Genomic DNA, 104271 nt, shown 5'->3' with positions numbered 1-104271 from the left:
TGTCTTTTCCCGCTTTTCCCCCCGAATTCCCCAATGCGACTTTTCCATTGGGGGTCATATCCACCGTGTCCCAAACCTGCCTCTATGAAAATACTCCAGTGCGCCCCCCCCTCTCCCCCCTCCCCCCTCCACCGCCCTCTTAATAAAACACCTTTGTAACATGACTTCACTCTTTTCTGATTCGATAAAGCCTCTTCTCTCTCCTCTCACTGACTCAACCCTAACAGTGTACCTCATAAGCAGCTCGAGGAGCCCGGACGGCAGCTTTAAATCTTTCTCTTTTTTTTTTTTGTGTGTGCCTCCTTTGTGTTTCTTTCTCCCCCCTCTTCCCTTTCCTTTTCTCTCCCAGTCTCTCAATCCAGGGCGGCACCCCTCTCTCCTCCGCCCTACGTCGTCATTCTCATCTCTTGCTCGGGGCTCGTCTCTTTCGTTCTGCTGCTCCTCACCTGCCTGTGCTGCAAGAGGGGAGGAGTGGGATTCAATGTAAGTCTCCAACATGTAAGAGACCTATTCACCTGTTTGGCGTTCGTCCCACCGTGTGCATGCGTGCCTGTGTTGTTCTGTACCGCCGAGAGTCGAAGGATAAACTTGGGGGTTTCCCATCGAGGATGTCAGCGGGAGGGGTTGAATTTAATTTGGGGCGGAAATGGGGAAGTACTTGGAGAAGTACTGGCTCGTAACGGGAACTCTGCATGATTGTAGCCTAAAGAGTTAGAAAATGTCAATAATCTCTGCCCTCGGTCTTGTCTATGAATAAGATCTTCCCCTTCCAGCCTGGCAGTGTTGTTATTCAGCTAGCGGCCAGGGTGCCATTAATTTACGCTATCTGTTTCGTTCCTTCCTGTCTGTCTCTGACACGTATCGATCAAGCCGTCTGCATTATTAAGCATAACAACACAGTTTGTTATTCCTGCTTAATTTCATATTTGTAATTGTGGTTTTTCCGCACTTTTTTTAAATTATTTTTTGTGCCGCCCCTGGGTCAACCAGGAGTTTGACAATGCAGACGGGGAGGAGTGCTCCGCGGGGTCAAGTCCTGTCCAGGAAGACAGCCTTTCATCTTGCCCCTCTCTCCCAGAGGTCTACACCCTGCCAGTGAGGGAGAGGCCCAACTGCCCCGCCCTGCAGGATGGAGGACGTAAGACCGCTTAATCTACGATAAATGACTTCCTTAAGGACTTCACATTCCTGCGAGATGCTTATTAAAGGAAGGCTTGGCTAAAAGCTGCTGCAAACCTCTGATTCCCCTGTGCAAAATCCTGTTAAGGCCTGCAGCTTGCATCAACAATGTGGGTCGACTAATGCAGTGTATCCCAACCCAGGCCTCAACAACCCCCTGTCCTGCAGATTTTAATTGTAATCCTGCACAGGTAGGCCTGCTTGTGGCTAATCAACCAATCACATGATAGCACCTAAAGTGACTATCAGTGATTATAATCTCGAATTTGCTCAAACTCTTTCTACACCCCAACAGCTATCAAGTAAGGAGATGCACTGAGGAAAAGAGTCGGTTCTCTGTGGCTGCCCTAGACGCCGTAAACAGACAGACCATGTTCTCTGTTACCGCTCGATAACAGTCAGTCAGGAGTGTTCTTTGCAGCAGGCGTCTCCATTGGTCCCATTGCTGTCAGTCAGTTTGCCTGCTCACGTGGCTGTTAGGCAGAACTGAAGGGGCGGATTCTTCTGCAGGATTTCTTCAGAATATAGCTAGCTCTTGCTAACTTGTGCCCAGGATGGCTTACCCCTCAGTTGATTACGCCAGATGCGCCAAATCTGACGTCATTACGTGATGATTGGTTGAGTATGTATAAGCAGGCCTGCCTATGTAAGGTTATATTGAGAGTCTGCCGTGTTCAAATAGTCAAACTGCTTGTAACCACGTGAGGGGGTCCTGGTGGCACAACCAGACAGCACCCAAAATGTTGTGGTCTTAGACCTAACACCCACGTCCCAACCTCCTTCACTGTCTTGTATAGATAAAGACGAAAATCCCAATTAATCTTTAGGACGTATTTAACCAGCCAGACTGGAACACCCCACCACACACACACACACACACACACACACACACACACACACACTGAACTTACCACATATTCGGAGGGGAAACCTGAGTTATAAAATAAAAAGCTGCATAAATAACCTGTTTCAACCCACATTTCTTTTTCACCCTTCTACTCTGGTAGACTCCAAATCTCAGTGCTTCAAACGACACACCCTCAACTACCTGCAGGAGATAGGAAACGGCTGGTTTGGAAAGGTGAGATGATTCTCTAATCACCCCACTGTGTCACCATATTTATCACGTGAGTGTTCCCCCTGATATCCCATCCCACTGTAACTTGCCCTATATTGAGGCATGTGTCATATCATTATCAACCTCTAGTACTGGTCCCCAACCAGGTTGCACGAGTCGTAACTCAAACAAGTCCTGCTCCCTCCACCTCCATTCTGTCCATCACCTTCCTTCCTCTGCACCTTCTTAGTATTTCTCCATCATGTTGATTTCTTTCTTTCTTTTAATTTGTTTTTTTCTCCCTCTTGCACACCTCCTCCAGGTGATCCTGGCTGAGGTGCTGTGCGACTGCAGCTCCTCTCAGGCTGTGGTGAAGGAGCTTCGGATCAGTGCCAGTCCTCTGGAGCAGAGGAAGTTCCTGGCCGAGTCCGAGCCCTACAGGTGGGAGAAACTATTGAGTGCATGGGCAGCCATTTTGATTTTGAACTGAAAAGAGGAACTATCAGCTATTGGTTGTAACGTGTTTTTCCATGTAAACATCTGTTGTGTGTGTTTAAATGTGTCGTATACAAATCTTAGGTAAACAGTTATGGAACTTTATGTAGTTTGCCTTAGAACAGCACTATTATTGGACATCACAAACAAACACTCTTGCGCAAACACACTTACACTCTATCGAGCTACCTATCTCTATCGCTCTCTCCCTCTCCCTCTCTCTCTCTCTCTCGCTCTCTCTCGCTCTCTCTCTCGCTCTCTCTTTGTTTTCCACGCTCTCTTATTTGCCTTTCTACCTTCAGGAGCCTCCAACATCCAAACATCCTCCAGTGTTTGGGCCAGTGCAGCGAAAGCATCCCTTTTCTCCTGGTTATGGAGTTCTGTCAGCTGGTAAGTGGGGGAAACCAATTCTGTCCCCATATGGGAGGGAGACGCTGAAAATTGGGTACAGTGCACTCCAGAGGGAAATGGCGCAATGGAGAGTATTGTTTGGCCATGCTACCATGTCCTCTGGCTTTCTGTGTCAGTACTGGATAATGCTTTCTGAGGCCGCCGCTGTTACCGAAATGTGCTTTTGAGCTGTGGGATCTGCTTGTTTTCGTCCTTTCAGCTTGCTTAATCAGTGACCGACCGAGAAAAGCATGTGATTGGACTCTCTCAAGCTAATCAATGACCCAGACAGATCAATGGCAACATCACAGAGACAGACAGACAACATTGGAGATCTTTGTAGACTCCTATTACCTGCTTGATATAGCTGCATTTGTTCAGCGATGCTTCGTCTCTCTTAGTCCTTCCTGAAGCACAAACCACTAACACAAAGGCTGCCAGCTCATTACCCATTCTCCTACTGCTTTTGAGGACGCACAGTGAAAAGAAATCTGGAAAAAGGACATTTTTTTACTGCCGAAGTCACAAATTATTCTTCCTGCGTATTACTGCCTGTAAAGTGCTGGCTGCAATCTCTACTTCTATTTAAGGCTGAGGGCTGAAATGCAAAATACGAGACACCTACCCACGTAGCCAAGATATTTTGAGCCATTCAAGGATTGATCCGTGAATGTTCCAGGTTATTATTGTTGTGATGTACAACTAGGGTGACCTGAAGCGGTACCTTCGGGCTCAGCGGAAGTCGGATGGGATGACCCCTGACCTGCTTACCCGGGATCTGTTGACCCTTCAGCGAATGGCTTTCGAGATCACCTCAGGCCTGCTGCATCTTCATGAAAACAACTACATCCACAGGTCAGTCCACATAAATCTCTCATCTTCATTTTCCAGAAAAAGGTCTTCAATTAGTCAGTTGATCAAGCAATTAATCAATCAACCAATCAATCACTCAAACTTAATATGTATACCACATTTCATACAAAAAAATGCAATGCCATGCATATTACACAAGAATAAGACATTTCTCTGTACATAGAATGATAGTGAATTTAGAGGGTCAACACAAACCCTGACTGGGTAAGGTCAGTGCATGTATGTACATTATTATGCTTCCCCTTCCGGTGTGGGAAGATGGTGGTGCGAATTCACGTTTGCGGCGGCCTCACCCAGTACCGGTGTGGGAAGATGGTGGTGCGAATTCACGTTTGTGGCGGCCTCACCCGATACCATCGATGCAGTGTCTTTGTCCACGTCTGCGTCTAAGTTTGCATTCGTTTGATGGCTGGGAGAGCTGGCGTCAGATCAGCTGGGAGAGCTTGGTCTGCTGCATCCTGTGGGCCCAGGGACCACGGCCCTGCTTGGAGCTGTGCCCGAAGAGGTAACATCGAGGGCAGTCTGACAGGACGCTGGAGGACAGACCGGCAATTCCGATAACACCGAGGGCGGTCTGGTGGCGGCCTCCCCTAGCCTTGACTGTGGTTTTAGTGTTGTCACGTGGAGTGTGGGGAGGTGTGTTGAAGGTGTCTGGCTGGGAGAGCTGGTGTTGGATCAGCTGAGGGAGCCTGGTCTGCTGCGTCCTGTGGGCCCAAGGACCACGGCCCTGACCGGAGCTGCGCCCGAAGAAGAAACACCGAGGGCGGTCTGACAGGACGTGGAAGTGGGCCAAGCTAAGCTAACTGCTAGCCCATGCAGACCGGCAGTTCCGACATTCATCCTGGCTGGCGTTCGTTCTCCTGGACAGTGCCTTTTTTGTTGTTGTTTAGTTTAGATTTAAGTGTTAGTTTGGTGTGTGTTCTTGTAGTTTTTGGATGTGTTTTTGTCTTTGTGTTGCACTGCTGTGGGCTGGGGGAAACGATGTTTCGTTTCAGTTCATGTGCGCAAGTTCATGAAATGAAATGACAGTGTTTCTGATTCTGAGTATGCCTGTATATGAGTGTGCTGATGGGCAGTGTAGGGGCAGGACACATGCCCATATTGGGGTAAGAGGAGGGGGTTGTGGTTGTGGTTTACCCTGCCTGAACCACATCTCAGAGCATACGTCAACGATCCATGTGACTGATTTGTCGAGGTGGGTTTGTCTTCTCTCTGTAGTGATCTGGCCCTGAGGAACTGCCTTCTGACCTCCGACCTCACAGTTAGAATAGGAGACTACGGCCTGTCACACAACCACTACAAGGTACGTGTGCGCTTGTAATCCACGAAAGCATAAAATCATACAGTATAAAACCTTATTGATTTTTTCTTAACCTAAAAGTAGGCGAGATCTTTTTTTTCCTGTATTTCATTTAGGCAGCCACAAAGATTGTGTTTCTTTCCTTGAGCAGTCCCGAATAATGTCTCACTAAACACTCTGTATGAATTATTCTCGGTGTGCCTTTGTGAAGGATGACTATTACCTAACTCCAGACAAGCTGTGGATCCCACTGCGCTGGATTGCCCCAGAACTGCTGGAGGAATACAGGGGATCGCTCATTGTTACGGACCAAACCAAGACCAGCAACGTGTGGTATGTTGTAAAACCGTCACGCCTCAACATAGTGACAAGTCTTTTCCCTAATTCCCTTGGGAATGAAAGCCATAAGTGGATGAGATGTTCTATGCATGTATGTAGATCATGGAAGGAGAATATCGGCACGGTGGTCCAGTGGTCAGCGCTGTCGCCTCACAGCAAGAAGGTCCTGGGTTCGAACCCCGGGGTTGTCCAGCCTTGGGGGGTGATCCCAGGTCGTCCTCTGTGTGGAGTTTGCATGTTCTCTCCGTGTCTGTGGTGGATTTTCTCCGGGTGCTCCGGTTTCCCCCACCATCAAAAAAGACATGCATGTTCGGGTTAATACTCCTGTCTGTGCCCCTGACCGAGGCAGTGGCGAGACGAACTGGAGTTGGTCCCCGGGGGGGGCGCTGCACGGCGGCGGCCCACTGCTCCTAGCTACACAGCTAGGATGGGTTAAATGCAGAGCGTCATTTTCCTACAGGGATCAGTAGAGTATATCAAAATAAAAAAATATCAAATGAGGCTATATCCGCACATGGTATGAAATGTTCTGTAGAGTCCACTTTGTCACTTTTAAAACTACTTTCAGGCATCCAGGTGGCGTGGCGGTCTATTCCGTTGCCTGCCAACACTGGGATCGCCGGTTCGAATCCCCATGTTACCTCTGACATGGTCGGGCGTCCCTACAGACACAATTGGCTTTGTCTGCAGGTGAGAAGCCAGATGTGGGTATGTGTCCTGGTCGCTGCACTAGCGCCTCCTGTGGTCGGTCGGGGCACCTGTTCAGAGGGGAGGGGGAACTGGGGGGAATAGCGTGCTCCTCCCACGCTCTACGTCCCCCTGGTGAAACCCCTCACTGTCAGGTGAAAAGTAGCGGCTCGTGACTCCACATGTATGGGAGGAGGCATGTGGTGGTCTGCAGCCCTCCCCGGATCAGCAGGGGGGGTGGAGCAGAGACCAGGACGGCTCGGAGGAGTGGGGTAATTGGCCAAAAAGTACAACTGGGGAGACAAAGGGGCAAAAAATGTTAAAAAATATATATTTTTATTGATTTTTGACATGCAGAACATAGACCAAACAGCAGATATTCAGTATGGGTATACATAAATCAATCAACCTCCCACCCATAAGAAAAATAAAGGAAGGGGGCATCGTGACCACAAATGACCTATACAAACTTCCATGCAATGTGAAGGCAAACATATAATGGTACATACACTGCTAGCTCACCAGTTACAGTACTATAGCTCACACAGTAGGTGTAAGGCCTCTTTGGGAATCTTCTCAGGGATATTTCTGAGATCCTAGGAGCTATATGTACAAACAAAGAACTGAGACCAAGAACTGAAAACAAGATTGGTTTTACCCTTAAAAAGGTGTGTTAGAGATTCCAATAGGTATACAAACAAAATATCAGCCTGTGACACAGAAATAGACGGAGGTTTACTAGAAATCTGTTACAGCAGGGTCCCCCCCCCTGCCTTTTTCTCCCCAATTGTATCCGGCCAATTACCCCACTTTCCCGAGCCGTCCCGGTCTCTGCTCCACCCCCTCTGCTTATCCGGGGAGGGCTGCAGACCACCGCATGTCTCCTCCGATACATGTGGGGTCACCAGCCGCTTCTTTTCACCTGACAGTGAGGAGTTTCACCAGGTGGACGTAGGGTGTGGGAGGATCACGCTATTTCCCCCAGTTCCCCCTCCTCCCCTGAACAGGTGCCCTGACCGACCAGAGGAGGCGCTAGTGGAGCGACCAGGACACATACCCACATCCGGCTTCTCACCCGCAGACACGGCCAATTATGTCTATAGGGACGCCCAAACAAGCCAGAGGTAATGGGGATTTGAACCGGCGGTCCCCGTGTTGGCAGGCAACGGAACAGACTGCCACGCTACCCGGACGCCCTTACAGCAGTTTTACCTGCTGCACAATAAGTAGGGACAGTAGTTTTGTGATACAAAACCCTTTGTTATTTATTATTTGGCTCATGGAGTCCCAAAAATTGTCAAATTGGATCAAACTTCAGCTTCCCACTGAAGGTCAGATTCGGTTCTTCAAGGCTTTTTCTCCAGTTTTCTTGAATATGTGGACACAGTTTTGTCATTTTGATGCATTTAGTCGAATGCACCAGCAAGCACATTCCGCTATTTACTCTCAGCTAGTGGAAAAATTAGTACAGTAGCGGGAGAAGTGTGGGCGTAAATATAAAATGCAGTTGAGAGCGGGACGCCCGTCACCTTAAAAATGCAAAATAGTTTGTGTTTGTTGGCCACGTACGTTAAGTACGGTGACCTTCATCGTTCTCGTCCTCTCACACAACTACACAAGATCACTTCAATATTTATCACGTTATCAAATCATCAGTGTGGCTGCTTCTTACACGTGCCGACTTGGTCGTCAGTGGTTCAGCTCATTAAGGAGGGTTTTGCTGTTAAGACAAAAAGAGAGCCTGGGTTACAATAAGCTAGGTGTTGATCGACAAAAGCAGTACTAGTTTGCTCTCTCATCCCCCTTCTGTGTGTCCCTTCTCTCCTCCAGGTCCTTGGGGGTGGTGATATGGGAGCTGTTTGAGTTTGGCTCTCAGCCTCACAGACACCTGAGTGACGAGGAGGTGCTGACTTTTGTCATCAGGGAGAGACAGATCACCCTGGCCCAACCGAGACTCAAACTCTCCCACGCAGACTACTGGTCAGTGGTCACGCTCTTGTGCATTGTACAGATCTATTGGTCGGTTGGCTAAAAGCAGAGAATGATGTCATCCATAATCCTTTCTTCTCTTTTTTTATTTTAATTTCCCCATACCGTTCTCCTTTACCCAGGTATGAGATCATGCAGTCTTGCTGGCTACCTCCGTCTCAACGCCCCACCGTGGCCGAAGTGTTCCTCCTGCTCTCCTCTCTCTTGGCTGCTGAGCAAGGAATTGCCAGGGGGAGTGTCGGGGAAGAGGATGAGGAGGATGAGGAGTATGAGGAGGGCAGAACCAGGAGAGGGGAGAGCGAGGAGTCGTTTGAGAGACGTTGGGACTCCCTCCGTCCGCCTGCCTTCCAGGCTGCAGCAAGCGAGCGACAGAGAGAGAGGGAGTATGGCAGGGACGGCAGAGACCACTCCTACCCCCTGCTGGACCCTGTGGGGAACTGCATCACCCCATCCTCGTCAGAGCTGGATGACATCCTCACAGTCACTGAAACGAGCAAAGGGCTGAACTTTGAGTATTTCTGGGAAAAGGCCCATGCAAGGCGGGGCTACAAACCGCTTCCTCCTCCACAGCCAATCCCTGCTGCAAACCACAACCACAGGCAGTCCCTGGACACGCCCACTGTCGTCCCGGTGATAAGCGCTCGCAGCCCCTCCCTCGCAAGTGAGTACTACATTAGATTAGAGGAGCACACCCCCCAGGATAAGTCGCCCACACTGAAAGGAAGAACAAAATCTTCCTTTTGTTCAGATTTGATGTGCCCGGGAGACCTGGAGCTGGTGGAGATCCGCAGTGGAATGTTGGGAAAAGAGCGAGTCCCGTACATGCCGTCTGAGGAGAGCAGCGGCCCGGTTGGGAAGAGCATCCAGACGGTCAGATCGAGTGAAGTCCAGCTCCAGGTGCCCAACACGGGTGTGGCAGAGTTCAGAGACACCTCGAGCAGGATTACTGACTTTTCCGTGGTTGACCTAGGCGATGATGTGGAGGAGGAAAAAACGAAAAGCAGCGAGGCAGATAAACTGTCCTCCACCAGTTCCCAGGCCCCAGTCCTCCCTCCCAAGCCACGCTCTATGTCCATGTCATCAGCCACCCGCCTCCACTCACGCCCCCTCCCTGCCCCGCCGCCGCTGGGGTATCTCAGAGGCCTGCCCCATTACACTGTCTGTGGAAAAGTAGAGACAGACCCTCTCAGTATGAGCAGCTGCCCTCCCTCCACCTTTGATCCTTTGGGGCTCCACCGGCCCCGCCAGACTTTGCCCCCGTCCCCGTCCCTCTCCCCCTCTTTGCCCCCATCCAGCCACCCAATCTACCCCCCACCACAGATGTGTCCACCCCCTCTTCCACCCCACTGTAAATCCCAGAGAGGTTACACCAGCTATAGTGCAGCAGACTCGTACTCAAAGTATGGAAAAATACTATTGATGGCTCAAAGAGACCCACTATCCTGTGACCGCCCTGATGGTGATGGCGGCGTGCAGCACGCCATCTCCTTGCACAACTCCAAGGAGAGCTCTCGCCCCCGCGCAAAAGACTTTGACTTTCTCACGCCTGTGCGGCGTGAGAATCCCTTACGCCCTGTCTACCGTAACCTGCCGCGCTCCCAGTCCACAGCACCCCAGGTTGAAAGGAACTCCTCATCCAGTCCCACCTACTCTGATGAGGATGACTCCCCCTTCATGTCACCTGAGAAAACCGCTGGAGGCACCACAGTCACCCACTCCAGCCTGTCAGAAGATGTGGACCCAGCCACTGCGGAACTCTTCTCCAGGGGGATGAAGAGGACCCAGTCTCGCCTTGCCACCATCCTCCCTGCCATTTGGAAGGAGGATGCAGAGCGTGTGGCCACCTCCAAAAAGTCTCCCATGCATCTGTTTCTGACAGAGATATGTAGTGTGGCGGAGTCTAGTGAAGCCACGTCTGAGGTGGAGAGGGCCTCCCTGGAAGGAGAGAAGGAGGAGAAAGGTGATGGAGAGAGGTGGGGAAACTTCCTGTTGCCCAAGAGAGGGATGCGCCGGTCCCAGTCTCTGGTCACGGAGCTGGGTTCGGTGGGGAAGCCATGGGGGGCAGAGAAACAAAGCAGCAGAGCTGGAGGGAAAGAGGAGGGGGATACTGTCACCAAAGGATCTTTCCAGAGAGAACTTTTTCTCACAGAGATTGACACAGATCCAGAGGGAGAACCAGAGAGAGACCCGGTAAAATACCTCCATCCTGCAGGATCCAGATTGCGGCCGTATGTCTACACCACTGGCCTCCCCTCCTACAATGAGGCAGAGGAGGCCTACTCCAAAGGCATACGGAGATCTCGCTCCCTCCTCTCAGAGATCACGATTGGGGTGAAGGAACCTGAAACTCAGGAGTCTGAGAAGGAACCCCGGAAAACAGAGATGACAAGAGAGGAGTTTCTGAAGGAGATCCAGTCAGCGGAGACCTTTCTGACAGAAATCATATCGAGACAGAAAGCCGCTGCCAACAAGAATGAAGTCAAATCTTACTCACCTACCCCCATGTCACCTGAGTATGAGTCCATATGCATCGACCCTGACTCTACTCAGACCATCAGATTTCAATCCGAAAGCTCAATACGTGCATCAAACAAAGGAAAAGATGACACACAAACAGAGGCCATCTATGCCCAAGTGACCAAACGTGCTAAAAAGAGTGAGATAAAAGTCACCAAGAGACCTGAGATCCCAATCCTACATATAGGATCAAACAATCAACCTGTTCAACATGAAGGCCAAGGACACAATGATTCACAGACAGTGGGGGGCACTGTTGACACCAAGTCCCACTTGGACCCTCAATGCCAACCTGGTGAGTTTGTGTTTTCAGAGATCATGCCAAAAAACGGCCTTTTGTTTAACCAGACACTGACATGTCAGAAACAAGAAGAAGAGGACAGTTCAGAAGGACCTTCCTTACCCGCCAGAGGAGAACAAAGTGACGGGGAGATCTCAGCAGAGTCTCTGAGTGAGACCGCTGACACCACTGATGAATACAACACTGTGCTTCTGCGTGACAACAAATCAAACATTACAAATGAGAATGACAGCAGCGGTCAAAGGGCCAACGGCAGTGGAACTGATGAGGTAACAAAAGATGACCAGCAGGCCGACGCCACTGGGGCAGGGGACCAAACTTGGGGGAAGACTCTTAACAATTCACTTGAATCTGAGATAGAGGAATCCCATACAGTTGAAACTCCTTCAGCAGAGTCTAAAAACCAGACAGAAGATCATTTTGATAGCTGTAAAAGTGTCGGCACTCAAAATAATTTTGAAAGCTGTATGGAGACCGGGAGAGAACATTCAGAGAGACAAAGTGACGGCGGCCAAGGAAAAGACTATCGCCACTCCATAAGAATGGACACTCCTGCTGCCACACCCACCACCCCAGAATGGGACCCATCCTCTGATCTGTCTCTTGTCACCCCCACGGACTCAGCCCTGTCACCTCTGAACTCCAGCTCAGCCGACTGTCTCACACCTAGTGACTCGTGGATGGGGGGAGGAGGTGGAGGGTGGAGGGCTCTGGGAAATGAGACACCCCATAGAGACTCTGCCTATTTCTCAGACAGTGACTGGGAAGGGGAGGGGGTTAACAGGAGGGGCGGTGACGTACTCAGCACCTCCAGGCCCGGCAGTGGACGAGGGGGAGATAGGGGGATACTGACTGGTATTGAAGAAAAAACTGAGGTAGAAGAAGAAGGAGAGCTGTGGGCAAGGAGCCCTTTGAAAGAACATGTAAACATTTCAGATGACAAAGCTGACTCTGATGCGAGAGAGGCCAATAAAACCTGTGAGGAAACCAGGGTTTCATGTCAAAATACTCCTGAGAACGATATCTCTCACATTAGTTATGAAATGGACATTGTGAATGACAGGCTAGAGTCTGTGCAGAGAGAAAATTCAGGTGTATGTCAGAGCAACTGCGGAGAGATTGCTGGAAAGGGGCTGGTGGAGCCCCTTCTGTTGACCAATGCTTCCCAGGCCAAGGGCAGTGTTGACTATATTGCTAAGTTGTTTTCAAATTTAGAGGATGAGCCATTGAAGGGGCTCCCGTTCAGTGATAGGTCCCAGATAGACAGCCATTACACAGATGGTGTCATCTCTCATGCACTGATAACCGATTCTGCAGGGAGTGACCTAAAGCTACATTCTAATAGGTTCACCGAGACAGACAGTTTGAACGGATCTGTATTTGGCAGTCAGTCAAATGATTGCATATTAAGACCCAGCAACACTGAATACACAAATACAGCACAGACAGATGATGACCTATCTGTACGACCTGCCTCCTACTCTGGAAAGGACAGCATGGAAGCTACGACACCATCCCGTCTTGCCAACAATGAGTCCAGGTTATCTAGGTGCTATGGCATTCAACCCAGTGATGACAAACCCAGTGATAACACCCCATCACTGCAGGAGCTGAACAATGGCGAGTGCACAGATGATAAAACAGGCGGTCTGACCCAAGTCTTTTGGGCAGAGGGAGGTGTTGAGGAGTCCAAGAGCTTTAAAGAGAGGTCTGGTCTTGAGCTTGAGCATGCAGACGCCAATGAGCTGGGTCTGAGAAACCTGCGTTATTCTGAAGATAGTAAAGGCAGCATTGCCAAAGTAATTTCAGAGACAGAGACACAGCTTGCCGCCGGAGAGTTAAGCAACGCCATGAAGGAGAAATCACCCCAGAGAGAGGTGGCGAGAGAAGACCAGCAAGGGATGAACACAAAAACTGATGCGGCAGAGGAATCTGCTGAGAGCCTGGAGTTGCAAACTAAAGATCTATGGAATAGTTTGGAAGAGGAGGAGGAGAGCCCAGGTGGAGCAGTGGTCAGGGGAGAGTTTGACTGCCATCGCTTTACACAAGGAGACCTGCACTTGTGGCCTGAGGAAAATGACCAATGGGCCTCTGCAGAAAATAGGACCCAAGATAGAGAGCTTAGATCTGAATTCTTCTCAGGATTCAGTGGTAAGGCATGGGAGGTGGGAGAGCGGCTCGTCGTAGGCAGGGAGTTCTGGGAGACTGAAGAAAATGACGAACTTGCAGAAAGTGAACCTCACCCAGCTGTCCGGGAGCACTGTGAGGAAACCTGCAATGATGAGACCCAGGGAGAAGCTCACCTTCACGAGGTTGAGGCGACGTGGGATCCCAGAGGTGTTGATGTCCAACAGTCAATCCATGGTTTCAACATCCGGCAGGAGGAAAATGTTGAGAATCTTGAGGACATTGATGATTACAACCGAGCTCCAAAATTTGGAAATTCAGAAATCGAAGTAGATAATGTGGAAAACCCAGAAGAGGAGATGTTCGGCGAGGCAAAAAAGCAAACTTCACCACACGCAGATGCAGTCAGGAACAATGAAAGTCAGCTAGATCTTGTGGAAGAGGAGGAGAACCAGAACTTTAACAGGTGGCCTCATAATCATCTCTGTGACACCGGAAAAGGTGTTGTTGTTGAAGAAGAAGAAAAGGGCTCTAATTTAGAGAACTGTGTCACTCACACATTAGAAAATATTAGCTCAATTATACCAGTTTGCATTGACGATACTCTTCATTCAGAATGTTCAGACCCACAGAATATTGAACCAGTCGCAGATTCTGAAACTGAAAAGAATCAACAGCTTTTGAGGCAGGACAGAGAACAGAGAATAAGCATTATGAACATAGGGGTAGATTACAGAGACATGTCTCTTCCACCTGACACACTATGTTGCCCTACGGATATTGCGTTGATGGTGCAGGAGGATGTAGCTGATTCTTATCCCCAGTTAGACAATTTCAGCTCGGTCGATTTTCCGAGTCCTCCCCCCAGCATAGACCTTGATGTGCAAGACGATAAGCTGGAGAGTTTGGACGACTCCTTTCCCAGTCCGCCGCCATCCGTCGTAGAAGCAGAGGAGTTTATTAGTCACATGAATCTGGAAGAGTTTACCACCAGCACCGAGACACAGCCGTATATTTCCCCATCTCCCGACGCAGATGTCGCAGAGCCCCCCCTGAAAAAGTTGCTGCTGGCTACAACCACTACAACTCAGAGCAAAGGCATCTCAGCCAATCTGAGCCTCTCACCTGTAACATCACAAAGTGAGAGTGAGCTCACGTCCAACTTGGTGAATCAGGATGCCCAAAATAGCCTGCTCCAGAAGCTATCTCCAGTGACCCCTTCTCCACCCCAGCATCCCCTCAACTCCCTCCCAGAACTGCTGATCTCTGAGTGGAAGGATTTGGATGAGGAGCCCTTGGAGGATTTCGAAAAACTGGAACAACTGTGCTGCATATCTGGGGACGAGGAAGACACACTAGGTGGCCTCTTCCTGGGGAACCTGGAGCTGCTGGAGTCTTTGAAGAAAACACCTGAGCCAAGGCCATGTGAGGCCGGAGACGGCAATAAAAGCGAGGAGACCTGTAGCTCTTCCCTGTCTGAGGGGAGCAGGGTGGAGCTGAAGGAGGACATAGACGGCGTCTCCGATAATTCTGAAAAGAGCGTGGTCCAGGATTCCCAAGTTAAGCTGTCACCTCAGGAGGAGAGGCGTGGCATACAGAGCCCGCTGTTTCCATCATGCCATTCCTCTGATGTCAAGGAACAGGGGTCTCTGTCGAAGATGCCCACCAAGAATGGCCTCATGATGCAGGTGAGCAATAACGCCTTGTTTGCTTTTTCTGCAAAACATTTGAGAGTTTGCATTTTTGCATGTTGCTAACTTTGAGTTGTTATCAGAGAAGTGGGCTGAAGTCACTGTGACTTCAACTCGAGTCATACACTTGATGACATCAGATTCAACTTAAAAATAAGTAAAAACATTTTCAATTGACTTGACTTGGACTTGAACAGTTGTGACTCTTGGCTGAGTTGAGACTTGTGACTAAATGACTTTTCCCAATATGAATGAAGTGAAAAAGGTAGCATTATAGTTGTTGTTTTTTATCTTGACACAGAGAGAGCAAGACAGAGTAGAGGACAGAGAGAACTTGCTTAGTGAGAATTGTAGTCATGTTGCCAAAAATCATAAATCACAATCCAGTAGTCCTATGAGATTTCAATGTTTAATTAAAATTGTAATACAATTCAGTAAGATCAAAGATGAATGAAATAAAAAAAAACTCCTGACATACAGGGGAGAAGCCAATTATGCTGGTTTGAAATGGAACTCAGTAGGTTCAGAAACACACGAGACTTCTTCATGGGAAACTTGTCTCGCAGCTGCTAATTAACGCAAAGCATAAAAAAAAACCCAACACCATACATCCACAGTTAACAGTCATTAAAAGAAAACAAAATAAGATGGATAAAATAAAGTAACAGTCCAACAAAGAAGTCCAACTTTGATTTTGATGTTTGATATACTTTATTGATCCCCATGGGGAGCTTCATTCTCTGCATTGAACCCGTCCTAGCTGTGTAGCTAGGAGCAGGGGGCAGCTGCCGTGCAGCGCCCAGGGACCAACTCCAGCTCGTCTTGCCGTGCCTTGCTCAGGGGTACAGACAGGTATATTAACCCTAACATGCATGTCTTTTTGATGGTGGGGGAAACTGGAGCACCCGGAGAAAACCCACCGCGGACACGGGTGGAACATGTAAACTCCACACAGAGGACGACCTGGGATGACCCCCAAGGTTGGACAGCCCCGGGGTTCGAACCCAGGACCATCTTGCTGTGAGGCGACAGCGCTAACTACCGGGCCACTGTACTGCCCTTGGATTTCAGTGTCGTTACTTGAAACGTACACTACCGTTCAAAAGTTTGGGATCACCCAAACAATTTTGTGTTTTCCATGAAAAGTCACACTTATTCACCACCATATGTTGTGAAATGAATAGAAAATAGAGTCAAGACATTGACAAGGTTAGAAATAATGATTTGTATTTGAAATAAGATTTTTTTACATCAAACTTTGCTTTCGTCAAAGAATCCTCCATTTGCAGCAATTACAGCATTGCAGACCTTTGGCATTCTAGCTGTTAATTTGTTGAGGTAATCTGGAGAAATTGCACCCCACGCTTCCAGAAGCAGCTCCCACAAGTTGGATTGGTTGGATGGGCACTTCTTTGAGCAGATTGAGTTTCTGGAGCATCACATTTGTGGGGTCAATTAAACGCTCAAAATGGCCAGAAAAAGAGAACTTTCATCTGAAACTCGACAGTCTATTCTTGTTCTTAGAAATGAAGGCTATTCCATGCGAGAAATTGCTAAGAAATTGAAGATTTCCTACACCGGTGTGTACTACTCCCTTCAGAGGACAGCACAAACAGGCTCTAACAGGTACTATTTAATGAAGATGCCAGTTGGGGACCTGTGAGGCGTCTGTTTCTCAAACTAGAGACTCTAATGTACTTATCTTCTTGCTCAGTTGTGCAACGCGGCCTCCCACTTCTTTTTCTACTCTGGTTAGAGCCTGTTTGTGCTGTCCTCTGAAGGGAGTAGTACACACCGGTGTAGGAAATCTCCAATTTCTTAGCAATTTCTCGCATGGAATAGCCTTCATTTCTAAGAACAAGAATAGACTGTCGAGTTTCAGATGAAAGTTCTCTTTTTCTGGCCATTTTGAGCGTTTAATTGACCCCACAAATGTGATGCTCCAGAAACTCAATCTGCTCAAAGAAGTGCCCATCCAACCAATCCAACTTGTGGGAGCTGCTTCTGGAAGCGTGGGGTGCAATTTCTCCAGATTACCTCAACAAATTAACAGCTAGAATGCCAAAGGTCTGCAATGCTGTAATTGCTGCAAATGGAGGATTCTTTGACGAAAGCAAAGTTTGATGTAAAAAAAATCTTATTTCAAATACAAATCATTATTTCTAACCTTGTCAATGTCTTGACTCTATTTTCTATTCATTTCACAACATATGGTGGTGAATAAGTGTGACTTTTCATGGAAAACACAAAATTGTTTGGGTGATCCCAAACTTTTGAACGGTAGTGTACTTGTTACTTGCTAACCAATGACTTGGTGCCGCCTCTGGTTGTTAGATTCTTTCTGCATGTTTTGTTGTATCTGTGACTTTCTTAATTGGTTTTTTTTCCCTCAATTTTCTGTCCAGGTGTGTGAGGAAAGGCTACAGTTCTCCCTTAGTGAAAATGTCCAAACAAACGTGCTCTGGGGGGCCACGGTGAAAGACACTGTTACTCTCCGGCCCTGGGGGGAACCAGTCAATGACAGTAGTGTTGAACCAGTCAGTGTTAGAGCGAAAGACGACAAGAGTGAAGGTGAAAGGTAAGAGCTGTGACCACAAAACCCATATTAGTGATGCGCGGGTCAACCCACAACCTGCAGGTCGGGTGGGTTTGGGTAAGCTTACTAGAAAATATCACGGCTTCAAGCCAGTGGGTCAAAAAGTGACAAAGCAGTGTTCCGAGTAAGTTATAAATAACTCATAGAAACATTGCGTGCAATAGGCTAGGGGCTAGCAGTGGCAGCTGGTGCTAAAAATTTTTGGGGGGGGGGCACAATTTAGCTTAGCGCAGCACACCTGACAGCTGCTTTACTGTCCACACAGTCACAGAGTTATTAAGAAGGACCATGTAGCCTATAGATTCTATCAGTTTTCGTAGACGGTGGATGATTGACAGTTGAGACGAGGCGTCGTGGTGGGTGGGAACATGATTGACAGCCATGACAGTTGTCCAATCACATTAGATCAGAAAACATTAAAACAATACCAATTCACTGCCAATAAATGTGGGAGTGTCTGGGGACACAGAACAGCGCCCCCTGGAAAATCTGAAGAAACCAATCAGACAGCAGCCTCAGGTCACCTGATCGCCACAAGTTTGTGGGTTTACATGAGGTATGGTTTTGCCGGCGCCCCTCACCCAGGAAGTATATGTATTCAGACAGGAAGTATATGTATTCAGACAGGAAGTATATGTATTCAGACAGAAATCACCCAAATCCCATTTGAACCAATATTTATTGCTGCTGACAGGCGCTCCCAGACCGAAAACACTTTTATTTCATCATTATTTGCATCACACAACTAAATTGTATTTAACATGTTTAAGTAGATTTTCATCTCTTGATATTTGAAGGGGGCGGTGCCCCAGCGTCCTGTAATGGCCAGCTGCCACTGCGGGCTAGGCTGTGCATTGCTAGTCCACCTTCCTTTCACCTCTCTGCCTCTGTCTTTCTCTTTGTCTCTGTCTGTCTCCATCTCTGTCTCCATCTCTGTCTTTCTCTCTGTCTCTCTCTGTCTCTGTCTGCCTTTCTCTCTGTCTGTCTTTCGCTCTGTCTCCATCTCTGTCTCTCTTTCTGTCTCTCGCTGTCTCTGTCTGTCTTTCGCTCTGTCTTTCTCTCTGTCTCTCTTTCTGTCTCTCTCTGTCTCTGTCTGTCTTTCGCTCTGTCTTTCTCTCTGTCTCTCTTTCTGTCTCTCTCTGTCTCTGTCTGTCTTTCTCTCTTTCTCCATCTCTGTCTTTCTCTCTGTCTCTCTTTCTGTCTCTCTCTGTCTTTCGCTCTGTCTCTCTCTCTGTCTCTGTCTGTCTTTCTCTCTGTCTCCATCTCTGTCTTTCTCTCTGTCTCAATCTCTGTCTCTCTCTGTCTCTGTCTGCCTTTCTCTCTTTCTCCATCTCTGTCTTTCTCTCTGTCTCTCTTTCTGTCTCTCTCTGTCTTTCGCTCTGTCTCTCTCTCTGTCTCTGTCTGTCTTTCTCTCTGTCTCCATCTCTGTCTTTCTCTCTGTCTCTCTCTGTCTCTGTCTGCCTTTCTCTCTGTCTCCATCTCTGTCTTTCTCTCTGTCTCAATCTCTGTCTGTCTTTCTCTCTGTCTCTCTCTGTCTCTGTCTGTCTTTCTCTCTGTCTCAATCTCTGTCTCTCTTTCTGTCTCTCTCTGTCTCTGTCTGCCTTTCTCTCTCTACTGGCCAGCTGCCCCTGCAGGCTAGGCTGTGCATTGCTAGTCCACCTTCTCTTTGCCTCTCCGTCTCTGTCTTTCTCTCTGTCTCTGTCTTTCTCTCTGTCTCTGTCTCTCTCTGTCTGTCTTTCTCTCTGTCTCTGTCTCTGTCTCAATCTCTGTCTCTCTCTCGTGCTCTCTCTGTCTCTCCCATCTGTTGAGGCTTCACCTATGAGTTTGTTCCCTCAGTGGTAGTATCTGCAGCTGTTTTTGGTCAGGAGGAGGAGGCTTGTGTCTTCGTGCATGCTCAGTAAACATCGTGTCCAGATGAACTGATTCAACTTTCTGTGAAGAGGCGTGTGTGTGTGTGTGCGTGTGCGTGTGTGTGTGTGTGTGTGTGTGTGTGTGTGTGTGAGTGACAGAGAAAGATCGGTGTGGATTGGCTTCTCATAACGGGTTGGGTGGGTGCGGGTATTAAAACAACTCCTGACCCGCGTGTCACTAGAGCATAAATCAGATGTCAGAGATACAGTTGACATAATCTATGTTTTCTACCCTTTCTAGTCAAGAGCAGAAAGAAACTGCCCCAAATAATTGTCCCTGCGGGGACTATGATGTAACTGCGAATGAACCAGTCACTGTGATGGAGCAGCCGGAGGTCATAACCCCTCAGCCCGCTGGAAACCAAGCGATGAAAGGTATCATCACGGTGGCGTTTATGGCTCTTGTAGGGAAGCCTGTGTTCAGTTCAGGAAGGACTCATCATAACTGAGGTCATTCTAAAGCTCAAATCCACAATTTTCTCGATCTGACCCTCCCTCTGACAGCGGGACTGCAAACAAGGTGTAGCAGCCATTGTCGCTTCTGTGCCGTCAGCTCCGCAGCACACAGCTCCCACCTGTGTAAAAATGGCGTCCTCGGACAAACGCTAACACAGGCAATCCTAATGTATTACACACTACATCAGACTTTATGGAAACATCGTTGTACTGTAATACTGGTGTTGAATTAACGGATTACCTGTCCCAACAGAAGCATCACCACATGGCCGTCATTTTTCCATCCTTCTTCCTGTTTTGAGTAGGAGCGTGTTCGCCGCCGCACCAGTGTTCATCCTACCAAAAATTTCAGCAGCGGTATTTGGAGAGTGTCTCCAACCGTGGTAAAGATACCAGTTAGTGCCATGTAGCCTGACTCCCTGGTCCAGATGGATAAAATAACTATTTATTAGTGGAGTAAAATTGTGGATTTCAGCTTTAATTTCATACAGTGTTTTTCAATCGTCTACGGCAGGGGTGCCCAACTCCAGGCCTTGAGGGCCACCATGTCTGCGGGTATTTGTTGCAACCATGCATCTGATTTAACTCATTAGCTCACCTCTTGGACCAAGGAGGGAAAGGAATGAGTTAAATCAGGTGGTGTAGTGCATGGTTGCAGCAAATACCTGCAGACACGGCGGCCCTCAAGGCCTGGAGTTGGGCACCCCTGATCTACGGTGAGTGTGGCGAGTTTTTCCCCGTTTAATTAGCTGCACACCAGTAATTTATCATATTGTAGCGAATTCGGGGGCAGCCAGGACGCGAAGCCGAGTCTCCTGTGCCACGGGCGACTTCGTTAACCAGTCGACTAAAGGGTCCGACCCGTTAGCCAAGGGCTAGCGAGTCTAGTTATCTGTGGTCGTTACACTACCCCCCTCCTTCGGGAAGCGCGTCCCTGCGCTTCAGCTTATCAGCCCCCTCACGCCTCCGATGACCTTATGGTCTCACCATCCCACTTCTGGAACCGCCTCAGCCGGGATGTGAACCAGTCAAGTCCACTAACGGGTCGCCCGTGGTACGAGACCCGGGTTCGCATCCGGGCTGCGGCGGTTCCAGAAGTGGGATGGTGAGACCATAAGGTCATCGGAGGCGTGAGGGAGCTGATAAGCTGAAGCGCAGGGACGCGCTTCCCGAAGGAGGCGGGTAGTGTAACGACCACAGGTGAATAGACTCGCTGGCCCTCGGCTAACGGGTCGGACCCTTTACTCGACTGGTCAACGCAGTCGCCCGTGGTGCGGGAGACCCAGGTTCGCGTCCCGGCTGCGGCGATTCCTGGCTGCCCCCCCCCCCTCGAATTCACTACAATGTTTATATATTTATATTCTTATTTAGAGCGGTGCGGTTCTCCTTATCAGGAAGCTTTGTATTGTTTTTAGTTATGGTAAAAAAAAAAAAAAGGGGGGGAAAGAGAAGGAAAGCGGGTAGAGAAAGAGATGTAACTGCAGTCAGGCCGGGGCTTTTTGGGGGCAATTTCTCTTCATTAAAAAAAAAAAAAAAAAAAACCCCAAAAAACAACCATTTCTCCTCCCACTGTCACCTCCACAGCCAAGCTGGCCCGTCTGTCTCTTGCCCTCCCTCCTCTGGCTCTCACTCTTCCCATCGCCTCCGGCGGTAAAGGGGGGTTCGGGGAGGGGGGCATCGGAAGTCGTATCGGGAGAAGGAGAGGCCTGTCTTCGGGGAGCGACCTTGACGACGAGGAGGAGGACGAGCAGGAGGACGAAAGCTCCCGGAGAGTGATCGTCATCACGGAGACGGACGTCGACAAGCGCGTGGGCCTGAGGAGCCTGCTGAAGTCGCCCAAGGAACCGCTGGACAAAGAAAAGGACCGAGGAAGAAACGTGTCCTTTTTCGATGACGTCACCGTCTACCTTTTTGACCAGGTATTTTGCAGCGCATGCTGTGGTGGGCTGATGGCAGATGATAGTCGATATAATCCTCGGTATCTGACTGCTCTCCCTCCCTCAATGCAACAGGAAACTCCAACCAACGAGCTGAGCAACTCCGCGCCCTCGACTCCAAGCCCGGCCTCCAGCAAAAGCACCAAGTTTGACTTACACGGTACGTACAGCGGCACGGCGGCGCAGTGGGTAGCGCGGTCGCTTCACAGCGAGAAGGTCCAGGGTTCGAGTCCCGGGGTCGTCCGACCTTGGGGGTCGTCCTCTGTGTGGAGTTTGCATGTTCCCCCGTGTCTGCGTGGGTTTCCTCCGGGCGCTCTGGTACCGCCCACAGTCCAAAGACATGTAGGTCAGGTGACTCGGCCGTACTAAAGTGTGCCCAGTTGTGTGTATATGTGTGTGTGTGTGTGTGTGTGTGTGTGTGTGTGTGGGCCCTGTGACGGGCTGGCGGCCTGTCCAGGGTGTCTCCCCGCCTGCCGCCCAATGCCTGCTGGGATAGGCTCCAGCATCCCCGAGAGCAGGATAAGCGGTTTGGATAATGGCCGGATGGACGGTACGTATGTTGATTAACGTGAGGCGGAAAAGGTGGAGGAAGGGACAGTTTTAGACCGTGGATATGCTGGGTACCTGTCTGATGCAGATGTGGAGGGCTGTGTGTTTCTTTTCCTCCTCATTTATCACCAGTTAGTCACTACTTAGAGGGGATGAATGATGTCATAAAAGCTGACAGCTCCTCACTTTTCCCCGCCCACTGAAATGGGGGTGGGGGTGGGGGGGGGCTCTCATTTCACCCGTCTACTTTCCCAAATACGCAGCCAGAATTAATCTTATGTAATTACCCACACACACACACACACACACACAGTGCTGTGACACAGGGAAGTGGGTGGGGGCATTAATCCTCTGCTCAGTCATGTGGCAGTAAAGTGTATTTTGCAGCATGTTCTAGTTGGGTGTCCAGAAGACGTGCACTCTCCACATGGCACACACATCCCCTTCTTCTACAGAACCATCACAAGAGTTTTGGCCCAGAATTCCCTCTGGGCATCATAGCCACAACTTGCACCAACACCAAAATTAGACCCTTTCATGGTCTCACAGGCTTCACAAACCAACATTCCACAGCCTGAGAAAAGAGGCAGTGTACCTGTGCAGAAGCAGTTGTCGTTAGACCAGAGCGTGTATTGCATCAGTTCTGTATTAATAGATGCTATGAGTTACTTCTCTTCTTCTGCTGTATAGGTGTATATATATTAATAGATGCTATGAGTTACTTCTCTTCTTCTGCTGTATAGGTGTATATATATTAATAGATGCTATGAGTTACTTCTCTTCTTCTGCTGTATAGGTGTATATATATTAATAGATGCTATGAGTTACTTCTCTTCTTCTGCTGTATAGGTGTATATATATTAATAGATGCTATGAGTTACTTCTCTTCTTCTGCTGTATAGGTGTATATATATTAATAGATGCTATGAGTTACTTCTCTTCTTCTGCTGTATAGGTGTATATATATTAATAGATGCTATGAGTTACTTCTCTTCTTCTGCTGTATAGGTGTATATATATTAATAGATGCTATGAGTTACTTCTCTTCTTCTGCTGTATAGGTGTATATATATTAATAGATGCTATGAGTTACTTCTCTTCTTCTGCTGTATAGGTGTATATATATTAATAGATGCTATGAGTTACTTCTCTTCTTCTGCTGTATAGGTGTATATATAGTAATATATGCTATGAGTTACTTCTCTTCTTCTGCTGTATAGGTGTATATATATTAATAGATGCTATGAGTTACTTCTCTTCTTCTGCTGTATAGGTGTATATATATTAATAGATGCTATGAGTTACTTCTCTTCTTCTGCTGTATAGGTGTATATATATTAATAGATGCTATGAGTTACTTCTCTTCTGCTGTATAGGTGTATATATATTAATAGATGCTATGAGTTACTTCTCTTCTTCTGCTGTATTGGTGTATATATATTAATAGATGCTATGAGTTACTTCTCTTCTTCTGCTGTATAGGTGTATATATATTAATAGATGCTATGAGTTACTTCTCTTCTTCTGCTGTATTGGTGTATATATATTAATAGATGCTATGAGTTACTTCTCTTCTTCTGCTGTATTGGTGTATATATATTAATAGATGCTATGAGTTACTTCTCTTCTTCTGCTGTATTGGTGTATATATATTAATAGATGCTATGAGTTAATTGTGTTCTGTTGCTGTATTGGTGTATATATAGTAATAGATAGTATGAGTTAATTGTGTTTTGTTGCTGTATTGGTGTATATATATTAATAGATAGTATGTGTTAATTGTGTTTTGCTGCTGTATTGGTGTATATATATTAATAGATAGTATGAGTTAATTGTGTCTTGTTGCTGTATTGGTGTATATATAGTAATAGATAGTATGAGTTAATTGTGTTTTGTTGCTGTATTGGTGTATATATATTAATAGATGCTATGAGTTAATTGTGTTTTGTTGCTGTATTGGTGTATATATAGTAATAGATAGTATGAGTTAATTGTGTTATATTGCTGTATTGGTGTATATATAGTAATAGATAATATGAGTTAATTGTGTTCTGTTGCTGTATTGGTGTATATATAGTAATAGATAGTATGAGTTAATTGTGTCTTGTTGCTGTATTGGTGTATATATAGTAATAGATAGTATGAGTTAATTGTGTTTTGTTGCTGTATTGGTGTATATATATTAATAGATAGTATGAGTTAATTGTGTTCTGTTGCTGTATTGACGTGAGGTTGATGATGGTTTCTGACTGATAACCACATTGATGTAGCACAGACACACACACACACACACACACGTGTCTCATGCACCTAACAGTGAGGAGGTAATAGTGGTAGATGCATGAGACACGTGTGTGGCGTGCGTGCGTGAGTGCGCATGCGCGTGAATCAAACTCATTCCCCACTCCTGTCTTTCCACCAGGGGCAAACAGCAAAAGCAAAGACTCGAAACGAAAAGAGGACTTGCCAATCAAACCACGGTCGCCCGCGGGGGCCAACCCGGTGATGTCGTCACGCTTCACCGTCAGCCCCGCCGACGACCCCCACCTGGTGTGACGTCGCGTCTCGCCATTGGAACGTTTAGAGCCGAACCCTCCGGGACCGGCCGGTGAAATTGACCCCGACCACCCGCCGTGTTCTCGGAGGCTATTTTTCTATTGAATAGGCAATGGAAAGAAAAGACTCCCGTTCTAGAAGCTGGACACATTCCAGGTTTTACCAGCGACAGGGTTTTGTATGACCGGGGCTGTCGAGCTCCCGTCTGCTGCCGTTTTACAAGAGTTGGTTCGTAGCCTTTCGGGATACGAGGAGCCGCTGTCCGCCTGCGGAGGCCTCCGGCCGAGGCGGGAAAGGCGGCGGAAGAGGAGCCTGGAGCTTTGTAAAATCTGAAACGGATTCGACGGCTATGCAATGGGAGTCTTACTGTGTACCAGCTTACCTTCTCATTCTTTCTGCTTTGATCCGTTTTATTTCCCCCTCCCGCCCCCCAGATGTGTTGGGGAGGGGGGGGGCACTTTCTCCAGTCACCTACCTGTCTGTGTAAACGCTCAAATCCTCTTCACTGAAAGAAGAAAAAAGAAGTTTTTCCATCGCAGTCCGCCAGCTACGACTCCACTACTCCATGTATTCGACGATACTCATCCCGCGTTTGTACAAATACCGTAATTACAAGTGTATACAACCTCATTTTAGCGCCGTTTAAGTTTAGACGCGTTCTTAGACTGCACGAAAATAATGAAACGAGCAACGTTTCGCCTATGCTTTTCATTCCACACGAAAGCTACGTCTGTTATTTGTTTGCGTCTCATTTGAATATTTATTCCTTTAAGGTGTTTTCCGTGCTTTGTAAATATGTATTTACGCGTTCGTTGGCCGGTTCCGGCGCATTTGTTTGGTTATTTACGGTTATTTACTCGTCGGTTTCTTTGTATCGACTTCGGCTCGCGCGTGTGTTCGGGACACAATGCATCCGGGTTCTGCCGCCCCAACTTCATATCAAACAAATCCGACTATTTTCCCAGACGTCTTAATTGCTAAAAAGTATTTTGTATAATTTCACCTGTTAATAATTGCCATTCTGTGGGAGGGGAAGCGTGTCTAGTAACGTCTCATTATTTTCCGATGTGGTTGGATTTCTGGCTGTCTTGTCTTTATTTCACCTTGTTTGATGATAATGTAGCTTAGCATGGAAATACGAAAGCGGTTCATCAGTAAATAACTACATTTGTTGTTGTGTTTGTTAATTTATTTTATTTTCTACTAATAACAGTCTATGACGCAGTCAAGGTCCAACTGGTCCACTTGTTTAGTCTGTTTAAACGTTGGTTTAAAACCTGCATTGTTTCAAGAATGGTTTTCAAGGGATACTGTATAAACGAGGGGAAATAAAAACGACATTAAATCCGTGATTTTTTATTTTATTTTAATTGTTTTATGGGGGATGGACTGACTAGTTCTATTCAGGTTGTCAACTTAATAAGTGTTTTCAGTGGTCTGCGTGAGTATTTACATCAATCTCCTGTGCAAAACTGCTTATAATGTGGCAAAGCTGGGAAGTAAGATGAATTTGAACTTCACATGTAGATTTCACCAGTATGGGTGCAGTTAGATGCTCAGGAGACGGACGGACAGACAGACAGACAGATAGATAGACAGACGGACAGACAGATAGATAGACAGACGGACGGACGGACGGATAGATAGACAGACAGATAGATAGACGGATAGACAGACAGACGGACGGACAGACAAGACAGACAGACAGACAGATAGACACAGACAGACAGACAGATAAATAGATAGATAGACAGACAGAGATAGATAGATAGATAGATAGATAGATAGATAGATAGATAGATAGATAGATAGACAGACAGACAGACAGACAGACAGACAGACAGACAGACAGACGGATAGACAGACAGATAGATAGACACAGACAGACAGACAGATAAATAGATAGATAGACAGACAGAGATAGATAGACAGACAGATAAATAGATAGACAGACAGAGATGAATAGATAGATAGATACACTATATGGGCAAAAGTATTGGGACACGCCTCTTAATCATTGAATTCAGGTGTTTCATTCAGACCCATTGCCACAGGTGTATGAAATCAAGCAGCTAGCCATGCAGGCTGCATTCACAAACATTTGTGAAAAATGGGTCGTTCTGAAGAGCTCAGTGGATTCATAGGATGCCACCTTTGCAGTAAGTCAGTTTGTGAAATGTCTTCCCTGCTGGATATTCCACAGTCAACAGTAAGTGGTATTATTGAAAAGTGGGAGCGTTTAGGAACAACAGCAACTCAGCCAGGAAGTGCCAGACCACGTCAAGTCGCACAGCGGGGTCACCGAGTGCTGAGGCGCATAGTGCGTAAAAGTCGCCAACGCTGTGTTGACTCACTAACTGCAGAGTTACAACCTTCCTCTGGCATTCACATCAGCACAAAAACTGTGCGCCGGGAGCTTCGTGGAGTGGGTTTCCATGGCCGAGCAGCTGCATGCAAGCCTTACATCACCAAGCCCAATGCCAAGCGTCGGATGGAGCGGTGTAAAGCACGCTGCCACTGGACTCTGGAGCAGTGGAAACGGGTTCTGGTGAGTGACGAATCACACTTCTCTATCTGGCAGTCTGATGGACGAGTCTGGGTTTGGCGGACGCCAGGAGAACATTACCTGTCTGACTGCATTGTGCCAACTGTACAGTTTGGTGGAGGGGGGATGATGGTATGGGGTTGTTTTTCAGGGCTTGGGCTGGGCTCCTTAGTTCCAGTGAAGGGAAATCTTAAAGCTTCAGCATACCAAGACATTCTGGACAATTCTATGCTTCAAACTTTGCGGGAACAGTTTGGGGAGGGCCCTTTTCTGTTCCAGCATGACTGTGTCCCAGTGTACAAAGCAAGGTCCATTAAGACACGGTTGGGTGAGTTTGGTGTGGAAGAACTTGACTGGCCCGCACCGAGCCCTGACCTCAACCCCACTGAGCACCTTTGGGATGAACTAGAACGGAGACTGCGAGCCAGGTCTTCTCGTCCAACATCAGTGCCTGACCTCACAAATGCTCTTCTGGGTGAATGGGCAAAAATTCTCACAGACACACTCCAAAATATTGTGGAAAGCTTCCCGGAAGAGTGGAAGCTGTTATAGCTGCAAAGGGGGGGGGGGGGACTCCATATTAATGCCTATGGTTTAGAATGGGATGTCATAAAAGCTCCTGTAGGTGTAATGGCCAGATGTCCCAGTACTTATGTTTTAGCGTTGTATCCATTTTGACAAATAGATACAGAGATAGATAGATAGATGGATAGATAGATAGAGAGGTAGATACAGAGATAGATAGATAGATGGATAGATAGATAGAGAGGTAGATACAGAGATAGATAGATAGATGGATAGATAGATAGAGAGGTAGATACAGAGATAGATAGATGGATACAGAGATAGATAGACAGAAAACGTTTGAGCATACAGTAAAAAGGGCCAAGACGCACCATCTTAGTGCCTTTGAACGTGGTACGATAACTTGATCTCGCGCACGCGTCGGCGATACTGCGCATGCGCGGGTTAGGGTGGGTGCTGGCTTTGGTAAATATGCGGTCCTGCAGGTCATTTTCAACACGGTTAGACAAAATCCCCAGAAACTGGCAGCATCCTCCTCTCAAAAACAGCCTCCATCTGGTTTTCGAACACCATAGTTGCTCGACATTATTATTGTTATTATTATTATTATTATTATTATTATCCAAACCGCTTATCCTGCTCTCAGGGTCGCGGGGATGCTGGAGCCTATCCCAGCAGTTACTGGGCGGCAGGGGGGGAGACACCCTGGACAGGAACACAGGACCCCCCCCCCCACACACACACACACACCCCTAGGGACAATTTAGTACGGCCGATTATTGTTGTTGTTCCCGCGACCCTGAGAGCAGGACAAGTGGTTTGGATGGATGGATGGATGGATGGATTGTTATGATCATAACAATAATCCATCGGGTCGCCGGCAGCGCTGCGGAGGGAAGTGCTCGTGGGTGGTCACGGGGGAATAAAGGACGCGTGGAAGCTGCAAGATGCGCTTCAACGTGCGTAAATCACAGCTGCGCTCAGAAGCGCATCCCGGCAAAACCGCCAGAAGATGGAGGGCGGCCGCAAGATGGCGGCCACTGCGGAGACGTGCCCGTTGAAGATCGGGATTATTTGGGTGCAGCACAATTATCCGTTACCGATGTGCCATGAGGCACACCATGAAAACTAGCGGCGTAGACAACAACAGCTCGGTTCGCCGCCGCTTATAGCTCCGGCTTGCGATGGATGGTTTAGGGTGCCCTCTAGTGGACACTGACGTGTATGGCACAAAGTCCATGAGTTAATTTAGGTCAAATGCGCACGCATGCAAATATATAAACATGTCTATTTAATGGGCAACTGGCTTTCACCTGCAGCGACTGTATCGGTTTTATTATGCGCCGTTTGATTTTATGACGCGTATTTGCATTACGTGTGTATTATTTCAGCTTTATTATACATGCATATTATGTGTGTTATTGTGCATTGTATTATTTATTATAATGTTATTATTACAGTTTACTGTGAAGGTGTGCCCGCTGAAGATCAGGATTATTTGGATGCAACAGTATTATCCGTTATCAATCTACGAGGGGCGATTCTAGGATCGGAGCTTTAGGGGTGCTGAGCACCCAGAGTGCTGGCCGGCCAGGCAAGATACATTTGGGGGGGTGGATCAAACCACTTTCGAAGCATGGGGGGGGTGCTGTATTTTTGTTGTTACAATATTACGTTTAAACCATATACTGGATATGGTTTTGACATTTCTTCAGCTTATTAAACATGGACATACAGTAAAAAATAAAAAATATCTTCAATTTAGGGGTGCTGCAGTACCCCCAAAAATGGGCTAGAAACGCCTATGGCATACAATGAAAACTTTAGTACCGGAGACAAGTTGGATTTGACCCTGCTTATCTTCGCCGGCTTGCAACTGATGGTGTATGGTGCCCTCTAGTGGACATTAATGTGTATGGCACAAAGTCAATGAGTTAATTTAGGGCAAACGCTTACACACGCAAATACATACACATGTTTATTTAATGGGCAGCTGGTTTCCGCCCGCAGCGACTGTATCAGTTTTATTATGTGCTGTTTGGTTTTTATTATGTTTATTATGTGTGTATTATTTCAGCTTTATTGTGTATAGGTCTTTATGGTAAATGGACTGCATTTCATATAGCGCTTTTCGAGTCTACCGACCACTCAAAGCGCTTTCTTACAATGTATTCGTCATAATACAACACAACACAATACAATACAACACAATACAACACAATGTACACACACAATACAACACAATGTACACACACAATAATACATAATAATGATAATGATAATACATAATGACAATACAATGTATGCCATATAATTTTAGTTTACAGCTCAAAAAACACGTTTTAAGTGTTTAGTACCTCTTTAATATGTGTGTAGGTGTATTGCAGGGGTAGTTCCTGTAGTAATTCCTCTCATTTGTAGGTCTGCTGCTTTGCTAAGTCTCATTTCAATAAGGAACCTTCATTATGTGTATTATTGTGTATTTTATTGTATTATTATTTCATTATGTGTATTACTGTGTATTTTATTGTATTATTATTTCATTATGTGTATTATTGTGTATTTTATTGTATTATTATTTCATTATGTGTATTACTGTGTATTTTATTGTATTATTATTTCATTATGTGTATTGTGTATTTTATTGTATTATTATTTCATTATGTGTATTATTGTGTATTTTATTGTATTATTATTTCATTATGTGTATTATTGTGTATTTTATTGCATTATTTCTTCATTAGGGCATCACGGTGGTGCAGTGGTTAGCGCGGTCGCCTCTCAGCAAGAAGGTCCTGGGTTCGAGCCCCGGGGTAGTCCAACCTTGGGGGTCGTCCCGGGTCGTCCTCTGTGTGGAGTTTGCATGTTCTCCCCGTTTCTGCGTGGGTTTCCTCCGGGGGCTCCGGTTTCTTCCCACAGTCCAAACACATGTAGGTCAGCTGAATCAGCCGTACTACATTGTCCCTAGGTATGAATGTGTGTGTGAGTGGCGGCCTGTCCAGGCTCCAGCATTACCTATTTTATTATGTATTATAATCTTATCATTACAGTTTATTATGAAGTCCTTGTGCCAAGCCTTAGTATAATCATCGCAGCCCCATTAAAACTGGGGTTATTTATAGGACGTCTCATCTCATGAGGTGTGAAACGACCTGCCTGCCTGCCTGCCTGTCTGCCTGCCTGCCTGCCTGCCTGCCTCATCAGCTGTCAATAACAGCTGATGATTGCTTATGACATGAAACAGGCTTGTACTGTCTCATAAAGAGTTTACTTGACTCACTGGATTTTATATGTATTTTTTTCACACAGTCACACACTTGGCAGAAACAGTGGACCACATGCAGACTGAAAGATGACGACAGGACGACCTCCTGCTGAATGGCTGATGTCCAAGCGGACATCTTGCTGGTTCTCCAGGGAAACATGTCTTCTGCGCCTCCGGCCTCATTACCACACCAGGATGATGTGAACGAGAATAAGATATTTGAGATGACAGGTCGGCAGTTTGGTTTGATTTGCCTTCTTGCTTTCTCCATGGGGAACGTGTCGTGATGTTAGAAGAACGTTCTGGTTCTGCAGCTCGGGAGTTAACATGAGGACGAATCACAGATTTGGGATTTCAGAGTCTTTAAATACATTTACACATTTATATATTTACGTGGCCAATAACCAACGGACACTTCACAACCATTTATACGTGTTTACCTGAAAATACACGATCACATAGTATTTCTTTGTCACAGTTGCTCTGGAACTTTTCTAGAACATCTGAAAACACAGCATGAAGAATATATATCCACCTGTTGAAAAGAAGCAATCTGATCCACACCGAGTCCTGCTCCTGGTCTTTGCAGCAGCTCAGTCGCCGTGTTCGCAGCACCGAAGGCTTCTGTAAGAAACACACTTCAGTCAGTCTCAGTGGTGTGCACAAGCTGACCTGCAGCCCTTCTCTGACCTACATCACCACACCTGACCTGCATCTCCACACCTGACCTACATCTCCACACCTGACCTGCATCTCCACACCTGACCTACATCACCACACCTGACCTGCATCTCCACACCTGACCTACATCTCCACACCTGACCTACATCTCCACACATGCTGGAGCTCTGTGCTGAGACCTGGTCTCCTTCACCTCCTCTGTTGGCAAGGAAGAGACTCCAGCCTCAGAGCCAGTTTCACATGGAGGCTGCCCATCACACAACTGTCCATCACATCTGTCCATCACACAGCTGTCCATCACACAGCTGTCCATCACATCTGTCCATCACACAGCTGTCCCGTGGGCAGGCAGCAGAAAGAGCGGGATTTCAAAACTGAGTACAATGTATCTCTTAAGCGCTCAAGCTCAACACAGAACGCTACACTGAGATGCCGAACTGCAACAAAGTAAAAAGATGGGGGGGGCGGGCGGGCGGGCACGTGTCTTCAATAACGTGCTTTATTGCATTAAAACCGCAAATACAGGCGCTAGGATTGGCCGGGCGTCCACGCGCTAGGATTGGCCAGGCGTCCACGCGCTAGGATTGGCCGGGCGTCCATGCTTGCACTAGGCACGCCCACGAGCCTACTCGCTATCAAAATGAATTGAGGATTTGAGATCTTTGACCACCTCCAATGCAAACTGTGTTTGTTTTTTTGTGATTGAATACACTTTTCCACACGTTTTGTGTGCCCTTATTTAACAAGTAGTGGTTATCGCCATCAGCCAACTGCTTAATACAGAAAAAATGACTCCCTTTCAGGAACTGTTGCTGCATGATGGAGCGCATTTTGAATTTGCGATAGCTAAGTAGGCTAAATGTGTCTATAATGCATAGATCTGTCTAGCTAGCTAGTACGGTCCAGTGTAATGTTAAATTATATCAGTATCGTAGTAACTATTTGACGACAGGCTGACGCTACTCAAAGCCACGTTGTTTTTTTGTTAGCTTACCTATTTTTTCCACAAAAGGACAAGTGATTGCTCGGTATTATGTAATTGGTTGATCGCGATAATCGCAGTTTGTTAATAAGCACACACAAAACATGTGGGGGTCACAAATTAATAACACTTATTAGAGGTCGGGTAGCCGAGCTGCTGGTCCCTTACGTTATTTTACTGACGCCTTGTCATGCAAGAAAATGCACACTAACTTGCACATAGGCCCATCATGCCAAAGGACGGTTTGTAAAGCAATTTTCGAGGGCTATAAGTTTCCATGATTTTGTAAAGGTTTTTTGTGTTCTTTTTATGATTTTGTTTCAGGATGCAAGGAGTGGAGGTGACGAAGGCATTTGAGTTTAAATACTTGGGGTCAACTGTCCAAAGTAACGGGGAGTGCAGGAGAGAGGTGAAGAAGAGCGTGCAGGCAGGGTGGAGTGGGTGGAGAAGAGTGTCAGGAGTGATGTGTGACAGAAGGGTACCAGCAAGAGTTAAAGGGAAAGTTTACAAGATGGTTGTGAGACCAGCTATGTTGTATGGTTTGGAGACAGTGGCACTGACGAAAAGACAGGAGGTGGAGGTGGCAGAGTTGAAGATGCTAAGATTTTCATTGGGAGTGATGAAGAAGGACAGGATTAGGAACGATTATATTAGAGGGACAGCTCAGGTTGGACGGTTTGGAGACAAAGCAAGAGAGACAAGATTGAGATGGTTTGGACGTGTGTGGAGGAGAGATGCTGGGTATACTGGGAGAAGGATGCTGAATATGGAGCTGCCAGGGAAGAGGAGAAGAGGAAGGCCAAAGAGGAGGTGTGCACGTGCTCATTACCATCAACGGGGCTGCTGTTGAAGGGGTCAGCAGCTTCAGATTCCGTGGAGTCCACATCTCGGATGATCTTAAGTGGTGTCGGCAAACATATGTAAGGCCGTGATAATTTTTGATGGATTGTCTTTGATTTTTTTAAAGGCCTTTACTGCAGCCACTGCTGAGGCTGTGAAAGATGAGTCGCTGTTGATAAGGGCTGACAGCTCCTGGCACATTTCAGCAAATCCTGCTGCAGCAGCTTGATGTGATGCTGGAAAACAATAGCAATAATAATTTAAGCAACAATAATGGCTTGATCACAAAAAAGATCCATACTCTTTGAAGAGCAGGGTAGTTAGGTTATCACTGCAATCCTATAAGACAGGGCTTGGCAAGATAGGAACTGCAGGTAGAGATTAAAAGATCAAAATATAGAAGGCGTAGAACCACCTTTAATGATTAAAAACTAGACAAAGTTTCAACCCGAATGGGTCTTCGTCAGGTCTCCAAGAGAAACACTCCATTCATTGTCAGTAATGCAGGTCAGCTGGTTCTGTGACTCCATAGACGTTGTTCATCTTCTATGTCTGTGCCCCCATAACAGTAAGCTGAACGTTTACAGAGTTGATCAGTGTAGAAGTAGAAAGGACAAAATTGGCATTGATGTATTCCATCCACTAGATGACACCCCAGTATCCTGTTAGCTGGGACGGTGGTGGAGGTTTTGTCACAGAACCAGATGACTTAAAATTACTGACAATGAATTGAGTGTTTTACATGGAGACCTGATGAAGTAACTCAGCACCAAAGATGATTTACACATGACTAACTAAATGTGAAGATCAATATATAGACCAGAGTTTGAAAGAGTGCATTCTGACTGAATACCTTCCTCTGATCCAGCCTGTTGAACCTGTTCAGTCACCATCACCCGATCTGTCTCTTCTTGCCAGGCGTCATCGGCAATGTCCAGGTCTGGGACAGCATATGTCCCTGTTGATGGCCCTGCCTCTTCCCTGAACGGCTGCAGAAACTGGAGAGGAACATTATCCTCTGAAAAACAAACAATATGATATAACAAAATTAATGTTACACCCTCCATCAAGTACACTATTGTGTCTATACTACACTGCCATAACCTGTACGGACACCTTTTGGTAAGCAACTTTAACAGTAAGAGAACACATTTTCCCTCTTTTCTCACAAGAAAACTATATTTCTATTTAGCGCAGATAAGATAACAAGATTCTATTTGGCGCGTGCTAAATGACTCTTCCTTTGTTTACAGCAAAGAGGCTCTTTGTATTTAACTTACTACCAGTTGCTATGTACAGTAGCTTTGCCCTCATCTCTGCTGTTTGTGGCAGGAAGTTGGTGCTGGGGACTCTGTGCTGGAGGACGACAGCTGCCTGGTGTTTGCAGGGCTCACCACTGCTACCCATGGGACAGGTGCACATCTCCAGGTGTACGTCTACGACATAGATCTTTCCAGGAGTGGAACAGCTTTTCACTTCAAAGTGGCTGGCATCAATCTATGTGGAAAAGTAACAGCGAAGAGGAATAACAAATAGAGAGGAAGCAAACATTAGTATTAATTCACTGAAACGTTTCTTTCAATCTCCAACCTTGCCAGGGGAATTTATTCACATTTACTATCCAATGCTGCTTTGTAAAAATAATAATAATTAGAAGTTAGAACAGAATAAAGTTTGACCTTGTGGATGTCCTCAGGTTCCACACTGTTGCTCTTCACCAGGAACCTTGATTTCTGCAAGCCTTCCCAATGGCCAATGGCAGCATCTGTTATTCTAGCCTCATAATAAGCACTGAGGCAGGTGGTCAGAAAGTCAAATAACTGCAGTACATTGTATGCCTTCGTGCGATGTAGGATTTTGTCTTTCAGTATCCTCATTGCAGCCTCGCTGTAGTTGTTGGTGTTATTGCTTCTTATTGGCATGGTGTCCCTGTAGCAGAGAGCCCAACACTCCCTCCGGCTGTAGAGCTTCTCCACGTAGGCCTTGAACTTTGGATACCTTAGAGTTAAATACAGTGAATAATGAAGGATAATGAACAGTATTAGGTATCATTACAGTAACTCCGATGACAAACATGGACTGTTCTGATGGGATAAAAAGCAATGAAAATATGGTGACTACCATATCTGCTGTCATTTTCACAAAATGGACCAACCTGTTAAAAGCAGAGCTCTCTAAAGCCCGATGGTAACAGCTGTGCAATGAACTCTCCTCCCTGGCATATAACAAATCTTTGACGACTGCAAACAATGTAGTCCTGTCTGACATGCTGATGTCATTCTCCTTGCACCACAGCCATCTCCATACAGCTTGCAGCAGGTGAAAGGAACAGAGGAAAAGTTTGGCTTGTGGGAAGGCTCTGCTTAATGCTGCTCTCTCTGCCCTGCTGTCATCTGTGAGGAATATCATGGGCCCTGACTCTCCCCTGCCTGAAAAGGACTCTTCATCAAGGAGGCTCTTCAGAAGTTCTAGGCCCTCCAATATGACCTGCTCTTCCTCAGACTGGGTGATGATTATCCCCAGCGGCAGGCCACCAGCACAACTGTGGGTCAACAGCAGGAATACTCGACAATGATGCCGGTCCATGTTGCCCGAAGCATCCATAAAGCACATCTCCCCACTGTGCTTTAGGCTGGCGTGCACTCTTTTCATCAAGGGGGAGCAGATAGCCACCAAAAGCCGCTTGCCACTGGATGTTGTTGCTTTGGCACATTGGTCCCTGCACTCAACGTTGTACTGCTCAATATGCCTCTCTAGAGCCACTGCCATCTCTACTCCTTCAGAACTTCCATACTCCTGACAGAAGATCTGATGGTAAAGTCTGTCCAAAGACAAAAAATTAGTAAGTCAATTGTATACTCAATAACTTTCAGAATTAAGAAAGCATCAGTTTTACAATGGGGCTTAGAGTTTAACTTAAGAATCATGCATTTCTTTGAAAAATATCAATGAAAAATATCTTTACCTGTAGCAGTACTCGAGAGTAGGACAGAGTGCTCTGTCTGCTGTGGCGAACACATAATTATCCCCATGTTCCACCTGAAGATCGTACTTGAGAACATCTAAGGCTGAACTTGGGGAGTGTCCTGCTTCAAAAAGCTTGGTCAGTTTCCCTTTTGTCTCGTCCCCCACATCGCGGTGCCTCAGTGCATCAGCCACATAGATGTTGTGGTTGTGGTTACCGCAGATGGCTATTATTGTTGGAAAGGTAGGCACGTGGGGGTCCGTGCTTCTGAGGAGACATTTTAGACAAAAATGCCATGTTCTTTACTGTGTAAGACAGGACAACAGTGCTAAACCTAGGGTATATCAAAGATGTAATATTTACAGTAAGCCTGACTTACCGACTCTGCCTGCCTCTGCTCACTTGAGTGCGTAGGAGTGTCACCGTCATCTTAGCAGGGCAGTTTGTGTTCTTGCTTCTGCCTTTACTTTCAATGCCCCGAGGTCTAGTCTTATGCTGGCATCTGAAGTCCACCTTAAAAGGACAATACACGTGCTATTTTAGGTCTGTGGCAATAATCAACGTTAATCCTCTCTTTCACGCGGGGGCGACATAGCTCAGGAGGTAAGAGCAGTTGTCTGCCAATATGAGGGTTGCCGGGTCGATCCCCGCCCTGGGCGTGTCGAAGTGTCCCTGAGCAAGACACCTAACCCCTAATTGTTCTCAATGAGTGGATTGGTACCTTGCATGGCAGCCTTTCACCAATGGTGTGTGAATGGGTGAATGAGAGGCATCAATAGTAAAACACTTCAGATAAAATGCAGTCCATGTACCATCTCATAGTGATGTCTGCAATGGTCATTGTAGTTGGAGATATCAGTTTCTTCTCCTAACTTCAGAAGAAGTCATTCGTTCTTGTACAGTATGAATAACAACTACCACAGATGCGAAAATTTAATAGTGTTAGATACTCCACTCCAGCAAGACATGTTGTCAAAGTTTCTCCGTTCGATTTAAAAAAAAAAAGTAAACTAAGGAGGAGCTGGATACGCTGTATGAGGTAAAGCATTGTATTTTGCTGAGAAAGGACTCCACCCTTTGACATCGATAAATGAGAAATTTGGCCAAGTGTCCAAAATTCTGAATTTTACCTTTAAGCTTATAGGTGTTATAATTACCTACATTTCCTCCAGCCAAAAGATTAATATTTTTTATACTAGAACATCACCTGATCTGTAAAGATAGGATTGTAGGATGTTCAATGCAAAGTGTCTTACCTTGAAAATAACTTTCTGGCCCTTTCCTGGATCTGTTCGGTCCACCCTCCAGGTGACTGTGTGAGATTTCATCCACCGCTTTATTTCATCCTCCGATGACAAGGCCATCCGAAGGGTGGCCCTGAAGTTTACATGATCACCTGTCTCACTAATGGTCTTGTAATCACAGACATGGTAATCATAGCTGTCTGGCAGACAGTCCTATGAAACACAGCAGAATCAAATGAAACAAGACAGGCATGTGAAAAGACGGGCGTAAGCATGTGTGTGTATAAGGTAACGCGGCATAAGATCTTCTAAATTACCTTCTAAACGTATTTACTTAAGCGTGCTTCTTGGGTACATAATATCAATATTAAAATTATAGACTATTTATTTTAACAGAAAATAGACATTGGGGTCTTGCCCCAGTTTGAGCAAGTGAGAAAGAGAGAGGAACCTTCAAAGCAGGAAACTCCGAGATATTACTCTTCTTGGGGCTGATGCAGGTAAACCTCTTTTCATTTTTCTTATGGGGCTTGAGTATTGCACTCAAGTCAAATTGTCTGAGGAGAAATATCATATATTTTAGACCTTACTATTCATAGCAACGTTATTCCATAGGCAAACAGGCAATTGTAATGAAATGACATGACACTTCCACCCCCTTACCTCAAATACCCGATTGAGAAGATATGAAAATACCTGGTGCTACCCAGAACAATCTAAATCTGTTAGGTAATGCCATCTATCTAGTTAGCGTCGAGTAATCAAATGGAGAAAGGGGAAAAGAAGATGGCCAGAACTAAGGACAGTAGCTAACTTTAATTTAAAATTGAAACCTGAATAACTTTACGTTAGGTTAGCAAAGAGTGAAGCCACACTGCTGAATGATAACTTTGGGCTAACAGCTGGCTTTACTAACGAAAACATAGTGGAAGAAAACAGTTTGATGGATGGAAAACCAGTTAATTTATGGTTAATTTACCGTTTTTCTTCTTCAGTTGAAGACATATTGCTGAGATGCGGCGAGAGATGCAGAAAGAATGGCTCTTAAAAGTGCCTTGGGTTGTGAGTGAGTGGGTGAATGGGTGGGTGAGTGAGTGGGTGGGCGAATGAGTGGGTGGGTGAGTGAGTGGGTGGGTGAATGAGTGGGTGGGTGGGTGAGTGGATGAGTGAGTGGGTGGGTGAGTGGGTGGGTGAATGAGTGGGTGAGTGAATGAGTGAGTGAGTGAGTGAGTGAGTGAGTGAGTGAGTGAATGAGTTGGATGGATGAGTGAGTGAGTGATGGATGGATTGATAAAGTGTTACAGCTAAATATGATAGTTGGAAATGTGTATTGAACTGCAAAAAGAAAAAAATATATATATATCAGTGAAAGCATAGCTCTTTTTGAGTCAATCTACAAAATATATCACGCTAACATATAAATGACACAGCATCACCGGTAACGCTATCTATCCAACTTCAGCAACGTTCCTACCAAGCTAATGTCACCGAATGGGCTTTAAGCAGGAGAGAAAATGCGGGAGAACAGGACACTGACTTCTGTCAAGCTAGGCTAGCTTGCTGGATAAAGTTAATTATCCAAACTGCTAATGTCAGGTTTTTAAACAAACTTTAAATTCAGTGACGTCAGTTCAGTAAACTATTTTGCTAGCTACCTAAGGTTAGCTAACTTCTCAGGCATAGAGATCATGATAAAAAACCTTCTAATTTTATGACAACCATACATATACAACAATATGTTATAATGAGAATTTAACTGGATTATTATACGGCATCATTGGTGAGACAGTATTAATTCAATCGTGCTCTACACATTAGAAAAGCGAGTGTGAGTGTGGTTAGCTACTTACTGAGCTCGATAGATCGTTAATGGCGCAAAAAAACGATTATGTGTCTACTCTATCTAGTCTGACTCAGCTTTCTTTACGGGGCGTGGTTATACTCATGTGGCCAATCCTGGCGCTTGGACGCCTGGCCAATCCTAGCGCTTGGACGCCTGGCCAATCCTAGCGCTTGGACGCCTGGCCAATCCTAGCGCTTGAATGCTGCACAGGGCGTGTCTTGCCCAGAAAAGCAGTGGGTTTCATAATAACGCCACCATCCCACTTCTGACATCAATGTAACGAATTGGGGGGGGGGGGGGACAGTCCGGGACCGCCACAGCCGGGACGCGAACCCGTATCTCAGGGGTCCCCAATTACTTTTCATAGCGGGCCACTTTTAAAACCACGGGCCACTCAACCTCCAGCAGCATGTTGTTCGTTAGTTTGTTTTACGTTGCAGGTATTATAATTTAAACAGAGATTTTTCATCTATTTTTCGATATATTACTAGGCTTACTTTTACTAAGAAATTAAAGAAAAATTTTTTGGTAGGGAAATAAAAAAAAATCTTCCTTCTGGCATTTCTCCAAAAATTCTCGCGGACCATAAATCAACCCGTCACGGGCCGGACGTGGCCCGCGGGGCCGCCTATTGGGGACCCCTGCCGTATCTCCTGCACCGCAAGCGACAACGTTATAACCACCCGTTAGTTAAGGGCCAACGTGTCTACTTATCCATGCACGTTACACTACTACTCCCCACCTTCGGGAGGCGCTTCAGCATATCGGCTCCCTCATGTGAGCCTCTGGGCGCACCGTCCCACTTCTGACACCAATGCAGCGAATTCGGGGGGAGGGGGGGCAACCACGGGAACTGCCGCGACCGAGACGCGAACCCGTATCTCCCGCTCCGCCAAGCGACAACGTTAACCAGTCGACTAAACTGCAGGGTTTCTCAACCCAGTCCTCAAGGACCCCCTATCCTGCAGATTTTCATTGTACCCCTGCATAGGTAGCCCTGCTTGTACTTACTCGACCAATCATCTCGCAGCACTTAATTATCCAAGGTGTGCAACGGCTGACATAATTCATTGCTGATTGGTTGAATAACTATAAACAGGTACCTATTCAGGGTTGCAAGGAAAATATGCAGGATAGGGGGTCCTTGAGGACTGGGTTGAGAAACACTGGACTAAAGGGTCCGACCCGTTAGCCAAGGGCCAACGTGTCTACTTATCCATGCACGTACCCGTTTTCCGGGAACTCCGCCTCTTGATTGGCTAGTACTCGTTGAGAGAGCGTTCACCTGGATTCCGGGAAGACCTGCCCGTACTCTATCTCTGATTGGCTAACCCTATCCCTAACCCCCAACCTAATCAACGGAGGCAACGAGTACTAGCCAATCAGAGGCATCCGGAAAACGGGTACGGAAAAAAATCACGCGTCCCACCAGCCAGCAGGAACGCATGGCAGGGAGCGGCGACTTGACAATAAGAAAGGCTAGACGCCGCCATGTGACTGATGATATCGTCAGATGGTCATCATGTCACGTTGGTGAGTGGTCACCGGAGACCAACGAACGGTTATTTAACTTTACTTTAGCAACACGTAGCACCCATCCAACTTCCCGTCTTCGCTCCGCTTGTTCTTCTTCTGTCCCCTTACAGCAGTCCCTCTTCGCCGGCCATCGCTTCACAGCGCCACCCAGTGGCGACAGAACATAGGGTCCACAGACACAAACAACGTGTAGTATATATTTTCGCAATTATTCTTCTCAGTGCCCCCAGTCATTATGATTTCATTTAGAAAACTACTTTGTAAAACTGACGTGCTGTCCCTTTTTGTTTGTTTATAGTTATTCTTACTTTCTTTTGTTTGAATTTTGCATTCCGTTGAATTTAAAAATAATATATTTTTATTGAACATTGTTTATATTCACGTACAGATTCTTGAAGAAAGTTCATTATAAAACAAACCTGGTAAATATACATTCCATCCAAAAATACATAGATATATCCAAAGTGCCAAAGGGAACAGTATGTAATATCCCGTTGAATATGACGACCCTTTTTAATCGTTAATAAAAGGACGGAGGGGGGAAATGGAAAACCCCTGAACTCCCAGAAGCCCTTGCGAAGAACGTCGATCGCTGACGTATTTAATCTGCGACGAACGTCCTGAAGCCGCACGTCACAAGCTCCGTACAGGCTACATATTTATCGTCCTACAGCAAAAAACAAAACAAACAAGCATCAACCCACCTAACTTTAAGTTTTCTTCTTTGGACGGGAGTTTCAAACTCACCAGGTAAATTAATTTGATTCTTCATTTTTACCCGCGATGTCCAGTTGTTAAACTGATCCCACGGTGCCAGCTAGCCGACAGCTGTTAGTATCATGTTGTTAGCATGTCCACTTCTTGCACGTCTCAAACCCATGGACGACACATCGCGTATGCTGTACATGACTCCTGACGATTTACCAAAGCGTACCTGATGTTTCATGAATACGTTTCTCCTACCCACCTTCCAGACTGTCCGAAGGAGGTGAATCAAGTGCAACTGGACTTGGTATATATCCGTGAAGACGTTTCGCCTCTCATCCAAGAGGCTTCCTCGGTTCGTGCCTTTCTGACTAGACCAAGCTAGTCCGACTGGCTGCTGATGAGACTCAGATACTAACACCTCCAACGACTGTCGTTGCTAAACATCGGATCACAAAGAGCCATGGACATCTACAGCTCTGATAACGACTCCAAAGAGGATAAATATCTGAGTCTCATCAGCAGCCAGTCAGACTAGCTTGGTCTAGTCAGAAAGGCACGAACTGAGGAAGCCTCTTGGATGAGAGGCGAAACGTCTTCACGGATTTATAACCAAGTCCAGTTACACTTGATTCAACTCCTTTGGAGAACCATGACCTGGATGAAGGAGAACATTCACAGACACCTTCCAGACTGGTTTCCATTCATTTCAGTACAGTATGAAAATCAACTTGCAAAGACTTGAAACATAATTCAGATAGTTGATCCATCAAAACAGACATTTATTTGCCTTTTTTGTTCAGTCTCTTTAATGCTGCGAGATAATTCCGTTGAAAGCGCAGGTTGATTTGAGAAGTTATCCCACTACTACTACTGCTGCTGCTTCTGCTAATACTACTACTTTTGGCTACTCCCGTTAGGGGTCGCTTTTCCATCTCTTCCTGTTCTCTTCATCTTCCTCTGTCACACCATCCACCTGCATGTCCTCCCTCACCACATCCATAAACCTCCTCTTTGGCCTTCCTCTTCTCCTATTCCCTGGCAGTTCCATATTCAGCATCCTTCTCCCAATATACCCAGCATCTCTCCTCCACACATGTCCAAGCCATCTCAGTCTTGCCTCTCTTGCTTTGTCTCCAAACCGTCCAACCTGAGCGGTCCCTCTAATATAATCGTTCCTAATCCCGTCCTTCTTTGTTACTCCCAATGAAAATCTTATCATCTTCATCTCTGCCACCTCCAGCTCCACCTCCTGTCTTTTCGTCAGTGCCACTGTCTCCAAACCATACAACATAGCTGGTCTCACAACCATCTTGTAAACTTTCCCTTTAACTCTTGCTGGTACCCTTCTGCCGCAAATCACTCCTGACACTCTTTTCCACCCACTCCACTCTGCCTGCACTCTCTTCTTCACCTCTCTCCTGCACTCCCTATTACTTTGGATAGTTGACCCCAAGTATTTAAACTCATACACCTTCATCACCTCTACTTCTTGCATCCTCACCATTCCACTGTCCTCCCTCTCATTCATGCATATGTATTCCATCTTGCTCCTACTGACTGTTAATATTTAATATCCTACTGAAGTTATCCCACAACGACAGTGTTAAACAGGTGACTAAAATGGATTACCCATCAGGCAAGTTTCAAGTCTCTGCAAGTTGATTTTCTTATGTGCTGAAATGAATGGAAACTGATGACCGCCTACAAGGCAGCAAAAACACACTGAAAACAAGCTGAAAACACCATGGGATGCATTGGAAATTGGTCAGAGCATGTTAAGTATATGCAATTTTTAGTAAATGGGCTGAAATATGCAAAACCACTGGTATGGTCCTTCAACTAAATGTAACAATTTAGTGCTTCAATAACATAACAGGAGCAGCCAAAAGTAGTATTAGTAGTGCTTTAGATAACATACTAATATTTTACTAACCCAGTTGCTTGGTACCAACTCTTTTTCACACCATTTCTACCACTGAAAACAGATGTCTCTGGCGGACGAGCTCCTGGCGGATCTGGAGGAGGCTGGGGATGAGGGGGAGGATGGACTGTATCCGGGAGGGGAGGAGGGAGAGAGCGATGGAGAGGAAGCAGAGGGAAAGACGGGAGGGTTGGAAGACATCCCAGAGGAGATGGAGGTTGACTATAGTGGAGCAGAAAGTGTGACATCCATAGCCAAGCTTCGCAATAGCAAGCAGGTGAGTTGCATCTCGGATTTGGTTTGGCTGCATGATTACAGTGACATGTTTGGTGACCCCAACATAAAAGTGTGTCTTCAGTTTTCAGAGATTACGGACAAAATTGCAGTATATGTTGGAAAGCAGCGCAAGAACTCAGAGGGTGAGTGTATCCCACTGGTAATGCCCTTGCCCTGCCATTAGTTACCAAATGCATACTATTTTTATACTATTTTTATCTTTTCCTTTAAAAGCAGAAAAAAGTTTGTGGCAAGGAAGGTCTGCAAATATTTAATTAATTTCATTTTCTTTCAATAATTATGATCTGTCTTTTCGGTACTTCTATTCCTCCTTCAGTGTCTGGCCCAGTTGAAGCAGACCCAGAATACAGACTGATCGTTGCAGCCAATAACCTCACAGTAGAGATCGACAATGAACTAAGTAAGTTTACTGATGCTGCTTTAGAGTCTTAAAAACTGCATGGATTTAAAAAAAAATAGTTTTTTTGTCTCCAATACTGATTTTCGTCTACTTTTTATTCTGTTTAAGATATAATTCACAAGTTTACCCGTGATAAATATTCCAAGAGGTTCCCAGAGCTCGAGTCCCTAGTGCCAAATTCTCTAGATTACATCCGGACGGTCAAGGTAAGGAGTTAGTTGATGTCTTCAGCCCATGGGGGGGGGGGGTTACTGTAGCTAAAATGACACCATTTCATACAGGGATTATACCTGCTCCTACCCTCGGGAGATGCTTTTATGTTGAAGAAATAAATTTATAGTGGCAGAATTTAATGACAATACATCAGTGAAAGGCCGTATTGGCTAACTGATATCTGTCAATCACAAGTGTGTAAAATATCTCCTAATTCCCTCGTGGAGAAACGCATGTAATTGATGTTGTCTGCTCAGTGAAATTATGGCTGGGCGCTTAAGAGCATTTTGGATTATTGCTTTGGGTCAGAGGACAGTTACTGTTCAGGGCTGCTACCAGGTACTATATGTGTGTGTGTGTGTGTGTGTGTGCGTGTGCGTGTGCGTGTGTTTCCAACGTAGGAACTAGGAAACAATTTGGACAAGTGCAAGAACAATGAGACACTGCAGCAGATCTTAACTAATGCCACCATCATGGTCGTCAGTGTCACGGCCTCAACCACACAAGGGTAAGATGTCAGAACGCTGGCTGGTTTATGAAACCTCCCTGTCTCATCTACCCATACGAGTTGTGTTGACGTCGAACACAGTTTAATTTGAAAAACATAATTTAAAAAATGTGTGATATGTGTCGCTGCAGCAACTGTCCAAGAGGCAGTTTGTTGTTACTTGCAGGAGATGGGGAGAAATTGAATCTGTCACTAACAAGTACTAAATATTTTAAATAAAATTGAATCATTGACTTTTTTTTTTCAAAACAGATGTAAAGAGCATAAGAAAACAATTTCTGATAATCTGAGTAAAGCCAGAATTGCCATGCATATAAAAATGTTCATTTTGTGAATCCGTGTGGCTGTGCAGATAGATGTCTGTTTCTTCCAAATACTCATATTTGAATATGCATGGCTGAATGTGCACAGTGATCACCCTCTGCTCTTGCGGTTTCAGTGTTCTGCTCGGTGAGGACGAGCTGAAGCGGTTAGAAGAAGCGTGTGACATGGCCCTGGAGCTGAACCAGTCTAAACACAGGATATACGAATACGTCGAATCCAGAATGTCATTCATCGCACCAAATCTGTCCATCATAGTCGGTGCATCAACAGCTGCCAAGATCATGGGTGGGTAAGGGTGGAAGCGGCGTCTGTTTCACCCTTTTTAGCTTATTAATATGGATTGTGTGGTTGTCATAACTCAAGGGTTTTTGCCGTCCCCGTGTTATTTTTAGTTTTGAGTCACTCTGACGTCTTCCTGCTCCGTCTGTAGGTATCGCTGGAGGCCTCACCAACTTGTCTAAGATGCCAGCATGTAACCTGATGTTGCTGGGTGCCCAAAGGAAGACCCTGTCAGGTTTCAGTAGCACCTCCCTGCTGCCCCACACAGGCTACATCTACCACTGTGACGTTGTGCAGTCGCTGCCCCCTGTCAGTATACGTTAATACTGAACTTGAATGAACAGGGTTCAACCCTGCACCCGAGTACATCTTTGTGCATTTGACTGGTTGGCAAAACCGTTCGAGTAACAGCTGTCTTGTCTTTTCTTTTTTTTTCTTCTCTTTTTCTTCTCTCTTCTTTAGGACCTGAGGAGGAAGGCGGCTCGTCTGGTGGCTGCTAAGTGCACGCTGGCTGCCCGGGTAGACAGCTTCCACGAGAGTGCAGGCGGCAAGGTGGGTTAAAAAAAAAAAGATGCACACACGTCTGTATTCATTTTCCGATCCATTCACACCACGGTGGTAAATTCATGGTGTCAACTCAGGTCGGCTACGATCTAAAGGAGGAGATCGAGAGGAAGTTTGACAAGTGGCAGGAGCCCCCCCCAGTGAAGCAGGTCAAACCTCTGCCAGCCCCACTGGATGGACAGAGGAAAAAGAGAGGAGGAAGGAGGTGCAGTAACTGTTGGTTGTTTGGGACAGTACAGAAAACACAGCCAGATTTGGTCAATAGATATGAGAACTGTGGTGTGCTTGAATGGCGTCAGCATGGTATGACCAGACTCAAATGAACTGCCCTCTCTTCCTGAAGGTACCGCAAGATGAAGGAGCGTCTCGGACTGACTGAGATCAGGAAACATGCCAACAGGATGACCTTTGCAGAGGTCAGCAGATATTGTCCTTCAAACGGTTTTTTTTTTTTCTCTCTCATCTTGATCTCCCTCATGACATTGTCTGTAGAGGAAAGAAGGTACAGGGGCCCCTAACCCACCTCTTACAAAACTACCTGTGAAGTATTTAAAGTGGTGGTTGTTCAGTCAGGCCACGCTGTTATGTAAAATATAAATCTGTATTGTCTGACTATGGCTGGGTCGACTGAGTCAGTTTAGCAAGTAAACCGTCTGCTTCTAGCTTTCTAAAAGTTTTGTCATCTTAAATTTTTACCCCACATCCAAATGCAGTGTTTTTACCCCCCCAGTTTTTACCCCACATCCAAATGCAGTGCCCTTTGGGATGTATGCACACTATTTTCCTCATCCTCATGTGACTATGGTGGCATTCTTGTGAAGTACAGTGTACCAAATCGGACCGCCGACTGAATCTTTTTGTGGTATTGCAGATTGAGGATGATGCGTACCAAGAGGACCTCGGCTTCAGCCTGGGCCAGCTGGGGAAAAGTGGCAGCGGGCGTGTTAGACAGGCTCAGGTCAACGAGGCCACTAAGGCCAGGATCTCCAAATCCCTCCAGGTAAACACGTCCGCATTCTCATTTGGACTCGGTGGTTATCTTTGTGTCTGACCTCTCATCAATTCATCTTTTTTGTTTTTGACTCTATAGCGGACACTGCAGAAGCAGAGCATGACGTACGGTGGAAAGTCTACAGTCCGAGATCGCTCCTCAGGAACCAGTTCCAGCGTAGCTTTCACTCCTCTCCAGGTGAGAATAAAACTCCATGTTGAAGTGTTTCTTCTCTGGGCACCTGACCGGTTCATGAGTTTCCTACAACTCTTCTTCCTCTCCTCTGCAGGGGCTGGAGATTGTGAATCCACAAGCTGCAGAGAAGAAGGTGGCCGAGGCTAACCAGAAATACTTCTCTAATATGGCGGAGTTCCTCAAGGTTAAAAAAGAGGAGAAGATGTGATGAACACATATACACACACACACACACACACACACTTGTCAGTAGCTCCTCCTGTATGTAACATAAGAAGTCGCAGTGACAGTCATGCTCAAATGTCGAGTAATCGTATTTTTTTTCAAGATTGTATATTTCTTCAAGATGGTGTTATTTTCTTTGTTTATATTTTTACCTATAGATTTTTTTCCCTCCATTTCGATAAAACAAACAACACATTTTTTGCCTTTTCTTGAATTATTCTTGTTAGTATGAAGTAGACAAATGCCAACCAGTCGGCATGAACATCTTCATAGATCAAAACTAGTGGTTCTATCAAAGACCCTTTCATTCTAGTCGCGTATGCTGAAGTTCGCCTACGAAATGTTTCAAACTTAAACTTTAGCCTTTGGTCCTACACTCTTGTACAGAGCGACTTGCGGTGAATAAGTGGGGGGGGGGGGGGGGTCCTGATTCTCTTCGATTTCCCAAGGAGCGATTTTTTTTTTTTTGGTCCAGAGAGGTCTAAAGACTTGGGGGCCCTGAAGTGGTTTCAGAAAGTATTCACTCCTCATTAATTTTTTTTTTCTCATTTTGCAAATTCAAATTAAAGGTGTTTAAATTATCTAAATGGGCATCCGCGTGGCGTAGTGGTCTATTCCGTTGCCTACCAACACGGGGATCACCGGTTCGAATCCCTGTGTTACCTCCGGCTTGGTCAGACATCCCTACAGACACTACAGGCCTACAGGCCGTGTCTGCAGGTGGGAAGCCGGATGTGGGTATGTGTCCTGGTTGCTGCTCTAGCGCCTCCTCTGGTCAGTTGGGGCGCCTGTTCGGTCCACTTTGTCACTTTTTAAACTATTTTCAGGCATCTAGGTAGCGTAGCGGTCTATTCCGTTGCCTACCAACACAGGGATCGCTGGTTCGAATCCCCGTGTTACCTCTGACATGGTCGGGCGTCCCTACAGACACAATTGGCTTTGTCTGCAGGTGGGAAGCCAGATGTGGGTACGTGTCCTGGTCGCTGCACTAGCGCCTCCTCTGGTCGGTCAGGGCACCTGTTCAGGGGGGAAGGGGAAATGGGGGTGAATAGCGTGATCCTCCGATGTGCTACGTCCCCCTAGTGAAACTCCTCACTGTCAGGTGAAAAGAAGCGGCTGGTGACTCCACATGTATCGCAGGAGACGTGGTAGTCTGCAGCCCTCCCCAGATCGGCAGACAGGGTGGAGCAGCGACCAGGACGGCTCAGAATAGAGGGGTGATTGGCTGAGTACAACTGGGGAGAAAAACAGGGAAAAAAAAAAAAGTATTTAAATGTCAAAACAAAACATTGTTATAAGGCTTGTCCAGCCAATCGAGGCGCTTTTACAACGACCACCTCACCTTCAGCCACATGTGCATACGCCCTCATACACCGATGGAGGTTTCACTACCAGCTACCTGGGAACAGCTAGGGGTTAAGCGTCTTGCTCAGGGAAACCTTGACTTTTTTTTTTGCCAGGAGAAGCTGAGGATCGAACTGGCAACCGTCCAGTTAGCAGGCAGTTTGCTCGACTTCCTGAGCTACTGCCGCTCGTAAATACAAGCCAGACATTACTTAATTACTTAGTCACCCCCATTTTATTCACAATTTACTATACAGAACAGCTCCCCTGGAGCTGGTGGGGTTCCAGTATCAATTTCAATGGCAGATTTAACCTGTCTTTCAGATGAAGGATGGGTCTCTTGTCCTTTTTTTCATATATTTGTAACCCCTTTTTACCTGGTGTTATAATGCACACAGGAGTCACACTCTTATATTAAAAAAACCCCCAAAACAAAACAGGATCCTAGGTTCTCAGTGGTCGATGGTGAAATTGCTGAAATTCCTGTCCAGCCCTGAATGTCACTAGGCCAGTGTTATTATTAAAATAGGTACCTATTACATGTGACTGAAAAAAAGTATAACAAGAAAAACTTGAATGGAAATATAACACATTAAGTAGCGCGGCGCCTCCACTGCGGAAATACTACACCCACAATTAAGCTAGTATATTATGTATTTCCCCAGAATTTAAGTTAGAAATATTCTAACGCTGGTAATGGATACCTATCATCCTATAGGTGTGTGCGCAATTTCTATCAAGCCGTGGCGTTCTATATTACTGAGCACATTGACCCTGCACTTACCCAGTTAAAATGAGCAGCCAATACACCCAAGATATAATTAAACAGAAAAGTAGATTTATTAATTGATAATAGTTATAGAGAATAAAATGAAATAAACAAAATAAATCAAACCATGATGTATATTTGACAGCGGAGGGTGAAACCAATGTTCACCCCCAGGTGGCAAAGTGGCTCTCTCTATCGTAAAGTAATATAAAATAAACCAAAAGAAAACAAACAACTCCCTTCAGAAAAACCACAAAGTACTGTAGATATTATAAACCAGGCGCTTGCCGCTGGGGCCCACTGGTGCACCGAGGCCACTTCAACCGCTCGCTCCTCGGACCGATGTCAGCTCCCTGAGCCGATGGTTTTACCTCCATTCCCGTAGCTTAGGGTGCAAACCGTGTGTGCGTCCGTCAGTGCAAGTGTAGTCCAGGAGCTTGGGAACCGTCACCCTCCAGTTGCCCCCTGGCCTGCAGCAGAAGCAAGTCCAGTGAGCACCGCCACCAAGCCCGCCACAGTCCGCTCCTCCTCACGAACTCAGAGGATCCTTCTAAAGGGAAACAGAACTAGCTCACTGCGGTTAGCAAACTTGTCAGGGTCCCGCAGTGCTAACTTGGAGTGTCAGCTAGCCAGTTAGCCAACACCAGTAGCTAGCTAACTAGCTCAAAGTCACAGAAAAAGAAAAATGCACGAGGAGGAAGGATGATCCGGATGACCAGCGCTGTTTTACACTTGTGGGCCTGTGTACACAAAGATAAGTTATACCTGGTCTCCACAAAAACAAAACAGCGGTGACACAGAGCAGTACAACAAGTCACCTCTCTCTCCCGAGTGTCGACCCGGACTCCCAGATTCCTCCGCAATTTCACGGCTGCAGTGCATTAACAAATTATGATTGGCACTTTACAAAATTCAAATAAAAACACGTTAAATGATTGGCTCATCACAAAATTTCACCTTAACAGCGGGACTCTTTACACTATGAAGCATCCTGGTAAATGTAGTAACTGGAGAAAAAAAATACATGACATACAGGAGAAAAAAATATATAGTGTGCATTAATCATATTTTACAGGTCCTTACACTCTCCCCCTAACAAATATACAGCATGCCCCCATGCTGGGTCACATACGTAATAAGATGAAACAAAACAACAAACATTGTCTAGTACTCAAAAACTGACTATGGGTGTAATGGCAGGCGTAGTGCATGGCACAAGTGAAGGCCTATGTGTACAGGTGTTACATAGAGCTTGTGAGTTACACCACCAGGCATGAGAACTATTCTAATTATCAAGGAAATGTGAGTAAAGTTGCTAGGTGAACCCCACAATGCCGTGATGCTACTACACCGTTCCTACTTTGCACTCCCAGTCTGCCATAAGTCAAATGGTCAGTAGGCTTCCTCTCCCTGCTCGACCTGCGTACTACAGGAGGCACTAAGTCTGAAGGACCTACATCAAAGTGAGCTACAGGGTAAGTGTCAGGAAAGCTACAGTCCTCGGTTACAGGTACTAAGTCCTCTACAACCTCAGCTGTCCCAAGTGGACTGACAGGGAGCTCAGCCTCTAAGGGAACTGTAAGTACATTAAGAGGTGAGTGGAGTCAAATAGGGTCACTAGGTGCAGTGGAGTCACTAGGTTCAGTGGAATCTGACTCCCGTACAGGCTGAGCATTCTGTGTGTTTTTAGTCACCTGAGGGGTGTTCGGTATTACATCTTCAGCATAACAGCCAAACTCAGCCTCAGAATCTGAAGAACAGTCTCTATGAACTACAGGAGGCGGTATTTCAGGCTCATCAGCTCTACGCTTCTCCTTAGCCTTTCCACGCCTCACAGCTTGAGGACATGGAGCTGGTATGGTGTCAACCACAAGACCTAGTCTAACCTCTTGTCCCAAAGGCAAGATATGGTTACGGTGCATCACCTTGACTGGCTCTGTACCGTCAACAGACCTTAGTCTGTACACAGGCAGATATGACAACTGACTGTCAGCTACATACGGACAAGAGCTCCATCTATCTGCAAGCTTGTGTGTTCCCTTCAGACCCAGATTTCAAATCAAAACCCAATCCCCAGGACTCAAACTATGATAGCGGACTTGCTGGTCATACCTTTCTGCATTACTCTGATTCATCTTATCGGCAGAGGCTTGAGCTAACTGGTAAGCAGCCTGCAACTCTTGCTTCATCTTAGTCACATATGTCAAATGTCAAGAAGATGACAGGTTATCTGCTGAAACACCAAAGCAGACATCTACAGGGAGTCAGGCTTCCCTACCAAACATTAGGAAATCGCGTGAGTACCCAGTAGCCTCATTAAGAGTACAGTTATATGCATGTACCAGATGCGTAATGTGCTGGCTCCATTTCGACTTTTGGTAAGACTCAAGAGTGCCTAACATATCCAGCAAGGTTCTATTGAACCTCTCAGGCTGGGGGTCTCCCTGTGGGTGATATGGGGATGTTCTAGACTGCTTCACCCCCCAACATGGTCAGCATCTCAAGTCATCAATCGACTTTCAAAATCCCTATACCGGTCTGAGTGTATGCGGGTAGGCAAACCATAATGAATAAAATACTTTTCCCACAGAGTCTTTGCTACAGTAACAGCTGTCTGGTCCCTAGTGGGAAAAGCTTGTGCATACCGTGTGAAATGGTCGGTAACAACCAACACATTGCAGACATTTCGAGAGTCAGGCTCAATCGAAAGAAAGTTCATGCACACCAGATCCAGAGGTCCAGAACTCTGAATGTGGGAAAGAGGAGCAGCTCTTTGAGGAAGTGTTTTCCTCTGGATGCAGCATTCACAAGTCCGACAATATTTCTCCACTTCCAGTTTCATACGGGGCCAGTAAAATCTGTCACGAACCAAATTATATGACTTATCAAACCCCAAGTGGCCGATGTCATCATACAGCAACTTCAAAACAAGGCTGTAAAATTTCTTAGGTAGCACCAGTTGTCTCACACGCTGGTCACCCTGTTTAATTGTCCTGTACAACAACCCTTTGTCAGTGGACAAATTTTCCCACTCCCTTTTCAGGATCCTAATGTCTGGGTGCTTAGTCTGGATGCTGCTGGCTACTTTCTCCTGATTGATAGCTTGCCATATCTCTCCTATAAGAGGATCATTCTCCTGAGCATCTCGAAGCTCACCAGAACTAAATGTAGGCAACTGATCAGTCGCTAAAGCAGCGGTATGACAGTATGCTTTAGGAATAGCTGACACATGACTACCTATCTGATCAACAACACGTGGATAAGAGGGACAACCTGCTCTCTGTGTGGACACAACCTGACAAATAGCTCACACCCCAGGGGCTGGAATTTCTTGCCACTCATCATCCGAGAAATGACTGGCACGAGGGCGTCTAGACAATGCATCTGCATCAATATTCCATTGCCCTGGCCTATACTTCAGACTGAAGCTGTAGGTGGATAATGCTGACAGCCAACAGTGACCAGTGGCATCCAGTTTTGCTGACTTGGTTATGTAGGTTAGAGGGTGATTGTCAGTTCTAACCTCTAAAGTGACTCCATAAGATAATCATGCAGTCGATCAACAATCGCCCACTTCACAGCCAAAAACTCAAGCTTGTGAGCCAAATAATTTATTGTTAATTGTTTATTTAGATCCCCATACTCTTCCTGGGGTCCTGGGGATAATTTCTCTCTGACGGAGAAAGACCGCGACTGACAAAAGCAACAGGACGCAAACCCTCAGCTTGCTCTTGGTACACCACCTAGACCATCAATGCTTGCATCCACATGCAAAACATATGGCTTTTGTGTGTCTCCAGCACCACAGCCTGAGTCGGTCTCGTTTTAAGCTCCTGGAAAGCAGTCTCACACTGGTCACTTCATCTGGAGCCAAAAGGTTCAGAGGGCCTAAAGACAGGCTTGGTGTCAGCAGCAGGTGAACTCGAATTTTTCTTTTTAACCCGAGATGGGCAGCCCTGCAGCAGCTCATTCAGGGGTTGGCACAATGTCGAAAAACCCTTCACAAAGCGACGGTAATAACCACAGAAACCCAAAAATGACCTGAGCTCAGTCACGGTTTGAGGCCAAGGCCAAGAAACCACAACCTCTATTTTGGAAGGGTCAGTGGCTATTCCAGCTTGTGAAACAACATGTCCAACATAGTTCACAGAAGTCCTACCAAACTGGCACTTATCTAAAGAGACCTTCATCTCTCAACCTGTCCAGAACCTTCAAAAGGTGCTCCTCATGCTCCAAAAACAATCAGGTCGTCCAAGTACACTAGCACTTCCAGGAAGTTCATATCTTCGACAGTCCGTTCCATGACTCTCTGAAACGTGGCAGGTGCACCACAAATACCCTAAGGCATCCGTTCAAATTGGTAAAAGTCTAAAGGAGAAATTAATGCTGTTTTCTCCTTATCAGCCTCACTCATCAGAATCTGATAACCACTTCTTAAGTCCCAAGACTGTGAACCATTTGCTTCCTGAGGGACAAGGTAGGGTGTCCTCGATCCTGGGAACAGTGTACTGGTTGGGGATGGTCCGCTGGTTGAGCGTCCGATAGTTAACACACATTCTGACCTTTCCTGACTTTTTTACGCACTACCACAATAGGTGAAGCATATGGACTTCTAGATTCGGCAATAATGCAATTTTTCCGGCGCTCCTGCAAATGTTTGCGCACATCCTCCAGATCAGCTGGGGCTAAGTGTCGGGATCTTTCCCGAAAAGGCTGTAAGTCGTTCAGCCTAATCTCATGCATAGTGCTTTTTGAGCAGCCTACTTACACTCATGACAGGAAAACACTTCTCTTCTCTGCATCATTTTCTCACACAAACGCAGTTTTGCCTCCTCTGGCATAGGAAAAGTACCAAAGTCAAAAGATGCAGAAGAAAGTGTGCTTGTATTCTCCAAGCTGCTAGTGCAGCGTTTCTCAAACCTCTCCTGGAAGACCACTTGTCCTGCATGTTTTAGATCTCTCTCTGCTCCAACACAGCTGATTCAAATGATCAACTCGTTAAGAGCTCCTGAAGCTGCCTAGTAACAAAACTGATAATTTAAACCAGCTGTGTTGGAGCAGGGAGAGATCTAAAACATGCAGGACAAGTGGTCCTCCAAGAGAGGTTTGAGAAACGCTGTGCTAGTGGATGGAATCTGTGGCACCAAGTCCACAGGGAATATGTGAGCAAGGGGACTTCCCCGCTTCACCAGCACTCCCCTGGCAGAAACATTCCTCACTGTCACAGTAATGTGTCGGTTTGACACAGCAGAGACAGGATGAACTTCAGGCGTCACCTGCAACTCAGGAGCAGACACAACATCAGTCGCAACTGCCTGGTCTATAAGCACCAAAGACTCATTCAACTTACCAGGAAACTTAGGCAACCTTAAGAGCTGCAGCACCTGCTCTGGCTTTAAGACAGCTGGTTTATGCTTGGTGAACCACACCACACCATACCATGCTTGTCCATGTCATCCTGTGAGACACCTGTTTGTTTAATGGACTCAAAAGCCTCTCGTATCATAGGGTGTATGGTCAGAGTGCTAAGAAACCAGTCTCCTGCTTGTTCTTGACAAGACTCAAACAACTTCCTCACTAAGCGAGTGTTCGTGCCAACCAAAATGGCTATCCCCTCCTCTGTCAGAGGGTCAGGACACACAAGGGCCTGAGTGTCTACCACCTGAGGCACTCCAGCAACAGCTTCAATAAACTCAAGCTTGAGAGACAGGTATCCATTATATGAGTATTTGCGAGCGCTCAAACCCCATATTTCCAGGTTTTCCACTGGCTGTATTGGCAAATACTTCAAATATGCACTGTAAAAGCTACGGTATAAAATGGCAACTTGAGAACCATTATCAAGAAGATCTTTAGTATAAATCCCTTCTATCTGGACAGGCACCTCAGAAGAGGGCCCCACTAACCCAGCAGGCAGGTTTGGCGGACTGGCTTTAATGGGAGATGAACAATATATTTGACAGCGGAGGGTGAAACCAATGTTCACCCCCAGGTGGCAAAGTGGCTCTCTCTATCTCAAAGTGATGTAAAATAAACCAAAAGAAAACAAACAACTCCCTTCAGAAAAACCACAAAGTGCTGTAGATATTATAAACCAGGCGCTTGCCGCTGGTGCACCGAGGCCACTTCAACCGCTCGCTCCTCGGACCGATGGTTTTACCTCCGTTCCCGGAGCTCAGGGTGCCGACCGTGCGTGCGTCCGTCAGTGCAAGTGTAGGCCACTCACACGTGGGCCTCCGCTCAGTCCAGGAGCCTGGGAACCGTCACCCTCCCCCAGCTATCTCCTGGCCTGCAGCCGAAGCTAGGCCAGTGAGCACCGCCGCCAAGGGGGCGATCAAGCCCGCCACAGTCCGCTCCTCCTCACGAACTCAGAAGATCCCTCTGAGGGGAAACAGAACTAGCTCGCCGCGGTTAGCAAACTTGTCAGGGTCCCGCAGTGCTAACTTGTAGCGTCAGCTAGCCAGTTAGCTAACACCGTAGCCAGTTAGCTAACACCAGTAGCTAGCTGGCTAGCTAGCTAGTGTAACCTATTTTTCTGGACTTGCCTGTTGGTGATTTGAAGTTCCTGTTATAAGCTGTTGCCACAGTACATGCCTTGAGCTCTTATTCTGAAGGCTGAAGAGAGAGCGGAAGTGCTGTACGCAGTGTTGTGGCTGTGGAGTTCGGTTGGGGGGGGGGAGAATCCAAATAAAGTGGTCCTCGTGTGAAAGTGGAACCTCCGTATGTTATTTTATAGTTTCATACAGTATAGGCGACATCTACAAACCCTCGGTTACATTGGTGGCAGCGGCGGGATCCGGAAGTGTGCAGATTCTCAGAAGTCTCTTCGGAGCGCGGGAAGAACAAAGCGCGAGGGCGCGCTTCCGGGGAGAGGGTGACGACTGTAAACTACTAATAAGACACGTTAGCCCCTAGCTAACGGGTCTGACCCTTTAGCCGAGCGGTTAGTGATGCCGCCTTGTGGCGCAGTACACCTCGTATGGAAACCCGCACCGGGCAAGAAAATAACCGGTTACACTAACTAGCTCAAAGTCACCGAACAAGAAAAAGGCAGGAGGAACAAGGATGTACACAAAACAAGCTATACATGGTCTCCGCGAAGAAACGGCGGTGACGCAGAGCCAAACGGAATCCAGGGCGGCGGGGTTAGATCAGGTCCAGTCATGGACGTGCCCAGTTCCCTCTCTTTCGCGGCTGCAGCGCGTTAACGAATTATGATTGGCTTGTGGTGGACACGTATTGGGGACAGAATTCAACCCAGGAACTAAGGGTTAAGTCATGGTTGCCCTGGCAGGTTAACGCAGGGTTAAGTTATGGTTGTCCAGCCAGTTTTCTGATTATTCTTGCCACCTCCGCTCAGTCGAGCTGTGGTTTGGTTGTCTCTCTGATTTACCGTGGATTAAAGAAAGTTGCCTACACGGCTAAAGTGTGAACCTACGGTCTTCTCCGTTCCTTCGGCTCTACAGGCTCTTCACAAAATTCAAATAAAAACACGTTAAATGATTGGCTCGTCACAAAATTCAAATAAAAACACGTTAAATGATTGGCTCGTCACAAAATTCAAATAAAAACACGTTAAATGATTGGCTCGTCACAAAATTCAAATAAAAACACGTTAAATGATTGGCTCGTCACAAAATTCAAATAAAAACACGTTAAATGATTGGCTCATCACAAAATTCACCTCAACAGCGGGACTCTTTACGCCGCAAAGCATCCTGGTAAATGTAGTAACTGGAGAGAGGGGAAAAAAAACAAAATACAGGACATACAGGAGAAACAAATACACATATAGTGTGCATTAATCATATTTTACAGGTCCTTCCATATTGAAAGGACACGATACTTCTGTGGCCATTAGCAACTTCAGGGACACGCCTGTGACCTTCTAGTAGAGGACGGCCTCTAATATGTCAACCCAGTGGCTGGGAGGTATGAAAATTAAGTCTGTTTCTATTTATAAAGCAAGATGTCCACTTATGGCTGGCACCTGAAATGACAGCATTCAGTTGCCAGCTCAGCTGAAGGCCTGCGAGGAAGCTGCAGATGCAGTTTGCCTTCCCAAAATAAATGACAGGACACTACACGCATACTGATTTCTGAAAAGTATTTATTGAAATTTTACAATCCTGTTTGTATCCCCATATTATGACGTCTCCCATGCAGAACCTTGACCAGTAAATATGAGAAAAATTGTAAATAGTTGTTGAAATTCACATTTTAGCAATTTTCTGTGACCTTCCCTTTCTTTAAGCCCCAAAAATAGAATCTATAGAAGGCAAATATTTCTTAACTTTGCTTCTCCCCCCCCTCCCCCCCCATCTTTTCCACCTAAAAACTAGAAATGTCGAGGACTTGATTCACGCTTACACAACATAAAATCTACTTTTAACTGTAGCACAGATCTGACCTTTTCACGATCGCCTTTACACGGAAAAAAGTAAGTTTTTCCTTTTCTTTTTGTAAATCGAGGAAAAGATAGGATCTGTCGTGCCAGTGTAAACTCTGCCATAGTTCTACAGGAGAGCACAAAAACAGTCAAGGCAGATGAGATGTTGCATCCCTCGGAGTTCACCCCTCCTACAGGTTGAATCCACCACCAGGTTTTTCAGAAGACATTGGTACATGCTTTATACCCCACATGTAAACAGAGTATATCAGTGCACATTCACCGTTTCACCCAGTAGGGTTTTCACTACTGGTGGTTAAAATGAACAACGGATAGTAAATGACCTAGATGAGGTAACTTCAAAAGAATAAGAGTATAAAACCTTAAAAGCAGGAGGGGGGGGGTTGACTTAAGCCAAACTCGTATTTCTGTGAACAAATACTGACATGATTACCTTTTGGGAGGGGATTATGAGGTAATTTGGTTCAGTTGAATGAATCCGGTCACAATTACATTCACAACACTGAGAATGGCCTGTTCACTGGGTCTGCTTTGAGGGTGAACGAGTTCCTCCATCATACACGAATCATACACGTCAGATTTATCGCTCAGCTATTTTTAAGATTTATTTTACAACTTTTATTAATTTCTCACAAACATGAATGCCCCACAATGATGCATTTTCTTGTACAGTTAAACTTAAAAACATTTTATTTGTAAAGAGAGAGGGAGTCAGAGACCAGTTCAATTGCATAGCAATTTAATCCATGTCCAATAAGGACTCTTTCCCTGTCACAGGGAGAGGCCCTGTGGTCATTCTCAATCAGTGTTTAAATCGACCAAGACAATATCAATAAAACTATTGATAATCGCTCACTATCTCTAATAGTGACCATATTCAACAGGCATCATAGGGTCTTAAAAAGAAGCCATTCCTACACACCATGTTTAAAATGTTCACTGTACTTCCCCATTCTAAACCACCAAATTACAGTAAATAAGTGGGAATTTTACTTCAGTCGAATTCAATGTTTGCTTTGTGTCGAGTCAAAGAGTTCCAGGCTCATGTTGGGTAGGTGGTACATAGAATCTTGTTGAAACGGAAAAAAAATAAAACAAAACATAACATGAGAAACATGCATGGGGTAGGCTTTCCTAATGCCACATACTGAGTGTGCACACAGACAGGCACAAACGCAGATCTCACATGATACCCTTTTAGCCCCATGCGGTGCGCTGCGTCTGATCAGGCCCACAGGGCCGATGGTCAAAAGTAACGCACATACATGGAGGAGCGGGGGCTTCATGTGAGATGCAGCCTATACAGACACCGGTTCTCCATTATAGGAGAGGGCTTCTACTACACATCACAATCTCTATCCACAGCATGGAGTTCAGTCTCGGAATGTCAACAGCAGCACGTTTTCTCTCTTTATTTCCTTCCTTGCGCATCCCTCTTGTTTGTCACTGCAGGTCTCGGTCTTCAAGGTACCTATACTCAAAGGTGAACCCCTCCTTTTTTCTCTGGCCCCATTTCTCATAGTCAAAGTAAATGTAAGTGCCCTAGAGGAGGAACAGAGTAGGAGGAACAATCACATTAAGAAAGGTAATATGACCAGCGCAAAACCGACTAACTGACAGCAATGTGGTAATGGAGACATCACAAAACAAAATGTGCGTGTTCTCACTGCCCATTCACACAGAAACGCAATAAAACGTCACTGCTTGCGGAGTACAGATCACATCACTTGCAAGCGCTGAAACAAACAGCTCTCACGGACCACTCACTACAATCTACTGCGATCATTAATTTAGGTTTTGTGGAATTTGGGACATGAACACTCTTCTGCAGTGTTTTGATTGGTTTTAGCAGCTGTGCTATGCAAGAAAAGAGCGCAAAGAAAACGTTTCGTTTTTATTCTCTTGCCAACAAGACTGGCAACATTGTGCTGCATTCAATAACGGTCGTTTTCTTGAGGGGGGAGAGAAAAAAAATGCCGTGCTAGCCAGTGGAGAGTGCTGATGACCTGGGTGTAGACAGGTGCATTTTACACGCAACTGTGTGAATGTCAGCTTAAGCCACTTTCTCCCTTGAGAAGAGGCAAACGTCAGAATGGAATTGAACTGTGATGGAGGTCCACCTGTTCAAACTCATCAGTGATAGTCTTGGGTTCCTCGTGCCTCTGGAACCACATCATGTACTTGGTGTGGAACCTCCAGGACTGTTTCTTCAGAGCCTTGGCAGACAGATACTGAGCCTTGGTGCCCTGCGAAAGGAAAAGTCAAAGAAAGAAGGGTTAAGGTTACAGAGGGGAAAAAAAGGAATAGTTCACGATAGGGCTGGGCAGTATATCAATATTTTATTGATATCATAATAGAAGGCTAGATATTGTCTGGGATTTTGGATATTGTAACTTTGTGATATGGTATAAGTGTTGTCTTTTCCTGGTTTAAAAGGTTGCATTACAGTAAAGGGATGAAATTTTCTGAACAGTCTTGTTAGACTGTTGTAGCTGTTTCTACCTTTGGTCATTATATCCACATTAGTAATGACTGTTAATCAAAAATCTCTCGAAGGTAAATAAATATCTTATGGGAGCACCAATAGTCCTGCCTACAACAACATCATCATAATATCGATATCAAGGTATTGGATCAAAGATATCATGATATTTGATTTTGTCCATATCACCCAGCCCTAGTTCATGAGTTAAATAGGTGGAATGGAAACCAAAGGAAAAGCTAATGAGACATAATTTGTGTCGGTACAGGTTTCAAAGTCAATGGATATGTATTACCTCTAAATAGTAGAAGATGAAGAAGAGGGTTTCTGTTGACAGTCTCTGGTAAAACTCTATTGAGTCAGAGTGGTGAGGTGGCATCTGGTGATGGAAGGGCAAGGTGGGGCATGGATTCCTCATCAGGTATTGCCTGTGAGACAGACACACATTAGTAAAATGTGATTAAACAACTGCAGGAACCTTCTGTCGGTAAAGTAATGGACGTACCATCGCGACTGCTTATCTTCCAATTCAAAATCTAAAAAGGAAAAAATAGACAAACATGAAGTGTCAGCCTTGAGCTATGAAATCCGTGGTCCAATTACCTGATCCTCTCAGAATCAGACGGGTGAGGCATGTGTGTCCATGCAGATTCCTGCATGGCCTGCTGGTAGAGCTGATCTTTGGGGAGAGGTGTGGGACCGAGTGGACACACCCCCAGCGAGGGGGGTATGCTGACCTCCGACGGGGATGGCTGGGGAGCTGCCGGGGTGCCAGGGGCTGCAGATGAACCAGAGAAGATATCTAAAGACCAAAGAGAAGCAGGACAAGTTGGATCAGAAACATGGACAGTCAACACTTCACTTCTCTTTTCTGTTCTACTCAAACCTGACCTTGTTCCACTCTTGTTAAAAGAAAAGCTTTTTGCCTGGCTCTAACCTCTTTACCTAAAGACATAAGAATATTTGTTGCTTCTTTCATAACTGCAACAATATTCCTTGCCTCGTTATTGGCCTCTTGCAAGTAAGTGATTTACAAACTTAATATTCAACAGTTGTGACTACAACTTACTATGAATAACAGCCTCACAGCCTATGATGTAACATTAATGCAGGATAAAGCTACCTTGGTGGCTAGTCACTGATCAACTCATGGCCAACAAAGAGTTCGGTGACTAGCCAGGTTACAAGGTAAGAGCCGATCAATCTGACCTCTGTCTGTTAGGTGTAAGTTGGGGATCTCTCCATCCAAGCTTGTTCCAAGGGCCGCCCTCTCAGCCATTGCCTTCAGGGAACTAAGAGGCTCTGGAGCCTAAAGAGGGAGATTGGAGGGAGACAAGACATGAGAGGAAGGAGAGAGTGAGAAGAAAGTTTTAAAAAAGAAAGGAATCGCAAGGTTATTAATACTGTAGAGTGTGTGAGAAGGTGAAGACAACTGGAAAGGGCAAAAACCATGGTAACAAATTATTTATTTATTAAACTCTCAAACTCAACTATTAACAAGTAGAGCCACTGTCTGACATGCATGGCATTGCATGTACTCCCATCAGCTGTATGATCTGATGATGAAATAAACTCTTCCTGTCTACAGCTAGAACGTCCGCAGGCAGCCACAGTAATGCACTACAACCTGAACTAGGATTAAATCAAGACGGTTTTAAGAAGGCAATTTTCACGAACTCAGCTGACTCGAGACATTATACGTTTTCATCGCTACCATAGGCTTACAAGCTCCTTTTCCATAAGATCTAAAAACCACCCAACATTTCTGTCTTGGCATATGTACTGACAAGAATGGGACATGGTTGGTTGGTTGGTTGAACATTGTTTGAAAATTAAGACTTCTATTTAACGCATCACTGTGTGCGTGGGCTCCTGAATGTATTGGTTATGAATCCATCTTCGTGCGATATGATTGCAGGTATGTATATTTGTAAGTATCTGGGTCTCTACCTGACACTGCTTTCTCTTTCGTGTGTTAGTGGCTGTTGCCATGGTCCCTGGTGGCTCTGCTGCCTGTGCTGTCACTCTGGACTCCCTCAGTATGTGACGGTGGTCTGTGGGGAGCTAGGAATAAAGGCCTCTACAGGTTATTCTAACGTTATCACAGCTAAGCATATCAACACTATCCAACCCAGCCAACAAATAGGGGCTCATTGTACACCGGAAACTATAGATGTTTCAGTGGAGTTGCCTACTATTTTGATAAAAATGCAATCACTTTAAGCATAGGGTTTTTTTCCCCCATTGAGAGTGTGAAATGTGGTCCTACACTATTTGTTCATATTGCTTGATTAGCAAAAAAAATGACTGTCGTTACAGTGTAAATGCTTGCCAGGGAGGTTCTAACATACTATCCAGAAAAGAATTCTGAGACTCACATATAGTCTTTCCTGTAAAGCTTGGGCCCAGAAATCTGCCTCATGGTCATCAATAAAGCTATTTCAGAGCAGCAGGATCAGTGACATCATTTCACAACCCCACAATCATCTCTTGGCCTCAACAAGCTTGCACATCTCCCTTTAAGCAGGCTTAAGGAGCTGGTGTCAACACCTGACTGTTTATTTGGCTTGTTTACACCACCTGCAATTCTGGCTGAGAGTGCTTCCTGGGGAATCACTTAAAAAAATCCCCCACAAGACAATTAACAGGCCTCTAGAAAAGCAGAACTACCCATAAAACTGTAGCCTTAAAGCAAGTCAGCTCGCTCTAACCCTGACCTCTTAGCTCTCTACTGATCATGCCCTGCATTGCCTCACCTTGAGGCCCTCAGAAGCTTGTGTGTAAGAATGGGGCCCATTGAGAAGACTCCCTCCTCCAGGCGTGCTGTCTGAAAACGAAGGGGACGGAGAGCTCGGGGGCAGGGTGATGGAGCTGATCAAGCTCGGACCATTGTCCATCCTGCGCCACATAGGTAGAATTGCAACAGCAGACAGAAATAGAGAGAGACAGAGAGGGAGAGAAAGAGAAAGAGAGACACAGACAGAGAGAAGTACAGGTTTAGAATACTTTGCAGGATATCAACTTGATTGTGACCTGAACTGGACAACCAAACACCTACGGCTGACTGGCTGAGGAGGTGAGAGATGAGGGCTGGCTGTTTTGTGATTGGCTAGGTGTGCTTAGGGCTGACTCCGTGGAACTCTCTGCCACTACGGCACTGTAACCTGGAAAGGATGAGGGACAAGTCAGACAAAGATACACATGGTATACATACGGTAAGAAGTTGATATCAACCGAAAATGCTGTTACAGTAAAAGTTCATTTAGACATTTATAAAAAGAACTCAACAAACATACTTGTGCTTCCATTTTGTTTCAGTCCACTTGGTGGTCTAGCAGCAGCTGAGTTCACCCCTACCCCTCCGACGTTCCCTCCATTACCTCCCATCATACCCGCTACCCCTCCAGGGGCAGCACTAACAGGGGGCACCTGAGAGGTGCCAGGGGCTATGTTTTGGCCTGGGACCAGACCCAGAATACCCCCCGTCAGAGAGCTGTGAGCTGGGCTAGAACCCAGCAAGCCGAGCCCTGTCCCAGCCCCATTGGTGGTGACTCCACTGGAGCCAGAGGCGGAGATGGAGGTGCTGCTCTCTGCTGAAACACTCGACTGGTTGGTGCTGCTCAAGCCCAGGCCTCCTGATGCTGCTGCCTGAGCGTAAGGGGCAGGAGTAGAACCCGAAATCAGTCCTGCCATTGTGTTCAAAGGGGTCTGCATGCCACTCAGGCCTAAACCAGACATCTGGTTGGCACTGCTGGTCCCCGTCATGCCAACTTTGCTCAAACCTAGCCCCAACCCAAGTCCCAAGCTGGAGGCCGGGGTAGGCCCTGATGAGGGCTGGGACTGGGAGATGGGAGCAACTGAGCTGGGTATGCTGGGAGTTGGGAGAGAGGAGGTGGTGGAGGCTGGAAGAGTCGGATGGCTGGGCGGGCTGGGGGTGTTGTTTGAGGGGGCAGAAGGTTTTGTTTGTTGAGGTGGCTGCTGCTGTTGTTGGCTGGGTGGCTGAGGTTGCTGCTGCGGAGGTTGATGTTGATGTTGCTGCACCGCACTACTGAAGCTTCCTATGAGACTGTTGCTCGTGGGAACCACAGGGAGGCCCACGACGACACTCGCCATAGACACAAGTGAGGAGGATGAGGAGGAGCCGGAGGTGGTCGAGGAAGAGAAGGAAGACAATAAGGAGGGGGTGCCATTCTTCACAGGTGACTGGAAAGGACAAGGTATCAAAACGGGAATTTTAGAAAAAAGGAAAAAAAAATGCCCGTAGGGCAACTAACGAAAGATATAAGTCTATAAGCAGCAGAGGTAAATCACAGTTAGCTATGGATGCCCATAGAAGGAGTAGGTAAATCTACCTCTGTAGTCTCCAACCTTGGTCACATACAGCAAAAGCATTAGTTTGTTTCTTAGCAGTGCCTGACCGGGACCAAGAAAACCTTCAGTCACCGTGACTCTTCAGGACCAAGGGTGAAGAGTGTTGCACTAAGCTGTTTATCTACTGACACAGCACAGATGAGAGCCTCTCACCTGACTAACTTCACTGTCTGTCGACCGTCCCCTTTTCTTATCGTCCTCTGAGTTCTCCTATAAGAGGAGATACCTTGACATGACAATCCACTTTTTGAAACGTTCTTTCATCAAACTAGTCAGTGGATTATGGCATAATGGGACTTAAATGAAAGGTTAACAGAAAGCAAATGTAAGGAGGGATAACTTTACACTGCCACGTTAAACCCGTGGACCACAGAAAGGGCTTTGTCACACCAAGACAAGGTAAGATTTGAATTAACTCACGGCAGTGCAAGTGGCTGGAGATGGAGGGATGGGTGAGGAGGAGGTGGTGGAAGTGGGAGTGCTGCTGGAGTGGAGAAACATCTCGTCCTCGATGTTTCCCTGTCCTGACGGTGAAGTGGCGACTAGTGCTGCAGCTACAGGCCAGACAAAATGAGAAGAGAGGGGAAAAAAGTCCAGAGAAAACATTTTAACTTAGATCATGCCATTAGTTAGCCACACAAACCAGACCCATCTTTCTATTCAATTACATTGATCTCTCTCTTGGTAGACGTGGTTTAGCCTCCCGTTTACTTACAGTGACTACAAAAAGTGGACAGCCCAAAGAAAACTTAAATGACTGATAACTGTGTTAAGTAAGCCACTTCATACAAAAATGAGTCAAATGATCCAGGCACAAGGTGAGACATGCAAGCATGTTGGCTGTTGACCTGGAAATTACTCCATGTTCTAAGATTAATGACTTGGTCTCTGTTGCAACTATTGTTTATATTTCAGCTTCTCCACACCTCAAATAAGTAGATCACTTAGATCAGTGGTTCTCAGTCCAGTCCTCAGAAAACCCCAGTACTAATACCGATACTATACAGATAGTTACATATATGTTCACCTGTTGTGTCAAGTATTCCAGCCATCTCATCAGGGGATTTTAGATCTGGCACAAGTGAACATAATTCGTTACCCGGCAGAATCCAAAACAGATTGAGAACTACTGCCTGAGATAAGTGTCCAAAGCGGTGAATAATTGGTCCACATTTTGGAGCCTTTTGCAAGCGCCTTTTACAAATCGGCCTTAGTGGAGGAGGTCCGACCCATTCTCCACATAAAGAAAGAAGAATTATACCGACTTGCAAAATTGCCAATGGTTAGCCTCGTGAGTCATGCCACAGTTTAAACCCCACAACCTATGACAGCATCCTCCTTATGCCACCCACAGGCCTTCATACTCTACTCACGGATGTCTTCCAGATCTAAGTCGTCATACAGGAATTCATTCTCCTCGAAGTCTGGGTCCTGCGAGGAGTCAATGTAATATTCTACATCATCCTTGATCTTCTGGATGGAGTCCACTTGCACTGAATCGTTGTCCAGCATACGCAAAATGGTTTCCAGCATACGAATGTGGAATCTGTGCCTCTCAATTAACCGCTTGAGCTCTTCAATACGGTCTTGCTTCTACAGGACACCCAGGAGAGAATGAAAACATGTTTTAAACGACACATCTCAGGTGCCATTTGACAACACAGGCTACACGAGGAACTTGCAGCACAAGTGCTGAAAAATACAACTAAAAAAGGGGAAGAATGACAATTACCTCTTTATCGCCCTTCTTCTTTCTCGTCTGAACAGAGAGAGACTCCACCTCACTCTCAAACTGGTCCACCTGCATATTTAAAGTGTCTATCGTATTCTGGAGGGTAAGAAAAGAGGTCAGAAATGCAAAGTGAATGAAAGGGCTTTTTTAAAATTCAATCTTTTCCATAAAAAACTGTAAAACAAGTGTAAATTAGTTTTGTTTTTTTTCCCACAGCATCTGCTTCTTTGTTCAGAGTGTGCTCTGGCCATTAAGGCCAAGGAAGCAGTGCAGCATAGTGTTTAGCCGTGCTATGATACAAGACGCTCAGGCCATTTGACTGATATCGATAAACTAACGGGCACTCTGCATCATGAAAATCATTCCTCTCTTTGATAAAGCTTACCACAGCCCTTGCGGTTTGTTAGTCAAAGGGTTTTATAACTTTATATGTGAGACTGACAACAACTACAGCCATCTTCCCTTTGTCACCAAAGTCATTTTCCCCTTATGAAAACCTGGTTCCAATGGCATGCCTTCTTCTTTAATCAGTATCTTACTACAGTTATTACTTTCAGAACCTGTTAATCTTGAATACAACAAGTATCCATTGGGGATAAACAATGTTTACTTTATGCCAAGTGCATACAATAAACAACTTGTGTGTGGTCATAAAACCACAATTCAAAAAGTCCAAACCAGAGTCCACAGCTTGTATAAGGCCTTGTTCATTTCTCATTGCCAAATACCAAGTGCTCCTTTCAGTTAAAAGCTGAACCGACATGTTTTTATGGGAACATCCCATGAAGACATAATCATTGTATGTACAAACTTATTTGGAGAACAATAAAATCTGACTTGACATTCAATTCCCATCATCATGCAAAATGTCCAAAAAGTCTTGCATTACTTTCTCCACTCTATCCATATGAGAGGAAGGCAATGAAGAACATTTCAGAAAACAACAAGTGAGACACCAGGTCTACAAGAGTGACCATCTTACCGTTAGCCACTGTCCAGTTTCTTCCTTTTCCCTCTGGGCTGGATCCACTTTCTGGGCCAGCCCCAATCCTTCTTTAGAATAGGCCTTGGTTTTTGTTTCTCGCTCGACCACCTTGAACCGCTCCATTTGCTGAGCAAAAGACACAACAGGGTTTTTAAGAAAATTGCTGGGATTTCTAACTTTCAATTGTTTTCACAGAAAAACACCGCCTGAAAGGAAAGAACGGAGAGCATTACCGTCTCGATAAGTTTGCGATTCTCAACTAGCTGCCTTTTGTCTTTGATCTCGTTTGAAGCCAGCCATGTTTTAATCTGATCTCTCAGTCGCTTGGTGAGAGAATTGAGGGGGGAAAAAAATCACTTGCAAATTTCAACTGCACTTAAAAGTTTTTAAAGAGTGAAAACAACAGGCATTGTGAAAAACTGAGCATCAGATTCATTGGCCTTACTTGTAGTTTTTTAATCTCTTTTTTGAGGTCCGCCTCATATTTTTCCTTCTGGTTTGCGTTGGCTGCATTGTGAAGCTGAAAGCAGTCAAATGGGTTACATGTCAAGTTTGGCATTAACATATCGTATTGGCTGCACAACAAAACAAAATGTAAACACTGTCTCACCTTCTGCCAAATATCTTCAAACTGTTCTACACCTTCAGCTACTTTTTTCAAACATCTGTCGATTTCACCTGTAGAGGTGAAACACAGGCTCCTGAATTGCTGCACATAAACCCAGCTACTCCAAAGTGATTCGACACTTATCTCTCGAGAGGAGCAACACATCAGGTGACAGCGTTCAATCTCTCTACAAAGTGGAGAGTAATTCCAATTTTGGCATGCATCTTTTATAGCACCATCAATGACAGCCTCACTTGGGCTCTTACCTTGAAGTTTTCTCTTGTCAGCCATGGCTTTGACTACGAGACTGTCCACATTCCGTCTGTCACAAAGTCAGCTAAAGAAAGGACAGAATGCTTTAAAAGGGTGCACGGAACAAAAGACATCTGCCCTCATTTCATCTGTCTCCGTTTACAAAGGATGGACCTGACGTTAATATCAGCAAGCTTGCAGTTGGCCAATTACACATCGTGAGAATTGTCGACCTGAAGTATCTTCCCAACACCCAAGCATCGTGCAGAGCAGACAGACAGTTTGGCCGAATCATTAACTTTCCACAACGTGAATGATTTAGGGCTCTTTTACCCGTTGCAGATCATGTTGACATGCTTGCCAGCTAACGTTAGCTACCCGACTAGCCAGCTACTGTGTCTGGGCTAACCCACTGCTAGCTAGTTTAGGATAGATAACCAGCTGGCCGCTTCCCAATATCCAAGCACAGGCAGAGTAGACCCGTGTCGTCAAATTCTCAAACTTCAGCAACGTGACTGGTTTAGTGGACTTTCACGCGTTGCACATCAGGTTGACATGCTTGCCAGCTAACGTTAGCTACCCACCTAGCCAGCTACTGTTCCCAAGCTAACCCACTGCTCGCTGGTCTAGGATCGATAACCAGCTGGACCGTTTCAAAGCAGCAACCAGGCTGCATAAAGGTGGAATGAGTTTGTATTCATGCATCAATACGTTGGGGGCGCATTTCGCCGTTTTATAATGTCTGTTGCGTTGTGGAGGGTGCTATACAGTAGAACCATTGCTAATCGCGAGCCCCCCCTAGCTAACCGTGGCTAACTAGCTAGCCACTGCATAAAATGCTAGCCAGCTAGCCAATTAAGGAAAGGAAGAAAAAAAAAGGGAAACTGGGTCAACCCGACCACACAGAACCACACTTGTTTTCGGCGTTTACCTAATTTCTGGGCTTTCGTTTTTTTCTTTCTGAATTATTGCCAAGACTAATTCCGAAAACTCTTCTTTACTTCCAATTTGTTTTCTTTTCGACAATCTCGCTGTACCCTAGCTAAAGATGGACGGTAGCTAAATCCCACCTCCCGAGTTTGGGTTCCGCCCTAAGCCCCATCCGCGGGACGTGATTGGACGGATCTCGCGGCTCGCGCTGGGAAACGTCCGCTGGAACAAGTGCCCACAATTGGACCAGCAATCAGATGAATTACAATCACCCTAAAGGCAGCCACACGTTACACATGTCTGATCTTATTTCTCTTATTATCATTATCATCATGATGCCTGATCTTATTTCTCTTATCATTATCATGATGATGATCTCCAAACCACTAAAGCTACAGTCAAACATTTTTTTTTTATCCTGCCAACAACCTCTCTTATCTTACACTCAGATATTGATGGCCCCTTTGCAAAGGCATGGCATTTCTAGAAAATGATTTTGACATGTTGCACATTTGCAATCTAAACAGGAGGAAATATAAAAATGGCATTTTTTTCGTCCACGAGCTGGAAGACCTTTTTTTTTTTCCAGCCAAAAATGTAAAAAGAGCAATGTCGTTTATCAATACTTTTCTCTGTGAGGGGGGGTGTGATCTAAAACTGACCGGGCCAACTAATTCTTAATACCAAATCTTGTTCATCCATCACCCCAACCGCTTATCCTGCTCTCAGGGATGCTGGAGTCTATCCCAGCAGTCATTGGGCGGCAGGTGGGGAGACACCCTGGACAGGCTGCCAGGCCACCACACAGGGCCCACACACACACACACCTAGGGACAATGTAGTACGGTCAATTCACCTGACCTACATGTCTTTGGACTGTGGGAGGAAACCGGAGCACCCGGAGGAAACCCACACGGACATGGGGAGAACATGCAAACGCCACACAGAGGGCCCCCCCCCCCCACCAAGTTTGGACCGCCCCGGGGCTTGAACCCAGAACCTTCTTGCTGTGAGGTGACCGCGCTAACCACATTAATTTTTCAGAGGTTAGTGTGCTAAAATTGACAATTTATTCTAACATATTCCATAAAACAGCAAACTCATTTGGTTGACTGCTTGGTAAATGCCTTGTTCTGCATGTCAGGATCAGATTCGGGCCCATTTCAGATCAGCTCTAAAATTGCTTGACTTTTCACTTTTGCAGCCTAATGCCAAAGGTATAGTTGATAATATTCTCACATTAATAATGGATGTTGGATTAGGAGCTGCTTTTTGAGATTTAATAACCAACAAGTAATCAGGAATAAGATCCACGGTTGCGTTCTCCAGGCCCTTAATAAACTGGTTGGGACAAAAATTGGATTGACAAATTTTGATCAAACAGGCACATCAGCAACAATTTGTACTTGCATTTGCTACTTAGTGTAATACTACGCTGTTATCAACTCAGTACAAAATAACAATAATATAGTAAATACATACAAAATATATACATAAAAGAATTAAATTACCTCCATTAATTCAAACTTGAAGCACTGGTCAAGTGCAACTACATATAATACAAAATATAAATCAAAGCTCAGCTGGAAGAATGGCACCATATCTACTGAGCAGATCTGTTCACTATATCTTGTGATAGCAGGACATTTGGAGCAGTATCTTTGTCAGTGAGACAAAGAGGTTGGGCTGGGCAATTCTCCAAACTGTGTCTCAGCCAACATCGGCATATCTGGTTCATTCTGTGAAGGGGAATGGAAAGCCAGTTATGGGCAAAGTCGATCCAGTCACACAGACCCATCCACCTGTCCTCCCAAATACCCATCCATATATCCAGATACACGTCTGTCCAAAATCTCCAAATTGTATGTAAATATGTACAAACACTGAAAATTCACCTACACACATACTCCCACACACAGATAGAAAACTTTAATGAACTGATCTGTAATACATTACTTTACTTGACTTGTTACCATAAAGCGGAATCCATCAATGCATGTCCATGGCTGAGGTTAACAAGTCTTTACCAACCTGCTGATCTTTATCTTTCTCCTGCTTTGGAATTCGATGTCTCCTCTTCTTTGGTCCAGCCACATGATGGAATGCAGCAGAGGAGGAGGAGCCTGATGCACCATTCGGCCTGTCATCCTCTCCACCGGGAGCAGAATCTAAATGGGTGCCGGACTCATCCTGCAACGAGCTTACAATAAACATATTGCTCCCCACAAATGATGCAGAGACAATAAGACCATGAAACACTTCAGAAAGTTGGAGGTAAAAGTTTAAATGTCTCAAAAATCGAATGGCAGAAGATTGAGCTTCTAGGTAACTGCTACAGCAAGATCAATAAACAGATCTTCTTTTTTTTTGAAACGCTGTGGTCTTCTCCCCATTCCCTCTGTCGGTGCACCTTGGTGCTGGGGACCGTAGCTAAATTAGCGGCGCTTTTTGGTCCTCATTTTCCAGACACAGAGCTGGTCACCAATCCATCCATCTTATCCTCACCTCAAGCACTATAGTGAGCTGTGCAGTTCTGTAGTCATCACCATGAGCATCAAGGGTCTTCATGAGAAACCTAAGGGATTTCCAAATAAAACTCTCTTTAAAAAGTCAGAAATCATGTCCACAATGTAGTTCTATTATACAATCACATGCACTGTGGTTTCACAAAGGGATTTTTGTTGTTGTTGTTGCTTTTAGTTTGCTATCTTCAGAGGAGCACAAGTCTGGCAGAAAAATAAATTATAGGAATTATTGTCATGAGTCGGGTGTTCAAACAGACAAAGTGGCTATAAATTGCCAAAGGTGATCCATATTGCCATGCTATTAGGTTCCTCCAACCATGAACGCGCAATGCACTGCATCACATCATGCCATCATTCCCTAAACTGGGCTTGGACTTTAGTGAAATTGCTTTAACATCATAAGTCGTATGCACCACGGTCTGACTGGAAGTAGAGCAAGACTAACAATTATAGGCAAAATGTTCAGACTAGTTCAGCGTGCACCAAACCAAAATGAATTTTAATACCTGTCAAAACGATCTGAACTTAAGATCTTCATGAAGTCAAAACCAGCTAAATGTACGTATGGCAGGGAATTAAACTGCGTACCGTCTTTCTTTCTTCATGCGTCGTGTTAATCTTTGTATTTGGTGAAGGCGACAAAGGATCTTTTGATTCACCTTAAACAAAGAGCACATGGGATTTATTTCAGGGTGGTGAAAATGAACATTTTGTGAAAGATTCTGGGGATCGATAAAAATAAATCTATTATAATTCAACTTTCTCCTGACACTCATTTAGTGAGTGTGCATGTACATGTACACATGCACGTAAGGGCATGTGCAGGCATATCTATATCTATCTATCCATCTTTCTATCTATATATATATATATTTATATATATATATATATATATATACACATACCTGTTCGATTTCTTTACATCTCTTACTCAGAGCTATGTATTTTCTTTTATTAAGTGCTCTCCTCTCTTCATCGTCTTGCCCTCCACTTTCCAAGAGCTCTCTGTTTCCAGGGCCTTGCTCCACCTGGGAGAAAATAACTTGGTACATGTATATTCGCCTTCACAAATACATTCCTAGTAACTGTTTTTACATAAGAATGAGCAATGTTGCTACAAATCATTAGAGCCTTGTATTTCTTTGACTTCCATATACACACTCTCAGGTACGTGTAGCAGCATTAAGCATGAACCCCCAACACTGGTCTTGACAGAGCAACGCTCCATCGATTTCTACCTGTAAAGGACTTAATGCTTAAACTGAGATTGTCACAATTAATGACATCCTCTTTTGCAAACATCTCTGCAAACTTTAGTCTTACTGAAATCTCTAATTCAGGGGTCCGCGGTGGTGTAGCGGTCTAAGCATCGGCTTTGTGTCGACGCAGTTGCCCACTGGGGACCGGGGTTTGCGCCCCAGTCTCGTCAGATCCGACTATGGCCGGACTTGATGAAGCAGCAATAATTGGCAGCGCTGTCTTCGGGGTGGGGGGGAGTCGGCTTGTGTTCGTCACATGAATGCGTCTCTGTGTGTGTCGGAAAAGGCAGTGGTTCGGCCTGGATTCACCTTGTCACGGAAGTGGCGAGGCGTCTCCTTTGAGACCGCCGGCCGGAGAGATGCAATTGGCGAACGCATGCATTATGAGGGTGGGTGTTTGAATTAAAATAGGGATCGATTGGCCACTAAATTGGGAGAAACAGGGAAAAATCAGAAAATGTATTAAAAAAAAAAATCTCTAATTCACAGCTTTTCTCATAAAACACAACTTCTGTGGTGCTTACTGTTGGTAATCTCTCAGCTGAAAATAATCTAAAAACAGCCACCATATGGGATCAACTCATAACCATTTGTCAAATTCTCTGTATTTTTAAATAATGTACACTCCATACAGGTCATTATTATAACATATTTTACTTTAGCCTCTTGTGTTACAATAGATGTCCTAAAGTTTTTTGTGTCATTTTCAGATTCTGCTTTTACGGTCCTATATAGCATTTTACTCTGGTATAACAAGGTGTGTATTTGTGTGCATATGTGTGCATGTGTGTGCGTGTGTGTGTGTGTGTAGTGGAAAGATGTCCACTGAGTAAAAGAAATATCACGCCTTATTCATATCTGTAAGCCCAACATCAAAGTGACATGCATTCAAATTCACGGAACAGGTAGATGAAGTTTATTTGCTGACTCAGATATTAACAGTGTTTAAAATGGTAATGATTTAATAGCTGTACTGGCAACAGTGCATCAAGAAAGTGCCCAGTTTGTACTCAGATTACCATGTATCTATATGTTAATTAATGTTTGTGTGACCTTTGTTTGTTGTTTGTGTGAAATCCACATAATTTTATCCTGTTTCAATGTTCTATCCTTCTCTCATTCAGACGTGTGACTAATGTGTGTGTTTTGTTTTTTGTTTCTTTTGGTCTACATGGTGATACTGGACATGTGGCTCGGGTCCTGGGCTGTTCCGGTGGAATCTGGACACTGCTTGGCATCCTCCCCATTCTTCATATATTTTATAATTCCATTATAATTGTGTTATCCTCTGTCAATGTTGTATTGTGTAAACTGGGTACACACAACATCCATTGCATGTTGTCCATCTTGGGAGAGAGAGCCCTCCTCTGTTGCTCTCCCTGAGGTTTCTTCCTATTTTTTCTCCCTGTTAAAGGGTTTTTTAGGGAGTTGTTCCTTATCCGATGAGAGGGTCTAAGGACAGGATGTTGTGTTGCTGTAAAGCCCCCTGGGGCAATTTTGTAATTTGCGATATTGAGCTACACAAACGAAATTGACTTGACCTAAGAAGCACGGGCCTAGTTGGCCAATGTAAAACGGCCATTTATCCTGTGAGGGGAAGAGTAAAGTTACCTCCCCTGGGCCAAGCTCAACACCACCAGGTTCCAACTCTGCTTCCAGGATGTGCCCTCCAAAGAGAGGTGGCAGGTCCAAACCGGAGAAATCCTCCATCATCTGTAAAGAAAATATTATTTTTTCTTTTTGGAAAATATCTTGACTCCACCCACTGTTGTGGATTTTGTTATCCTTTAAATGGTCTCTTGCCCCAGCAACCTCTGGGAAGAATAATCATCGGACAAATATTGGAGCAAACAGAGAATCTTTAATGCATCTGCAGATGGAGAGTCATATGATCACAGACGTCAGTCTGTGAGGATAAGCTCCAACTTGAGCTGGAGGTGGTGGGTTTTTATAGAGCAGTCCGTCACGTCATACCCTATGTTTCCTGCATTAACCAAGGTGTTGTCTTACAAAGGAATGCAGGAAAACATCTACGTTAATCATGTCCTGTGTCTGGTGTGTGTCTGTGGGTCCGTTACCCTTATCTTTGCTGTCCCAGGCCGGAGAGGCCCTCATGATTTAGTGGCCATTTGTGTCCGCAGTGTGTGGGAGTTAGTGGCCATGTGTGTGTGTGTGTCTGCAGTGAGTGAGAAGTTTCATACACACAGAGAAGTGGAAAACTACACAGTACATACAGAGTGCATATGGACAGAGGTGGAAAAACCCGGTCCAGAAAGTAAAAACCCTAACTGTGTCTTTACTCCACCCATGTACTAAACCATCAGATTGCACTGACTAGTTTCCCAAATTAGCTGGTTTAATACATGGATGGAGTAAAGACATGGTTAGGGTTTTTACTTTCTGGACCGGGTTTTTCCACCTCTGCATATGGAGTACATTTATGTACTCCACACCACACCACACCACACACGCACGCACACACACACCGTTGTGTTTGCCCCTGTGATGACCACTGGGAGGGGGCTTCACAAAGCAAGAGGGATGAAGACATCAGGGGAGGAGGAGGGAGGAAACACAACACATTTGTCACACACATGTTAGTGCCAGGTGTAAACAGCCTCGGGATCCAGGATTAACACAGATTTACCGCAAAGATCCCAAATAACTATTCATTATTCCCGAAAGTTGAAGGAGGATACCTGTTTGTCAGCACTAGCTCAGCATCGCCAGGAAGAAACGGTAAAGCATGTTGATTGTGCACATGGGGGGTCCCGCACGCGCCCTCTTACCGGGGATTTCACGTGCACCCACGTGGGAGAATTAAAACAATGCGTGAACTTTCTACAGCTACTTACGTTTGGGAGCTTATCCAGTTACCCAGCGACGCTGCTTCCTGGACTGTATCTTCCTCCCCTACCGCGTCTTCAAACCTCACAATCACATGAGGCACGTCCGTCCCGACAGACGAGCTAATCACCCGGAGTACCGCGAGTCACGGCTGCATGTGAAGAAAACAGCCGCGGCCGCTTTATAGACCGGAAACCACTCTGACGGCTTTAATAGACAAAATTCACACTGATGAACACTGCTTCCTCCTCTTCTTCTTCGTCTTCTTCTATTCTTCTTCTTCGTCTTCTTCTTCTTCGTCTGTTTCTTCTGCCTGGCTTCTTCGCCCTCGTCTTCTTGGCGTTTATTGGCGGTTGACAAACAACGAATTGTCGCATTACCGCCACCAGCTGGTATGGAGTGTGGCTAGGAACGTCTATTATTTACGCTACCCCCCCCAAAAAAAACCCATCGAATCTTCTCAATTAAATTAATCTGTTATTGATTTTAATCGATACATTTTATGAATTTTAATACTTAATTTTAATCGTTTAGTTTTAATAGAAAACGGAGTTACTTTTCAGAATATGTGTTGGAGCAGGAAAAGCGCTATATAAAATGCAACTTGATCGATTGAATATAACTTCTTTATAAAGTCGCTAGAAAAACCCCGCTACAATGTAGCGGATTGGTGATCCGCCCGTCTAAATCTCCCTCCTCTTCATCCTGCCAGCTAACCGCCCTCCCCCTGCCCCTAAACCCCCCTCCCCCACTCCAACCCCCCCCCAAATGCTCGGAATCATCTGAAATGCCGAGAAAAATGGTTTTTAGCCGTTTTTAGAAAATGCGTATTTTGCATAATTATGCATAATTATTTTAATTTTCTGCTATTTTTCTGGTCCTCTCTGGAACAATACCTACCACCTCCAAAAAAAAAAAAAAAGAGGATCATAAGTGCATTTTTGCAAAAATGCATATATTTTGCATAATGCCAAAACATTTCTAAGTCCCAGACATTTTTTTTATATAGGTGAAAAAAATCAAAGCTGCTCAGAATCACCTGAAATGCCGAGAAAAGTGGTTTTTTAGCCATTTTTAGAAAATGCATAATTATGCATAATTATTATAATTATATTTTAATTTTCTGCTATTTTTCTGGTCCTCTCTGGAACAATACCTACCACCTCCAAAAAAAAATTAGGACCATAAGTGCATTTTTGCAAAAATGCATATATTTTGCATAATGCCAAAACATTTCTAAGTCCCGGAATTTTTTTTTTATATAGGTGAAAAAAATCAAAGATGCTCAGAATTATCTGAAATGCCGAGAAAATTGTTTTTTGGCCATTTTTATAAACATGCATATTTTGCATATTTATGCATAATTATGCATAATTATAATGTTCTGGGATTTTTCCCTTACTCTCTGAGACAATACCTACCACCTCCAAAAAGAATTAGAATCATAAGTGCTTTAGTTTTCGGTCTCGCTATCTACACTAACTAACACACACACACATTACGAAATTTTTCGCGTAGATGATGCTACACATAGTTGCGCAGCAGGTGGCGGCATGCACGTTCAATTTTGGTTCGCGGTCTGTCGGCTAAACGACGAAGAAGAAAAAGCGGCGGAAGAAGACGAAGAAGACGCTCGCGTTCCATTTTACGTCATTTCCCGTGAGCGCCCACGGCTTTGAAAAACTACAGAAGGCAACATGGCGGGTTCGTACACATTTTGTCACCTCCGTGCGCTCAAGCCGTGAAATAGCGGGTTTATTCCGTGTCCCGCCCATATAACTGAGCTGTTTGAACGGTCTTAATTGCTGCAAAGACGTTGTGGCTCTTCCTCTTCAAATAGGTTATTTAGTGATATTTAATTAAGAAATGTGACCTTGGATTTACAGCTAACGTTAGCTGCATAGCAAGCCGGCGGACCGGCTGGGTGAGCTGTTGACATGGTGTGTGTGTGTGTGTGTGTGTGTGTGTGTGTGTGTGTGTGTGTGTGTGTGTGTGTGTGTGTGTGTGTGTGTGTGTGTGTGTGTGTGTGACGCTGCCTCCTTGTGTGTCCAGGGGTCGGAGCCTTCCTGAAGAACGCCTGGAACAAGGAGCCGGTGATCGTCACCTCTTGCACGGTGGCGCTTGTGGGTGAGGCGCTTGCTTGCTTTCCGTGTGTTTAATTGGCGTTAAAATACGCTTGTGTCAACTAAGTTAAGGGGGCAACGTCGTTACCCCCCACCGCCGTCTAGCTGCAGCGTGTTTAAGCGTTAGGCTTTACACCGGGTCCTTAGAGAATTGAGGCCATTCAGCAAACGATGTTCGAGATGCTCAAAATATTAACTTGCATGTGAAAATGTCTGTTGCTTCTATGTGGCATTCGTCCCAAGAATGGACCTACACGTCTGTGCATTGTCTGTAACTGCACATTTTGAACGTGGGTGTGTGAATTAGCTTCTCCAAGTTTTCTCATGCTTTACTGACAGATATGACAGCAGATATGACATCTTTCAGGTTTTATTTTTTTGTGAAGCACTTTGTGGCATTATAAATTATTACTGATAATAACATTTGGTAACACTTAAGTATGAGGAACGTAGTCACCATTAATTAGGTGCTTATTAGCATGCAAATTAGCAACATGTTGGCTCTTAATTGGTCATTATTATGTACTCATTAATGCCTTATTCTGCATGGCCTTATTATACAACCAGTAAGCCATTAACTATGAGTTTTCCCTCTATAACCTCAGAAGTATTGCTTATTAGTAGTACCATCTCAATATGCTTTGCTTAGTGTGGCCTTTATAAGGTGGTAGTACCACAAGAAGAGTTATTCTCCCTTACTAACACTTAATGAATATGGTCTGTTCTTACATAACAAAACACAAAACTACAAGTGTTCATAGTGTTACATTACTGTAAATTAAGTTTTTGTTACTTAGAATATGTTCCCCATACTAAAGTGACATCTTGATCATTACTAATTCACTAGTAATTAAGTTTTTTTATGTTCCCCATACTAAAGTGTTACCTAATGTTTATATAGCACTTTTCTAAAATTGCCAAAGTGCTTCACAAAAAAAAAAAAATTTATTATGGCGGCACGGTGGCACAGTTGTTAGCACGGTTGCCTCACAGCAAGAAGGTCCTGGGTTTGAGCCCCGGGGTAGTCCAACCTTGGGGGTCGTCCCGGGTCGTCCTCTGTGTGGAGTGTGCAAGTTCTCCCCGTGTCTGTGTGGGTTTCCTCCAGTTGCTCCGGTTTCCTCCCACAGTCCAAAGACATGTAGGTCAGCTGAGTCGGCCGTACTAAACATGGCCCCTAGGTGTGTGTGTGTGTGTGTGTGTGTCTCAGCCCTGTGTGATGGTCTGGCAGCCTGTCCAGGGTGTCTCCCCGCCTGCCACCCAATGACTGCTGGGATAGGCTCCAGCATCCCTGCGACCCTGAGAGCAGGATAAGCGGTTCGGATAATGGATGGATTATTATTATTATTATTATTACTGTGTAGATCTCGCCATAGACTTCCCCCCAAAACTCCAATTTCGAATGCATTCGTATTAGTTTATAATTTGTCTGATTGCTGATTATTGTCTTGACCGTCTCCTATTCAGTAATGTCTCAAACATTTACTTTCAGATGTTTGATTAAAAGGCAACAAGGCAAAATGGCTGTACTGTGGAAATGAGCTCAAATTGAAAAATATCAAATGTATGACCTCTGTTTCCTCAGGGCTTGTGCTGCCATTTGTCAGTCCCCTCACAAAGTATTCAGCAATGATAAACCAAGCTACGCCATACAACTACCCAGGTAAAAATGGTTATTTTACACACATTCCTCTTTATTTTCTAATACACCTCCCCTAAGATGTTGTACAGAGGTGAAGCAGCTTGTTAAACCACCCGTTTAGGAGATTTAATCATATACTTTAAAATCTTAAAAATCGATTTCTTTAATTAGCTTCTTAACATAACAGGGTCTTGTGTAGACATACTGACAGCAAAATACATCAGTTTAGCTTATGAGTTTTCTTTGTTCTCATATCACCGCTTTGAGTTAGGCAGAACTAACATGGAGGTTACTGACGTCAGGTAATCTGGGGATCTTGTATACCAGTCAGTTGTGAAGTTGTCAGTTTCCTGCTTATAGATAATCCTCAGGAAAACTGCTGTCTGTTGAATAAAACATGCATGGCGGCACCATGCCAGTCCTAGCTAATTCTGCCATGAATAGCAGAGTGCTAACCAGCTCTCACTGACCGCCGTATCGTTGGGTTGATTGTTTACATTGCTTGCAAGTCACCAATATCGCTCATTATATGATCGACCATGCCCACACTGTCCTGGCAGGCAGACTCTAGCCCGTAAGCCAGCGTTTTGAATTATTTTTAATTGTGCTTGTTTACTGACCTCACCTGGACGCCCTAGGTGAGGTGAGGTTGTTTATTGAAACTTTGGGTAATGCTTCTTAAATCGCACATCTTTAATATCGTATAGACATTTTTAAAATGTGAGCCAAGTTATCGGTGGCTTTAATATCTGCTCCACCAGGCATTCAAACTGCCTTCTGTATCTTCTGCCACAGTTCCTGTGCGAGACGATGGAAACATGCCAGATGTCCCAGCCCATCCCTGTGAACCAAAGGGACCAAACCTAGAGTGGCTGAAAAACCTCTAACTTCAGATCCTGTGCTCTGCCTGTTCCCGTCTGCATAGCTGCTCCACATGTCAGTGACCCACAATAAAAAATTCTGTCTATTTAATATAATTCTTGTCCATGATACTTGTTTGTTTGGATCATACGTTCTCTGAATTTGGACTGAATACATGTTTTTGCACTCTTACCCCAGTGATAAACTTTAGAGTCGTGATAATAATCACTTGCCTCTGAGAGCCATGTGTATGCAGGTTTTCATTTCACTCGAACATGACACCAGCTGACATAACTAACTGGCACGCCCCCATCTGACTGAAGGTGTTTTTCATGTAAAATCCTCACAAAACGCCACACTTTTTGTCCTGCAAATTTTTATTGATTTCATATTTGTAAAAATTACAGTAACATTACATAAATATGTGCATATATATGTATATATATATATATATATATATATGCACCCTAAAGCAATTTGCTGACATGATTCCAGAAAACGTGACTACATGTGACAGCCAGTGTATTGCACAGTAGTAGTGTGTTTGGGAAAATTAATAAAAATAGACTGCTTTGTTTGTTCTACAAACTTCTTGACAAACATGGTCTCTGCTAAATTTTAAATCAGAATATCGAGAAATTTGCTAAAAAAAGAAAAAATGCACTGAATAACTTGAATTTCGTGGGACATCTTTACTGGAGCTACATTGACCACAATGAGCCTCGTCTGGCTGTTTCAGAGTAAAGTAAATGTTCGGGGAGGTTGACGCCCTTTAAGTTTTAACAGATTTGATGCTTACAAGGCCACAGAAAATCTTGGTGTCCACTGCAAGGCCGTTGTAATACTGTGTGACCGTTACATCTCAGATGCCTGCAGAAACTAAGCTGAACACCAGTGTCAGGCTCGTTGTAAAGGAAGCATAGCTGTCCAAAGCTGAGGTTTCTGCTTGCTGCAGCACCCAGAGTTTTGAAACTACGGGTGAACACAACTGATCCTTCAAGAGGCTCAGGTTGACAACCTGGAATTAGTTTAACGCTGCACTGCATTAAATGCATTTCTTTCCTTGTACTCACTGTGTTACGTTAGTGAACAGTTATGATATGATGCGATACTGCATGAATCTCTTTAAACAATAGGCCCGTAGTGATAGCGTCACCATATCACACAACAGCACTCAGAAAGTTCCCCTCGTGCTGCTTGTATACGGAAGAACGTGTGGCCAATTTGTTAATTTACATGTATGCAGTAATTGTCCCCCTTGTTCTTGTGTAAACTTTACTGATAATGACACCCCACACTAGTAGACGGACCAACGGTATCCCTGGTTTGCTTCTTAAAAATGTTAGCAGAACTGGAGATTTGCTTTACTGTTTTTCATAGCATATTTATTTCAAAACATGTCAACGCTCAGTATTTCAGGCAAGGAGTGTTTTCCCCAGCAATACCTCTCATGAGATGTCTTCCATAGTCTACATATGTCTTCTGTAGTGTTTCATATTCTCATGAGGTGTCTTCCATAGTCTACATGTCTTCTGTAGTGTTTCATATTCTCATGAGGTGTCTTCCATAGTCTACATATGTCTTCTGTAGTGTTTCATATTCTCATGAGATGTCTTCCATAGTCTACATATGTCTTCTGTAGTGTTTCATATTCTCATGAGATGTCTTCCATAGTCTACATATGTCTTCTGTAGTGTTTCATAGTGATACAACCAAGAATACAGTTGAACAACACCGTTGGAATATATTCAGAATAAAACAGCTGTGGAGAACAGTGTGCAGTCATAAATCAATATTTCACTCTGGCAGAATTGTTTGAACCTCCAACAAGCCGGCATTTCATGACTAGTGAAGCACACATGTGAGGCATGGCGACGACCACAAACTTAATTTCACTTTAAATAACTTCATCTAGGATAAATCCCACCCTCAACTTTCTCACCCGCGTCAGAACCAAGGCAATGACATGTCCGTTTGTGCCCACGGTCTCACTTCTACTCTTGCTGTGTTTCAAGAGGTTGGTGGAGGGTGTCCGAGTAGCTTAGCGGTTTATTCCGTTGCCTACCAACACGGGGATCGTTGGTTCGAATCCCCGTGTTACCTCTGCCTTGGTCGGGCGTCCCTACAGATACAATTGGCCGTGTCTGCGGGTGGGAAGCCAGATGTGGGTATGTGTCCTGGTCGCTGCACCAGCGCCGCCTCTGATCGGTTGGGGCGCCTGTTCGGGGGGGGGGACTGGGGGGAATAGCGTGATCCTCCCATGCGCTATGTCCCCCTGGAGAAACTCCTCACTGTCAGGTGAAAAGAAGCGGCTGGCGACTCCACATGTGTGGGAGGAGGCATATGGTAGTCTGCAGCCCTCCCCGGATCAGCAGAGGGGGTGGAGCAGCGACCGGGACGGCTCGGAAGAGTGGGGTAAATGGCCGGATACAATTGGGGAGAAAAAGTAGGGTGGGGGGGGATCAAAAAAAAAGGAGAGGTTGGTGGAAAGCTCTAAATGCCAGTGTAGACAGATCAGCAAGATGACAAATGTTGGAGGCCGACTGCCATTGTAAATCCCCCGAGCTGTAGCACACGGGACAAGTTTGGCCTCGGGGCTTTCTGCCAAATTCATTGAACTTGCCTAAACGTCACCTAACCTCAACTTCACCTGAGCCTAACGTTCACCTCAACCGATAGCTAACCGTCCCCTAACCTCGCCCTCAACCTAATCCTAACCTTAATGCATTCTGCATGACTGTAGTCCACTGACTTCTGGTTTCTACTGCAGTGGTCACACCAGATTCCTGTTTGTTGGCGTGTGCTATTGACAATTGTATATTTGTCACGATGCCTGCAAGTTTCACCATGGATAAATGTCAACCACATGCACACAACTGTCGACAAACTTTCACCTGCACCTACCAGCAAATGGGTGAAAAGTTACTTCCATCCGTCTGTAACTTGATATGTACAACCCGAAACTTTTCACCCGTTAAGTTTGTCGGCAGTTCTGTGCATGTGGTTGACATTTATCCTCGGTAAATCTTGCAGGCATCGTGACAAATATACCATTGTCAATAGCACACGCCAACAAACAGGAAACTGGCATGACCGCTGCAGTAGAAACCGGAAGTCAGTGGACTACAGTTATGCACAGAGTCGACTGAACGCTTCTGTTAGACCGGAAACGTCCTGGCAGAAAGCCCTGAAGGCAAACTTCTCCCGCGTGCGACCCGCACCGGAAACCCGACTTGTTCTACGTATGTGCAGCGTTGTCGTTGTTGGCTGGCGCAAGGCAAGCGTGGTTAGGTCCGGTTTGAACAAACTGGGTTCCCGGTACGGATCGGGTAGTGACAGCCATTGCCCTTCTATGCTGGTGCACGCACTAAAAAGTAAACCTTCTACCAAAGTGAAGTATCACTTCATGAAAAAAAGAGAAAACAAAAAACAAAAACAGCCAAGTAAAAGTCAGAGCATTTGATGAGTTTTTTTTAAAAAACACTTCTTTCAAGCATAAGTAAGCATGAGCTAAATACATTTCTGCAACATCATTAATAAGTCAGAGTAAGTTGTGTCCTGTGCCGAAGCTATTTTATACAATGTGTGTGTGTGTGTGTGTGTGTTAGCCACCTCTTGAGTGCAACGAGGTGCGAAGAGATCACAGTAAGTCCATGTCAGAACACTGATGATAAAACGTAGACACACTTATTAGGACAGGAACACAAACCGTCTCACTTTAAACACACATATTTCACTGTTCAACAGTTTGCTAGGTGACCCTAAAGAGCTGCAACCCAGATAGCAGAACTGCTGTGGCCCGGACCCGCCCCACATACCACGTGGAATGATGGCACTTGGGCGGTCTGCTCCCGTTTGCCAGATCTGGGCCAGAACCAAGCCATAGCAATGCCGCATGTGCCACATATTTGCCAAAGGTGGCCCATATCTGTTTTGTGATATTTGGGCCATATTCACCATTTACCACACGGGCCACTTCAGGGTCACATCCAGATCACATGTTGCCCAGAGCACCGCATCTTTGCCAAAAAAGGCCCACATGGGATTTGGCATATTTGGGCCATATTTGCTGTTATACTTATGGACCACTTCAGGCTCACATCCATTTTGTCAGGGCCAGAAGAAGGCCATCAGTGCCGCATCATCGCCTGAAGTGGCCCACATCCAGATGCTATCTGGGGAGGCAGAGCAAAATACTATTTCGATATCTCTAGTTTACCATTAACACTTGCTCAGACACTGTTCAACCTCCCTAAAACTTTCTTCATCACCTTCACAGTCATCATTTCCCCGGTAAACATGCAAGCCTATCATCAGTCTTGGCCGTCTCATCCCTCTAGAAGATTCTGCAGTGTCTGATTGGTAAACATGCAACTACAGCTCCAGCTAGGTGTTGTCTAGCTTCAGGTTTGGGACTGAAAATCAATCTAGAAGATACAAATTCGAAAAGACTAAGCACTGAGATCCCTCACTCCCAACGCCTTCGGCCCTCAGACACACGCTCCCTCTCTCACCCTCTGAAGGACACTTCTCTTACCACAAGTCACACATCCAAACCCTCAGATGTTACCCATCAGAGGGACCCACTCCTGCTCGCCTCCGTGAAGCCGGCGAATGCATTTCCTCGTAGCGGTTTCTCCACACCGAGCAAAGGCATGGCGAGGATTTCCCTCTCTGATCCCACTGGAAAAACTGAACTACAAGTCTCCATCATTCCCCTAAATCTGCAGATGACGGTCTGAAACTCCAACAGTATGCTTATAAGGTTTAGGACAGCATGTGTCTCTCTTCCTTTTTTTTAAAACAAATTTTTTTTTACAGTTGTTATTTTCAGGTCAGTAGGTAAAATGTTCATCCGTCTACTCAGTTCAGACTGAACGTACTGACGTCAGTCTGACCTACGCTCACAAAACACAAACTGTGCGATTTTACAGCAGCAGAAAATACCTTATTTACTTTACGATGATTTTAGACATTTCCTAAGCAAATCGTACAGCGTCAAAATGAACTACTCATCTTCCTGTTTCACAAACTGTCCATATTCTGCAAAATAAACTTTAAAACATTTTAATATGCAGAGTTAAAACGTGAAGGCTGCAGAATGTCAAGCAAAAACCTTCAAATAGGAAGAAAAAAAAACATGGCTTGAATAATTCTACGAGAGGAAACGAAAACGCACGTTCCAAGCTCCCGAACCGCCGTCGCCGGGAGCGATCCTGGAAACGCTATCCTGGGAAGGAAACCTACAGTAGGAGCCTGTCCTGTTCATTGACGCTTCACACTGAGGAGAATCTACATCACAGACACACAACCTGATATGAGGAGCCAGTCCCTACACGCGGTGATCGGGGAAAAACCTACGCTTTTCACTAACAGCACAGATTTACACAAGACACACAGGTACGTCATCAATGAGGCGTCTTTAAAAGGTAGCCGAGAGTATCAAGGGCATAAAAATGTAGTTTCTCTCGTCTGGCTTTTTTTCTTTCCTAACACTACAGTGATTTTTCTATACATGTTAAATGTGGGTAAGGTCTCGTCTTATCATCTCTACCTTCATCTCATTTCATTCAAATACAGTTTTCGGATTTAATAGTTGGCTTGATTTTCTTCCTCTTTTCAGAGATTCAGAACTACAAAAAGACTAAAACCATCCAAACGAAATGAACCGCAAGTGTCAGCAAACACGAATCAGCTCAGTGTTAAGCGACACATCGGCCTTTACTTATTTAAGAATTAAAAAAAAATAAATCATTTTTTTACTATGCCACACACTGACACTCGGACGCGTGGTATTATAGATACGAGCCTCGTAAGTCTTCATTCAGTTAAAATTAATAAAATCATCTTATTTGAAATGTTCTCCCAAGGTGATCAAAATAAACCGCGAAAATAACTTCAGAATTCAACCGAAGGCTAAACACAGCAAGATACCACCGACAGCAGGGTCAAACTACACCTCAACGTGAGATCACCATTAGTCCAGTGCTGTGTGTACACACTGCTATGTGTACACACTGCTATGTGTACACACTGCAGGGCTCGATGCAAGACTCGCTAGGGTACAATTTACTCATGTATCATTCTCACCTCGCTGTTCACATTCACTTTTGTAAACACCCACCATCAGATACCCGTGCATGTTCAATACCTGGAGTTGGGCCACTCATGTGTGAGTGGCCCAACTCCACGTTCAGAAATTAGATTTTTTTTTTTTTTGGTGTGTGTGTTTACACTTCTGAAACAAAAATTCAACATGTGTCACATTTGAAAAAAACAAAAACAGAGTTGAGTTTAAGGTGTAGTCTGAGTGTCATCTAAGACTTCACACCTGCGGCCTCATCCTGACGGACCCGGGTTCACTCAATGATGGGAGCAGAGCGGTCATTGGTGACAGTTTTTCGGAGCCGGATGTGAGCGAATGGATTGGTCCTGAAAAGAGAGGACGGTCAAAAGGTTTACGATACAGCACACTAATAGGTATGGTTATCTGCAGTGCTGAGACGATCCGTCGATTAATCGATTGGTTGATCGACGGCAAATGAATCAGTGAGCCACTCATCAATTAAAAACACCAAACACCTGGTGGTTGCAGTTTCATAGACTTGCTTGCATTCCTCAGACTTATGATTATCATTATGAAATGAACACATGAGTTTATTTTTTAGACATCATTTTGGGTTCTGGAAACTTAAAGATGGGCATTCGTCAGTATTTGGATGTTGAGTCTTTGATTTTGATGCCGTTGTCGTGGAAACATTGTAACGTTCTTTGCGACTGTCATTGTTGCTGTGACAACAGCCAACATCCAAGGCGCTCGACTCGTTGCCTGCACAGGCAGATGGTGTCTAGTTTGGCCAACTCAGGGAAATACTGTCAGAAAAGGGACATGTCTGATACGTCTCTGCATACTTGCAAAGGATCTTAATGTATCAAGATCCTGGGTTAACTTTACATCACATCACCACAGCTGTTATGACAAAATCTAATTCCTGGAAGCGTTAGTCACACTTACGTCCTGGTTCAGGACGGACACAAACAGTTGAACATCACACCCATTTCTGAACACCTTGTGTCTGGTGTCTCGTCCCTTATTTGATGGGGGAAAATGCCTGCCATGATATTATCTGGCGATCGCTGACATCTGCAGATTACTTGTATATCAGCGCTAATATTTACCTGGTTGGGGAGGGTGGCGGTGAGGCTGAATCTGAGGAGATCTGCATTGCAGAAGAGACAGGAAAATGAGAACCACATTTGATATTAAGGTTTTAAAGTTCTGTTACAACGAAGCAGCTGTACCTCTTGCATGAGCACTGACAGAGAGGGCCGGCTGGGAGGCCCCATCCACTCGAACTCATGACCTTTTCCAATAGGCCTCAGGCTGAACTTGTTGCTGTCGGCCATGCTGTACGGGCGCGGGCGGAAGGTGCTGACCCTCTGGGGAGGAACAGAGCGCTCCTCATCCGACTCCAGAGTCAGGGCCGGCAGACCCGGAGACACCAGCTTGTCCAGTTGGCCAGTGCTGGTGCTGTTGACCTTAGATAACAGGAGGCAACTGCAAGGAGGACCACGGACAAAGTAAAAAAAATGTGCAAGTCATAAAGACAAAGGAAATATTTAGGAGTGATGTGAGATTAAATGTAAGGTCATCAGCAATGCGGTTGGTGTTTGAAAGCAAAGGGGGAGAGTGGTGAGAGATGAGGCTATAGAGAACGAAAAGATGGGAAGGGCAGAAGACTCGAATCGTGACTGTTTGAAAACAAGAGTGACTTCTGGAGGCTTTGTTTCTATGGTGAACAACAAAGGAAAAGGGAGGGACATTTAATTTCAGCACAAAAAATGTCCCTGGGTGGCGTAGTGCTCTATTCCGTTGCCTACCAACACGGGGATCGCCGGTTCGAATCTCCGTGTTACCTCCGGCTTGGTCAGGCGTCCCTACCGACACAATTGGCCGTGTCTGCGGGTAGGAAGCCGGATGTGGGTGTGTGTCCTGGTCGCTGCACTAGCACCTCCTTTGGTCAGTCGGGGCGCCTGTTTGGGGGGGGGGGGGACTGGGGGGAATAGCGTGATCCTCTCACAGCCTACGTCCCCCTAGCGAAACTCCTAACTGTCAGGTGAAAAGAAGCGGCTGGTGACTCCACATGTATTGGAGGAGGCATGTGGTAGTCTGCAGCCCTCCCCGGTTCGGCAGAGGGGGTGGAGCAGCAACCGGGACGGCTCAGAGAGCAGGGTGATTGGCCAGGTACAATTGGGCAGAAAAAGAAGTCCCTGATCAGATTCCTGTATACCAGAGCATGTTATGATTGCCTTGATTTATTTTTATTGACATTGTCAAATTAGCAAAATGAACCAAGGGCAGAGACATGACAGGAAGTGTTTCTGTAAGCTGTAACGTCAAGATTAATGCTGTGTTTTAGCGAAGGCAATCTTTCGTGGTTGACTGACCTGCTGTCAGCGTTGTCCATGTTGTTGGGCTGTGCCTGAGTGTAGGAGAAAGGGAACCAGCCTTTCCTGAAAAAAGTTAAGTTTAGTCCAAAACTCTTGAGTAGGAAGTACAAAACAAGAGTAAGAAGCAAAGTTGTTTAACAAAACCGATATGGAGGTGCAAGCTCACAGAAAAACTTTACCAACAGTTATAGTAACACCAGTAATCAGATTCAGTCATGTTTTCTAATGAACATGTGGGATGTGGAGTGGTCAAACACCACAATTACCAGCATCACCAAAGCTGTCAAGTTAAACAAAAATAATGACAATCTTCAGGGTTGCATCTTCATAAAATCAACACAAAAAGCCATTCAAGCAACATAGCAACGTATCTGAGTGTGTGTGTCACAGTGTCGGATCTAGAGATTTTTTCCTGGGGTGGCAAGACTGTGTCCCAGAGGTGGCAGCTGCCACCCCTTTGCCACCCCGTAGATCCGCGCCTGTGAGGGGGAGGGGGATTCTAAATCGGCGACTTCTGTTTGAGATGAGTTTGGTGCGGGTCTCATTGACCTTCACCATGCATGTACATAAAATATACTTTAAAAACATATTATCTGATTTATAAATGGGGTGGCAACAGGGGTGGCAAGACTGTGTCCCAGAGCCCTTGCCACCCCGTAGAGCCGCGCCTGTCTGTGTCGTGCTTATGAAGCTTACCGCCCGGTCCGTTCATTCTGACCGTAGTGCCACCCGTCTCTGGGCTCGGAGATGAGCAGGGTAATGCCATCACCAGGCAGGAAGTGAAGTAAGCAGGCTCCGCCCCCTAAACTTGCCTCTGACCGTCCGGGAGTGTGGGCGAAGACGGCTTCTACACGAGAGGGTCCCGATAGGGGCAACATTCTAGGGAGACTTGAACCTGGATGGAGGGGAAAAGGAAGAAAACCGATGGCAATGATGGAGGAAACTGGTAATACCATTATAGAGATGGACACCAGAGGTTAAGAAAATAGATCAACAAGACCTGTTGTATAAATGTGGTCATGGCAGGGCCCTCAGACCTAGACAGTCATTTCCCTAACTCTTCCAATAACATCAACTAAGACTCATGGTGAGGTTGCATTCAGTGTACACCGATCAGCCAAAACACTGAACCACTGATGGGTAACACAACGCCACCTGTCAAGGGCTGGGACATACTCGGCAGCAAGTGAACAGTCAAGTTTTTGAAGTTGATGCCTTGGAAGCAGGAAAAATGGGCAAGCGTAAGGATCTGAGCGACTTTGAAACGGGCCATATTGTGACGGCTAGACGACCAGGTCAGGGCACCTCCAAAACGACAGGTCTTGTGGGTGTTCCTGGTATGCAGGTCAGTACCTACCAAGAGTCCAAGAAAGGACAACCGCTGAACGGCGCCCAAAGCTCATTGATGGGCGTGGGGAGTGAAGGTTCACCCGCCTGGCCCGATCCCACAGAAAAACTACTGTAGCTAAAACTGCTGAAAAAGTTAACGCTGGCCCTGATAGACAGGTGTCAGAACACAGTGCATCACAGCTTGCTGTGTGTGAGGCTGCGTAGCTGCAGACCGATCAGAGTGTCCATGATGACCCCTGTCCACCATCGAAAGCACCTACAATGGGCATGTGCGTATCAGAACTGGACCACGGAGTAATAGAAGAAGGTGGCCTGGTCTGATGAGTCACGTTTTCTTTTACATCATGTGGCCATCCGGGTGCGTGTGCGTCATTTACCTGGGGAAGAGATGGCACCAGGATGCACTATGGGAAGAAGTCAAGCCGGTGGAGGCAGTGTGATACTTTGGGCAGTGTTCTGCTGGGAAACCTTGGGTCCTGGCATTCATATGGACGGTACTTTGACACGTACCACCTACCTAAACATCGTTACACGCCGGGTACACCCCTTCATGCCAACGGTGTTCACTGAAGACAGGCCTCAGGTGGTTTTGATGTTTTGTCTGACTGGTGTATGTGGTCCGAAACCCTGTAGTAGTCTCCGATTTGAACTGAGAAGAGACACTTCAACGGCTGCTTTTAAACCCTTACTCAAAACACGTCTGGAGTTTACCAAGGCCAGTCAGCCCGCCGCTTTCATTAGCTGCTGATCAGTCACAGGATCTGTCATCTCATCGCATTTCCCTGTTCTTTTATAGTCACTATCTTAATGAGGTTTTAGTTTATCTATTTTACTAATTCACTTTTTTATTTTCTCCTTACTCCATTCCCTTTATCCCATGTTTTTGTTCTGTTTATCCTCTTTTATCTTTACCCACTTTTGACCCATGCACTCTGACATACCGTTAAGTGTACTGGATTGCATTTTAAAGGATAGTTGTAGTTTTTGCCATCATGCATGTTGGTTCTGATATCGACCTACTCACAGGCTTCTGCATCCACCGTTTTACAACAAACCAGAGCATCCGACGTATTTCAACAAGTCCAATTCAACCCAGTTATCTAAACCACACACATTACTGCCTGAAATGTCTAAATTTATCAATGGTCGATCACATCGCTGAGCTGCTTCCTGGTTCAGCTTGCAGGGATGGCCACCCTTTACTTGCCACAGCTAATCCTACTCTTCCACTAACTGCCTGCCCGGCACAGTAGAGAAGTCGCAGGTAATGGGAAATCGTGTACACGGTCTAACTGATGCACCGTGTTTAGTGTTGTTGTGTAAAGGACAGGTTTAGGCCTTGTGTTCCGTTGCCCTGTAAAAGTTATAAAGTTATAAACTGTTCTAAAGCTGTGTCTAGCGGTGGTTGCGTGTCCAAAATTAAGCCAGAGAGTAAAATGACATAACTGACATGCATGGTGAAAACTGCACAAAATAAGACCCAGGTTGTGAAAAAAAAAAGTAATTGTCCTTCAGTGTATTAGATGTTTTACATATATACATAAAAGTTTATAAGTTTTGGGTGCTTTTGATTTGATTGAGACATGTTACCATGGAAACCACCCATCCGCATTTCACTGACAGGTCTCCTAGGCAGTGGCAGCGTTGCCGTTGCAGATATGTCCGCAGCCCTCATCATCAAAGGATTGTGGGACAGTGAGGAGGCACTGCTCCCGCCGGGCCCCACCTGTTGGTGCAGCAACTGCACTGGGGTCAAGGCCCTGGACAGGGGCGCGCTGTGGGGCAGCGGGGGACTGTGCGGAGCACTGTGGGAGATGGGGAGGGTCATGGCCAGGGTGGAGCTGTGCACAGTGGAGGCCTGGCTGAGGGACAGCACAGTGGAGGGGATGAGGCTGGGAGAAAGGTTGGAGGTGCCGGTGGCCTGAAGGAGGGGGCTCTGCTGAGTTGAACCACTGGAGGTGGTCGGGGTAGATGCACCCGGGCTGGCACTGCTGCTGCCCTCAGCCAGGGGGCTGCTTGAGGTGCTCAGAGATGCGCTGGTGTGCTGGGGGGTGTCTCCTCCCAACGTGCCGCCACTGGCCCCTGAGGTGGCAATTTGGGAGCGAAAAGTCTGTGGGGAGCCCTGGGGCGGGGGGTTGTCGTTCTGCGAGGATGAGGGGACTTGCCGCTGCTGCTGGGAGCGACTGGAGTCTCCGTTCAACAGAGGAGGGACTTCCTGGACAGAGAGCCTCTAAAACACAGCGACAGAGAATAGAAAAAAAATTATTTATACTCACATTTACTCATTTGGCAGAAACTTTTATCCAAAGCAACGTAAAAGAGAGTCAGCAGGTAACAGATACATTGAAAAGTTACCAGCTGACAAGTGCTAGATGGGAATCATATCATAGTCAAGGCCGCATGTCAAGTCGAGCACATTTAGTGTCGGCGTGCCTTGGATCATCAAGAGTCGGTGGCAGCAAAAATCAAAGCACAAAAAAGGTTATCGCTACAAAACAGTTAAATGTCTGAGTTTGCTAATTCAACAAGTGACAGGGCTGCCACATGAAGTTCGTCAAATTGTAATTTCGTATTCCCGTTTAGTAAAATGTCCGTGTCAAACAGACTGTACATTAACCCATCACATCAGCTACGGAGTATCCAGCCACCATGAAACTACAACCACAGGTGAGTTTTCCAAACAGTGTAAAGACAAACAGTAATCCGACACATTACAGACGGACTGCCGCCGTCTCACCTGCTCTGGCTGGGAGGTGCCTAACTTGGTGTGGCGGAGGACCTCAGCGATCCCTGAGGCCCCGGAGCCTTGAGGAGCCGTGTGGCGCAACAGGTTAAGGGCCCGTTCTGGGAGCTTAGTTGGCTGAGAACAGGACTGTTGCCACGATGACAGTTTCTGGGACAAAAGCTCTCTCACCTAAGTTGGATTCAGAAAAAAAAAGAGGTAAGAAGGGTCATTAATGAGTGGCTGTAACTAGAAGAAAGAAAGCCACTTTATTTTGTCATTGTGCAGTTGTTTGGTTACAGTGAAATGTGTTCTCTGCATTTAACCATCCTATTGTATAGGAGCAGTGGTCAGCTGCAGCGCCCGGGGACCAACTCCAGTTCTTCTTTCCATTGCCTTGCTCAGGGGCACAGGCAGGAGTATCAACCCTAACATGCATGTCTTTTTGATGGTGGGAGGAAACCGAAGCACCCGGAGGAAACCCACGCAGACAGAGGGAGAACACGCAAACTCCACACAGAAACTACCAGGGACAGCCTGGTAGTTTGAACCCAGGACTTTCTTGCTGTGAGGCAACAGTGCTGACTGGGCCACCGCGCTGCCCCCAACTGATAAATGGATTGATTGATAAATCATCGGTAGGGTGCTTACAAGTTCTTACAACACACTTAACATTAGCAGTTACATTAGCAGTCGGTATAAAAATGTTCATAACCGTCTTATCAATATGGCTATATCTACTGCCCTCCCCATTTTTATTTCTATTTTTTTTTAATCTAGACTTGATTTCTTTCTAATATTTACCAGAATAGACCATCTAGACCTAAAGATTTGCCCTAATCTTACCCATCTAAGACTTTGTGCAATAATGTCAGGCCTAAATTCACATTCTTTTTTTTTTTAGACTCTGGTGTTTTTCTTGTAACACGATTATCACCAGTTGTTTGAAGTTCATAAGATGGGTATGAATATTTGAGAGCTATCTGCTAATGTTAACAAGTATACTATGAGAACTAATAAGTGCCCTCATACTCATATATTGATCGCTGTTTCAGCTATCGATTATAAAGCGTGACAGAGATAAGCATATCAATAATCAACTGTCATTGATTGAACATGCCAGATCATGCCCAGCGTGCCCCCCCCTGGTGTTTATCACCTTGCAGTGGTAATTGATGAGCAGCTTGGTGACAGAACACTGTCTGTCAACCAGGAAGCAGTATCTCCTCCTCTCCTCAGTCAGTGCAGACCTGTAACCCACCGCCACGAGCGTGTCCAGCTCACCTTGTCGACGACTCATCAGTTCCACAAACTGAAAAGCAACAACAACAAAAAAAGCTGGGAAAGTTTTCCATTTCGAGGCAAACACCAGTTTACACGTGGACATGAGAGTGACCTTTAAAACACAATGTGGGGATGGCGGCACAACAGCGAAAGATGTGACATCATATCCTGTCTGCTGAGCAACGATAACGAAGTCAAAATCCCAAAATATCGTCCCTCATCCCCAACTCCCACTCTCACACACACACACACACACACACACACACCCTGCCCCCGACCTTTTCTTCCAGAGGAGCCCCTCCCCTTTTTTTCCCCATTTGTTCCTTCCAAATCACCAAATCCTCTCTCGCTCTTATATCACCCTTTTTCTTCCAATAAAAACTGCTGCACTAAGGTGCTTGTTTCATAAAGACTCAGCTGAGGCAGATTGGGTGTTGTTTTTTTTCGCGTAATCTTATTCACAGTGGCCTGATTTGTGCAGAAACACACTCACAGTTTTAGTCCCTTAATTCTTTTGAATAAGATAGATATGATCCGTGCTTGTGGAGGTTTATTGTTTCTCAACACTTAAATACATCAGATCTCCATGTCTGTCACTTTGGGCCTGCCCTTACACAACTGACGGGGGGGTGGGGGGTGGGGTCACAGTTCAGCACTGCGTAGTTTTGGTTCCTGGGTTGCGGTTACCTGCATCTCCCTGTCTCCATACTTGTTGGGGTGGCGGCTGCCTTGACTCTTCCTGCGAAGTTTCTTCAGCTGGGACTGGCAGCGCTCGATAGACTCGGACTTAGACTTGCGCTCACTCTGGTACTTCTTCAGTGTGGCCTGAGGAGCCAAGTGAGAAAGTAGGGGGGAGAGAGAGAAAGATGCCGTGAGAAACGGTAGGTTGAAACAGCATCCGATGACAAAGGCTTTAACAGACTAAACTGCTAATAGAAGTTGCAGGTATGCTCAAAGTGCCGACTTTCATCGGGAAAAAAAAAAAAACCTACGGTGAGATATTTGATGTCCAGCTCCAGTTTCTGCTCCAGCTGGGCGAGCAGCTCTGAATGAAACAGCTTTAACTGTAAATGGACAAGTTCGGTGTAAGTTGTTTAGCACACCACGCCAGCACTCCAACATCCACAGTCAGTCAATTAACCAGACTATTGATGTAGCACATTTCTTACAGCAAAACACAATTTGATGCACTTTCCATGAGAGGCCTGTCTCTTGTAAAACTACCAAGATCAACAGCACTAACACCTACCACGTCCTCCAGCTGCACTTGAATCTGTCTGTGGACCTCAGCCATCTGAAACAGCGTGTCTCCTAGATGGGAGCAGAGGACAGGAAACAGTGGAGACATTACTAACACAGAATATATGCAGAAAAAGAAAAAAAAACAAAGTCTGCCGTTGTACGCTTACTCCCTCAAAGACAGAATATACAGCGGTGAGACCCTGAGCGTTACGCCTGTCTGCTCATATTGGCATTTCAGTCACATAAAGGACAACATACATATTGATACACTTCATCATGTACAGTCAAACTGTGAAATTATCTGCACTGCCATCAAAAGACAAATCTTATAATTCCCTCTTATCCTCTGTTGTTTCATTAGAAAGTTGTTATTTTACTGATTGTGTGTTAACTGGGCCTGGCTATCAGCTGTGAGTTTGTGGTGCGTCTGGCATCTCTCCCTCCCTCACTCCTGCCTGCCTGCCTCCCCCGCTGTTTTCAGCATTACAATGAGATCATGTGGTGTTGTTAATCTCTCAACAATGACTCTACTCTCTCCCTCATTCCCTGCCGCTCTCTCTCTCTCTCCCTTCGTTTCCTCGTTCCCTCTCTAGGCCTTAAACGCTCAGCCAACAGCACCTGCAACACAGTCACATCATTACAGCGCTCATCTTGCCGTTGTGTTCGCTTCCTGCAACTTTATGGGGCGAATTGATTATCCATCCACTGATCTTCATATTTGGGGGGGAAAAAAAGAAAAGAAAGCCCCCTCCGTCTCTGTCACTCCCCCACTCACCCAGTTCTTTGGAGCCCTGGCTGTCGCTTGCCAGTTCTCCCAGCTTCACCAGTGCATCGAAGTAGCCCTTGGCAGCAACCGTCACCCCTGAGAAGGACAGAAGCTTTTTTAGCAGTGTCTGGTTTGACAATGAGCCTCTGTACATGATCTGTAGGGATGCAGCGATAACCATGTCAGTCATCAGTACTGGAGATTTTACTCGAGACTAAAATACGGCACCAAAATCCATGAGTAGAGTGTCATCAATGAAAGCAAAACGGCTGGACTTGTGTTTTCTGGCACACGGAAGCCTCTTTTTCTTCAATGGTGGAGAAAAACTGACAACTCAGAATCGGTATCACCAGTGAAAACGTGACACTGGTGCATCCCTGATTACTTGTACACATGATTTCTCATTTGAGGCGGTGGGTTTAACTCAGCCCTGCCTATAGTGACGGATCCTTTTCCAGGAATATTCAGCATGTTACTCTTTCCAATCTTCTTTCAGCTTTTCCCTGTTTTTCATGTTACTCTTTCCAATAACACACTAACAAAATAAAAATCCTGTTCAATGAAACACATTTTACTAGATGCTCTACCTTTTAGCTAATCATCATTTTGTTTCTTTTATTTTTCACATCTATTTCTTTGTTGTGACACAATAGACTAATTATCTTACATGCACTTCAATTGTTTTTCATTTTCCCTGCTTTTGTTGATTCTGAAGCACTTTTAAACTGACTTTTTGTTGTATTTCTTTTCTGCTTGTGATCGTTTTAATTTGCTTCTTTCTAATGTAGAGCACTTTGCATTTCATATATGAAAGCTTCTATTTAATAAAGCTTATTATTATTATTATTAAAATGCTGAATGGACTGCATTGATATAGTGCTTTTTCTACAGAGGACTCGAAGTGCTTTATAATTTGTGCCCCACATTCACCCACTCACACATACCAACATATCATTATTAGTACTATTATTCATCACTCCGTCTGGGTTTATCCACGTCCCGGACATGGATGGGACTGTAAGCTCAGAGGTGTTGCAACGACTACGCGTGTCCAACAGTTTACAACTACTATATGTATGTACGTAGCGGTGGACAGACTTGTGAGATAGTGTCACCCCAGTCACAACGTGTTAGGACCCACAGGGTAGGGAAGTAAACCTAGCATGAGTTTCAACAACCTGTCAGGGCTTTCTCGTAGTTTTTCCCCATGGCCACGAAGTTCTTCAGACTGGGATTGAACTGGTCCAGAATCCCCTGCACAAAAACATACACAATTAATATTCTGCTTTTTTTTTTTTTTTAAAGGCTGCACAGAAAATCAATTTTGGAAAGCACTTCTGAAGGGGAGATTGTTTCTCCAGCAGTACAGCTTGGGACAGTGGTGTCCAACCTGCTCCTGGAGAGCTCCCCTTCTGCTGGTTTTCACTCCAACCTTACTTAACATATCTGATTCCACTAATCAATGTCTTGGTCAGCAGGGTATCAGTAGAATCTGGTGTGTTAAATTAGGGTTGGAGTGAAAACTGGCAGGATGGTAGGAACAGGGTTGGACATCACTGATCTAGGACATTCACATGAATTCATTCTTACAGTTTCATCGTCACGTCAGACAGAAATGTTCTACCTTATAGACATTTTCTGTCATCTTGTTGACCTCCTCTGTGCGAGACATGGTTCCCCACTCAGTGTCTTCTCACTACGTATGTGTTTAAAGTCCGCTCCTCCTGTTGGTCAGGGTGGGCCCTTATGCTTCACGCTGGACAGGAATCCCCTGAAAAATGTAAACAACGCAAGTATTGACTGTTGTAGACGCTCGCAAAATCCCACTGAATATTTTGAGAAAAAAATAAAATAAAATAAAAACAAAAACACAATCCATCCATCCATTATCTGAATCGCTTATCCTGCTCTCAGGGTCGCGGGGATGCTGGAGCCTATCCCAGCAGTCATTGGGCGACAGGCGGAGAGACACCCTGGACAGGCCACCAGGCCATCACAGGGCCGACACACACACACACATTCATACCTAGGGGCAATTTAGCATGGCCGAATACAATAGAACACAATAGAAGTGGCAAAAACTCCTAAGACTTATTCTTCCAAGAGTAATTCAAAGGACTTATTTACATTCATCTACACAGCGATAAGCTGCTGAAAATGATGGCTTTGATCCATCCAAGTACACAGATGTCCCCCCCTCTAAAACTATGTCACATGCATGGCCACGACTGCACACCTTTGGAATAATGTGCATAAACATACTCCATACATTTATATATACTGTATATGCACGCACACGCACACACACACACACACACACACAAACACAAGCACACTGATGATGTCTAGACCCCTGTGTAAGACTGAAAACTTATCCCAGCCCAGATTTGTATTCTGCCCCAGAAATGACCATTAGCAGACTCACATACATACATACATATACACACATGGTCCTTAGTCTAACTGGGGTTTGTTGTCACCCTGTAAACTCTCTCCCCCTCTATCTAATCCTGTGTATAGTTAAATACCGGTCTTTTCTCAATTGCAATCTTTCTCATGTTAGGTGCATTTCATTCTACTTTTTATGCACTAAATGTGCTATGTAAGTTTGATTGACAGGCTCTGTGAGTGGGAAATGTGAACACTGGTGCGAGAGAGTAAAGTGCATTGGTGTATCACAGATATACATTACACCCAGTACAGTAACGGCGAGCCAGTCCGCCTCGTGTTTTAACTGAGCGTGGCAATGTTATTTGCCTGACTCCTTCTTCACACGAATCACATCTGCGTCTCAGTTGCCAGCTCCTGCATTATCACTTCACAGCATAAAGGCAAGCCAAATATTTCTCCTAGACTCATGTGCCAGACCAGTTATACCATTTCAGATCAGAACAATGGGCTTTTCCAATAAAAGGCACAAGTGTCAGGGCGCTGAATAAACACCAGATATCAACGTTTCCCTGGCAGAAAGGATGATCAAGGCAAATGCTCCCAGGTCAGAGGAATTCCAGCCTGGATTTGATGGCAGAAGACTCACCCAACTCAATTTTCCCCGTAGAGCCCCTCTTTGTTATCGTCGCCAGATTACAGAGAAAACTCTGACCCATATCAAGTAATGGCATACGACACAAAGAAAATATTTCAGGACTCCTGCTCATGGGGGCCACTGTCTTGGTGTAGACAATGAGAGGAGGTCAACAAATAGCCCTTTTTGTGTGTGTGTGTATGTGTGTACGTGTGCATGCGTGCATGCGTGTTTTTGTGTCCTAATTGAACATTATGGTTTGCAACTAGTTGCTGGCACCATGCTCATTTTCTCATACATGGAAAAATTTATGAAAAAAAAAAGAAAAAATTAAAGCTGGCTAAAACATAAGAACAGAGCCTGACTAAAGGTGGTTTAACTTTAAGCCGAGGCTTTAATTAGTGTTTTTCTTTTCTTAACGGTAATAAGGTCAGTATGTGCTTTGTTGTCCAGATACAGAAGGTTGTATTTACGCCATTCATGGCAGCTAAATGTCTTCATGCGGTCTTGATGTCAAAGCTGCAATGAACCAGAATTAACAATAATAATAAAAAGGGTCCAATGTCTTATATGTGCCAATACACTAATATTCCAACAGGGCCTTAAAGACTAAAACAAATAGAGTCCACCAGGTTCACACAAATGTAGCACTCAGGGGCAAAATAGTACCATAATCTTCCAGGATGAGCTCAAACATAACAGTCATTTAATAAATATATCTTTCTGAAGTCTCAAAGAGTATGTTATTTCTTCAATCTGATATAGTTCCCATACTTTCTCAGTCCATAAATTGTATGTTGGGTGGTCAGGTTTAAACCACTTAATTGTGATGCATTTAACTGCTGCTGTTAGTAATAAATATTTGTAAAAGATATATTTTTTTGTTCTGCCATCAATCCCTCCCGGCATTAATCCCAGTAATGCCACCTTTGGATCTTTTGTGAAGTTTTGGTGGAATACTTCTTTAAGTGCCTCAAACACCTCTTCCCCCAATGTTCTTAATTTAGGGCATGTCAAAAAAATGTGGGTATGGCTGCCAATTTGTGTTCCACAGTTTCTCCAGCATTTATTTGAGTGTGTTGGGCCCATTTTAGCCACTATTAAAAGGTGAAGCCCGGCCATGGCTATAGTGAGACAGGGAAGTGTTCTAGACCCTTGTATACACCCTGTATCATACACGCGTCTCCATCTTCTCAGTTCACCTTATGTGTTCATGCATATACACGCAGCCATACCACTACACACATTCACACACAACTCCCCTCCCTGACCCCTCCTTTCCTTTTTTTTTCGATTATTCATGTCTTTAATTTATACCGCCATAACAACTAACACTTCAAGCTGAAGTAAATGTTCTTTTCTTCCTTTTTTTAAAAATCTTTTTAACTTCTTTTTGTTAACTTATCTGTAAACCATATAAGTACAGCTGAAAACATGGGGGGGGGGGACAGCAGGCAAAATTGTGAATCTGGTTGTAAAAAGTTGCTGAAATTGAAAAAAAATAAAAGTCACGTATGAATTTTGCTGTTTTCTGAATGTATTTATTGCCCATTTGATGTCTTAATGAGGGCAAATGAAGCATGAAGGCTGCTGCCAGGTCGTCATGTGGGGCTCCACACAAGGCTTCCCATTGACTGGGACGAGATCTTTATGGACCAACACATCACTTCATAAGGCACGGATGATGCCCGTGGAAAATAACGCACGAGTCCGACACCCTCGTTACCCCCTACACCAGTGGTTCTCAACCTTTTTGGGGTCCTGGACCCCCTGCGTATTTTTGATCTACCCTGAGGACCCTTCCACCTGATCTTGGGGGAGGGGGGTTGCAATTTGATAGAAACAGTAGAAACTGCATTTTAAATTGCATTATAGCATTTATTCACTCTTGGGGCAAAAATAAGAGCTTTCAGTTGTAACTTATATAGTTAACAAAACAGAATTCTTATGCAGTAACTTTCAGATATATGTAACAAAACAGAATATGTATTCAGTAACTTTCAGATATATGTAACAAAACAGAATTTGTATTCAGTAACTTTCAGATATATGTAACAAAACAGAATATGTATTCAGTAACTTTCAGATATATGTAACAAAACAGAATATGTATTCAGTAACTTTCAGATATATGTAACAAAACAGAATATGTATTCAGTAACTTTCAGATATATGTAACAACAGAATTTTTATGCAGTAACTTTTAACAATGCAAACGGGAGCGAGATCTCTTATTAAAATACAATAAATTACACTTGTGAAACAGATGTAATTAGAGAAAGAAGTCCTGTTACCCTTTATAGTTTAGGTAGATAAAGGTCTCAGTCACATTTGAGTAAAATAATCCTATTTCTATAAATGTCATAGGATCTTTTTTTTAAAAATATATTTTATTTTCACGGACCCCTTGCAATTACCCCACGGACCACTAGGGGTCCGCGGACCCCCGGTTGAGAAACACTGCCCTACACAGTGGTAAAGGTCTAATCTTATGAAAATAACGTGGTAAGCAGCTGGATGTTGAAGTAAAACCGACAGCCAAGTAATATTACCAGATATGAATGATGGGGGGGGGGGGCTGATGATAGGAGGTATAAATAGTAAACCCTCGGCGGTAACACCAGTGACTGAGGTAGCGGGTCCGACCGTCCGCCCGCGGTAGTAAAAGCGCGCCATGCTAACTGGACCCCGCCGCTGACTACCTGCTGAACCTAACGATCCGGCCCGGTTTCGGTTCGCACGGGGGTGACAAATCAATATAATTTACTAAACAAAAAAGGGGGGAAGAAAAAAAAGCGTACGAACCTTTTCTGGTCTCATTGTTGGAACACAAAACTTCCTGCGCGACTTGCACCGTTCGATGAGCGGCAGAGCGGCTCTTCTTCTTCTTCTTCTTTTCTTCTTCTTCTTCTTTCTTTTCTCTTTCCCACTTTCAGTCAGTGGGGGGTTGTTTCATCCGCCAGTGCACTAAATCTCAAGCGCGTCCCCCCCTTTCGCCTGCCCCCTCGTCCCCCCCCCCTCTCTCTCACACGCTCGCTCTCCCTTCACCCCGTTTACACTCGGTTTTAAAATGCGCTTTTTGCGATCGGGTCACAAGTGGACCAGCGCTAAATCCAAGCGTAATCGACCACTCGGAACGCGTCTTGTGAGCCCGTTACTCAAACCACTTGCTGAGCTGGTCTGGGACGCATTTGACCACGTTTCTTTTTTTTTTTTTTACCCTCCTCAGTTGTACGTGGCCAGTTGGTACCCTTCACATCCGGCTTCCCACCCGCGGACACGGCCAATTGTGTCCGCTGAGACGCCCGACCAAGCCGGAGCTAACTCGGGGATTCGAACCGCCGACCCCCCCCCGGTTGGTAGGCAACGAACGCTACCCGGACGTCCACGCGTTTCACCAAACGCTAACGCGTCCCCCCGATAATGACGTAACAGGAACTACGTCATCAACGCAGGACGTGGTGGTTGTTTTGGTAACGGCGCGCCAGCTTTTGAACAAATGGAGAGAGAGAGAGAGAGGAGAGTGTACGTGGATGGAGGACAAGTGAATCGAGATGCCTAACCTCCATTTGGGCAGGGACAGCCGGGACGCGAACCCGCGTCTCTCGCACCACGGGCGACTACGTTAACCAGTCGACTAAAGGGTCCGACCCGGTAGCCATGGGCTAGCGGGTCTATTCGCCCTCACCAGCCGGCACACGCGTATTAGTGCCTGAAACGTCTCCAGACATCAGCTGTCGTTTTCACCGCTAGTCGGCAAATCTGGCGCTTGACCGAGGCCCTTTGACCTTGTAGCGGAAGTGACGTAGACAGCAAAGAACTCTTCTGGGGGGGGGGGGTAACGAAATGTGATCGCGTGGCCAGCAGGACGCGTCGGGAGACTCGTAAGAGACGCGGGTGTAAACGACGCTGCGTCTCGCGGTCCACGTGTGATCCGATCGCCCCAAAACGCATTTTAATACCAAGTGTAAACAGGGTCCCTCTCTCTCCCCCCCCCCCTCCCCACCCCACTCGGGGTCACGTATATCCGGTACCGTCCGGTACCTTTTTTCTCTTCTCTCCTCATTACTGAGCCGATTATCAACATGCCTTCACGCGCGCGCGCGCGCCCCTCGGCCAGAAAAGTAAATCGGCCATAAAACCATCCAGCACAACACCCCCATCAGCCACCCATTCTCTCCTCCAGCCACCCCCTCCTCCTCCCCCTCTCTCTTTCCCCCTGACAATGTCCCCTCTCTTTCACTCTCTCTCCCCGGTATCCCCCTCACCACCACCCCACCCCCCCCCCCACTCCC

At 45.4% G+C, this 104271-nt stretch overlaps 6 protein-coding genes and 1 pseudogene across 8 annotated transcripts; 2 read left to right on the top strand and 5 right to left on the bottom strand.

Moving 5' to 3' along the window:
- Positions 1 to 18398: 18398 nt before the first annotated feature.
- Positions 18399 to 19290, bottom strand: LOC130118609 (octapeptide-repeat protein T2-like; annotated as a pseudogene).
- A 12054-nt stretch (positions 19291 to 31344) lies between these two features.
- LOC130118399 (uncharacterized) lies at positions 31345 to 36432 on the bottom strand. Of its 2 annotated transcripts, XM_056286841.1 has the most exons (7): positions 35943 to 36432; positions 35467 to 35785; positions 35068 to 35284; positions 34641 to 34805; positions 33777 to 34023; positions 31820 to 31908; positions 31345 to 31592 (listed from the first exon to the last, which is right to left on the bottom strand). In XM_056286841.1, exons 1-5 carry the CDS (start codon positions 36398 to 36400, stop codon positions 33845 to 33847), a joined length of 1338 nt encoding a protein of 445 aa, XP_056142816.1. In that variant the 5' UTR covers positions 36401 to 36432; the 3' UTR covers positions 31345 to 31592; positions 31820 to 31908; positions 33777 to 33844. The 2 variants fall into 2 exon arrangements, with proteins under 2 accessions (XP_056142816.1, XP_056142815.1); XM_056286840.1 differs by lacking the exon at positions 31345 to 31592 and having other exon boundaries at positions 31710 to 31908.
- Positions 36433 to 41994: 5562 nt separating this feature from the next.
- prpf31 (PRP31 pre-mRNA processing factor 31 homolog (yeast)) lies at positions 41995 to 48002 on the top strand. The gene is made up of 14 exons (XM_056286648.1): positions 41995 to 42125; positions 44069 to 44281; positions 44363 to 44423; positions 44618 to 44701; positions 44810 to 44907; positions 45316 to 45422; positions 45862 to 46031; positions 46177 to 46334; positions 46488 to 46577; positions 46667 to 46794; positions 46933 to 47005; positions 47461 to 47589; positions 47680 to 47778; positions 47870 to 48002. The coding sequence occupies exons 2-14, from the start codon at positions 44069 to 44071 to the stop codon at positions 47981 to 47983; spliced, it is 1524 nt and encodes a 507-aa protein (XP_056142623.1). The 5' UTR covers positions 41995 to 42125; the 3' UTR covers positions 47984 to 48002.
- A 10245-nt stretch (positions 48003 to 58247) lies between these two features.
- Positions 58248 to 70020, bottom strand: cnot3a (CCR4-NOT transcription complex, subunit 3a). Of its 2 annotated transcripts, XM_056285961.1 has the most exons (19): positions 69884 to 70020; positions 68967 to 69037; positions 68704 to 68771; positions 68539 to 68613; positions 68327 to 68416; positions 68091 to 68219; positions 67109 to 67204; positions 66750 to 66969; positions 65797 to 65930; positions 65530 to 65586; positions 64302 to 65208; positions 64064 to 64169; positions 63762 to 63903; positions 62956 to 63069; positions 62215 to 62314; positions 61609 to 61807; positions 61301 to 61433; positions 60644 to 60769; positions 58248 to 60065 (listed from the first exon to the last, which is right to left on the bottom strand). In XM_056285961.1, exons 2-19 carry the CDS (start codon positions 68989 to 68991, stop codon positions 59967 to 59969), a joined length of 2820 nt encoding a protein of 939 aa, XP_056141936.1. In that variant the 5' UTR covers positions 68992 to 69037; positions 69884 to 70020; the 3' UTR covers positions 58248 to 59966. The 2 variants fall into 2 exon arrangements, with proteins under 2 accessions (XP_056141936.1, XP_056141937.1); XM_056285962.1 differs by lacking the exon at positions 62956 to 63069.
- Positions 70021 to 70938: 918 nt separating this feature from the next.
- On the bottom strand, positions 70939 to 76775 carry tfpt (TCF3 (E2A) fusion partner). Its single transcript, XM_056285963.1, has 7 exons — positions 76522 to 76775; positions 75278 to 75379; positions 73313 to 73435; positions 72996 to 73066; positions 72388 to 72457; positions 71914 to 72072; positions 70939 to 71621 (listed from the first exon to the last, which is right to left on the bottom strand). Exons 2-7 carry the CDS (start codon positions 75377 to 75379, stop codon positions 71547 to 71549), a joined length of 600 nt encoding a protein of 199 aa, XP_056141938.1. The 5' UTR covers positions 76522 to 76775; the 3' UTR covers positions 70939 to 71546.
- Positions 76776 to 78173: 1398 nt separating this feature from the next.
- ndufa3 (NADH:ubiquinone oxidoreductase subunit A3) lies at positions 78174 to 81581 on the top strand. Its single transcript, XM_056285965.1, has 4 exons — positions 78174 to 78217; positions 78566 to 78640; positions 80219 to 80296; positions 81071 to 81581. The coding sequence occupies exons 1-4, from the start codon at positions 78211 to 78213 to the stop codon at positions 81160 to 81162; spliced, it is 252 nt and encodes an 83-aa protein (XP_056141940.1). The 5' UTR covers positions 78174 to 78210; the 3' UTR covers positions 81163 to 81581.
- Positions 81582 to 87495: 5914 nt separating this feature from the next.
- On the bottom strand, positions 87496 to 98623 carry zgc:158689 (uncharacterized protein LOC791177 homolog). Its single transcript, XM_056286346.1, has 14 exons — positions 98576 to 98623; positions 98130 to 98205; positions 96961 to 97047; positions 96193 to 96254; positions 95936 to 96007; positions 95631 to 95768; positions 94819 to 94971; positions 93675 to 93851; positions 92528 to 93167; positions 90284 to 90482; positions 89585 to 89650; positions 88439 to 88694; positions 88316 to 88356; positions 87496 to 87568 (listed from the first exon to the last, which is right to left on the bottom strand). Exons 1-14 carry the CDS (start codon positions 98621 to 98623, stop codon positions 87496 to 87498), a joined length of 2088 nt encoding a protein of 695 aa, XP_056142321.1.
- Positions 98624 to 104271: the final 5648 nt, after the last annotated feature.

This window comes from Lampris incognitus, chromosome 9 (genome assembly GCF_029633865.1).
Source record: "Lampris incognitus isolate fLamInc1 chromosome 9, fLamInc1.hap2, whole genome shotgun sequence".
NCBI classification, from domain to species: domain Eukaryota; kingdom Metazoa; phylum Chordata; class Actinopteri; order Lampriformes; family Lampridae; genus Lampris; species Lampris incognitus.
The sequence above is the reverse complement of the archived record's forward strand: the minus strand, read 5'-3'. Positions and strand labels throughout refer to the sequence as shown.

Coding starts and splice junctions, on each gene's coding strand:
- tfpt (XM_056285963.1), bottom strand. CDS start 75,379: ATGATGGAGGATTTCTCCGGTTTGGACCTGCCACCTCTCTTTGGAGGG. Junction 73,436..75,277: donor TTGAGCTTGGCCCAGGGGAG/GTAACTTTACTC, acceptor ATTTTCTCCCAG/GTGGAGCAAGGCCCTGGAAA. Junction 71,622..71,913: donor AGAAAGATAAAGATCAGCAG/GTTGGTAAAGAC, acceptor TCCCCTTCACAG/AATGAACCAGATATGCCGAT.
- prpf31 (XM_056286648.1), top strand. CDS start 44,069: ATGTCTCTGGCGGACGAGCTCCTGGCGGATCTGGAGGAGGCTGGGGAT. Junction 44,702..44,809: donor AGAGATCGACAATGAACTAA/GTAAGTTTACTG, acceptor ATTCTGTTTAAG/ATATAATTCACAAGTTTACC. Junction 47,006..47,460: donor ACAGGATGACCTTTGCAGAG/GTCAGCAGATAT, acceptor GTGGTATTGCAG/ATTGAGGATGATGCGTACCA.
- ndufa3 (XM_056285965.1), top strand. Junction 78,641..80,218: donor TTGCACGGTGGCGCTTGTGG/GTGAGGCGCTTG, acceptor CTGTTTCCTCAG/GGCTTGTGCTGCCATTTGTC. Junction 80,297..81,070: donor TACGCCATACAACTACCCAG/GTAAAAATGGTT, acceptor CTTCTGCCACAG/TTCCTGTGCGAGACGATGGA.
- cnot3a (XM_056285961.1), bottom strand. CDS start 68,991: ATGGCTGACAAGAGAAAACTTCAAG. Junction 64,170..64,301: donor GAAACAAAATGGAAGCACAA/GTATGTTTGTTG, acceptor CATCCTTTCCAG/GTTACAGTGCCGTAGTGGCA. Junction 60,770..61,300: donor TCATCTTCTACTATTTAGAG/GTAATACATATC, acceptor TTCCTTTCGCAG/GGCACCAAGGCTCAGTATCT.
- LOC130118399 (XM_056286841.1), bottom strand. CDS start 36,400: ATGTGCTTTATGGATGCTTCGGGCAACATGGACCGGCATCATTGTCGA. Junction 35,786..35,942: donor GAGAGCTCTGCTTTTAACAG/GTTGGTCCATTT, acceptor TTTAACTCTAAG/GTATCCAAAGTTCAAGGCCT. Junction 34,024..34,640: donor ACAGGCTGGATCAGAGGAAG/GTATTCAGTCAG, acceptor ATTGTTTTCCAG/CATCACATCAAGCTGCTGCA.
- zgc:158689 (XM_056286346.1), bottom strand. CDS start 98,623: ATGTCTCGCACAGAGGAGGTCAACAAGATGACAGAAAATGTCTATAAG. Junction 96,008..96,192: donor AAGTGCAGCTGGAGGACGTG/GTAGGTGTTAGT, acceptor GTCCATTTACAG/TTAAAGCTGTTTCATTCAGA. Junction 89,651..90,283: donor CAGAATGAACGGACCGGGCG/GTAAGCTTCATA, acceptor AACTTTTTTCAG/GAAAGGCTGGTTCCCTTTCT.